The 135,691-nt window shown below is 47.5% G+C and overlaps 2 protein-coding genes across 5 annotated transcripts; one reads left to right on the top strand and one right to left on the bottom strand.

Annotated features, from left to right (window-relative positions):
* The first annotated feature begins 23,953 nt into the window (after window positions 1–23,953).
* On the top strand, window positions 23,954–69,753 carry MMS22L (MMS22 like, DNA repair protein). The gene is given in 28 exon segments (XM_064170115.1): window positions 23,954–24,125; window positions 25,243–25,430; window positions 26,807–26,932; window positions 27,897–27,949; window positions 28,581–28,668; window positions 28,748–28,925; window positions 29,213–29,306; window positions 30,697–30,827; window positions 32,839–32,952; window positions 33,646–33,825; window positions 36,287–36,349; window positions 39,365–39,484; window positions 39,842–40,065; window positions 42,069–42,590; window positions 44,025–44,033; window positions 54,265–54,291; window positions 57,048–57,190; window positions 58,646–58,796; window positions 59,804–59,946; window positions 60,615–60,757; window positions 60,921–61,080; window positions 63,054–63,223; window positions 65,327–65,535; window positions 66,235–66,401; window positions 66,847–66,943; window positions 67,960–68,127; window positions 68,660–68,751; window positions 69,734–69,753. Coding segments are annotated over 27 exon segments (3,771 nt in total). The 5' UTR covers window positions 23,954–24,125; window positions 25,243–25,251.
* A 5,049-nt stretch (window positions 69,754–74,802) lies between these two features.
* KLHL32 (kelch like family member 32) lies at window positions 74,803–121,591 on the bottom strand. Of its 4 annotated transcripts, XM_064170041.1 has the most exons (10): window positions 121,416–121,591; window positions 121,036–121,216; window positions 114,623–114,730; window positions 109,151–109,249; window positions 96,566–96,781; window positions 86,269–86,995; window positions 81,426–81,484; window positions 78,343–78,535; window positions 77,511–77,605; window positions 74,803–75,645 (listed from the first exon to the last, which is right to left on the bottom strand). In XM_064170041.1, the coding sequence occupies exons 1-10, from the start codon at window positions 121,448–121,450 to the stop codon at window positions 75,484–75,486; spliced, it is 1,875 nt and encodes a 624-aa protein (XP_064026111.1). In that variant the 5' UTR covers window positions 121,451–121,591; the 3' UTR covers window positions 74,803–75,483. The 4 variants fall into 4 exon arrangements, with proteins under 4 accessions (XP_064026111.1, XP_064026113.1, XP_064026112.1 ...); XM_064170043.1 differs by lacking the exon at window positions 96,566–96,781; XM_064170042.1 differs by lacking the exon at window positions 114,623–114,730.
* Between the last annotated feature and the right edge of the window lie 14,100 nt (window positions 121,592–135,691).

Below are 135,691 nucleotides of genomic sequence, written 5' to 3'. Positions count from 1 at the left end.
TGTGCTTGTCCCCAGCCATCACCACTTTTTGGTGGGAAGCAGAGACCTCTCCTGCCTTTGCTACAGATTAAATGTAAGACTTTGCTTTCTTTCCAGAGAAACAAAAGAAGTCTGCCTGTCCCAGAGCTTACTCTGCAGCAAACGTGGGGCTAGAGGCATGCTGTAGAACTTGGGAGGGAAACAACTGCCTGGACACACTTGTCCACAGAGAGAGGTGATGCAAATTCACAGCATCTGTTCAGCCAGCTCGGCAAGAGGCATTCCCATATTCCCTTGGCTTTTGTGTACTCCAGTTTCTAAAGGTGCAGTCACTCTGAAGGGATTTATCACAAGGTAAGATTAATAATACACTCAGAAATGCCAGGTTCTGCCTAAACTGCTTACAGGTTGCAAAATATCCCAAAAACCTGAATGAAGAAAATAAAGATGCGTGCACTACAAATGACCATTAGAGCACTAAAAAGGTTTCTGAAATGAAATTATAAAATGAGGAGAGTGAAAGAGTGAAAGAAAAAGGGAAAGAAAAGAAGAAAAAAGGCATAAATAAGAGAAAGAATATGAAAGTAACCTTGCTTACAGTCCAAATGTCACTCAGCGAGCTTGTTTTCATTCCTAGAAAGCACCTGCATTAAACCCCTTTTTATTAGAGTGGGGTTTGCTGCCCAACTTGCCTTTACCTTCTAAATACATATGGAGAGACAGGCACACAAACAGCTCTTGGGTCCTGATCAGAATAATCCAGTTCAAATCCTCATTTCATTTTTTGTAATCCAAGACCTGTTTGGAGTTTCTATACAAATTTTAGAGTACCAAGGCCTCAAACTTCACTGCAGCTATTCCCAAGGTGTATTATCAGGAGCAAACCCTTCACGTAATACTTGTTGGTGTTCTGCTGGTGAGAAATAAACATTCTGCAGAGCTGAGACACTTGTAAATGAGGTTGGGACACACCTGCACTCGTGCACCTGGCCAAGCAGCCGCTCACACTCACAGTGGCTGAGCAGCACACACTCACCTACACCTTACCCCTCGTGTACATCCACATGCTTTGATCCGTCCTCACAACCGGCCCAGCAGTTCAGCAGGGCCCTTCCAGCACTTACTGCAGCAGCCACAGAACTGCTGAACTTGAATTCCACTGCTCCCCAGCTCTCCTGCTTTCACTCAGAGGTTCAAATTCACCATTATGCGAAATACTAATCCAAATAAATAATAAATTAGCCAAGCCAAACACAGAAAAAAACTGGCATGTTCCTTTTGTCTGACTCGTGCAAAACCACGGAGACTTGGTGCTCACGTTAAAATGCTATCAGAGAGAGCTGCCAGCATAACTGTATTTAACGCCTGGTGCCCTCTCTAATGCCCACCGAGAGCAGTGCTGCCTCCGGAAAGGCAGAGCTCAGCACCAGGGGAAGCTTCCCTATGCAAAACGCTCTGGTGACGTTAGAACTGCTGAGACCTCCCTACAACACACTGGGGTACCTTCACAGTACCCAGGGAGTGCTTTAATCACAGAAACGTGCAGTCAGGATCTCAGTAACAGCCAAACCCCAAGAGCAAGCTTTGAGGGCGCTGCTCGGCTGCAGCGTCTCTGTCGATAAGCCGGCCGGGAGAGGACGTGCCATGAAACAGTCCATGCCCGGAGCTCACGGTCTGGGTGTTACACACTGAATGCCCCTCGGGAGGTCCGGCTTGAGGAGGGGCATTGCCGGGTGGCACCCGGTGGCCCGCCTTGATCAGCCACAGCGCTCCTGCTGTGCTGCCGAGCGCGCTGGTGAGCAGGACACGCCAGGAGCAGCAGGAGCAGGGCAAGCCCCGCACTGAGCTCGCTGCGCCCGAGCGAAGCTCTCCCTGTGAACCGCAGCTCTGCGCTGCCGTGAAGCTGCCGAAGCAAGGATGTCACAGTCCCGGTTACCACTGCCAGAGGAGCAGCTCCCGCGGTGACAGTGGCATATTTCTCAGACAGCATTTCAGTCCCACACAAACCTGTGCTCTTCATTAAGACCCCATTCGGCCTCAACCCGTAAAGCGCTTCGGCACACACCCAGATCCCGTTTATTCCGCACATCATTATGGGCTTTTTCCTGCAAGAGGACTGAGCCTATGCACGTGTTTGAAATGCTTTGTCACACGGGAACCTCGACTGGGAGCACGGCTCTGGTGCAACGCTGCTAAAGCTGCCAGCCACCCGGGCATTTCAGTGACAGCTTCTGTCGGGTTTCACAGGTTCCTTTTTCTAAACGACGCCTCGGTATCCTCCTGTCTGGTCACACAGCACATGCTGTAAGCTTATTACAAGCCAACGAGCAGTTTGAAAAAATATTAAGCTTAATCATATTTGAATCTTTAACACCTTGCCCATGCTCCTCATGGCTTAAAGACCCTAAGCTCCAAATACCAGAGAAACGTGCTTTTTACCCCCATAGTTAAAATGAGAATGCTAGGAAAGGTACCTGCAGCTCATGCAACAGGTTGTAAGCCAGAGAGCCACAGAGGGGAGAAGCCAGGAGAAAACCCCTTCCTGTGCCTTTCAGATTTCTCTTTCCATCTTTTGCTTCTTCTTACTCACAACCATTGCAATACAAAAGCCTTTTTCCTGGATCACTGCCGCAGAGCAAAGCACACAGTGTGGTTGTCTCTCTCACACTGCCCAAGTGCTTTCCAGTAGCCTAGCTATAAATATTGCCCAGGCTACCTGTCACCTATTGCCCTTGTACAAAACACCTCCCTGCTGCCTGGCACTTGAGGAAACCCTTCCCAACAGCCCTCATGGCATCAGGAGCTCTGGAAACCACTACTGCTAGCTCAGGAGGGTTTTCTGGCATTTGTAATTAACAACCTGATTGTAATATTTTTGGGGGGGTGGAGGTGGGGGTGTAAATATTTATACATTAAGGGTGACATATTGGGAAGGTCATGTGCAGGACAAGAGGAAATGACCTCAGGTTGCACCAGGGGAGGTTTAGGTTGGACATTAGAAAAAACTTCTTCCTTGAAAGTGTTCTCAAAGTCTGGAACAGGCTGCTCAAGAAGAAAGTTGGATCTCCATCCCTGGAGGTGTCTCAAAGAGGCAGAGATGTGGTGCTGAGTGACATGGCTTAATACCAGAGTTGGCAGAGTTAGAGCATGGCTAGACCGGATGACCTGAAAGGGCTTTTCCACCTGATATGATTCTATGATACTTCTATAAGGAAACCAGACTCAGCTTTCCCTGGGACCCTGCAGTGATTTTTGTGGCTAGGGTGGCCCACAGTGGCTGTGAAGGGCTCCTCTCCACCAGCTCGTTACAGCTTCTCTCTCAGGGTAATTGCTTGCAGCTAGAGCACAGAACTGAGCATTTAGAAATGTATTTTCCATTTCTCCCTGGGCCACAGGCTTCCTGTGTGAATCTTGAACAAATAGTTTTACTTACTCTCCCTCTGCTTTTCACATCTGAAAAGTAGAGATAAAAGCAACAGGAGCACTTCCAGGCTCAATTCATTAAAATTGGCAAAGAACTTTTGGGTCAACGAATGGAGGCTGCTACAGATTACCATATTAAAAGTGTTAATAACTGATTTGTGATCTACTTTAACTGATGCAAAATGTTTCTAAAGGTTCTAAAGAAAGTTTAAGTCAGTGGTGTAGGTGCCCAGTTTTACAGGCTAGCGGCTGCATTAAAGCTTTCCCGTCAAGCCCGAGTGCTGATACGCACCAGGAGCAAACCTTCTTCCAGGGGGAAGTTATCCTCAGTGCAGGATAAACACCTCGTGTTTCTACACACATGCGTGGTGCACACAGAGGAATCCTGTGCACTGAGACACCAGTGCAAAGAGAGAGAAAGAGCTTTCCCGAGCTGTGCCATAAGGTCAGAGCTCCTCAGTGTGCAGCAGTGCTCTGAGAGAACATGTCTGTAATTAGCGGCTGTAGGGTTTTGTAGAGGATCTCTTGTTTAATGCGAGTCTTCATAGCAGTGCTCTCTGGCTGCAGGAAAAGAAAACGTCTGGCGGGGGGGGAAGGCACATTTGTATGTTTAAAAATAATAAAATCTGCTTTATTCCAATGGCATTTTTCCTCAGGATTTCTCCCTTTAAAAATAAAAATTCCATTTTCCTGCCTGAATTCAAAATGATTGACTGGAGCACAATATTAAGTAATAAATAAAGCAGTCCTGGCGCCTGAAAGACTCCTGAATAAAGAGAAAATTATTTTTGGATTTTCCTTCTGATCAGATATGAAATATTCTGAAACGCCACCTCTATAATTTGATCAAAAGCTTGATATCCCCAAATGAAAATAGGATTCAGCACTTTCATTTTTCTGTTTCTAAAGGAACCTCTGGGTAAACTGATTTCGCAAAGATGAAGGTCTGGAGCAGCGCGGTGGGGCACGCAGCACGGCCAGCCCTGCGCTGCCAGCTCCGCGCTGCCCTGTGCTGGCGCCGCCCGCTCCGCGCAGCGCGGCCCTGGAGCTGCCCTGCTCTCTGCTGGATGCTGCTCGGCATCGCCGCCCGGGCGCCGGCAGCCGCAGCCGCCTGTGCACCGCGCCGAGATGCTCAAGGGGAACCCAGGCGGGATCGAGGCGTGAGCAGCTCCTTTCGTTGGGGTCGTTTACCCTGAGAATGCACCTAAAAGTATTTTTTTCCCCCTTCTACGGTTGAAAACCAACCCTCTTATTTAGTAGTAATATGAAAGTAACCAGAAGAAACCAAACCAAAACTTATGGGTTTGGACACTAAGAGGGCTATGCTGTTCGACAGCATCTGGAGGCAAAGCAATCTCAGATGATTCAGAAACACCACCGTGGCTGTGCTGCAGCTTTAGGCCTGTCGTCCCTCCCATTTTCTGCTCCTCTTTTAGTAGCGAAGTTTCACTATTTCATTCAGAGTTTCCCTGGACCTGAGGGTCCAGTGGCATCCTCTGAAAAATTCCAGTGCTTCCAATGGAAATGGCAGGCTGCCATTTGAATGTGGCCATCCTAATGACACACTGCTCCACGCACCCGCTCATCTCAGCTCCTCCCTAAAACATTGTACCAAATACCAGTTTAAAATAGAGTCTCATGATCTAACCACATATGGCCTCAAACGACGCAGCAGAAAGATGAGAACCCCCAATTTACACAGAGAAGCAGCCCCTGGGTGTCTTAATGAGCCATTATTCATATCTGCCTGGAATATCATTCTGCAGATGCCAGTTCATAGGTTCTCAATCCTGGCTGTTCAAACAGGACAGCAGCAAATAACAAAACCATCCTGAGTGGCACCCCAGAGCCTCACCTTCGAGGTGCAAACAGTGGTAGGGATCCAGCTAACTTTTCCATCTACATTCCCCCTCTTTTATGTGCCTGCTAAGAACAGTACAATAACAGTTTAAAAACTGCTTTTGAAATAGATGGGACAATAGAGTTCTGCACATTAGAGGTGGTCATGTTCATTTGCATGCTTACAATGTTTGCAGCAATTATTATTCAAATAGTCTCTTACCCCAGCACTTCCATGCACATTATCAGAGGGACCATACAGATGTATACAAATAGCCATTGTATCAGCACAGCCTTTGCAGATACACATCTGCCTTTCCTAAGCCCCTGCATCCTTCTTGGGAGTCCAAGAATGAACCCAAAGCAGCCAGTGACTGGATGCCCTGATTGGTAGTGTAGCATCACCCTGTGTAATTCATGCAGCATAAAACATCTCCAGAACAACAGATCACAATCAGCCTACCTAGAACGCCCCCAGTCACAAAGCATGCTTGCAGGAAAGAAAAATCCAGGCTGATCCCTCTGCAGAGAGCCATAAGAGCTTGGAAGGGACTGGCCCCACTGCAGCACTGCTAACAGTGGGTTGCAACCACTGCTCTGACACCTGTCCCTTTACGCCCACTTCACTGCTGTTCAGATCAAACTCTCTGGGCAGTGCTGAAGCAGAGAGCTGCAGAACTTACTCATTTTCTCAAGCTGATAGTTTTGACAAATTTGACCTGACCTGAGCCACTCCTGCAGATTGATTTTCTTTGACTATCAATCAGTTTTCTGGGGAAAAGAAGACAAAACACAGAAAAGGCTTCTACAGACAGCACAATGGAAACACGTCTGAGAGGCATTTCTTAGACACCAGTGGCTTATGCTAACTGCTACTAGAACTGGAAAACAAAATGCTGGGAGACCAAATGGGAAACAATATAAAAAGCAGTAATCACTTGAAGCCTTTGCTATTCATATGTAACATTAGGAAACTTCAACTACCAGTATAAAATTAGCCATATGTGACATCAGGATGATATTTAGAAGAAGACTTGATTGACAAGCTGCAGAAAGATCCCTCTTCAGTTAGTAAAATTGCCATGTTCTGCAGGCAGATGGCAACCCTGTAAATGGGTATCTTCACACAGCACTTACATATTTAATAATTCTCATGTCCACAAAAATACCAATTGACTGAGTCTTGCTCTCCAAGACTTTACCAATCCATCCTAGAAGGCAGAGCTGGTGAACTCACCCAGACACACCTGCAGGCCCCAGTGAGGCTGAAATCAATCCACTGTTTGCATACCTGGAGTCACTGAAACCCATGAACCTGGTAGGTCTGAATGATTTGAAGTACAATGAGCTAGAGCTAGAAAGCAGAATTGGGAATGAGAATGAGCCTGGAAAGGTCCAACACTAGGCGAGGATATGTGAGTGACTTAGGAGGAAAACAGAGAAGGGGAGAACTAGAAGAGATCAAGTGCTGAGGAACAGCTGACTGCAGAGAAGCAAAGACAGGAAGGAGCCACCTGCATCCTCTGAGAACCACGAGATCCTCTGAGGCAAGGATACTGGCTCTGGAGGAGGAAAGGAGAACCTTCAGACTAGCTTTTTGTCCACAGCTTGGAATCAAATCCTGACTTCCACATTTTGCTGTTCCTCTGAAACTGGATAACACAAAGGACCCGAGTGCCTGGATTCCTCCTGCTGAGCCCCAGGGACAGCTACAGCCAAGCACTTCAGAGAGCCTGGGTAGGCTCCTTCCAACAGCAGCATTCTCTGTGGTAGATGGAAGGATCACAGCCCCATTGATGGCCTCATGAGGACATCAGCAAGTGGTCAGAGGATGGTATTTCTGCTCTACTCACCCTGCTAAGGGCAGCCCAAGGAGGAGGTAATCATGCACACAAGCTAATACCTTCACAACATTCTGCTAAACCTAACATTACAAAGTCCCAGGCTGAGGCTGTTGGTGTGAATTCTAAACAGAGGGTGAAAGGCAGTTCTTGAGGCTAGGGAGAAGGGCAGTTAAAGGCCTGAAAGTAGCTGAGATTCACAAGTTATGATAATAGACTGGCGTGTGGTTGATTGTATGCAGCACACCCTCAGAACCTGCCTTTGTTCAATCTCCACAGTAAATAGGAAATATCTTCAAGTGGGCTCTTGAGGGCTGGTAACTGCTGACATCCATGAGGAATGTTGTGTGAGGAGAAGGATACCACACAGGTCAGTGCTTTAACCTGCCCTGAGGTGCTGGCTCTTCAGCAGTGAGTGCTGAAGAAAATGCTTCGGTTTCAGCAGTAAAGATTAAACTTTACTTATGCACACTGCAAAGCAATTTCATACCAGAACACAGGACTTTACCTCTCCTATCAAGAAAGAAGATTCATAATTTCATTACATTCTGCTGGGAGAGGGGAAAGGGCAGTCTCAAGTATTTCCTCTTGGTGTGACAAATTCAGTAGTATCCTGAAACTGAGGTTTCACAACATAAATGAAAGCCTGAAAGTATCCTAAGCTACACAGATGCAAGGACAGAAGGGGCTTGGGCTTAGTGCAGAGCAGAAGTGTCTGGTGCTTCATAAAATCAACAATAGCTACCTTAAAAGCAGAGCAAGAAAAGCAATACTGAGGGTAGGGGGTTTAATGACAAGAATTGACTTTCTGCTTCTGTCATCTTCCACTGGGACACAATGCTGTGCTCTAGCCTCAGTGAGATGCTCCTTGCGTTCAAGGGGGGCTCGGGAGCACCACTCCACATGGCCAGCAGCTCCTGCAGGCTCTGTGCCAGGCGCTGGCCAGGACCAGTTCTGCTCTGGTTTATGGAACCTGACAGGGTCACAGCTGAAGCTGATCTCTGTCGCAGGCTGTCCATGTTGTCTACGCAGATGGTCTGTCACAGGCACCAGCCCAGGGTTTTGCCTTTTTTGTTTCCTTTCCATTTATTCTGCTGAAGCTTTACAAGCCCAGAGACACAAGCCCAGCTCTGGATTTATGGTTCGGTTTCTCCCAGCCCAGGATAAGCACCAAACCATCAGGGGGTACTCAGCAGCACCTCCAGTGCTGTCTGGGGCCCGCACGATTTGTCTATGCTTCTGCTTGCGGCTTTTCCCTGAGGAATGACTGAAGTGAAGAGGACATAGCACACACAGCACTTTATGGCAGCTTTTGTGAGCCATATTGTTTTGGTTTTAAAATGCACTGGGACTGGCCTCTGCTTTTTAAGGGGTTACCTCAGAGCAGCATTTCAGCACTTTCCAGCATCATCTGAGCACCACTGACTGTGCTTGAGCCTGAGCAGGCAGTGACCAGCACAGCTGGCAGGGTACCACATCTTGCGAGGTCATCACCGAGCACCAAGGAACTTCAGAAACAGCAAATCCTGCAGAGAGGGTTTGAAATTGAACACAGGGACACATATGGCCAAGTCCATTTTGTTCCTTCACTTGATACCACTTTTGCTGGCAAAGAAGACCCCGGACAGTTACACCACTCCTCAGCTGGATCAGCCTCATGATGTTTTGCAAATGACATGGACAAAAACATGAGAATAATACAGAGGAGATACTAAAAATAGTAACCCACAGCTGCCTATGAGCTTGAACTGGCCAAGCTGATTGCTAAAAGATTGATCCACTGTAAAACTTCTGGAACTGGAAGGGAGGAATCTAATCAGTACCTCACTGTGAATGAAGTGGCACTACTCTGGCCATGTGTCCTAGAAGCATAGTTATGCACCCTTTGTAAAAGCTGTTACCATCTTCTGCCAGGCTAAATGAACTATTGGAGGGGGAAAAACAGAAGCTTGCAGGCACTCAAGACTTCCCTCCAGTCTGCAGCCAGCCAGCAATCATACCAACTAAAGAAAACTTGGGAGCATTTGCTCTGATTTTAACCCAGTCAAACTTGCCAATTCAATTAGCTAAATGATAAGACAGCTCATAAATGTGGGCTGGGAAAACACTAGAAAAGGAAAGACAATGTCTTTGTTTGCTCCTACGGGACAGGGAAGGAGCAAGAGAGGCACGAGCAATTTACTGTGCAGCATGGAAAGGTTATCCTGGGGGGGGGGCAAAAAATTAAGTGCTATAAAAGCAATGTCTCTGTTGAGTCCATGTTTTTTAGTGCCTGCTACAGTTATGAATTTTAGTTCCAGAATTATCTTTTGAAGATGTTTTGTATGTTCCACTTGAGCAGCAGGGCTGAGAGGTCAGAGCTGAAGAGGCTGCTCTGGATTAAAGCAGGCGTAGCAGAGCTACACAAGCTGCAGCTCAAGCCCGGTAAGGTCCTGCAGCCATCCTAGGTTCTCTCTAATTGCCAAGTGTTCACTCCCAGAAACAAAATTAATGCAGAGTGCCTGTTTAGGCTGCTTTTAACTGCTAGAACAGTGTGAAATAACCTTAAATCAGTCTTAATTCTTTAACTGTGATGGTGACAGGAAAGCTTTACAGCTAGTATTAAGCAGAAAATGGAAAGAAAACCCAGCAAACAGTACAGAGGAGACCTTTCCTCAGCATAACTTCAGTGAACTCCTGAGCTCATTCTAAAGGACTTCCAGAATCCATCTTCACTTTTAGCATCTGTCCAAGTTATTGGAGAAAAGTGATCTTTTTACAGGCTTTGCTGTCTCACTAGTAAGGAAATCCCAAATGGGTGCTGCTTCTTTTCAAAAGAGGAAAGCCACATGCCTGTTATTGTACTTCAGCACAGACCATTGCCTGAGAAGGGATCTTTGTGGTCACAAAGGATAACAAACTCTGGACCTTGCCTAAGAGACAAGAGCTGGAGATGACTCAGCATCACACTAGCTCAGCAGAGATCTCCACAGACAGCTAAAGATGGAGCTGGCGAGAACACCAGAGGCTGCCCTCAGGTGAAGAACCGTTGCTATGGCTGGAGGGCTTAGGGATGGAAGGTCTAACAGAAGGGACAAGTAAGTGAGGATCCTCTGATTTCAGAGATGTGGATAATTCCTTTAGGGAGAAAGGAAGATGGACTGCTCATCTGGGCAAAGGAAAAGTTTCACAGCACACATGGTGGGTATGTACAAATTATCTTGACAAGAACAGGAAGGCTGACTCTAGGAAGCAGAACCCCTGAGAATGACACTGGTTGCAGTGGCTACCTGTCAAGGAGCTTAGACCTGGCACAGCACTAGCTTTGAAGACGCTGTAATACTATGAGGAGAGTCTGTCAGAGTGCAAATACCTGGTTTGGCCCTGTCCATGCTGTTTATCGACTGCTGTCTATAAACATGGATACATGTGACAGTCACCATGAGAAAGCTCACAGTAATGCTGCTGTTAAAGAACCAGCTCTGAGCGAAGGCTGAAGGACAGAACACTTGGTCAAGGAACATGAGATTCTGATTTTTTTTTAAATAACCATGGGGAAAACTGGAAAAACTTGCTTCACAACTGCCTTGCTGACCAAGGTGCTCTGAAGAGAAGTGAGGTCCCCTAGGTCGAAGTGATTCTTTGCCCTAGATGAGAGAAAGAAGGAAGGTGATGTGCTTAGCTTCACATGGAATGCTCCAACATCCCACTGCTGCCTGTGTGCTGAAACTGTTCTCCTGGAGAGCAGGAAACAGAAATGTGCCCTTCCTGAGGCAAAGGCAGAAAGCTAGCTCAGATCTGTCACACCTCGGCCGAAGGCTTCGGCTGTTGAACTGCACAGGGCGGGGATGGCAACACCACTGCTGCTCCCAGCACCAGCCAGACCTCTCCCTTCTTCCTCATGTCTTCCACTTTTTCCCGTTTGGCTGAGCCAGTTCCAAACTGTGATTTGCTTTGAGTAAGCCAACAGGAGAAACCCAATACAGCATTTGAGCAAATGACAAACACAGTCTCAGCTCTCTGCTGTTTGAGAAGAGAATTTCTCCAGGAACAAGGAATAGCACAGCTCTGGCTCAGCATCACCAGAGGTGACAACAGAGCTGCACACAACAACCACCTAAGTGCTTACAACATACACTGCCAGACTGAGAACTCCCTGTGGTTCTAGGCCATCTGGAGAGCTCCAGATCTTCTTCATCTCAGTCAAACGAGAGTGTGAACATGGCTGTGTAGAGTGGTATCTCCAGAGCAGGGACACTGATCAGTACCAGCTACTTCAGCATTCAGAGAATGCAGCCCATTTCTGCTTCCACGAGTCAAAAATCACCTTGGTAAGTAGCTAAGGATTCACAATATAACCATAACACCTGAGCTGAAGTGGCAGAACCAAGGAATGTCTCCTCTTCAGGATAATGGCATGGAGCCTGCAGTCTGTAAATACACACAGAGGAAGATTCCAGTTGAGTCTCAGACAGGAGTGTAAGAAGACCCAGGTGCTAGAAAGTGAAGACAGACAAACTTATAAATAGCAGCCTAATTAACACTGAGGAGGACCTCATTGGAAGTTGGGGCAGATACTCCCACCCTGGAAGAACACTTGTTAAAAAGCAGAGCAGAGGGGGTTTCATCTTCAGAAAGACATGACCAAGCTCAGATGGGAAGGAACCCAGGCAGCCATCAAGTCTCTGTTGTGCAGCGTGCCAGGCTGGATGATCACAGTGCTCCCTTCTGGCTTCTTAATCCACAAAACTGTGTACATTTCCATTTCAATGAAACTGCTCTTTCAATGAGCAGTTTGTAAAGGAGCAGTTTTGCAGTGAGCTCCAGCTATGCCTTCAAGGCATAGCACTGTTTTGGAGGAGGCTTGTGAAAAACTTCTGGATAGCACAATAAGATGCAACTGAATGGGGAGAGCATTCAGGCCTTCCAGAGCTGGGACCCAGCACAGCGACACTCCAATCTGCTTTAACACAGGCATTTGAACATTAACTCTTTGCAGCATCACCCTGAACCGCTCCCTGCACTCAGCTCCATCAGCATTTCATGGATTCGACCCTAGCTTGGCATAGCCTAACTTTAGTTTACTTATGTTGCCCCTCTTCAATCACAACAGAAAAGGGAGTGAGGTGTAAAAGATGTGAGCACTGCCACACATTTGGATCAGGATTTCTAACTTTGTCTCCTCAAACAGAATTTTATTTTTGCAGACCAAACTACCTGAAGGCCTGAACCAGCACAAGATGAAGGGGTAGCACTGGGAACGTCACATGGAGTATTTCTCATTGCAGCAAGGCAAATGGCCAGGAGACCCTAGCGAGCAACCCTGCAGAGCCCCTCTGGCTGTGGCAGCCTAAGCAGTGCTACACCAGCACACCATAGGGCTAGAAAGAGAATAAAATTCTAAAAATCCACCTCACTACAGGGGTTTGAAGTTCTGAAAAGACTGATTTTGACACATACCCATCAATTCAGACTAACCTGTGTTCAGCGTTACTTACTTGTATTTATTTCATTGGTTTACAGTAGTTTTCATTTCATTAATATCTTCCTGTGACTTTTATTATCTCATTTCAGATGTGTAAGGAGCCAGTCAAAAAAAAACCCAACAACAACAAAAAAACCCGAACAAACAACAAAACAAACATGAAGTTAATTTTCCTGCAGGTAACACAATTAAATAGACAGACCTTCAGGTTCAGTGACACAGCATCAGCTTTCATGCAGTTTCCCACTAAAGACAGGGTACAGAGACTCCAAACACAGGCGTATCTCCCAGGTACAGAGGACAACCAGAGCAGTACCCTACCTTCTGAAAAGATCTCATTATTCTGTGATTTAATCTCTGCCTACAATGTGTGTGTGCGCTTTAATCGCATTTGACCTTGAGAACAGCCTGTGTCTGGTACATGCTTCCAGCAGGGAGTCCTTCCACCAGTGAATTTGAAAACCAGATCTGGCTCTCTACTTCCTGTGATGCCAACAAGGTCTGATGCAATTATTTGTCTGTTTTCAGCACAGCGTTTGTGAATAACTTCTCATACCAGCCACCCCTTGTTATCCTTTTGTTAATATTTCCGTCACCACATCTGCAGAGGTCACTGTGATAGAAAGGGCAAATCATCTCTGCAGTGGGGAACAAAGAGCCTGACAATAATGCTATTTCTTTCTCCTTGTTTCATCCACAATGCTACCTCTCATGGGCTGACCTCAGATGTGTAACTGTACCTGATGAGAGCATAAGAATAGCACCAACCACATGTTTCTCTATAATTGCTGTTTGTCAGTCATTCCTTCAGCATTAACAACATTCCAGACAACTCAAGGTCAGCTGTATCTTACATTAGAGGACAAAGCCTTTCTCATCAAGATGAATGGGCAAGCTAACAAAATCCATTGCCAACTTCCAGATGAGTGACTGATTCCAATTCAGTTTTGTGCCCAGGACTGAGGGAAGCAAAGCCACCAAGTGCAGCCTGGCAGAATAAATTTGCCATCAAGCACCTGAAGCTGTCACTGGTAGCACTTTGACCTTTCACGGGTGCACACCCCACACACACACCAACCCCCCGTGTCTGCACAGCACAGCACTTCCACAGAGCCAAGATGTATCCTGAGGTGACCTGCCCCACAAACTTGACCTCCACATCGTTCCAGAGGATGCTTATATGAAGACAATTCTCTGAGTCTCTGCAGTGAATTCAGAATTATAGAATTCTATGAAGTAGAATTTGATAGCAATTTCCCACCTTCAAGCTTCCTAAATTCACCATGGAAACCAATAAGCTAAAAAGAGATTAAATGAGGTAGTGTTACAAATCTTGCTAAGCACACGAGGACTGAAGAACTTAGGTAGGTATTGTCCTAGTAGAGGTTTCAAGTTTAATACTGAATTACCCATCCTCTCTCTTGAGTAATAAGGGTTGAGGTTAATGGACTCCAATCTACTGATGGAAGACTTTTAAAGAAAGACTTAGCAAGGTCTAATGCCATGAAGCAGTTGGCAAGAACAGCAACCGACCTTATGCACCGATGGTTTCATCTCTTTTGGCACCAAAACTGTTTTCTTCAGAGCCACACTATGAGCTCTGTCTCACTGCCAAAGCACTCCTTGGTGTTAAGAAAAGCAACTCTGGCAGCAGTAGATTCTAGAGCCCTGAAAGTGGCAGATTCAACATCACCCTCGGCTCCCAGGCTCCTTCATGTACATTAAACCACAGCCACCTGCTGAGGGAGCACCCAGTTGTCAAGGCATTATTACAACTGAACCACACTGCACTTCTACCACACCAAAGGTGTTTGTCCCAGCTCCATACTCTGCCACTGACTGTGAGGTGACAGCACCCCTTGTCACTGCTCTTTAGAAGCCCAGCATACCACCACCGGAGACACACTCAGCCCATTCCATCCTTTAAATGGGAGGAACAGAAAAGATCTGCAGCTCCAGGGGTGTGATGGAGCTTTGTGATGCAGGAGCATGCATTGCACTGGCACAGAGATGCAGGGGGGTTTAAGGTTCCCTCTAGGCTCCCTCCTAATCTGTCAGACACAGGAGGGATGGAATTCTGTCCGTGTCCACTCACTCACTATGGCAGCATTTATCACTGTGCACTTCAAACTACCAGAGTAGATTTGCCTCTCCAAATGCTCTGCACCTACAGACTCCTCCTGCAGCTGGGCTGAGAGGTCATCCCAGAGCTCTGTAACTCATCACTAGTAACAGCTTGGTGCTCTTGTGTCTTGTGTGTCAGCTGGCCACCAATAGCTGGTGCCTCACAGTTTAGAGAAAGTGAGGGTTCACAGAAAACAATACAAAATGTTTGGCTCCCACAGACATCCTCCTTTTATCACACTGAACCATTAGATGATCCTAAAGATAATTTTAGGATGCGGGGAGTGCTACAGAAATAACAGGAATTTAACCCAAATGTGTGGTGACATCACAGGTGTCAGGTGTTCATCAGAGAGTGTGAAAGGAACCAAACCAAAATCCTTTGTGTAGAGCCAATCTGACAAAGTTTGCTCTGAACACTGAGTATCCTAAAGAAGTCATGCCTGATGTATGAGCCAATTAGACAAAAGGAGCCACTCAGATCCCTTTAGAATAAACACATTTTACTCAAAGTGCCCTTGAAAGCAGCTATGCACATCCTGAGTGCTCCTTCCTATGCACTTTTCAATCCTTGCCAATGAAATTAGTCTTTATTGATTTCCTAGGCTGATGAACCAAAATGTCAAAACAGAAGAAATAAATTCAGATAGTAGTGAGCTCATTTCTGTACTGCCTGTTCTTCACCTGCAGGACAATTCTATCCGTAAGGTAGTTTCTTATCCTTTTTGTTCTCTTCTAGCTGTCCCAGCCTGTCCAACACTGCACTTCAAGCACACCAGGATCTCACTTGTTTTGGGGGTCAGCTGCTGATGTTTGTGAGCTCAGTGCAAAGACAGGTCACACAAAGTCTTCAGCATTCACAGATCACCCTGGAACTATCCTCTAGATTTTGGCTTTCTTCAGCACATGCACATCTCACACCTCAGCAGGCAACAGCAGTGATCTGGATGGCAGCCACCTTCCCCAAAGCCAGACAGAGAATGAGCAGTGATTTCTAGCTGTATGTAGGGTACAGGAATATAAACAGTGAAAGTTTTCAGTAGAAGAAATCCTGACACCGATTAAAATAATGAGATTAAGAAAATGGATGGCACAGAGAGAATGTGGAATTCTAAGGATTTCTGCAGCAATAAACCTGATGCTTTTACCAAGCACCAACAGGTCTGCTTAGCAATCATTTCTAGATCTTTTGGTCATCAATTATTAAGCATTGAGGGAAAGAAACTGATCATTTGAAGCCAGGAAAGGGAATCATTCATTGTCAAACAACTGCTTGAGAAAAGAACAAAAGAGTGACTGCTAAAATCCACAAACCAGCAGACAGGAAGAGCAGAGGCACAGGCATGCAGTGTGCAGTGCAGCTCTCTGGGGTGACAGCAGAGAAGCAGCAGCAGTGGCTCTCCATCAAAAGCTGTTACTCCTAGAAGCCTGACCTGATTCCTCAGGATACCGATCAGATTTCTATGAGTAAGAAATAATGAGCATATTTAAATAAATTTAAATGAAAGAAGCAGCAGATCTGTACTAGGGCACCCAGCTCAGCAGAATTCCTCATAGACGGAGAGAACAAAAAGCTCCTGAGACCAAAGACCATTGTTCCTTTCACATGGCTTCCTGCAGGAGTGCTGCTGGCTTGCTCTTGATCACCTCCAGTAACCAATTCCATCTAAGTCCAGCACACGGGAAAAGGTCTCACAGATTCAGCATTCCTACAAACTCTGTGAGAGGAGGCAGCTGGACAGTGTCTGACAGCTCAAAGTGAACACAACTTCTGCTTCACAGTGCAGATTCTGGTTTCAGCCCAGGCCTCTCTCTGCTAACGAAAGGTGAGTTTGCCCTGCAGCCTGAGTGCTGCTCAATTAAAATATCAGCCCACAAATACAAACCCACAGGGAATATGGATGCATTCAGCCTCACACAGCTGTTTCTTAAACCTGACCCCTCTAATTCCAAGCATACAAACAGACCAGCATGTTGTTCCTTCCCCTCCCAGCATCTCCCCAGCATGCAGCCAGCCCCTCTTTCCTCCCCATGCCACATGAATCTGGCATCTCTGCTTGCACAGGAGCTCAGCAGCAGACAGCCCAGTACCTGCCAGCCCCTGTTCCCCAGTCGTCCCTCTCAGACTGCTGAGCAGCCTGGCAGTCAGAGCTGGCTACCAGCAGAGATAAGTGCCAGGTGCGGATGTGTGCAGCACTCAGTGCTGCCCAGCTGCACTGGGCATGCTCTGACACCTCCAGAGATGAAGCCAGAGTTTTAGGGAAGCCCTATTTCATCTCTGGGCTTTAGCAGCCGATAAGGAGAAGAATGGGTGCAGTGGTCGCAGCGGGTAAGAGCAGGCAGGAAGCTCTGCAAGTGAAGATGATGGTAACACCCGTGTGCCGAGGTGCGGGCAGCTGTCAGAGCAGTGATTTCCTGTGTTGTTACCCTGACCCCCTTTGCAGCAAGGTCTCCCCCACCACAACCTTAGCATGTCTCTTTCCCACAGCAATTTTTTGCTTCATTGGCATTCAGCCCCTTCCTCAATTGCCTGCTGCCCCACTCTGTCAGCTTCCGGGGATCCAGACACAGTCCTATTGCAAAGAGCTCGTTGGGAGTTGAAGTCTGCCTGTGCTACTAGGAATCCCAGGCGGCAGTGAAATGATCAGATGCACACAGTTTACTCCTGCTGTTGTGACCGGTCGTTGGCATCAAGCTAGAGCCTGAAAGCCCTCTCTTTGCCTCTGCTCTACAAATCCAGAAAGATCCCAGGGTCTGCACCAGAGCCCTTGCAACCTGAACGTCAGAAGACAAGGAACGGGCCACAGAAGAGTCCAAAGCAGCGGTGTGAGAGGAGGAGATTTCCAGGCCACCAGCAGTCTAACTGCTGTCAACTCCTGCTGGGACATGACAGCAGAGTTTTAAGGAGGGAGGCTTGAGGAACAGTAAAAACCTCCTGAGCTCCAAACAAAGCATGAGGGGAAGTTCACAAAGAATGGCTGAACAATTGGTAAGTGAGCAATGAAAGCTGGAGGTTGTTGAGGACGTGAAGGAGCTCCTAGGACAAGAGCTACTCCAGAAGGCACCTGCAGAGGAGGAGACAGAAGAAAAGCCAGGTGGAAGCAGTGAGATGCTTTTCTGAGGTACTGAGCATCCTTTCCACCGATTTATCTGGCCTGCTATGGATGCAGATGAGAACTGCAGAGTTTTGTGCGTTTACATTTTACAGGAGATGATGTGAACTCAAACAGTGCTTTGTGCTATTTCCAGCCTGGCTTTGCAAAAAGGAAGCCATGTTTATAGGATGAATATTCATCACTGCTCTGCTTCCTATACTGTAGACAGGGGGTTACATATAGGTTGGAATTCTTCATCTGGAGTCGATTGTATGGAATTTTACTGACTGGAATGAATACAATCCACTTGTGAAACACCTCCTGGAAAGCATTAGTGAATGCAAATGCATCTGTGATTTTGAACAGATACTCTGATGGCTGCCATGCCGTTGGCAGAGGGCTTTCAGTGGAAGAGATACATTTGGAATTCAGAATATTATCAATAACTCTCAGCATGTCTTTCTTTTGGTTAACCTTATTCTTCCTTGATCGAATTTAATCAGCGACTCAAAAGGGAGACACCTTGGCACATGCACCCATTTTTCCTTCTCCAGTGCTGTACTGCCTCTGTTTTCATGGGAACTGTGCATATGCGAAAGGGCTGCATTATTAGCCTCAGTCAAGAGAAGACATTTGGAAAGACCTCACTCATCATACCACTTCAGAACCTCCTACTCATGACGGCACTTGAGCCTGGAGCAATACAACTCCTGGCAATGTATTTCAGATGGACTTTTCTTTTAATTGGAGATGTCACTAAAAATGGTGCTGAGTTAAAAGTCTTTTCTTGGCCTCTTGATAAAGAACAAGTACAGAAGTATAAATTGGATCACTCAAAAAACTTTGCAGTAGCTCAGTACCATGGCAAGTTCCAAGCCAGTAGGAGGACAGGAAGAAGGTCATGTTCTAAATATGAGAATTAGCTGCCTGTGCAGTCACAAAGGGTCCTTCAGGCCTTCTCAGGCAGCCACTCTGTCTCCATGAGCAGATGATTAAGCCCTGGAAGCACAGCAAGCCATCCTTAACTCTTCAGACTCGTGGTTCTTCGTTTTGGCTTTGAAAAGCGCGCTCCTCACAGGCAGTGACAGCTCTAGGACAGAATGAGTCTTCCTCTGACCTAGGAGTGGTATCCGCCGCCCCCCCCCCCGCCCCTCCCAGGAGAGTTAGGACAGGCCAACTTCCTCATCTTCTCGTAGTCTAAACCATTCTGTTCATCTCTGCTGCACAGTTCACTTCCTAGCTGCCACCAACAGCCTTCGCACTCGTATTACAAAGTTGTCTTTGCACCCCTGGCTGTTGTGCAAACTGCCACTGCCCAGACCGGCTGGGGCCATGTGGGAAAGTTCCAATGTTAACCTGCCTGCCTACAGCCTACAATTTTGACTTTCCAGTAGTGCTTCTACAGCTTGAAACCATCCTCTGAGCACCAGACACTGCAGATATCCTTTCCAGCATGTGGGCTGACAGCTGCACAGCACTGGTCAGCCAGTCACAGGTAGTTACCATGCCCTGGAAGCCTCCTGCTAGGAGCACAAACCTCTGACAAAGTTACAAACCCGTTCAAACACAGGTTGCAGCTTTTCATGTCTGAGTAGGCTGCATCCTGGATTAACAGACATCATTGCACCCACAATGTCACTTGTTAAGGTTTGTCTGAGCAAAGTGATGGAAGTGGCAAAGTTCCTTCCATTAAGTGAAAACATACAGGTTATACGGCAGCTTTAATGTCATACTCAAGTCTGGAGTAGTGCATTTCAAGAAAGGAGAAATGAGGAGAGGCCAGAGGAGAGCAAGAATTAACTATATGAAGCACAAAGTTAAAATAAAAACCTTTTTTTTCCTATTAAAAAAATGACAACAAATGGGGATCAATGAAGAGCAGACCACAGTGAAACATAAGGATCTGAAATATGTGAAAGTCTGATGCAAAGAGGGACATAAACTCCCTGTGCTATTGTAATAGATTCTAGTCCTTTACTTTCAGCAAGTGAAGTTGCAGGTTAGACAGTAGGGAAAGCTTTCTCCTGGAAGAAATGCTGGCCTGGATAGCCGGGGTGAGGCACCAGGGCACACCTTTAGGAAGCCAGTCAAGCCCTCATTAGGACAGGGATTGCACTGTGCTGGGCTCTGCAGGAGAGGGAAGGGGTGGCTGTGACACCTTCCTGGAGACCTTTTCAGCTCTGTAACTCTGTTGAAGTCACGAAATGGACTACCCATAAAATACAGTGCCTTGTTGGTGAAGAGCAATGACCTGGTGACTTGTCCAGGGCCCTAAGCCTGCAAACCCCCAGCAACATCTGCTAATGACAGCAAATTCTTGACTACTCATTTGAGATCTTTAATGTTTTTTTTATTGAGCATAAAAGTTTTATTGGTAAATCATCTTTAATAATTAAAATCACAACCCTGTAGAAAGTGCACAAGAACTTCAGAGTAGTCTTTAGAGTTAATACAAAATGAATGAATAGCCCTCTCCAGTCAGATATTTTGTCTCCTGAGAGAATGCAGGACACATGTACAGCTGCCAGTCTGGAACTATGGAAAAAGCACCACTTTCCACCTTGATTCATTCTCCTAGCAGCAGCATCAGCCTACAGAAGTAGAGAAGTTACATAACTGGTCTGCATTTAAATCACCTGAGGTAGCATCAGGTAAATGATCCAAGGGAAAGAGAATAAACCTACTTTCTGAGTCACCTTTTGGACGGTGAGAACTGAGCTGTCAGGAAAGTAAGATGTTCAGTAAAACATGGGCAGAGTAAAGAGCAGGACAGCTGGAGCAGGTACAGCTGGAGCAGGTACAGCAGCAACATCAGGTGTTCCAGAGTTCCTGCACACACCCAGCAGCTCCCACTCAGATCCCTGCACTCTGGCACAGGCACCTGCACTGGGAGATCAAACCCTCCACCACGCATCTCCCCTTCCCTACAGGTGGTGGCTCTCTCATGGCGTCGCATGATTGCCCTGTCACAGCCTCTACAAAGTGGCAAACACAGCTCCCCCTCCACCCTCCGACCAGTAAAGTTGTCACCAAGAGGGTTCCCAAGTGCAGTGCCCCCCAGTTTGCCCTCTTGGGCCAGTGGCAGCTACTCACCGTGGCAGCCAGTTTGGAAGTTTCCTTCCTCCTCCTGCTCCTGAACGGACAGCTGCAGGTCTGAACTTCCCTGCCACCACCTCAACAGGATCCTAACTGTACACTTTTATCTGTGAATATCTGTGCCCTGTCTTGTGGAAAACTAATTACTGAGTCACTGAGAGGCTTCATAATGTCCTGCATTTAAGTCCTGAACATCATACATAATGCATAGGAAGCGGTCTCTGCACTCTGATTACAGAACACTGTCATTAAGAGAGCAAATTAAAGATCTGAATAATTCACTGGCTGAGCTTATTGTCAGTGCTGCATTGTGAAATTAGAATTTCTAATAAGTACTGCAATTTTTTTAACCCAATTAACACAGAGAACATCTTGAGTCTGATTAGTACAATAAAAATTATTACCTTATTCTTTTGCCTCACAACAGCCAAATTAAATACTGTACTTAATTATGCAGCATTCATTGCTTCTGTGCTAGAAATAATAATAATAAAAAATATCCCTATAGCTTGAAGAAGACTTCCAGGGTTGTCAAGTGCAGCCAAAAAACAGAGCCTGTGAATCCCCAGCATGATTTCTTATCACAAAGTTACTGGGGTATTTTTTTTTTAAAGACTTTGCAAATCAGCTTTATTAGCAGCAGTGGAAGGTGATGTCACTGCTAAAGGCTGCTCTGGAAACAAAAACATTAAAAACCCCACACCAGCCACAAAAGGACCCTTCCCAACGAGCTCTGAGTATCTATTGTGAATTAACTTTCTCTGGGCTGATGTGAAGAGAGAAAGAAACCAAAACATTACCACTCACCGCCCTGAAAGCAAACACACAAAGATACAAACACAGAAACACATCCACGGATACAGAGGGCTGCTCCAGAGAAGATGCTTAGGAAATAGACTAAGAAAAAGCAGGAGCTGGATCAGCTCTCTTACCTCAGCTCCCTCTTGGCATGGGATAGATAACCTCCTTTCATCCCAGAAAGGAGCAAAGTCCAGTTCACCATCCAGCACACCGATTCTCCCCCCGGAGGCGCCTGCTGCCACGTTAAATAAAGATCACTGAGGAGGCAGCTTTTGTCTCCAAATATTTTAATACTGCCTTTTAGTGTCAAGGACCCCAGGAGCTTCAGCACATCTGGCAGCAGACACCACTGACTGCAGCTGCTGCAATGGGATTTTTCCTCATCCCTATTTCATTTCCAGTTCCTTTTCTTTGCCCATCCTGGGGAAGTTTAATCACCAAGCATGAGTGGGGGGAAAAAAGAGAAAAAGGGGTAAAAAATTAAAAAAGGCAAGGTGGCATTGCCGTCAGGAGCTGTCTTGGTTTTGTCCTGGAGACAGGGACTGCAGCCACCACCTTGCATCTTTGTCTCGTTATTTCAGCATGTGCGTGCGAGAGGAGAGGAGAAAAAAAAAAGAGGCTGAAAATTATTCAGGCATAATGCAATAGACATAAGAGAGACAAAAAGAGAGGAAGAGAAAGAGGGAGAGAGGGAGGGAGAGAGGAAACAGGCTGGGAGAGGGAGAGGAGGCTGTCAGTGCAGATAAATCTGCATATGGAAATCAGGGTTATCCCGGGTACAGTTTTATTTAACCGTGATGTACTGGGGTTTTTAATTCGACGGGAATTTAGGGAAGCAAATGAGGGATCCGTACAGACACGGGAGCAAATGAAGCATTTGTAATCACAGGAGAGTCTTCATGGCAAGCTGTGGCAGCAACAGCAAAACTTTTAATAGCAACTTTCTTGTTGAAAATGAAAGTTTTGTGCGCTGCTGCTAATTTACATCCCAAATCCAGGCAGAACTGTGAAAGCATTCGTTCTGAAAACAAAACAAACCAAGGCAAGCCAGAACAACGCAGTAATTTTTCACATGTCCCAGAAACTGCTAGGTACAGGGCGTGCATTTTACGCTGTCTTATGGCAGCACAGGGTTAGGACCTGGCCCCTCTTCTCTGGTGCCTGTCACGCTCAGCGAGGATGTTCCGGCGCGGGCAGAGAGCAGCGCGCAGCCTGGGCTCCCGAGCACCGCACACCAGCTCCGCGCTGCATGGGAACGGGTCATGCCCGGAGACGGGAGCAGCCCCTGGCAGGCACGGGCAGCTTCGGTCGTGGCCTGTGGGGCACCAGCAAACATCGGGACCTCCCGCCCCATACCATGGGGGGAGCATGGGGATGAGTGAACTTGGGAGGCAAGGAGGAGGAAGATGTGGCTCAGGTACGGGCCAGTGAGAAGGAACAAAAAGAAGGCGGCAGGCAGCTGGGGAGGACAAGCGAGCAGCACTGCGGCCGGGGTAGTTACTAACGGTGACATGGTGGTGGCGTTAGGGCGGGAGCTGACGGGGCCCACGCGTGGTAGCTGGTCACGCCGGGGAGCCCGGGGCAGCAGTGAGAGCAGAGGGCACTGAAGGGGGCACCGGGGCGGGATGCGAGTGCTGGGGGAGGGGGAGGTTGGCGGCACACGGCTGGCCGTGAAGCCGCCCGAAAATCCACGCAGGGGACCTTAAGCAGTACGTTCGGCACAGGCAAACCAGCAACTGCCGCCACAGCGGCGGTAAGAGGGGGCCGGGGAAGGTAGAGGGAGGGAGAGAGAGGGCAGCTTTGAGCCCTTCTGGGCAGCTTTAATTGTCTGTGAGGGAGTGATAATGATCTGTGATAGATAGGATTGTCCTGCCCTGGCAGGGGGGGTGGACTGGATGATCTCCTTGGGTCCCTTCCAGCCCCTGACATCCTGTGATCCTGTGAAAGCGGAGCAGCCCGCGTCCGGCAGCAGGGAGGCAGCTTACAGGGCAGGGAGCGCGGCTGGGCCTGCGCTCAGTAGGAGCCCTACAGGAGCTCCTCCGAGCGCCGGCTTCATGCACCGGCAGAATGGGGCCAGAAGCCGCCCCACAGCGGCCACGCAACTGAGCCGGCCCTGCCCAGCCCGACCCCCGGCCGCAGACCGTGCCCCCAGCGGTGGCAGTGGGCGTGCGCTGCCCGGGGCGGGGACACGGAGCTGGCCGGGGAGGAGGGACGGGCGGCGGCGGCCAATGGGCTCCGCGGCGCCTGCGCGGTGCGGGGCTGGCGGCGGGCGCGGGACGCGCGGAAGGGGAGCGTCCCCCGCGGGAATCACCGCTGCTGCTGCCCGCGCCCGGGCCCTCAGGCCGCGGTGTGAGGGGCCTGATCAGTTGCCCGGAGAGAGCGGCTTCGGGAGGGACGAAGCGGCGCTGGCACCCGCGGGCTGCGTCTTCCCTGGGATCTCTGTGGTGCTGGGTCAGGGGTGCGGTAGGCAAGCGCAAAACCCACTCGAGTTGTGTGCTTTTCGCCGGTGTTCCCCACGGCGTGGCGCGGTTTGGTGTCCGAAACGGAAGGGGGTTGCCGTGGGAAGTTCTGTCCCGGGGCATCTCTAAGTGCTGTCTGCGCCGTGCCAGCAGCGCTGTGAGCTGCGCTGGCCTGTGCCATCGGAGCCATGCTGTGGCCGGGGAGCTGCGCTGCTGCTGCACAGCCTGCAGCCGCGGGAGGAAGCGGGGAGAGGAGGGCAGAAACTTCCCTTTTCACTAGGAGCGGGTTCTTCTGTCAAACCTTCCTTGCTACTGTCCTCTAGCCATGGTGTCAACTGCTTGTGCAAGAGCACTTTTTGGCCAGTCAAAAACTGCCAACAGTGAAGGTGAAGCGTAATTCAGAGTTGATTGCTATTGTTGCAGACCTTTGTGGCACCAGTTCCCTAGGTCTGTGCTTTCAGTGTGCTGTATAAAATAGTGGTTCACTGATGCTGAACATACAGTGCACTGCTTTGGGGCATCATCTTACTCTCCTTTGCTTTTGTTTTTCTTTTTTTCAGGCTCCTGGGAAGTCAGACATTTGTACTAGAAGCTTTTAACTTGAGCTGTGCTGAGTTCAGCCACACAGTCATTTTCTGAGCTGTAAAACCTGACAGCTCGGGGTTCCAGAGTTATCACGGGGGGTGTATTTGCTGCTTCTTAGTGTAGGATTCTGATCTGAAACGTTGCCTTAAAAGTCACAGGCAGCTGGAGGCCTGGCACGCATGGTGTGTTTTCATAGCACAGCTCCTCTGGGCTCTGAATGAGGTGTTGCAGAAAGCAGCTCCCCTGTATAATGTATTTCAGCCTCTCATTTTACCCTAGCCTAGTCTACCCTTCTGACTAGTCAGTTTTGTTCAGCAGCAGCTTTTCACTGCTGTGCCTCTCTGAGCAGGTTGTGAAGGAAGAAGATGAACTGTATGGCAGGGCATGAGACCGCGGTTGTCTTTCTTAGTGGCGCCTCAGGTTGTGTGGTCAGAGCTATGTCCTCTTGAGCTGGGAAGTTATGGAGAGCTGTAGCCATGGGATTTATCTGAAGGGACACTAAAGGGTTTAATTCATGTGTCTGTCTCCTGGGTCAGGTGGCAACAATGGATGATGGTTTCGTGGCTTCCTCGACACCCTCATTTCTCACTGACAGCTTGGAGATGGCAATGGAAGTGGAGAATGAGAACTCAAAGACACCTTGTTTCTCCTGTGCTTTTGACAGCCAAAGTGGAGGGAGAAGCTTTTCTGCAGAGTCTTATTTAGCAAGTGGGTCTCTTAAGAGGTATGTTTTTTCTTCAGTTACAGTTACCGTTCTAAGATGCTCTTCCCATGGACCTTTGGTTCCTCTAAATCCTGGCAGTTTCCTAATCCATTTTTCCTTCATCCATCATGATCCTGAGATGCGCTTAGTGGCCCACCAAAGTGGGAAGGGTTATTGCGTTTATGCACTGCTTTGAACATGCTCTAGCTCCAGTTCCTAGCTTTGTGAGCTCTAGGATGCTGCAAGAGGTTTGCAGTGTTAGAACATTCCAGAACTGGGGAAATGCTGCAATAATTAGCTTTAATGCCTTTGTTCTACAGCATTTGTGTAGCTTGCAACATTCTGACCACCTGTACAGGTGACTGGTTTGCATCAGGGAGTTATGAGTTTGTTTTTAGCGGAGTCAGAGCAAAGAGCAATCACAGCCTAGTGTCAGTTTAAGGCACAACAATGAAGTCACATTCTGTGACTCTCGTCAGATCACCTGCCTGAAATTCTCTATAGAAAAGCCATTAAGTGTATATAGAGGAGCTGATGTGTGCTCTACCGTTAGTTATTTGTCACCTAATGCACACTGAGACAGATTCCAAAGGCACCTTTTGGAACTGCAGCGTGTTCTCTAAGGTAGCAAACTCTTCTGCTGAAGGTTCTCTCTCAGTGTGGTGGGTTAGGAACTTTCCCTCCCCACTATTGGAAGTTACCAGACCAGCTCAGATGGCCTGGCAGTAAGCTGGAGCTATATTTACAGCAAGGCAAAATTTACAAGCATATGGACACAAGATATTTACAATTATATACAAATCAGAAATAATACAGAAATCCAAACTCCCTCACAGACAAAGCTGCCCAGAAGGGCACAAAGCTACCCCCTCTCGTTCTCCCTCTACTTTCCCAGGCAGGCAAACAAAACAAGCAGCACAGCTTACATTGTTTTCTGTTAGCCAAGATCAGTAGAAAGGAGATTAGAACAGAGTGAGGAAGCAAACAGATCCAGGGTCACAGACCAGAGTGGCACAAATTGTTGACACTGGGTTTTTATCCCACTCAGCAAACCAACGAATGATTATTTCCTTTTTACAACCAATGATCTAATTTCTTTCATTAAAGTATTCCAGTTAGCCTCAAACCAGCACACTCGGCCCCTCCGTGAGCATGAGGATGCTTCAGGGTGGTAGCTGGTAAATTTTTATTTGTCTTAAAAATATACTTTATGCTCTTGAGGGTAGTGTTGTCATGGTTTATGTACTCTATATTATATTGCTGTAAAAGGTATAACTGGAGAGCACTGCTCCTTCTCAGCTGTGAGCAGCTCTCAGTGGTGCATAACCAGCTATAGCTGCGGAGTTCTCTAGGTTCACTCCTGGGGAGATATGAACATTGTTGGCTCTGTTTCACAGGGTTTTGCTGAGACTGGATCCTTCTCCAAATGACTATGAAGAAGATGTAGTGGAAATGTTTGGCTTCCAGTGGGTGACTGAAATGGCTTTGGTTGAATCCTGTGGATTTCTCTTTGGAATGCTTAGGTATGCCAGTGTCAGTGTATTTTATAGCATCTGAAAACACTGTGGACTGTGCAGTGCAGCCAAAAAGGTGCTGCTGTGTTGCACACTCCAGCAGGTGATGGTGAAGACGCAGACCAAATTACAGGAAGAAGTAAGTTGTCACAGATTTTTAATGCTCTGCAAGGTCATGCTAAGTTTTTAAGCAGTGTGGTTCACATCTTAGCCGTCACCAGAGGAGAACTGGAAGTGTAGTTATTACAGCAGAGTGGGGGATGAATTCAGAAGGCTGCAGCTGCAGAATATATGAGTAAACTCTAAGATTTCCTTGGATGAGATTGTGCTATGCATAGAATTAAAGTTGTCTTTTGAAGATTTTGAAGTCTTTTTTTGTGCATAAAGTGGAGGTTAAAAATCAAATGCTGTAAGTGCTGGATGCAGCATTTTCCTCAATTGTTTGGATTAGGATAGCTTGAGCAATCTCTTCAGATACAGTTGCTCAGTGTTTGACTAATTCAGTGTAGATGTTTAATCTGGTCAGTGCCAATACACAGATCACCAATAATCCTCTTTGCTGCTGATAATCCTCAGGATGTACAGCACATCCAGAGAGGATGGGAGAGCAGCTTTTGTGTGATTCCACAAATATCTCTGATATATTCCATCACTGCTTTGATTGAAGCGAATTCTTCCATCCCTTTAGGGTATGACCGCTGGAGACTACTTGAAGACCACTTGAAAACAACAATTCTTGTAGAATGTTGCTGAGCAGTTACCTATCTTAGGGCTTTTTGTCATTTTTAATTGCAGTGGCAGTTAGCAGCTTCTTGGAAAAGGCTGCCTCTGCCATCCAGAACTGAACTGAGTTATAACTTTTCTGGAGACAGTTTATCCTTTTACTGTAATTGTTGCTGTTTACCTTTCTAAGATGTAGTTACACAACTGTTAGCTATGTGAATACCATAAACCTTTGTGTTTCTTTCATTAGGCAGCAGATACACAGACTGGAAGACCTGGTACGAATGAGTTCATCTGATTTTGGTAAGTTGGCAGCTTTGAATATTTCATTGGGAGGGTATCTGAGTGCTTTTGTTAGAGCAGTGAGCGCTCACAGATCACTCCTGCTTTGAGTGCTGAGCAAGGACTGATGGAGTGTTCTGCACAGTAGCTTATAATCAGCACAGACCTGCAGGAGGCTGCAAATGTAGGCAACCGAAGGATGACAGCCAGTGTGGAAATACTGAGCCATTTTGGAACCAGACTTGCCTGTCATAGTGGTGGGTGGTGGTTGTTCTTTGCTTCTCTCTGTTGTTCTTTGCCATTTAAGGACGCCAAGGAACTGTTCTGTACCTCTTTTTCTCTTGAACTTCAGCATTTGCTTAGTTCTCTTGTCAAACAAGCCAGTGAAATAACAAGTGTCAGGCTTTCTACTTTACAGCAGACCAGTGGTAGAGGTGTCTGTTCAGCACGAGCAGGCAGTGTGATGTGAGGTATCCTAGATAAGCACCCTGGTGCCACTCTCTAAGACCCCAGTTTAAGCAGGGCATTTGGAGGGGCTGTTTGCCACCAGCTGCCCTCAGAAAAGAGCCTGATGAGCTTGCTGTGGAGGATGCAGATGCTCTGAGTCACAGTGGGGAAGAGCTGCTGCAGCTGCTGGTCTCTCTCACTGCAGGTCAAGCTGCCAGCTTGCACGCTGAAGCAGAGACCATCAGGAGGCAGTGCACCGAGTTCCTGCAGTATGTGAAGGTTTTCATCTTCAGGTGAGGGCTGAGCATCTCCTGTACTAAGCTTCTGTGGCTGCCTCTGACCCCTGCTCTCATTGTATGTCTGTGTGCCCAGGTATCTGGAACCCTCTAGAGTGGAAAATGAAGGAATGCTTCATCCATATGAAGAACTGGAAGCACAGCTACCATCGGCATTGGTGGAAGAGCTTCATGCTTTGACCATGCACATGGGTCACCTCTGTGAGCTCCCTAATAATGTCCTGGCAGCATTTACTATCCAACATCAGGCAAAGGTTGCTGTCTCATATGATTTTCATTTTTTTGGTGTAACAGTATATATTAAATTTGGGCTAAATAAGAGTTAATCTTTCTCCAGGCTAAAATGCTCTACAAGGCACAGTTAATGGCCATGAAGGTTTTCTGTTTGCTTTCTTTCCCCTTGTCTGTTAGACTGTGTTTTGTCCAAGCTATCCGCAATGGTCACTGCAGGCCAAGCGTCTGCCCATCTTCAGCAGCAGAGCATCCAGAACTTGCTAAAGCAATGCTGGGAATAAATCCCTGCATGTGTTTCTAATCACAGGTCTTTCCCCCATCATGGCATTTGCTGCACCTCCATCTGGATATCAACTGGCTGGTGCTGGAAATTCTTTGTGTACTCGGTGAAAAGATGATGAGTAAGTATGCAGGATTTTTCTTGACCTTACTCTTGTACCTGTGACTTGCCCAGACTTCTCATCTTAATCGGTCCAGAAACACTTCCTGCTTCTGGTGTTTGATGGGATGAACTCACATCTGGGGAGGGAAGGCTCCTTGTGACCCATGTAGCTCAAGTGACAGCGCTGGGCATTTGTTCTGCCAAAACTAACTGAGACAGAAGATTTGTTCTCAACTGGTGCTTACAGTTCCCTAGATATTTAGTAACAGCACAGATATTAATGACCTTCATCTTTGGGCTGGGACGTCAAAGTCCATCCTCAGAGATCACTCCTGCATAGAGGTGAGCACCAAGTCGATGAGAACAGTGTAGGACAAATGTCCAAGAAGAGGGCAGAACAAAACAACCTTGGAAGAGAGAACTTATGTTGTTACTCACTTTTGGCACTGAGGAAATTCTGGGCAGAGGAAGGGGCCTCAGACAAAGTGGCATGTGGAAATGCAGCAAGGAAAGAGCAAAGTAACACCTTGAGTTTTTCTGTTTGGAGGAAGGCGAGGAGAGCTGCTGGAGGCAGTTCACTGTCTGGAGTTCTGTGTGTATTTCCAGATGAACTCTGAGTAATGGAGCAGCAGTCTGTCTGAAGAGCAGGCCCAAGCTTTGGGGCAGCAGGATGAACCAGGCAGCGCAGCTGTGTCTCTAGCAGGTTGTCTGCTCCTCTCTTCTGTGCCCTGGAGAATTTCTCAGGGTCTCAGCTCATTCTCTGAAGTGTGCTGAGGCAAAACTTGATACTGCTGAGACTAGGGACAGGATGGTTCAGCACTGCACCCTGTGTTTCCCAGAACAGAATTTAGGCTTGTTCTACATCTCTTCTGTTCCACTTTTACCAGGACAGTTGTACTGTTGAAAAGCTCATGGGATAAGATCTTACAGACACTTAACTTTGCCATTTTGTCTCTACTCAAGTCTACAAATGCTCAAGTTGGAGTTTGATCAGGCCAGCTTTTTACATCAACACATCCAAAGGGAAGTGTTAGACCTCTCCAGAACTGTTTGTCATCAACTTGCATATCTGCAAAACATGTCAGGATTTCAGAACGTGCACACAGGCATGTGCTGAAGTGGGACCTGCGGATAAATAACTCTTTATTCCACCACAAAGATTCTGCCAGTGCAAGGCTGCGAAGTGCCAAACTGTTTTACTGTCAGCCAGAATAACACCAGACTTCAGTGTGACTGTGGACTGGATTGGACTTAGAATGGATGAACTTCCCCACATGAGTTTGTAAACTAAAATACAGACAGCTCAGCAAACCAGTTCTGAAATATACAGAACAGAAGCTAAAGCCGTGTCTTGTGTTCTCACAGGCAAGCCTGGGACTGACTGGGTCTCCTTTTCTTCTGTGTTTCAGGACAAGTTGTGTATGCCAACCACTTCATAAATCTGACTGGAGAGAACCTAACCAGCACCAGTTTATTTGAATCACACTGTGCAAATCTCGTAGCAGACTTAATAAACTTGTCCATCAACAAGTACACGAAGGTAACTCTCCAGGACATGGGTAGTCAGCTGTTGGGAGCTGTACCAGTGGGATGCTGCACCAATGTACAGATGACTTCTTGCTGTTACGTTTTAAATGTGCTGTATGGATTCCTGTCTCCATGTTTTAAAGAGTGTTATTTGTTAGGAGCTCAAATTGTGTTATTTATTCATGACCATCTGGCAGCTGAGTGAGGGAGCACTGTTGAAATGCGCTGTGTGCAGAGCAGGAGTGAGTGCCACATTGCTTGAGCTCAGTCCCTCAGGTTCCGTGCCAAACGTGGCACAGTCTGAGAGGTTTAGAGCTGTGGATGCAAAAAGCAGCTTTTCAAACTCAGCAGGAACAAAAAGAGAGTCACTGCAACTGTGGCATTAAGCTGGCTGGACACCAACAGAACAGCACCTTTCAGGTTATGGTTGCATTGCTCCCTCTTTTTGGGAGAGATGTGCATGGCTGTGCTAACATGGGGTCACTGAAGGGGATCCCTGCAGAGAGCTCTGATACCTCTGGTACGTTATCAAAGTGCTGCAACCTCTTCCCCTGCCAAAGGGTAAATAGGTGAGAATGGAAGATTTGAATGTCTCTTGACCATCCTGCTGTGTGTTAGGCTTTGACATGTCAGATGTTCAAAGGACAGATTTGTGCCCCTTGCACTGAGCCATGTTGCAAAGACAGAAGTTGTTCTGCCAAGGCTTTCTACTCAGCTAGGCTTGGACTGCACAGCTGCAGCTTGTTCTCTTTGAGATTCCTTTCTGAAGTGGAGCTTGCACTTGAGTTGGATCATGTCTCTTCAGCTGTTGGTGATGTGATTTTTTTTAATTTACACCATTAGGTTTCCAAATTCAGGAATTTTAGGTATCAGATCAGGAAGGGCATGGATTCATCTCATCAGATCGTAGGTGTTGCCTGGTTTGGTGTTACCTCTGGTGTTTTATTGTCAGAGAAGGATAGCAACTGTTCTTTTTCCTGCAGTGAAAGAGATGAATCAATCTCTCTAGGTGCCCAGTACCCTGTGTTTGCTCTAGAGAAGTGTATGTTGATCACTGAGATTTGGAGTGTCCTCATTTGAAGACAAACCCAGTATGAGCTGCTTTGTCTTCCCTCTTTCTTTCTACATTTCTGCCATTGCGTCCTTGCTGAAGATAAAATCTACTGAATTACGCTGTTTAAGTAAAGGTTTTCTGACTGTTTTACCACCTCTGAATGCAGGTCAGTGGATTCCTGGGTCCTAAAACAGCACCAGTACAGTTTTGTCTGTGCTGTGGTTGTTTCAAATATGCCACTGGTGGGGCTTCAAAACATGAAAGCCTGCAGAGGACTTTTATGTGTTTAGCACTTCCTCTCACTGCCTTGCTTATTTTGTTCCACAGTTCAGGGAATGTAGAACTGAAAGATGAATCATGAGAAGACTGCTTTGCATTTGAAATGCATCAGTCTGAATGAGTTCAGTTAAGTATGGAGCAGTAATCAAATGATGTGCGTGGCTGGAGCTATGCCATTTGTGGCATGTTAGAGGAATGCCTGGCAGGAAGCTGAGCAAAGCAGACTCTGTGGTGTTGTGGGAACATTAACATTCTCCTGCCAACAGCAGTCTGTTCTGCTAGCACTATGCTTAGTCGTTAAGGATTTTGTAGTAAAAAATAACAGCAATATTAGCTGTTAAATCATCTGAGATCTTTTTCTTGTCCTTGCAAGAACATCAAGAATACCTAATCAATCATTTTCTCCTTCCCTTCCCACCAGAGAAGGAATCTGTGTTTGTTGCAATTCCTTTACACTTAGGCCTCAGAATTCCATTATCATTTGATCAAAAAATGTTTGCATGTGGCTCAGAGGAAACTAAGAAATAGCACAACCTGTAACTTAGGTAAGATCAGGAAACCATTTCCATTATGTGGCAGACACTTTGGGTGCTGAGGCAATAACACATTTTGCAGTGTGCAGCTGCAGCCATGCTGTTTAACTACAAAAGCCCCAAGCTTCTGAATAATTACATTGCATGTTCTCTTTCAGGTGAGACCTTCCGAGGCTCTTACTGGTCACCACTATCCCTGTACCTGCGTTAAAGAGTTATGGGTTTTACTTATTCAGCTGCTGGATCACAGAAGCAGAGGGTCTGCCCCTGAGGTACTGCATGAGGGCTGCTACATGTGCCATGGTCACCAAGCGTTCCAGAGTGCCATAAGTGCAGCAGGGCACACAGCTGATGGTGTCATTTGGCTTCATACCTGCTGTAGGAGGAGTGCAGGCCAGCTGTGGTGCTTTAGGCTGCTATTATGGGTGTGCAGCAAGTCCTGAATCTAGGTTGGCAGTGTCCTGTTTGGTTGTGACCTAGGGGTCTTTGTACTGAGAGCTATTCAGTCCTTAGTGACAGCAGTTGTGAGGCTGGGAAACACAGGTGAAACTTGAGTGCCATGTGTTTGCACTTTGAAGCATAAGTTAGAGTCAGGGCTTAGCTAAGGGGGGGGTGAAGTACAGGTGCAAAGAAATCCCAGAAAGCTTCTGCCTGATCAGGGAAGAGAGGCACAGACTGCAAAAGCTCACTTGGTGGTATGGAGGGGGCTGAGCCAAAAGGCTGGAACAGACTTGGAACAAGCCAGAGAGTCTGCGCATCAGTTTGCTGCCCTTCAGACTGATTCCCTACCATCTCCTGCTCTATTCCTCTTGGGTAGGTCAGCCTGGCACTGAAGCCTGAACACTCTTCGGTTGTCATCTTGTCCTCTGTAAAAAAAAAAATCTAGAGAGCAACATTAGAGAGGGAAGTGGTGCCACAGGCTTTGTTCTTCAGCACAGCTAAAGTTAGTTCTGCTTCTCCTGCAGGGCTTCTGGTGCTTGGTGAACAAAACTCTGGAGAATGTCTTTGAAAGGCAGCATGGCTCTCAGAGGGTGCCTGCTTGTGAAGCACTTCAGTGTAAGGACCCACTGAGCTTCAGCTGGTGGATTGTGACTCACCTGGCATCGCTCTACCAGTTTGACCGCAGTGGAAATCCCGATGGCAAGGTGGGTTTGCTTCTCTCCAGGTGCCTCCAAGTTGCTGTCATGTATTTACATCTGCTGGCAGATCACTTTGAGTTGTTATACAGGAACTGTCACACTTTCAATCCTAAGTAAAATGGGACTGTCTAATAAAAGTAGCAGTTACTGTAATAGGGTTTGACCTTGCAAAGTCTCTGGTCTGTCAAAAACAATGGCTGGAGGAGAGCAATTAGGCTAGCTCAGAGCTTAAATGCTGAGTTGAAAAACTTATAGTCATTTCTAGTGGCTGGAGAGCGTGGTGAGTATAGGATGCTGATGCTTCTGCAGATCCTTTGGGATCCTCTGGCAGGCTGCTCAGTGCCATTTCTGACAGGACTGTGGCAGAAGCAACTTGCACACATACAGTGTGAGTCTGCAGACCACAGCAGAGGGCTGCACCGGAGGCTGGCTAGGGCAGGACTGCAGCCCGTGGTGTATTCAGAGGGACGCTGGGAAGAGAGAATTGCTCCACTCCCTGCTTATTACAGGAGCTTGGAGAGTAAAGGTTCCTCCTAGGCTGGACACAGGAACCAGTGTGCAGCAGCCTTTGTCCTGGCATTGGTATGCTTTGTGCCCCATTTGAACTGCAGTGATGCTGTTTCTTTTGATCACTGACATTTTTCCCTGCCTCTCCTGATCCTTGCTGTGCATGTAGCCTCCTGAGAGATTATTTTTTGCTCCAGGCACTGTATTATTTAAATAAGCCAAACAGATGTAGAGTGGAATGTCTGCTGCTCTTATTTTAAAGGAGGAATCTGAGATGCAGTGACAGGAATTGACTTGCCCAAGATTGAATAAGACTTTTTCCTTAGAGCTCACCTGAAAGTAAAGAATTTCCAAGTCTTGAGTTGTGAATTATGGGACCATCCTGTGCACACTCCTCTTTATTTCTATGGTCTTCATGTTCAGACTGCCAGCTGTGCCTCGCCTTTCTCAGGGTGCTTACAAAAGCTCTAGCAGTAACAGGAGCCTTCTCACCCACCCCAGGGACATGCTCTCCTGGATGATTGAGGGTAACCATTCCTTTAGGTTCTCCCCACCTCCAAATCACAGCCTCTAACATGTTTTGAGCACTGCAAGAGAGAGCAGCCCATGGTACAAATGCGTGGAGTGAGTGGAAGTGCACTAGAGTGTTTAGTGGTTAACTATCTATGACACATGCTTACTTTTAATTAGTGGTGCTCAGAGGTGGGAGGGTGATGTGTCATCCTGATGCTTATTCATGTGCTCAGAAGCAAGAACTGCCTCCAAGCCCATGTCAGCTGTGGAGGATTTTCAGTTTTTTTATGTGGTGTGCATGGCCTTGAGGTTACTATGGAAGCTTTTAAAATTCTAACTAGGTTTCAGACTTGCTTCTTTTTACTTTTCCCTTAGCTGCTGTAAGACAACTTGGTGTGCAGTGACTCATGTATGCTGAACTTAGGTTTCGAACGCATGAAAACATTATTTACTACAAGAGCTTTTTGGCTAGGTTTCTTAGAGCCCCTGTGCTGAGGGATGTACAAGACCTGTCTCTTTCCATAAGCCCCCACCCCAGGTCCCACTTCACTCTTCTGAGTAGCAGGAGGTGTACATTTAAAAAACAAATGGGACCTGGTGGGAAGATTTGCTACCTCCTGAATATTGCAGGGGCCAACTTCAGCATCCTTTGGGATAGAGAAATACAGGCAGAGTTACCTGGGCCTAAGAGTCTGGCCTTTGAGTGGAATCATCTGAAACAACTCCATGGCAAGATAAGCAAATGTGGGCTTCCAGCTGAGAGGCCTTATGAGGTTTCTTCTTGCGAACCCAGAGGGTCTCAGCTCAAATTTGTGGGTTTAGCATCTTCCTTTTTAATATCCTTTGCCCTGCAACTTTTTACTTCCCTAACATAGTCCATCTGATTCAAACAGGTAATCATCTGTCTTCCCAAGATACAGAATATGATCTATGTGCCCATACTGCACCTACCCCATATTTCTTCTTCTGGCTTTACAGGCCATTCATATCTGGCCAACTCCTTACCACCTTGGCCAGAACATTCCTCAGTGCTTGGCTTGAGAAAAACGACATAGCAGTATTTTTTTTTTCATTGAAAAGGTGAGGCTGTTCCTTTTCCTCCTTACTCTTTGCATCCTCCTTTTTACAGACTGTTAAAGAAGAGGCAAGGCACACTGCTTCTGCTGCTGCTTGACTTAAAGTGCAGGTGTGGATGGCAGCTCAGTCACTCAGACCAGTTAAATTGTGTGCTCTCTGTTTTCAGATATTTTGTTTAAAGGCCTAATTTTCGGGACAGCTGTCAGATGTGTTCATAAACCAAAACAAGCTGTTGCAGTGCTGACTACAATGTGCTGTCATGAAACGAACTACTTCTGCAGATCCCTTGCCTGCTTATTTTCCTGTTATTCCACACTGATTGCTGTGGGGAATACAGTTGCTGTTTCATGCTGATATTGTTACCTTTCAGAAACAGAAGGAGTCCAATTGGAAATTTGTGGAAGAACTCCTTAAAAAATCCACTGATGCTCAGGTGAGTGTGTAAAGTGAGAAATGATACAAGGAGGGTGTCAGGGATGCTTTCAGGGAAGGGCAGTGCCTGGAGCACAGTCCAGCTAAGGAGGGTATTCTTGGAATTGCTGTGGTTTTGTCCCAGGTGAATGAACATCTGCCACAGCCAAGCTAGGACAGGGCACAGCAGCCTCCTTATTAGCCATTACGCTCGCTTTAAAGGGGGTGTGCTTGATGCTACATTGTCAGATAAAGAGAAGAGGCAATTACCCTGGAAGGGTAGCTGTGTGGCTACTCAGACGAGATATTCAGAACGAGAACTGGATGCTTAGAAAATGTAAACCAGATCCTGACTGTGAGGATATCAGGTTGAGGAGACAGGATGAGTGAGATAGTCAGCGGCATTGAAAATGCAGCCCTAGCCTCGGCACAGCGGGAAGGTGACTTGCCTTGCTGAGCAATTTGTCTTACAGGCTTGAATCAAACTCTTACCGATAAGGTTCTAGTTTCTGAGTACTCATTTCATACCTTATCATTTCTCTTTCTGCAGAACAGTTAATGCAGTGCTTTATGGCCCAGAGGTCAGAATTGACCTCCTTTTAAAAAGCCCTTAAATATGCTGTTCACCACAGCTTTAAACAGACAGGCACATGTGTTCTGGAGGCTCTGTGAAAGTGGCAAATGCTGGGTCAACAGCACCCCTAAAGATCACTTCTTCAGCTTGTCTGTGCTTAAGAGGAGAATAAACATGTTTGGGTTTTCATTTGATCTCGGAGAACGTGAGAAACCTGCACATTTCTGTTGTGGAAAGAGGAATCTGGTTTTGTTCCCTTGTCACTGCCATGCTCCTGCAGCAGCTGAGGTTGAAGCTGCAGAACAGAACTTGTGCTAAGGGTCTGCAGGAACAGACTTTCTCATTGCAACAATACAGAGGGTACTAGCAGGCTCTAACATTTGTTTATGTGCTGTGACAGATAAGAAGTTCACCTTTTGCAAAGGTTTCACAGTGTGTCACTGACTGCACTGCCTGCACCTATGCACTAACCCAGCAGTGCTGATGCCACTTCCCGGGTGGTTGCCACTGAGAGACTGGAGAGATTCAGATAGGAGGCACTAAAATTGCCAGGGACTCACGAGGCACCTTTCTGTGTTGCATCTTTGGCAACCTGGGAAGCAGGAAGAGGACACTTTGTAGTTAAGTTTTTCTTCCATGTATTCCTCTTTTCTCGTAAAAGATTCTTATTTTGAGTAAAGATTAGTTTGGAGGATACATAAAACACAGCTTTCAGAGTCTTCAGTTAAGTTTTGGACTGTAGACAATTTAGTGAGTCAGGTGGGCAAGCTCTGTAGTTCTGTGTGCTCAAAAGCACCTGGAGAAGATGCAGGTCATACTTTTGTAACAAACTGATCTCTTTCCTACCACTAATTGTTATTTTTTTCCTTATGTGAGCTTCAGTGGTTTTGTTGTGAAAAGGTTGTTGAGTAGGCACTGCTGTAGATACAGATTCTGAGGGTAAGAGAGCGTTGTGAAAATAGAGAGAAGAATGCCACCTTTGGTGATGGATCAGCAGAGCAGGAGTTCACTTGAACATCCATAGGACAGCAAAGCATTGGCACTCAGAAGTGCCTGACCAGTGTTAAAGCTGCAGCATTTTGGTAGTTGGTGTAAAACTGAGTTTAGTGATCCCCCAGAAGAGAGCCTGAGCTACCTTCATCCAGGATATGACTCATTCAGGGGATGATAAAGACTTCCTGAGGAACTTGTCCAGTGGAAGGTGGCAGAGGGGTGCTGCAGTGCTTCATTTTAAGGTTATAGTCAGCCTGCTTCTGAGCAAGGAAAATAGGTGAAGATGCTGTTCAGGTTAAGGGACCAAGGGAGATGGGAAGCAAAACCCCTGAGTTTGCGAATTGTGGATGAAGAGAGGAGTAATAATGGTTACATGAGCGAGTGCAGAGTTCTGCTTCCCTGGATAGGTCCTTCCAGCCTCAAAGAGCTGGCAGGCTGGGGAGCTTCTGGGTAGAAGCTGCTCTGCTTTTGTCATTTTTGATGGGTAGAGTTGAAGACAGTTGCTCATGTGAAATATCTCCCATCTGTATCACAAAAAAGGCCATTTATGGGGAAACGTGAGGTATTCCCTGCTTCTCTTGCAATTTGGATTTCTTTGGCTGGGCTAATGACAAAAGCAGAGCAGGTTTACAATTCTATTTGTACTCTAAAATGAACACTGTTGTACCAGGAATATTAACATAGCTGCATTTATATACTCTGCAACATCAAACTGACTGAATTTGTGGATTGTCAGTATAAAATGAATGTGTGTTTACAAACTTTTGTTGTAAGTGAGAATCAAAAGCTCTTTTGTTTGAGAGAGCTAACAGCAGCCTGCTTCAGTAGCCTTCACTCATTTCAGAAAGCAAATGCTGCCTCTTGTTCCCTTTCTGCCTCAAGTTTGTTACACCTGCACTGTTTCTTGTTTATTTCTGCTCTAAAAGATGCAAAGTACTTGCAGTGGTTCTAGGAAACCAGTTTTGTGACTGCAGAAGGAGGCCTCATGGTAAAACGTGTGTTTGGGTAGTGCTGTCATTGGGACAGCATCTGGTGGCCTCCCTTCTGTCATGATTTAAAAGCTGGCTGCCAACAGCAAAGGAGCAGTGAGAGAACCTCTTCATCCCTGGGGCACTCGAAGGCTGGAGAACTCCCATGAATGAAACTGCAGATAAAGCCCTCAGTACTGTATCTTTTTTGGAGACTGTTCCAAAGCTGTGTTGGACAGATACAAAATGGTTGGGACTGAAGCTGCTCACCAGGGTATGTTTGTTGTTGAATTGGTTTCACTGAAGCAGTCACTGCTGAGTTGGGTCTAATGTGGTCTAGTTTTGCAGACACTGGAGGTTGAAGGAGATGAGCCCCACTCTTGGTATCCCATAATTGCAGCCTGAATGCTTCCCTGTGTTTACACAGGCTCCCAGTACTGGGTTTGTGTGTAGCCCAGAGGCTGCTCCCCTCCTACACTGAACTCCTTACCTCCTTTTCAAGGCTGTTGTGTTAGAAGAACACTTGAGAATGCATCTGCAGTGCTGTCTGACTTTGTGCAGCTCCTGGGACCTGAACCTATCTGTTGCCACCATACTCTGGGATTACTACAGCAAGAACCTGGTAAGTAGATGGCTACAGAGACATGGAATTTCATGTCCTCAGCTTTTAGCAGCTAATTTTGACTCTCTTCTGTTGTAAAACTGCCCAGTCAATGGCAGAGGCCTACATGTGCTGTGTTTAAGAAGTCATGTTTAAGTGCATGTTATGCTCTGTTACATCCTGTCACAGGTGACTGAATTCTGCTGTGTTTTTGCTCTTATTTTTCATCAAGACTGCTGCTTTGAAGGCCTTGTAAAAACCCTTTACACATACTGGATGTTGTGAGTTGTGGTAGGCATGTGAAGACTGCACCTTGCTGCCTCTGTAGCATTAGCACTTACTGGTCCTTACCTTCCCCCTCTTCACTTGCCGTTCCAGAACAGTTGCTTCACTGTTCCCTGGCTGGGCCTGAAGGATCTGGTGACTGTCAGCAAAACCTCGCTGTCGATGCTGGAGCTAGTGAAGAGCTGCTGCTGTGAGCAGCAGATCTCTGCCCTCTACAAGTCCAGCAACAGCTACTTCATTTTCCTCAGCATTGTGGCCCAGATGATGAGAGCAGCAGAGCACAGTGGTGTCCATCCTTGGAAGCAACTCAAAGGACGGTATGGCCACCACCTGGCTCCTCTGCTGCTGTGAGGTGTCTAATCAGCCAGGCTGCCTGACCCCTTCAGCCTCAGGCCACGGCACAGTGGGGATGCAGAGCTGATAGGGAAGGGCTGAGGGGTACAGGGTGAGCCATCACACACAGGAAGCAGTTGGTCTCTCAAGTTTCTCCTGCCAGCTGAGGCTGTGACAGGCTCCAGGAGCTGACATCCATAGCCTGTGCCTGTGTGCATCATCCCCCAGGCCAGGCATTGGGTGCACGGGCAGCCTGTGCAGTGCAGCGGCACAGCCCAGCTGCCAGGCTGGCAATGGAATTAAAGCACAGAAATTGTCTGAGCTGCCTGTGAGCCCTGTGCTGGCCAGGAGCACAGCCTGGCTCTTGCTAGGCCTGCAGTTGCACTGAGCTCCAGGTTTTCTCATGGCTTCCAAAATCTCTCCCATCACACTTTTCCTGGGATTCTAATTTTTCATTCAAATTTGGAGCACAGTGCTTAAGAGGTATGGCCAGGCATGATACAATCCCCACCAGATATGTGTGCTCTAAATCCAAACCTGGAGTGGTGGTGTACTTACTGAATCCTTAAGGCTTTTATTGTAACAGTGGGATTGTACCCCTCATCAAAAGTGCTCTTTTCTCATTGGATATAAGACTTGGAATGAGTTCAAGTTTGGGGCTTTGGTTTTATTTTTTAAAATATTGAAGTGTCAGGAACTAATTCAAACATTTATCAAATAGCAATACAAACTTTTTGTGTGCTAGTAATTAATACTTGTTATTGAAAATGCCCACGTGTGTGCAGACTGCCCAAAGTTCTGTGGTAGGTTTCTGCTAAGACAGGAGGCATGTCTTGGCTGTGGGAAGGGGAAAGCGTACCCAGTGCCCCTGTACCCGGCCGAAGCTGTTACAGTCAGTAAACGCTGGGGTTAAAACTTACTACTGCAACACAGAAACAGATCTGTTGCTGGGTGGTGAATCCGTGTCCTGCTGCTGTAATGTTAATTGGCTTGCTCTGTTGTTACTGCAGAGAAGTGATACTTGGATTTTTCTGCTGCTGTAGCTTGTCACTTTCCCTAGTTGAAGAAGGGGAACAGTAGTACACAGCACACTGTTGGTCTGCTCACCCAGTATTCCCTGTTTCTCCCTTGAATGAATCAATTACACAAGTAGCAAAACGTATCAGCCTGCAGCTATGATTTTGGGATGAACTCTGTTTTTCAGCAGCTAACCAAGCATTAATTGGCACATAAAGAATGTAAATGCCTGTCAGTAGTGATTTACTACTAAATGATGTTAATTGAATTTGCTCTGAGCTTTGGTGGCTAGATTTGATAACCTCAGCACCATTTCCAACTCTCCTTCCAGGTGACAGAACAGGCAAACAGCATTTCTGGGTGTTAGCTAGTGCATGTGGAGCCTGCTCTCAGTTTAATGTGAAGAAAATAGCCCAGATTTGAAACATACGACCTGAAATGTTAAGGCAGCCATTTCTGCTTCATTCCTCGGTTGTAGGAATGATGATACTGAAATCAAAGTCCAGGTCTGAGCAAAGGGCACAGAAAAGACCTGTGTAAAACTCTCTGATTCTTGTTTTGTTTTGTTGTTTTTTTTTTTCTTTTGAGAAGGGGAAATTTTCTCTGTGCCACATGGAAAAAAGGCAGTTCCTAGGAAGGAAGTTTGGGTACAGGAGTTGTTCACTGCTGCAAAAAGATGCCACTTGGCAGCTTCCTTTCCAGCAGCCCTCATGGGCTAGATGTGATCTGCAGGCATGGCATGGAGGTCACCCATCACAGAACAGAGTCTGCTCAGCTTCGTGCTGAAAGCTGCACAAAGGAGAAGGGTTAGGTTGTACTCAGAGCTGCAGGCTGCTAATATGTGCCTGGAATAGTGTGTTAGAGAGGGCACTGAGAAGGTAAAGCAGCAGAACAGAGTCTGTCAGGCAGATAGGACATCACAGCCCCTAAGAAGCTTCACTGTTGCTCTCGGTTTTGTTTTTTGATACAGAATTTACTCCAAGTTCCATCGCAGAAGAATGCAGGAGCTGACGGAAGTGGGGCTGCAGAACTTCTTTAACCTGTTCCTTGTGCTGTCAGTAGTTGCAGAGACAGAAGATGTGGTGAGCCGCGTGCTGGATCTTCTGGACTTCCTGCCCCCAGCCCCCATCACTGTGTCTCGGAGAGCTCTCATATGGAGAGGGCTTTTTGCTTTCATTCTGATTTACGTTGAGAAGAACATGGACATCAGTGTCCTGGCTGAGAAACTCGCCTGTGCTTTCCAGGAGAAGGCAAAGGAGTTTCTAGTCACCAAAAATGACCACGTGCAGAAACAGAATCTCTGGGCTCTACTTTCAACCTACATTGACGGTGTCCAAGAAGTGTTTGAGACCAGCTGCCACTTGAACCTGTCTGAGGAGAAGCTGCTGAACGATGGCTTTACCATGCTGCTGCCTGCCTGTGGAGGAGCTGAGCTGAGCATGGTGCTGAACTTCCTTCAAGTTGTGTTGGCCAGGCTCCGGTAAGTTCTGCAGTGATGCCGTGGGTGCAGGCTGGCACCCTTGTGTTAAACTGCAGTTTGTAGTCATTTCCTGCTTAAAGAAAAGGCAAAGCTCTGGAGGACTGGGAATGATGTGGTAAACTTCAAAAATCACTAGTGCCTCACTGCCTTCAGTCTTAGAAATGATTCCTTGCTATTCCAGGACATCAAATTTGGCCTTCCCGATGTTCTGTTATGATTTAGTGGCTCTCTGGCCACTCTTTCAGGCAGTGGCACCTTTCCTCTGGCAAGTTTCAGAACTGTTTACTACACTAAGTTTTGGGGTTTGTTGCTCTGTTTTTCGGTGTGGGTTTCGTTTTATTCAGTGAATCTATTCTATCTTCCAGACTCTTCCTTCTGTTTTTTTTTTCCCTTTGCCAAGGTTGCCATCAAATGCCACAGTTGTGGATATTTAAATACTTGTCGGGGGTTCAATAGTAAAGAAAATCAGATTTTACCACTTCAAGCAGCCTTGCTTTGATGTACTAGTTCAGTTTTCAACATCCACAGTGCCCTTCAATAAGCATATTTTTGTCTACTGATGCCTTTCAGAAGTAGTCCTCCAGTTTGAAGCCCAAACTGCTTTTTTTTATATAAGATATTAAGAAGCAGCTATTGATCTGCCATCACTTCAAATGTGCAAGATTGAAATAGGAGGAGAGAGCTGCAGACGGATGCATAATAGGAATGGTGAGGCCCATATGCAAGAGCTCTCTTTAACTAGCTTCTTTGTTATTGTCTAGTAGTTTGACTGCAGCTGTCAATAGCTTATACATCCAAAGACAACTGTTTTTCAGGCAGTCTTTTGAAAAAAGATGAAGCATGAAACTAAGTTTAGTTGATTTATTATTTATTATTTCAGTTCAACTGAGTGTATTTACTGGAATAAATTGGAGACTTCAAAACTGCTTTGACATTTTCTCTATTAGCTAATACACAGCATTCATTGTGTTGTTTTTAAAGATGAAATAAGGAGGAATTTGAAGCCAGTCATGAAGTTGCCTGATTCCTAACTTGGCATTATTTTGAAGCCTTGGAGAAGTGGGCTCCTGGGGGTGTAACACAGGCCAAGGTGTCGAGATTCACTGCAGAGTGTTCAGGGTGCTGCAGACAAGGCGTAGAGCAGTGCTCAGAGCTCTGTACACAGCAGCTCTGCTGGGTTACCTAAGTTACAAACACACTCACTGGTGTGAGAGAGCTTACTAGAGCCTGGGTTTTGACAGTTCTTCCTTTCAGCTTCTGTACTTGCCAGTTCAGTCACTATTACCCAAGGACACAGCAGCTCTCCTCCTTGGCACCTGTAAACCGCTTTGCTCTTCAGGTAGTGTGGGCCAGGAGGTATTACTGTCTCCCTCCTTGGCAGACTCCCTGACAGGAGCGCTCTGCTGTGCAGAGTAGAACAGCAGTAAAGCCACTTTTTTCCTTCAGGAGGTTGGGGTGATTTTGTGCCAAGCAGAGGTTTGACTGCTGTCATCAGCTTAACCAGACTAATCGGGCCTGATCTGTCTGCAGCCTTCCTCGGACAAGGATGCAGTGGTTTCATACCTCTCTCTCTCCTGTTTTAAATCCAGGCATACTGAAGGTAGCCCTTTCAGAAATGTGATTTTTCTGTACATTGCACTCCCATAATTTCCTAACTGTAAGACAGGGAATTTACAAGTGGGAAGGAAGTGGAAGCCCCAATGAAAGAGAAGCAGCTCCATCCTGCCTGCTAGGAAATAACAATTCGTCTGCCGCTCTCTGCTCACCCCAGCTGATGGCCTACAGGAGCATTCTTCAGTGCTGATTAGGCACTGGTAGAAAAACACTGACTGGGTACCTTAACCATGTGCCTCAGTTTCAGTGCTTGCTTTGTCAAACAGCTCCAGCAGCCACCTTTAAGGTACCTTGCTGAATCACTGAATCCCATTCCAGGTTTCCAGGTGCTCTTGTTTGAGGACACTGTAAAAATGACACTCTTCCCTTTACACAGTGAGGTGTAGCCAAAAGCTGCTCTTTAATTACAGCTCTTCATGCTGCTGTGGTTAAGGGGCTGTCAGCATTTCCATTACAAACCTTTCTTTTCAAGTGTTTGTAACAGAGCAGTGAAAACTCGCTCTGGGCTAAAGCCTGGTATGCAGGGGTTTGAAAATGTTCCATGCTCTTCTTTTTTCTTAAAAGGCACCTGAAGTGAGAGCACACATCTTCACCATTTTCACACAACAGTGCTTTAACCTTTTCCAGGCTTTTCTGGCATTGTCTGCTAGAGAAGTACCAGTAATTTTTGGTCACTTTATGTACCTATACTTACACCATTTTGAGTAATCATTTTTAACATGTATCAGGCTGATTATTTTGGTGTCTATATATTTAAATAGAACTTTGGCTTGGCAGAAGAACTCATTTTTACTAGATTTTGATATGCAACGAGTCAGTAACTGGAAACAAGATGCTATTTGCTGGCATTTCCAAGTATTTGATCTCCATAGTGAGACTCAGTATGAAGTGTAAGATTATATTTAGTTGTCATCTTAAAAACCTATGAAAAACAAACAGGAAGCAAGCAAGAAACTCCCAAAGAATGGCAATGCAAAGTGCTTCCTCCCAGTGTTTGCTGGGAGCGTTCAGCTTCCAGCTCACACAGACAAATGTTTAGGTTTTGGGTCTGGTTTTAAGCAGTGCTTGGAGTCCTGGTTTTGGTTTTTCCTTTACTGGAAGGTGAACGCAGAATGCTTGCCCGTGTGTGCTGTCAGCTGTTGCAGTCTCTAGTGCCACCACTATGCGAGTGCCCTGTGACACAGACAGAAAACAGAAACCCTGGGTTAATGGAACCCATGGGTTGAATGGACTTGGCAGAGCTCCCTGTGAGAATGCACATGGGCTCAGTGAGCTGCTGAGCGCCCAGCAGCAGCAAGCTCTGCCATTGCTGCTTGCTGGTGTGTGCAGCCTTGAGCTTGTGCAGGAGAGCACAACAGGACTGGAGGCTCCAGCTTACCTTTGCTATGGAAATGGGAGCCACTTGTCATTTTGGTTGCGTTGGACTTGCCATCAAAATAGCCCGTGGGAAGCCTGAGGCCAGCAGAAGCCTCTCTCCCCTCTCTGTCACCACAAATAGAAAGGTCTCCCCTTCTCTTCTTCCTTTCCTGGGGCTTTAGTGATAGTCTTTGTAAAATGTGTTCTCTGATGATGAACTTCTGAAAATGTAAAATGTGTTCTCTGATGATGAACTTCTGAAAACTGTATCCAGAAGAGTGTGGGTCTCATCTTCTGTCCTCAGCTTCACAACACAGATCTTGTGCTTGGAGAAGCAAACACCAGGAGAATGGGCAGGCTGTGGAACAGGCTTCCAGAAGGGGTGGGGGCTGCCTCAAGCCTGTGAAGAGGCAGTTGGACAATGCCCTGAATAAGATGCTTTAACTTGTTCAGCCCTGAAGTGGGCAGGCAGCTGGACTAGACAGTCACTGAGGTCCCCTACAGCTGAAAAATTCTCTTCCGTTCTAGAACCACGTTAAGAACAAACGAGAGAGCAAAAGCTGTCAAAGGACCTTCTGGTTGTTGATGCCCAAAGCCAGTCTTGGGAGCCACTCACTCAAGGCCAGAGAGCCTCAGGCGCAGAAGATAACAGCTCTGTCCCCCAGAAGCTGAAGCAGTTTTCAGTTCTATCCCTAGTGTCTGCCCAAAATGAATCCACTTGGGCTCTCTGCTGCCTGTCTGCCAGCAGTCAGGATGCTCTGTTGTGAAAGACTGAATCCAGCAAGCAAAGAGAGTAAAGCCATGTCCAGGGGCACTGAGGAGCTGCTGCTTGGGGCCAAGCGGTTGTTGGGAGGAGTGTGTGCACCCCAAAGGACACGGAGCACAGATGTGTTTTCTGGTGGAAGTGTCTCACTTTGCAAACTCTCCCCAGATTAGCTCTCCTCTCGGTTTTCCTCCTCTGATTCTCCACCCAAGGTGTGAGGACAGCTCTCCGTGGGGCTGTGGTGGCTGCGGGTGTTAGACAAAGGAATGCTTTCACCAGTGAGGCCATTGTGTGCAAGTATCCTTCTAATCTCTTAATTTTGATTGTTTCTTCCTTACCTTACAAGATCTACATTTCTTCTCTCTTTAGGATATCTCTTGTCAGATTTAAGGCTTATTTAAAATGAACAGAAAGCTGAAGCAATTTTCTTTATTCCATTTCAGTCTCCTAAGGCCTATTTCCCCCTGGTGAGCTCATAGCAACAGGGGGGTTTAAGGGAATTCAGCTTTCTGCAAATTAATGTCTCACATCATGAAAATTCAGGACTTTTTTTCCCCTATATCTTGCAAAAGTAATACAGTGAGTGCCAGTATTATTTCTTGCCAGCGGGTGGAAGATGAATGATTTTGTCACAGTTTTACTGCTTGATGAGCAGTGTCCTGAGGGTCAGGCTTAAGTCTGTGTCACTATGCTGCTCATTACTCTTGAGCTAAATAAGGGCTGATTGGATCTAAATTGCCTAGCACAGGGGCTGCAGATGAGCTCAGTGAGCAGGGGCTGACCTGCTATTCAGGCTGGGAGTAACCCCGGTGTGCAAATGCTGCATTAGAGCACCGTGGGAGAATGAGAGGCTGCCGACCGCTGCCAGCCAAAGAAATCGAAATGTAAAAACTCTTTGATGCTGCAGCCTTAGCATTTGAAATGTAGGAAGTGACAGGTTGATGGTGCTTATCAGCTTTGGCTGGATTAGAGAACAGTGTCATCGTGCTTGTGTAATGACAGAAGAGGGAAGCTTGCTCCCAACTCTGCTGCCGAGCTGCTGCTGCCAGAGCCAATGCTGCCTCCTGCTGCTGGGCTATGGAGCCTGGAGAGCTGGCTGGGGTGATGGGCACCAGCACACCACAGTGCCCCCTCTGCGTGTTCCTTCCCGCATGCTTCTGCCCTCTTCTTTCGGGAGTGGACTGCAGCCCTGGCTGACAAAACAGGAGCCAGCCACTGCCACCCTCGGGATGGGTAGGCAAGCCACGCGTGTCAGTCTTCACACAAAAGAGTTCCCTGTGTCCGCTCCTCCAGAGCCAGCCCGTGTGAAAGGAGGTGACCTCGGGAGAGGAGACTTCACTTGTGTCTGGGTTTTAGAGCAAGCTGAGGAGACACACATCTGAAGGGACTCGGGCTAACAGAGCACATGGAGATCTTGTCTTAGTGGAGTGCTGGCCACAGCACACATTTCTGTGGTTTGTGCACTTCTGAAAGATCCAGTTCAGTGGAACAAGCTTTTGAGATTTGTTCCTCCTGCCTCCACCACTGGTGCTTTGGAAACACATTGCTGATACACAGATGCTCTTCATCTGCCCCTCCTTGGTGCAGGTACTGTCACTGACAGCTGGAACCTGATGCTGTTGCTTCTCTTACTGCTCACTCATGGGCCTGCCTCATCAGCAGGAGCAATTTGGTGTTCTCCTGAAGCCAGCGACTAAATGGAGAGAAGGGCTCAATCCAAACACATTCTGTGTGTGCTGGGTATCAGCTGTTTGATTCTTCTTCCCCTGGGATAGTCTTGCTCATGATGAAATTTCTTCTGGGACATGAAACAACTTCCAGTTTACTTGTTTCTGAACAGCGCAGCAACAGAGGAAGAGAAAAGAAAAGAGCAACTTTACAGGAGCATTTTACACCACGTGTAAAGTGATGTGAGTCTCAGGGAAAGAGATTTCCATAAAGAGCATCATTATTGTGAGGCTTCAGAGGTTCTTTTGTGGTCTGTGGGTTATTGGTGGTTTATGGTATCCACTTCAGATCACTGGCTAGGGAAGAAACCCCAATGGTTTGTGACTGGCAATTCCAAGGGATTCTCCTGTGTCTTAAAAGGGAGTGGGGGCTGAGTACAGTATTTATGAATAAACTGATACTGGAGTCCCAGAAGGGCGTGATGGGAGCAGGACATGTATACAAGTGTGATGGAAGTGATTTTAAGCTGGCAAGGCTGAGGAGAGACATGCTGGAAGTTACCCAGTGTGCAGAAGGACCCTGCGGAGACGACAGCAGTTGTGTGAGGGGGAAGAAGGAATTGCCTTTGTTTGGGGTGGTTCATAGTAGGCTGCAGACGTCAGCACTGGCAGGCTGCAGGAGAGAGTTGTGGAGTCGGGTTTGATTCTTTGGAGACAATGCTTGAGACAAATGTTTGCCAGAGGGAAGTCTTTGTAAGCTTGCCAGGCTGCCGAGATGAGTTCCCTAAATGCCTCTGGAGATGCTGCCCAGCTCTCCGCTGAGGTTTCTGTGCTGGGTGTGGTGGTGACTGATCAGTCAGCCCGGCAGCATTCTGGGCTTTCTCTTGCAGAGCAGCACCTCGGTGAAACCAGAACGAAACAGTACCTGCAACTAGCAGCTGCCATCCATTTAGCTTTGGATCTCTGTCACTTGGTTTGCTTTGGAGAGGCCACATTTTTTCATTTCCCCTTTCTGTTAGGAGGAGGATGCTGAAGCTGTTCAGGGCTGCTGTGCTCTGCTAGCTCTTGGCATTTCTGGGGTGGGGGTGTGCACAGTTACAGGGGCTCTGCTGCGGTGGGAGCTGTGTTTTCAGTCATGATGTCTTCGGGTCTTGGAATCTGCCTAGGAAACTCCTTGGAAAATGTCTTTTTAGATGTTTTCCAAAGAAAGCTAATTGATAGGGGGCATGTAGGTGTGTTGTCACGTTTTGTTGGGCTTGGAGCCAGCCCAAGTGTCATTAACTGCCAGTGCTCCCAACGTTCTTTCCAGGGGTGCTAAAGCAGCGACAGTGAAGACTGAGCCCCATGTGAAACCAGCCTGGAACAGCAGCTGACTTGCCTCTTCCTGAAGGCAGGAGGGAAAGAGCAGGTTTAGAACATGAACTCCTGACCTCCTGGGGTCCTGGCCTGGCTGTTGTTACTGGGAGGAGCAGTTAGAGAAACATCAAAGCAGTTTGTGGCTTGTTTAGTTCTCTGGTGCTCTAAGTGCTCAGTCTTTTCTCTTTTGCACGACCAGAAGGTCCTGTTTGTCTCTAAATGGGGTTAATTAAGGCCCCAGGGCAGTGCCGAGCCCCTGCCCATGGCTGGAAGGTACGGACATGGTCAGAGCTGCAGGAAGTGGAGAGGCAACCCAGGGCATGTGCAGCTGTGCCAGCTCTTCCTGCAACACACGAGTGAGAATTTTTGACAGCTGTTTCTGTTCATTTATTCATTCCTGGCTGGTATCAAAGAGTGCCATGAAGCCTCTGGTTCAGGGTGTGCTCGCAGGGCCTTGCTGGTTCTGTGCATGGTGCGGGAGCCAGGGCTGCCACCACACACAGGGCTCGGGTGAGGAGGGGGCAGCAAGTGCAGGAGTGCCTGCTAGGACCAAGGGATTGGCTTTTGCTGCTACTACAGCCTTGTCTGCCTTGCAAAAAGTAAACGATGCGAGCAAAAGCAACTGTCTTGGGTTGGCATCCTTTGTGTTTGTGGACAGGGGTCCGCTGGTTAGCCATTCGGCAGTACTGCAGTAAGGGCTCCAGACACTTCCCTGGAGTGTTGCAAAGCTGCTGGAGATTTGCACCCTGGGAATTCCTCTGGAATACCTCTAATAACAAAGGATCTTCTGCAGTGGCTCTTGATGTGGCAGGCAGTACTGCGTTTACTCGTTCAGTGTGTTACAATTCTGTCGAGTTGTGTGTTAGGTGCAAAGATGACATCAGGAGGTAAAGCACCATGATCATCTCTTAAAGACTAATTAACTGCAGCACAGCCATGATTATCCAGATGCCACAGAGACTGAATACATTCAGGCAATCAAGGGACTTTACAGTGTAATTATTAGACATTGGAGAGACGTGACCCTGTTTAGGGTAACAGGGAGCTGTGGTTAATTGATGTTAGGATAATCAAACTTCTGCTGTTCTATTATTCCAGTACCTCAGACTTTGCAAGAAAGTGTGTGCATGTGCTGAGAGAGGAGAAACCCCAAACACAGGGAAGTACAAGCTGAAAAGTGAAGCTTGATGTTCTGCTTGCATTAGTTTGCTGTACTGAATTACTCCTCCAGTTAGAAGCGCTGAGACATCACTGATGGTGTCTGTAAATCACCCCCTTCGTAGAGCACTGAGCAGTCAGTACCTCCTGATTCTCAACAGTTTGTAGAGCTGTTTCCCTAAGACATCCAAAATTCCTATTTTTTCCAAGTCAAACTCAAAAGTTGAAGGACTTTCCAGACAAGACATTCTTGCTGTTTTCTTTCTGGAAAGCAGATCTTTCCTACGTGAATACCGAGGGTTGTGACAGAAAACACAGCTGATGGAGTGCCTCCCCCCCCAGCTTTATTGTCTTCTCCAAGTTTAGAACGTGAGGACACAAAGCAGAGTTTCCTTTCCTTAGAGTTCGTCCTGAAAGGGTTTGCACTGCACTCCTGTGCTGGTGAACCTCTGGAGCTCCTAACAGCCTGACTCTGGAAGCTGCGAGCATCCAGCGTGGCAGTGCTGCTGCCTCTTACTCAAAGTTCTGCTCCTGCTTTCTGCTTTTCTCTCCCGCCCATCCTTCTCCCCACCCTTCAGTCATTTTTGCAAACTCCTCAGCAACCCCATCTCCATGTAAATTAATACTGTAAATTGTGCTCCAGTGAGAGTGGAGGGAGCAGTAGGAGTGGGTGTGGGGAGAGAAGAATTAAAATCATTCCAATAAATGATTTAATTTATGCCGCGGCAGTTAAGCATGCTCCTGGTTAACAGAAATACCCTTCAGCTACAGAGGATTTGGGAGGGTTGGAGGGCACTCATTTGCACATAAATAGCCATTAACTGATAAATTCCCAGAGGTCTCCTGTTGCATGCTAGTGGTTCTGACCTACTTAACTGGCTTAAATTTGTTTTACAGAATTATTATAATTCCATCCTTGGTACTTAAACTTTGTGATTAATGCATGCCTCACAATACAATTAAAGTATAATTACACAGTTTTACAGTTTGCTATCATGGTGTTATTATTATTACAAAGAGCTGGATTTTGCAAATATTAGAAGAATTAGGGTTCTGATACCCATCACTTTGCTGTTATTAAGTGATTATGGTAAATGGGACCCCTTTATGTCTGAAGAATGAAGTGGAGAGAGGGGAATCATTAAGTAACTCATCAGATGGTTTCTAAGTGATTGAGGAAGAGATGTGTGGTGGGGTTGTTGCACATCTGTAGAGGATAGGTGCAAATACCTTTTGTTCATCCCTGCCAGCTGCCTGTGACATGCTGTGGCACAGCTGTGCTTTGGTGCTTAGTTTCATACTAAACATCTCTGTAATGTGTTAAAAATCATTTGCATCTGATTTTGTTACACTTAACTGGAGCTTTTTACTACAGGGACAGGTTTGGTTTGTGCTCCTACTGTAGCAAGGAGACACCTCCTCATGTCAATATTAAAGAGACAGCAGCCTAATAGGGCCAGAAGATGTGTGCAGTGTAGGGCAGGAGGTGCCTGTCTCTCTGCTGTGGGTACCCAGAGCAGCTCTCTGAGGGATCCTCCCCTTTCAGCCTGTGTGCATGGCTGTGCTGTAAAGTCACCCTGGCTGCAAAGGCGGCAGTCAGACACTGCTATGTCCACCGTAGTTGTAAGGGGGACCTGGCCTCTCCTGTTTCTCTGGCCTAACCTAGTTCTCTGGACACTGCACTCTCCAAGGCGATCTGGGAATCACTCGTACGTGTCTGTGTTTTGTTCTCTCTTTGCCAGTGCAGCTGCACCAGAAGACTTAGGTTTTAAACAGTCAATACTATCGGCAAAACTGGGAAGTACTTTTTAATTGTCATTGCCTTTTCCTATTCCAGTCGCAGTTACAGGTCTAACTTTGCTTCACCTGTGAAGCAGGGCTCAGTGCTGGGAAATGGCGTGGCTCACGCATCTGTTACACTCTCTGTTCTTCTAAAGCTCTTAAGGTTACACTAATACTTTTTAGCTGTAATTACACATGAAAGCTCCAAATGCTGGACAAAAAATTGTACCCTGCACCATCAACTCTTATTTGATCCAGTGTTGTGGATTCCTTTTTGCTCAGTGTTCAAGACCTGTTGCTCTCCACAGTTGTGCTATCTGTTTCCCTAACAGTGAAAATAGCTCTTGCTAATTCTGGAGAAGACAGTAAAAGGGGAATGGAAATCTTTTCTTTTTGAATGACTGCTTTCACATCAGTGGCTCTAGGCTGCATTTATGCTGCTGCACTGATCTACTCTCTGCTTTCCCTGCTGCCATTGGCTGTCACTGAGCTCAGAAAACGTTGCTCATTATGACTGATGTGTGCAGGCATGCGAGCTGGTAGCCAGTAATTATTCCTGGGAGAATTTGCTGTGCCAGGGCCTCCCACTCGAGTACTGGTGAACTGGTTTTATTGCTGGTCTGTGCAAGCCTGACCAAAATCATCCTGGTGTGGCACAGCCAAAACACAAAGGCTGCTTGCCAGAAAGGAACAGTCAGCGGCAAGAGCTGGGCTGCAGAGCTGGCCTGTAGCAGCTCCCCCACACCGTGGAGCAAACAGCTGTGCTGTGCTAATCAGGCTGATGAATGCAGACCCCCATCGATTGAGCAGGCTCTGGGTAGATTATGAGCAGGCTGGCTTCAAGGAGAGGCATTTCTGAGCTGTTTGCCGCATCTAGCAAGTGCTGCTGCTGTAGCACAGCTGCCTCCTCAGTGGTTTGCTTTGATCCTGTGGAATGAAAGGACAGGAGGATCAGCTCAGGTCTAAATGAGATTACAGCTGGTTCGGCAGCTTATCTGGTCTAATGCCAACTCGTGTGGCTTTGCACGTCCTAAGGGGTTTACAACAGAAACTGTTTATTGAGTATCATGGGTTTACTCAACACAAGCAGGCTAATCCCCCCAGCCTCAGCGTGCTGTAGGATTGTGCCTCAGCCAAACCCCGAGCCGGTGCAGCCAGGGCCTCCAGAGCCCTTTGTCTCGCTTCGTATTGATTTTATACCTGTGTTAAAGACAGTAAAAAATAAAACCAATAGCCAGCCCTACTGTGAGCAAAAGGTTAATCTGACCTCCACAGCTTACAAAAGCATCCTTTAACCCTGGAAGGGATGGGAACCTTCCTCTGGCTCTGCGCTCCAGGGATTCTCTACTTAGAAGTTTAGAGGAGCAAGACAGGAAAAACACTGAAACATTTTACTCTGTGTCTTTTGAGGCCTCTGCATTCTTTCAGCAGCTGCACGGAAAACTTAAGCAGTTCTTTCTGGCATTAGTATCAGTGTCCTCTCTCCATGGCAGGGCACATGCTGAGTGCAGGCAGAGCAGGAGGAGCTGGTGGCTGTCTCAAGGCTTCTGCTGATCTTTCACAGTAGTGGTTTTTCTGCAAAAACATCAGAAAAATGCCATCACTTTTCTCAAAATCCCAACCCAGCCAACCAAAAACCTGAAACAAGTAAAGCCAAACAAAACTCACAACAGAAAACCGAACCAAAACACAACTCCAAGTGTAAGTGGGTGACTCGAAGGCACACTGAGCTGGCTCGTACTCGTCTTGAGTACTGCCTTCAGTTTTGGGCTCCCCAGTTTAAGAGGGACAGGATCTGCTGGAGAGGGTCCAATGGAGGGCTATGAGGATGATGAGGGGACTGGAGCACTGCCTGGTGAGGAGAGGCTGAGGGACCTGGGGCTGCTTAGTCTGGAGAAGAGAAGACTGAGAGGGGAATTAATAAATGTCTATAACTATCTGAGGGCAGGGGACAGGCTCTGCTCACTGCTCCCTGAGATAGGACAAGGAGCAATGGATGGAAGCTGCAGCACAGGAGGTTCTAGCTCAACACAAGGGGCAGCTCCTTGACTCTAAGGGTCCCAGAGCCCTGGCACAGGCTGCCCAGAGAGGCTGTGGAGTCTCCTCTGGAGCCTGTCCAGGCTTGTCTGGATTGTAACGGCGACTCGTTGCTTGGCACATAGAAGAATGTGTGGTCCTGAGTGTGGATGTGAAGGTGGCAGCCTCTGCAGCCCCTGCAGCCTGCTGCTTTTTGGCCTGGGCTAGTCCTGGTCAGATTTCTGAGCCCCAGCAGACAGACTGTGGGTTAAACACTCAGCTCAAGGCTTTTGTGCAGGCACCTAGGGAACTTGTGGTGAAAGGAAAGCAATCTGGCTGAGAGAGCAGCTGGGGAGGTCTGAGATCTGCTTGTGCCCCACTCTTTTCAGTTACTCAGGTTGCACTGATCACTGTCGCTTGTGAGTGAGGATGCTTTGATTTCACTTTGCTGGAGTTCTTCTGGAAGGACCTGCTGCTGTTAGTTGAAATTCTAAGCATCAGAGCCATTTATCACATTAGAAACACTCCTATATCTCTACCTAGTCTCCCTAGATTTAGCCAAGGGTGTTTCTGCAGGTGGTAGTTTGTGATTCTGTGTTTGTTTTGGCATCAAAAGATTGTTCAGGTCCTGTGGAAAGACTTCAGAACTTAGCCTTGGCTGTGCTGGGTACCCCTGTTCTGTGGATGCTTTGTCTGGCCTGGGAACTCCGAGTCCATGGAGGAACCAGTGTCTGTGTTTCTAGACTGGCTGCCCCTGAGGCTGGTACCCTATGTCCCTGGCAGTGCTGGTAGGAGGTCACCTCTCCTTTGGGGAGTTCTGAACCCATGTAGGTAAAGATAAATGCTGCTGTGTGAAGTCTGGATGCCAATCTGCAGCCGGTGCAGGTTATGGACTGGTAGCAGCTTCTGTAGTTTATGTGTTTGACTTCTCCAGCTTGACTCAAGGCTTCACTCCACTGCAGTGAGGCAGGCTTGCCAAGGCCTGGCTTAGGAGTGCAAAAGCAGTGATTACAGTCACAATCCCTGCATGCAGATAAAAGGCTGTAATTCCTGCCAGTAGATTGCAAACAGCAATCCCATATGCTACTGCTGTAGCTGTAGCCACAGCTCAGTCCTCACTCAGGAAGCACAAAGCCAGGCTTTACCTGATCTGATGGCAAAATAGAAGAAAACACCTTGAAATCCATCACTTTACAGTGCTAACATGGTGTAGTTTGCACTGTAATGATGTGAGTGGCAGGTACAGAGCTACTCACACCATGGCTAACCTTATGTGAATGGTTTGAGAAGTGGAGATGTCTGCTCATGTACTTGTCCACTGTTGGAAATGTGGGAGCCTGTATGTGGAGCAAAGCTGCATTTACCTGTGGTTTGTGTGATTCCCAGGTGTGCTAGGAGAGGCTGCTTCATCAGTGCAGCACACTGAGGAGTCTCATCAGTTCTGGCACTTACCTGTTGAAGGTACTGTGTGGGTGACTGAATAAACATAACTGCTGCCCTTGCGCTGACACAGATGTATTGCCTCACTTGAGCAGGCTGCACAGCCTGCTGCTTTGCATAGCAGCCAAAGGAGATGCCAGGCACCCTTCTTTGGAGAGGATACTTTGAGGACTTTTTGCAGCTTCACTGCCTAGTCTGGATGTAAGCAGAGCAGAGTTTGGTCCCTGAAGCTCTGTTGTCTGTGCTAGGAGGCATCACACTTTCTTAACAAAAGAAACCACAGAAGCCTCTGGGCTTTACTGTGCAACTTTTTTTTTTTTTTCCTGTAAAAGGCAAATAAATTTTGAACCTTGACCTCCTTGGCCCTGCTTTTACTTGTTCCTAGTTTGTCCTCTAGCCTTCACTATTCCTACACCCTTCTCTTTGTCCTTTTTTTTCCCCTAAGGCACCACTCCCAAAGCACGGCCTGACTTCCCTTGCTAATCTCACTCCCACTTCAGTTCCTGTAGACATGGAGAAGATGCCTTGTAAACAGCCACACTAGCATGCTGGATGCAATCCTCAGTGTCCAAGCATGGAATGGTTCCCAGCACCCTCACAGAGTAAACTGTCCTGTTCTCCAGATGTCACGGCAGGGAAACTGAGTTGCTGGTGTGAGGATGGCAGTTAAGGATAAAAGTATTACAGGCTGCAAATGTTGGTGCAAAGGCAAGCCTGGCTGGCTCTGCTGTTTGCCAGTATCTTGACTCTGACTTTACAATGCTGTTTATAGAATTTAATAAAGCAAATGTAATGATGCTGCACCATCTGAACTGGGTTGACCAGAAGGTAAACAGAACAGGAGTGAGAGTGTGTTCTTACAGCCCGAGCAGCAAGAAGAGTGCTAGAGGAATCAAAGGGATCTGAGTGTACAACTGAATTGCTGTGAGCAGCGCAGCTCCTGTCCTGGCTATGCTCAGAGAGCCATGGGCACTGCTGGCAGACCCCATCTAAACCAGTCTGCTTCCAGATGAACTCAGACCTGGTGAGGTTTTGCAGACGAGAGTCCCAGAGGAAGGTTTGCAATTGGCCTGAACCATTAGCCATGACTTTCTGCAACCCTGCGGCACAGATGTGGAGCAGCACCTGCCTGTGGGTGCTGAGCAGACCTTCCTGTGATGCTGGCACTGCTGCATGCAGATGCTCATTTTAGAGCTGCCTACCTCTCATTTCATCTGCTGCATTAAAAGGCATACATTAATGGCTGACATTAGCAATTAGCACGAACTCTGTGTGCTCAGTATCCCTGTGTTTGTGTCTCCCCAGGAGCGTGCACAGCCGTGCCAGCAGTGCCCCAGCAGCAGCTAGAGAGCACCACCTTGCTGTGGCTGCAGCTCTCTGGAGGAACTTCTTCCCCTACCTGAAGAGTCAGAGGATGGCCCAGCTGCCACCTTCCTCGCAGCTCGCCGATACAGCTGCAGGTTAGCACCAGGCTGCTGCTGCCTCTGCTTCCCTGGCATAACTCGAACCTGAGCAGAAAGGTGGATTCAGTGCTAAAGATGTGGACAAGAAGTGAACCACCTGATGGAATGCAGACAAGCTGAGAACTCCAGAGAGGTTTGAAGCTGCACAAGCCTGGCTCACACGAGTCACAGACTGTGATCAGCACTGCAAACGTGACATAACATGAGAATAATTTCTTCACTGTCTCTACAATTTACATCTTGTAGAGATGTTACTATGGTTTGCTGTTGGACTGTTCATCATAGCAGCAGCTCCAGCTCAGCTTCTTTAGATACTGTTTGACATTTGGAGGCAATCTTTAAAAGGCTGACTACATGACTATGTTTTTTGTGCTGATCCCTTGTGCTCATGGTCACAAAACTATTTAATCATTTGAATTATTTGTCCTTCCTTTGTACTGGAGGAGTTTAATCCTGAAGGACCATGTTCCATATGTATGTGACCTCCATGTGCAACAAGTCAGCATCTCAGTGGGCAGACACATCTCAGTCTGAGCTTAGCCATCACTCACCAGCATTATGTGCTGTAGCTACAGTGAAAGCTTGGAGCCATTGAACTAAGACATTAAAAATAAAGTGTTTTTTTTTCCTCATCGTGATAGGAATTAGATAAGGTTCCAAGCTCAGAAGCACAGGGTCAGTAACAGGAGTTAAACCAGCCGTGGTTTGAGGCTGCTCAGCAGTAGTCAGCAGGCAGCACTAACGAAGGAGGCAGCGTGCTGCAGCAGTCGGCTCACACTGCCAGCACGTGTGGGAGCAGCAGTGCATATCAAAGGGGGAGGTTGTCCATGACAGAGCTTTCACTCCCTCCCTGCAGTGGCAGATCTCTCCATTTTAGGTTAACAGGGAAGTAGCACAGGAAGGGCAGGTGCAGCTGTGTCGTACTGCACAGAGCTGTGAGTCAGCACTGCAGAGGAAGGCAGCCACAGCTCTCCTGCTGCCCCTGCCAGGCTCTGCCCTGGCACAGCCAATTTCTGCCTCCTCTGTGCCACAGCTAGTGCTGGAGAGGTAATGGTACTGCACAAGTTGCTTACTCACCTAAGGCAGCATGGGGACCCTGTGACCTGCTGTATTCCAGGGCTGACAAGGAAAGGCAACTCCTTCATAGCTTAAAGTGTCTGTCCCTGCACCCTGTCTGCCAGCCTCTGTCTGGGTTCTGGAAGCAGCCTTTGCTGGCCAATGCAAGGGCAGCTTCTCAGTGCAGATGGTTCAGAAACCATCCTTGTAACCAATACTGCATTTCTATTTAACCTGCACTGCATCTGGGAACCAGTGGACCCCTTTGTTTCACTGCCCTCCAGAGTCAGGTCGTATGGGCTGATTTGGTGACTCGTTCCCTGTAACTTAACAACTGCTTAGCAGCTGTATGGAGAAACCACTGACAAGGTGCTTTGTCTTCTCTCTTTAAAACAGGTTTTACTCTCTTAGCTTTGGACATGCCCAGCAAAGCCCTGTCGGATCTGCAGCCACAGCCTGTCCTGTCAATGATGCAGCTGTTTGGATGGGATGATATGGTGTGGTCTCAGCTGGTGTCAAGATATCTGAGTCACCTCATCCAAAACAGGTGAAAACTTGCCACTGCTGCTGCATCAGTACCCCCATTCCTTCCTTAGACCTATGCCAAGTGTTGCTCCAGACAGGGATGTGTCATTGAGGTGGTCCAAGTTCTTTGCATCTGCTAGAGTTCTGGTTTGTGAAATCCACTGAGGCATCCCACAGAAGTTATTTGCTTGCATTTGGCCTTGTTTGTTTTGTCAGCAGGGTTGTGCAGACAAGGCACAGTTGTCACTGGTTTTAACTAAACAAAATGAGGAAAATAAATTAATGTTGTTTAGTGGGAGACAGAATCCAGTCTAGTTTCCTTCTGGACCTGTGCTACCTTTTTGTTCCAAGCATGACGAAAAATTCATCAGAAAATCAGCAGATTTATATATATATATCTCAAGCAAAGAGTACAAACATTGCCCATAGAAGTCTAAGCACCAAGGACTGAGCAGGGATGAAATCTCATACAGAGGGGGAACTGTGTTCATATTGCCCTAGCCTGAAGCACCCACGGAGATGAGCTGGTAGGGTTTGGAAGCAGGGTGCAGAGCAGCCTTGTGGTGCTTGGTGAGGGGTTTCTGCAGAATGAATGGTGTGAGGCTGATTGGATTGGGAAGAGAGGCAGCTGCTGGCACACTGGGAGTGCTGGAAAGCAGGGCACAGAAGGTGCAGGGAGTGCTGATGGTGAGCAGCAGGACACAGGGTTACAGGGAGAGCTGGTGGTGCTGTTGGCTCGGGAAGGACACCTGGCCGAGAGAGCAGCAGCCAGTTCGGTTGGCAGGCTGTCCCTCCTGGCGAGGAGTTGAGGAATGAGGCATCTCGCACTGTGTGTCCTTTTCCCCAGGTTCTGTAGCCCTGTGTGCCTGCTTTTGTGCTGCCAAGTGGCGCTGCCAAGTGGCACTGCCAGTGCACCGAAGGAATGCCTGCTGATTTCCAGCTGCGTCTGCAGCCAGAGGAGACACTGCCGCATTTCTGCATGCTTCTGTTAGATCTGCTGACTTTTCTTTTTCTCTCCTGCCCACGCAGTGCCCTGTGTGAAGCCTTCTCCAGCATGGGCTATCCCTCCTTCGAGGCCCTGACAGTGCGCTCCTGGTTCCGCTGTGTTTTGCAGATGTTCCTGGATCAGCCCAGCAGGGTGCTGGCCAGGGCAGCTGCTGAGCCATCAGTTGGTGAGTGCCACATTGCCTAGCATTCGCAGCTGCAATTCCATGCTGCAGAACTGACAATTATTTCCAGCTAATTGCATTCCTGTTTCTGTTCCTTTACTCTCACCTGACTATGAGATGTGTTTCTTTATGCTGCTTTGCTGTTTGTTGAGAGTTTGCCTGCTCTGCATACAGCAAATTCACCACAAAGAAAGACAAAAGAGCTTCCTTGGAAGCACGCGGCACAGACTTGCTCCTAAGGAGACAAGCTGGTTTTCTCCCCAAGGAGAAACTGCCCTGGAGAAAATGAAAACCTTAAGTAAATAGTCAGAAATCACGCTGTGAATGCCCCAAAAGAAGGAAAGAAAAGATGGCAGTTGCAAGGAATTCCTTCTCTACACTCTGCATTTTGCTTTCTTACAGTAGTGCTTCCTAAGTTCTTCTATATAACACCTTGAGTCTCATTATTTTTGGAACACATTCTCTAGCAATTTTTTTCAGATACATTTTGTAGACTTTGACAAAGCCATTAGTAAAATGAAAGCTTTGGCTGCACCCAGGGCTTGGTTGTCCCTAACGCTCTGCACCCTCCTATAGCTGCACTGGAAGCACAACAGCGGAGGCAGATCATTTTTGCCTAGAGATCTTGCTGCTAAAGTTAAACTCTGGTGTGCTGTGTTCTCTGGTGACAGGGAAGGCCTACCTGGAGCAGCTGACTGAGATGACAAGGCTGGTTTTCAAGCTCTCAGAAGTGGAAAGCATTCTTTCAAAGGCTCAGGCTGCAGAGCCAGCTGTCAAGCAAGACCCCAAAAGTGCTCTTGTCCACTTCATTAAGGTACTGCACATCTCTCTGTTCACACTGTGCCACACGACAGTGTGAGGGAAAAGTAGGGATGTACCTGGTCTCGTTTGGTGTCCAAAGAGGAACTACTTGCAGAAACCTGGTAAGAGACTGAGTGAGCTTATTTGGATTCATTTCAATGTTTGTCTTTCCTTAGGCCGTTGGCAGAAATTACAGTGGCCTCCAGACACTCCCTGAGAAATCCGCCATGGTAGCCAAGTCTCTGGAGTATTTGGGTGATGTGCTAAAGTATGTAAAACCTTATCTGAAGGCAAAAGGACCTCCAGAAGGTTTGCAGCTCACATACTGGATTATTGGTAACTATTCTGCAGCCTCTTTCTTTCAGGAAATACTTCTGAGGAATCAGTAAAATGTGACTTTCAATATTCCTCTCCCTCCCCCCACTGTGCATTTCAATGATTTCAAAAGCAAAGTCCCCAAGGTCTTACAGTGAGGTTATTTAATTTCCTTCCACACATTTGGGTTTTTATCCTGATGCTTAACTGCCTTGTGTTTGTTGCTGGCTGGCTTTAATTACCTTTGCAAATCAGAGTTCTCAAAAGCAAGATGTTTTCCTGTCTTTCACCTCAGAACCCCACCTTTTGTTGCTAAGCAAACCCCAAAATGATGGCAAGGCAGTGGAGCAAGGTTATGAGGTGCTACATGATGGCCACTGGAGCTATGGCAGTACACAAGTCACTTTTAGAACTGCTCCTGCACTTGCCCTCTGTGCTCAGGTTCTGGTCTGTGTCCATGCCCATGTGTGACGACTCCTAGGATGGAGAGTGAGTGTCTTGGTCACTTTAAAGAGACAGAGCAAGTCTGATGTGTCTGAAAGACAGAGGTGGTGATCAGGAGAGCAGCAAGAAGCAGTGCAGAAGCTGCACCAAATGTCATGGAATCTGAGTTGTGTAAAATACTTCTGCATTGCCAGATCTGCAGCTTTAGATCTGCAAGACATCGGGTGAAATGGGTTTAGATGCTCAGATGCTGGGTTGGAGCCTTATAAAGTGGTTTGCAGTAAGAAATTATTCATGTTCAGTCATGCTGTTGTGTGCAAGGAAATGTCCTTTTCAGTTAGCCTTGGTACGCTGTGAGGATGAGCAACTGTGAGGATGAGCAACTGTGAGGATGCTGTCTGTGGTGAGGTTGTGTCCAGCTGTCCCTGCATCCCAGCAGGATGGCTGAGCTTGCTCCTCTCAGAACAGGAAGCCTGGACAATGCTCTGACAGCATCCCTCTCCTCTGTGGGTGATCTTGGTGTTTTCTTTCACTGCACAAGATTAATGTTGTTTGCCCTGGTTTTTAGAGGTGGTAATGGATGCCTTCTGCAGGTTAACAGTATCTTACAGCAACCTACTTTTAAAAGATCTTTCATTATTTTCAGTCTTAAAACCTATTTTCTTGGGATATTGCTATATTTTCAACCCAGCACATTTTCTTCTAATTAAATACACACTTTGGGCATTTAATCTGTGCTTAACCTGTGTTTTAAGTGCTAGCACTGAGGAGTAGGGAGCTGCCTAGAAGAGTGACACCTCACCTGCAGTGAAGATGATTCTCAAAGGCAGGCTATTCACACATCAGCACCTTACTGCCTCTTTTTTGCAGCTCAAAAGCAAGATCTTAAAACTGACTCAGAGCTGCACAAGTGAGGTGTAAATGTGCTGAAAACAAGAAGGGTGTTCTCCAAGGCTCTTGTTTTGTGAGAGCCCACAAAGATCTGGAGAGACTATACTGCTTTAATGGAGCTGGCTGCCCCTTGCTCTTCTTAGCCTGCCGTCACATGCATTAAATTCCATCCGAAAGATGATGAAGGTTTTGTTAGTGTGGCCACAGATGTGAGAGGAAGGCAGAGGAAGGCAGAGGCAGCCTCTCTGAGCTGTGCTGAGTGCAGGCAGTAAGACAGACGCTGACTGCAGCAGTATTTGGCTGGGCCTGAGGGAGGCTGCCCAGCTCCCCTTGTCTACAGATCTGTAACTAATGTACTGAGCTCATTTAGAGCTTCCGTGGTGCTGGGCTGTGAATGGACCAGTCTTCACTGGACTTTTCCAGCTTCAGAGACATTTCAGTTGCTGTTGCTGCTTCTGGACTATGTGATCTGTGTAATCTGGTATAGGTGATCCTGCTCTCGCGGGGGTTGGACTGGATGGTCCTTCAAGGTCCCTTCCAGCTCCTAACATTCTGTGATTATCCAGTTTGACATAATTGCCACTTTGGTGGCTTTCTTTGATTCTAATCTGTTTCCCCTGACTGAAGAGCTTTGGGAGTTCTTGGTTCTTTCTCAACAGGATGCCTGGTGAAGTTCTGGGCACCCATTCTGGCGACGTCCAAAGCACAGCAGCTCCTGTTCCGCATCGTGGACTGCTTGCTGCTGCCACACTCAGTGCTGCAGCAGGACAAGGAGCTGCCCGTGGCCCTGCTGGCTGCTATCCAGGAAAGCCTTCCCCTCTATCTGCAGGTAATATCTGCACACTGGGATCAGCAACAAACCTATCTTCAGGAGCAGTCATGCTGCAGAGGATTTTTTTTGGGAAAACGGGTCATTCTTTAACTCTCTGCTTGCACTTACAAAATTCCAGCAATTTAAGTGCTTCCAAATGCTGCCTTCATCCCACAATACTTCCCTGCCCTCTGGTTAGGGAAGTGGGGAAATGGTGATTTAGAATTGTCTCAAAGTGAAAATATTTCACTATTAGTTTTAAAAAAGTAAAATCTCCTCTGAGCACCTAGAAGGCTGAATGAGTTCTGGACACTGTCTGCAAGCAATGCTGGGTCAACCGTGACCTGCAGGGAGCAGGTGTGATAAACAGCATGTTGGAAGGTGAGATGCCCTGCCTGCTTTAGCAGCGTTAATCCTGCCCAGGCACAGGAGCTGGCTGATTTCTGAACAGAGGAGAGTGGTGCAAGGGCTTAGCTCTGAGCCTGGCACATGCATTTCCCGTGTCTTTGATGGGCCTGTGCAGGCTCAGCACTTGTCAGAGATTAGACATTAGAAGCTCCCCTCAAGCCACGTCTGTGGTCCAGTATTTGAGCAAGCTTATTAATGGGTTTTGCGAGGTATGGGATGTGTTTAATAGGGATTGCAGAGCATTAATTGGTGAGCAGCAGATTGATTCCAGCAGCAGGACTGACACTGTAAGTCCTCATCAGGCAGCTTGGCATTTCTGCAGGCAGCAGTTCCAGGAATCCATGCTGCTGGGCACCTGGCTCCACAGGTGAGTTATGGAGCCAAGGATAAATCAGAAGGGCAGCTTCAGTCAGAGAGGGTTCTGCAGTGAACATGCACAGGAATCAGTTGGCTCCCTGCTCAGATGAGGAGCTGCTCCCCCTGACATCTTTGTTGGGTGTTCCGATGGCTTGTTAACTTCAGAAGATGGCTGCAGAACCAGTTCAGAAGGAGGTAGCAGCTTTATCAACCCTTTAAGGCCCACCTGCTCTGTAGGAATTGCCCAGGGGGCTGCTGTGATGGATTGCCCATCTCTGGTTCAGCCCTAACCAGACCTGTCTGTGTTCTAGGGTGTGACCTGCAGCAGGTCTCAGGCCGGCCCTGATGCACCTGATGTGTTGAAATCCTGTGTTTCTTCTTTGTGTTCACTTTGGAACCAAAAGTGCGAACTCTTTATGTCAAAGAAGTACCTCGAAGACCTTTATCTAAGTCTCAACTTGCTTTTTTTATCTTCTGAAAGCACAAAGACAGGAAAATGTTTGTGAGGAGGGGCTGGTAGCAAGAAGCAGCAATGCTCTGTCAGTAGCTGGGGAGCAGAAGCAGCTTGTCTTGAACTTTTCATTCCTGTGCTGGGGGCATTAGCTCACCTCAGCAGCCACCAGTATTCAGGCAGATGTAGTCTGGATTGCAGTGCTAGTGGAAGTTTGAAGTGCTGTTGAAGTTGCTGTCTGGGGAACTCTGCTTGAACTTCTTTTCTGCCATTGTTCCTGGTGGACAAAACCCTTGTGAAACCAAGTCCTCAAGAGGCCTGTCTGTGCTAGCGCCAGTGACCCCTGTGACAGGAGACCACTGGACTTTTCTTTCTTGGTGATTTGTTCTTCTTGCTTTCAGTCATCAAAGAAAGAGGAAGGAAGCTCAAAACTTCTTACAGCAGCTTGGGCCAAGAAGAATAATTCTCTTTTTGCACAGTACTGTGGCCCCACTGCTGTGGGGAGCATTCAGACAGGCACTTTGTGGACCAGTATTTTCATCCCAGACTTCTCTGGGGCAGTGCAACTTACACTGAATAAACCACAGCAGCTGTAGCCTTAAACTGGTTCTTAAAAACTCTAAAGCCCATATACATGATGCCCAGTTTACACAAATTTGTTCACATTATTAGCAACATTTTTCTTCCAAGATATTAATTAGCCTATAACAGATTTTTCTCCTTAGCCAGCCTTGCCTTGGCTCTCTTCACTTGCAGCCCATCCTGCAGCAGGTGATGTCTGTTGGTGCTGCAGGTCTGTGGGCAGCAGGTCACAGCCCACAGGCAGTGTCTAGCCTGGTGTCAGAGATTTAGTCACAAATTGTTACAAATTGATTTGGTTTCTGGTTTGTTGTTTTCTTCTGCAGGGCCTGTCCTTTATATGCAGCCAGTGCCAGGCACAGGGTGCCTATCTGAACCAGCTGCTGAGCAACATCATCCAGCAGTACTTTGGCCGCTTTCTGTCTTCTCCACTGGCACCGGGCATGGGGCTGCATCCGGTGCTGAGTGCACTGTGCAGCTCTCTCACGGCCCCACAGCTGCTGCGCCTGCGCAGGACCACTCTGCAGGTCATAAAGTAAGGAGCAGTGAGGCACCAGCACTGCCTCAGGTTTTCAGGCAGTCAGGAAAAGGGAATGCTGCTGCTCTTAGTAACCCCTGGCTTGGCGGTGGGAAGAGCCTGCGAGTTCTGGGCAGGGAGCAGTGGAGCAGAAGACTGGGGACTAGAGAGTGGATGAAGGTCCTGTTGCAGATGAACAGGTCATCTTTTGTCTTTGTGACTGTTTTCATGTTGGATATGCCTGTGTCAGTTGTGCCAGAGCCACAGCAGGCATGACCCCCCCCACCACTGACCGAAATACAGCAGCAGAGTGAGAGCAGAGCTGCCAGCAGAGCTGGCACTGAGGTGACAAAAGCACTCACAACTAAAGTAACGGAGCAACAGTTGTTTGCATCTTGAGCTGGGGTCTCAGAATCTTGATTCCTCAACTCAGTTATTTTATGAAGCTGCCTTGCATTTTAACATTTATAGTCACTCTTGGCTGTTTCTCTGCTGCTGAGAGCTGCTATTTCTCACCTCCCTCAACAGAGGCATCTTCTGACAGACTGGGTCCTGTTCTTAGACAAATAGAAGCTATTAGCTGAGCCTAGATAAAGATGGAAATCCATGTAATGGGCCTCCTGCTGAGATATCACAGAGTTATTTTAAGGTGTGTGGTGCTCACACTGAATGGAAAAGAGCAGATCTCAGCTGTTCTGCTTTGCTTTACCTTCCCAGTGACCACTACCTGCAGTTCAGAGGCACTGCTCCACCACCACGCTTGGCCTCGGTCCTGGCATTCTTGCTGGAAGTGCTGCAGAGGACACAGAGCCCTGAGCTGTGTGATGTGGAGCTGGCCCTGCCAGCCGTGCTGAGGAGCCTGGTGCTGGTTAATGAGCCACAGGGTGAGCTGCTTGTCTGCTTTAGTACCTCTGCACACCTGTGAGGGTTGCACTGCTGAGCATCCTGCACCTGTACAACTCTTGGGTGAGGTGACTGAGACACTTTGTTCGGGCTTTCCTTCTTCATTAACTGGTCTGGGATTGCTGCCTCCATGAGGCAGAGAAGTCCTGCCTCATTTTACCCCCTTGCTGAATTAAAGAGACCATAGTGTGCTTAGAGCTCTGTGTGTTTGAAAGCGGGTAAGGATGGGAAAGCTGCCTGCAGCAATCTGCACTCACTATGGGCTCCACAGCCAGTGTAACTCACTGCTCTGACAGCCACTTCCCTGATATCACAACAAGAGAACACAAGCTTCTTCTCATTTAGAAGTTGTAGTCTCCATGAAAGACATTCTCCAGATGGTCAGTTCAAGAGCTCTGTGTGAATCTTGGGATTTCTCTTTTACAGTTAAAAAAATATCTACAGACATTGTACAGTGCATGGTGGAATGCTGCCAAGCAGGGTCAGGAGGAGAATGTGCCACCCAGCTGACTTCTGTATTTAGGTAAGCAGGAAGCCTGCCAGCTGGCAGGGAAGCTGCTGCAAGCCAAGTGACAGCAGACATGGGTTTGAAAATAAGCAATTACTCCAATGTGCTGCAGTGCCACTTGGTTATGGGGCCGGGGTAGTACTGCTTTTGGCACTGGGTGGGCATGCAGCTTGGCTGAAAGGCCAGGGCAGGGACAAAGAGCCCAGTTCGTGCTGGACTGGGTACTGGTTTGACAGGTGTATAATGGAGATGTGGGCAAAGCTCCTACTGAGGGGGATGGTTGGTGTGAGGTGCAGAGAGGTGTGTGCCCAGCTGGAAGTGTCTGGAGATCAGATCCTCAGACAACAGCCTTAGCTTTTGTTTTCCCCACTGGTCTGAATGAGTGACAAATCATTAGCACCGTTAGAGTGTCAGTCCCATGCCCTGCAGAGTCCCTCCTGTTTCTCAGAAGGATGCAGTGGAAGAGCTGTAGCACCTGAGACCTAAGCACTGGTGCTGTCCTGTACCATGCTTAGATGGAAGCTCCAGAGAGGCTCAGAATGGCTCTTTGTGGGCATGCCAGGCCCTCTGTACATGGTACAGCCCTTTCCTTGGACGTTTCATCCCTGAGGTGTTACGTTGATTCAGATTTGTGATCTTTAACGGCCTCAAACCCTCAAGAAAAGAGATGGGTGCCTTGACTAAGGTCCAGTGGACCTGTATAGGAAATGCCAACTTCTTCTGCAGGCCTGACTCCAGGTCAAGCTTTGCTGGGCTCTTTAAAAATGTTTAAGAGCTCAAACAGCAGGCTCAGGTTGTGCAGTCAGCTGCACGGCTGTGTGCTCTGGAAGCACTGGTGAGACAGCAGCAACAGCTGGCACTCAGCTCAGTGCAAAGGTGTGGGGCAGCAGTGGCCTGGCTGCCTTCAGAAGCGGCAGCCATGCAGAGCACCTCGGCCTGCCCTGCAGCCAGGCTGCTCTGACGAGACCCCTCGGCTATTGGCAGCTCTCTGCAGCTGGTCCTGACCTTGCCCCGTGCCTGTGTCCCCCCAGGCAGCTCATCCAGGAGCACACGGCCCTGTTTGCCTCGCGGGTGTTCGGCGTGCTGGAGGCAGTGGCAGCTCTGGACCAGCCGCTGGTGGCCACCTTGATCCCCACGGCCACACAGGCGCTGAAGGATGCAGAGCACAAGCAGGGGCTGGGCAGGAACAGTGCACACAGGTTTGCTTTGCTTTCATCTTGGGGGCTGGGGCTTAGGCTTTGGGGAGGAAGTAGTTGCCAGACAGCAGCACCTCAAGCAAAAGCAAGCAGGGTTCCAGTGTGCTCAGCCAGAGCTGCCCAGCTGGCCCAGGCCATGCAGAGGGCAGGCATAGGCTGCTTGCTGGGTGTTTAGTGACAAATGGACTGCACTCACTGTTGTGATGCCTTTGCCATTAACCAACCAACTAACATTTGCTGCTGTCGAAGGGAGCTCAGCCAGGGTCCAGCAGAAGGACTGGTATGTGCACTATTTGCTTTTGATCTGTTGATGGTGTTTCCCATAGCCAGTTGTCATGTGTTTCACATTGCTACAAGGTAAAATTCACTCCTTCGCCTGCAGAGTAAGAAAAAACTGCAGGTTGGTGAAACTTACTGAAATACATGGATGGGGAGGAGAGGGGAGAAGTGCTGTGTGCAGAGTGATTTGGGAACAAGAGGCTTTAACTGCTGTTGGACTGCACAGTAACATTGCAGTCGTTTGGTTTCTCCACAGAGAGGCTTACAAGAGGCTCTTATCTCGCCTGGCAGAGGCTGGTCAAAATGAGATACAGAAGCTGGAAGCTGAGACAGGCTAGCAGCATGCCGGTGATGGCTGCTGCCCTCTGGCACATCCTGCTCTGTCCATACCAGAGCCACACTGCGACACACCAGCCAAGTGCCTTTCCTCTGCAGTGGCAATACGTGATCAGTTCTGGGGGGGGGTTCCCCTCAAGGTATGGATTGATTTCAGTGCTTTCTGTGTTGCTTTGAACATTGTGGTGCATCTGAAGAGGAACTCTCCACATTCTACTGAATGGCAGTTGAAAGGTACGGCAGCTTCATTACCCACTGGAATGTCTGTGAGCAGGGTCTGCATTGCAGCACATGAGGCAAGAGTGTAGAGAACCAGAATAATTTCCTGTGGAGTGAGAGCTGAGCCGCTCAGCGCTGGACTCTGGGACCTTGGTCAGTCTTAATTTAACTGGTTTAGGAGGCAGACCTGTGATCCTTGTGACCTTCAGGAGTGAGCTGGTTGAACTCAGTGCCTTCAGCTGGAGCTGTGGCAGTGGGCAGAGCTGTTGTTTAACAGGGGGCTTGAGTACTGTGTTGCACAGAATGTCTGTGGCTGCCTTAGCCTTCCCCTCGAATCCAACATATTAAAGCCTTTCAGGTGCCTCTGGAAAAGCTCTTCTGTTTGTATTGTGAGTAAGAAAAGGTAGGTTCAGATTTCCTGTTCAATTCCTCTTCAAAACTGTGTTCTTAAAGTTAACTTATAACTCCCAGTAATCCCATTGTTATTCCTCATGACACTGTTAGATGTTAACTCAGGCTGGGTGGGTTAGCTAGCTAGTTAACCCAGGCTAGCGGGGGTAAATGGTGTGAGAGAGAAGATGGAGAGAGAGTGCTAAAGAAATGCCAAGGTGGGGGCATTGATCCCCTCCAAGCACAGACTCTGCAGTTGTTCCTGGCTGTTTGCACTCGAGGCTGGGCCTTTCAGCTGTTTTGCTATGTTAGAGATTGCATTTTGGGTCCTTCCATGACAGGTCTTCCTCTGTGACTCTTTTTAGATGTTGTTTTTTTGCTAAAGCTCTGAAGAACCTGTCATGAATGGCTTTGCTCTTCACGCTCTTCACCTCCCTCCATAACCTGTGCTTCTGCAGCTGCTTGCTGGACTTCAGGAGTGGTAAATTTGCCTCTGATGGCAGCACTGGTGAGCAGGCTGCTTGCTTGTAGTTGCTCCAACTTCAGCTGTCTGGCATGAGTGGTGAGGGAAGATTTCTTCTGTGTCCAGAAGCTCTGCAGCAGTCCCTACAGTCGTGTTCAGAGCAGCTGCTCCTTTATTACAGTAAATATTACCAAGTCAAACTAGATAATCTGGCAGCCCTGGTGCCACAGATCTTACAGGATCCAGAAGCCTCTTTAGGCTACTTACAGGTGCAGAACCTGAAGGTTCCTCTCATCGTAACTTGTTGAGCTTGCATTGTAGCTTCCTGTAAGCTTCTGTGCCTGGGAGAAGTTTTATTCATCACAGGAGAATTGTGTGCTTGAAGAGCTTTTTTTGACACGTGAAAATATAATCCTCTGCAAGAGAGATGAGCGGGAGTGGCTTTGAGTGCTACCACAGCAGAGACTGCAGAATCGCTCCTGAAAGTGAAACCTCTGCCTGCTGAGGGCCAGAGCAGCTCTAACAAAGCATTCAATGATGTGTTTAGTGGGTGTTACATTTGATACCTTTAATACAGTCTGCTGTGGCTGGAAGCTTCTGAAAAAGCAGCAGGGCTTCACCTCAGCTCCTGGTGCATGGGAAACTCATTTACAGCTTGGAATTTGTCATTCTTCTCTGTCAGAAAGTTAATGCAAACAGAAGTAAAGCATTTTGCATCGTGTTCACCGATGTCCTTTGGTTTAATTATCTGGTGTGGATAGTTGCAGGTGTGACTGACAGTTCTGATAACACTGATGAGCTGGAGGCTTGTGGAGAGCTAGTCCAGCCTGACTTACCAAGTGGACAGCAAAACTAGGGCCCCAAATCAGTAAGGAGGAAAGAAGAAAGAAAGTGTATGAGTACAGTACAGAAACAGACTGAAACTCACCATGAAGGAGAAACTCAGTACTGTTAGCTGCTGCCTGCAGAAATACTGCCCAGACCACTGCATGTTACTGAAGTGAAATCTTTCTGTGTGCTTTGTTTTACATGTGAGCAGTTTGGTTTAGAACAGCCCTGGTGTGGAGCTGCGTTACACAGGGAGATGATGAAGCTAAAGGGCAGGAGGTGCTGCCACAGACAGGAGCAGCTCAGCTGTACACAGATGCAGAGTCTGCCTCTTCACTGTGCTTAACAAACCATGGCCCCATGCTTTGTGCAGCAGATAGAAGTGGGAGCTGAACAGAAAATATTTCATTGTTGAATCTTCCCTATTCCAGAACTCAGGACTCAAGTTACCTCTGACCTGTTGTCATGCCTGTGCTATGGAACAGATGTCCAGCACAGATGAACAGTGGCAGGAGAGGGAAGCCTGGCTTCTCTTGCCTTCAGGAGCCCTGGAATGATAAGCGGAGAAAAAGACATCTCCTCCTGCTCAGAATTCACATGCGACTTGCTCCAGTCCCACAAAGCTCTCCCTCCGCTTTGCAAGAATTTCCCTTTTGTTATTGTTATTAAGAGCAGGAATGTGGTAATTCAGATTACTCCTGGCTTTCATTTTCAGTGACAAAAACTCGAAGGGGCAGGCACTTGTTTCAATAAAAGAGCTTCTGACATAGAAAAAAAGATGCCTTTTATGCTAGGACAGAGCAGCAGAGTGTGGGAAGGGTAAGGTGCTGCAGAGCTGTTGTAATCGCACAGAGGAGCTGCTAACAGCAGACACTATGTACAGTCATTAATAGAACTTTGATAACTGTCCACTTAAATGCAAGACATTTCCCTCAGGAGCCAGAGAAACCCTTTCACTGTGCTCTGGATTTCCTTCTTGCAGCAGGGTTTGACAATTCTGCACCTGTGGGTATTTTCAGTTTATTCATAGTTCACAATTTGTAGCTATTACTTAAAGCTCAGATTCAGTGCAATCAGCCCATCTGTTAGCAATGGTTAGAAAACGATGCTGGAGATTAAAAGATGCAGTGTTATGTCCCAGCATAATGAAGTTTGTTTTTATGATGAGTGACTGGGACATGGCTTTTGCTTTCCCCAGCAGCTTTCCACTGGCACACCTGCAGAGGTAATGTGAGCTGTGACAGTGCACAGAACAAACCAAGAGGATTTAAAGCCTCAGCTGTTGTACTCACAGGTGTGGTGTTTCCTCTGTCTTTGCCAGCTGTGGGAGTGCCCAGCAGAGCACTTCCACATCACAACCTAATCCACTGCAGTTTTCAGTCCAAAAACCCTCCTGGCTGTGCTCCTCCCTGTGGAACATCACCCAGACAGACATGTTAAAAATGCCAGTTTGCTGAAGTCGTTCATTTTAGAGAGGGGCAAGCTGTAAGGGCACCAGTGAGGAAATCAGCACAACACCCATGGGCATGAATTGAGGGTACTGCTTGAAAGCACTTGCTGTGTTAGAAGCTCTGCAGGATGGCCTTGGGTCCCTGCAGGAAGAGTGAAGCTCCCAGGTTTCAGAGCTGGCATTGCCCAGCACAGCCACACAGGACCCTGCTTTTCCTGCATGCCTGCTTCTCTTTAAATTGTGTCTTTGTGGGGAAGCCTGCTTTGCAGATCCAAAATGTTGTAAATCCTTTCTGTGGCTGTGTGTGCTAAATTCGCTGCCAGTCTTCCTCCCCTGCAAACTCCTTCCTGCAAAGAAAGTGCTTCAGCCTTACCCTCTGAATTAATTCTCCATTCTGATGCTCACTACGTAGATGCTGCCTCTTCCAGTGCCTGCCTTGTGCCATTCCATGTTCTGCCTCTGCTATGTCTGCTCCTCTGAATATTCAATAACCACCACTCTGCAGCTGAGGTACTCAATGTCTGTACAGGTCATGGGGAGGGTAACTGGAGAAGGCAAAGCTTCAGAGGAAGAGTCACAGAAGTCGGAGCAGGCCTGGGAGCCAACTGCTTTCCCTGAGAGCTGCCAAGTGCAAAGGCAGAAGCACTGGGATTAAACACACCAGCACACAGGGGCTGCACTGCTGCAAACAGCATTTCTCTGGTCAGCACTTGGGTGTGAAGTGCTTGGTGGAGAGCAAAGGGGCAGAAGAGGCTGCTGGTGCAGCAGCTCCTCGGAATTCTGCCTTTTTTGGAGCAAAATCACAGAGAAGTTGCCGGCTGCTAGCAGTTATTTGTAGTCAGAACTGATAGCACACCTTAGGACTCAAAGGAGCTCTGCAAAGAAAGTGCTATTCCTTATGGGAATGGCCAAAGAAAGGAGACCACAAGACAGTTCTGACACATTTAGTCTGTAAATCCAAGGGATTCAGGGCACAGAACTGCACTGGTTTCCAAACTGACAGGAATTGCTGACATGACCCTCACTGGTAAGGGCATCTCTGTCCCTGCAGCACTAGGGAGATCTCTGGCAATAACTAATTGGGGTTTGCTCACCTGGCCAGGACCATGTGGCCAAGCCACCCCAGGTCCTGCAACAAAAGCAGAAAGACTCAGATAGGAAAGTGTGGCACAAAAACTTGGGGGCTAAGAGGTCACCATGAAAGACTTTTCTGTGCAAACCAGAGCAGAATCCTGATGTGAACAGGAGCATGTGTGTGGGGCACCCTTAGCTGAGTGATGCACTGACACAGCTGTTTGAGCTGCTGCTTCCCAGTGGTACCAACCAGAACCTCTGAAGGGTAGCACAAACACCATCAAAGGCTCCCCGCACATTCCTGCCTTTCAGCCCTGCAGCCACAGTACACTTGCTGTTCTGTACAAGGAACCTGCCTCACCCACCCTTGCAGGCCAGGCCTCTGGCATAGCTCACTTCTGCCATTCCACAGCCAGATCACCTAATCCTTTCCAGAAGGAGCAGTTTGGGAGTCATCTCAGCTACAGCTGGAGTAAGCCATGAGGACCAGAAAAAAAAGCCTCCACACTACACTGAGCCATACAAAGTGCCCCTGGCACCCTGTTCCAGACACACCCTGGGCTTACCCAGGCTGAGAGCCCTGCAGAAGTGTGCTTGCTCCACCCACACAACATGGCCCACTCACCTGCTGACTGCTTGGGTGAGGCTCAGAGCCCCCAGCATCTCTGCACACACCTCCGGTCACCTCAGCCACCTTGCTCTGGAAAATGAGACCTGAATCCATGGTGTCCCTGCAGGCCACAGGTTGGCAGAACTGGAGCACTCGCAGGGGTCAGGCTCTGCAGCCAGCCAGGGCTGCAGGCAGATGGTTAGTGTGTAGCTGGCCCTTGCATGCCAACCTCCAGAAAAGCAATGCAACTACAGCAAGAAATAAATCCTGAAGTACAGCCTACAGACTCCATACAGTTAAAGCAAAGGACTGTCTGAATGCAGGTTGGCAGTGGGTACAGAGGAAAGCTGCTTTTAGCACCCAGGCTGGGTGCCAGCTGCAGCTCTGTGGCACACAGCGAGCCTGAGAGCTCAACAAACACCCAGAGCCCCGCTGGCCTGAGAACCACTGGCAGGGGAAGGTGGTGTTGTGTGAGAGCAGTGCCCAGCTGGAGCCTGGAACAGGCAGAGCCCATCTCCCCACGCTGCTGCCCGCCAGGCGCTGGAAGCTAGAGGATACCTGCTCAGACAGCCGGGCCTGGTCCTGTCCCACAGCTGCAGTGGCACTGTCAGGGTGTCACAGGTCCGCTCAGCAGGGTGGCAGGGAGCAGGTCGGGAGGCAAGGCAGAGGAAGTGCATAGCACCCATAAACCATAAAGACTGAGGTGCATTTATGAACACTGGGGTTGCTGGTAGGTGCAGAGACGCAGCAGAGAGGTGAGGCAGGGGCTGCAGCAGCTGAGCAAGGCCACAGAGACACTGAAGGAGCCGAGAGCAAAGGAACAAATACTGACAAGCCACACCTGGTTAGCCTCCAGAGAGCAGCGGGTTTTTGGACAAAGTGAGGCTGTTCATTGAGAGACATGAGCGGGGCCACCCCTGCCAAGTGGGGATCAAAAGTATTGGGTAAATGGCAACTTCAGCTACAGAGCAGAGAGGCTGCCCTGCACCATCAACTGACTGCAGCTGGCAGGAGAACCAATCGCTCATGTGACAGAAGGTAACATTTATTTGATAGTGGTCCTTGGTAAATGACATCCCAAATAATGACCTTTAGATGATCAAACACATTCAGCCCAGGTTTGGCTTTAGCCATGAGGCTTCGGTGTCTTCATCCTTCTCTCTCTTCCTCAGATACTACAGGGCTTGCTTGGTTTTGTTTTCATCTGCTTTGGAGTATTTGGAGAGTATGAAGCATTAACTGAGAAACTGTAAACAATGGAGTCTAGCAGTGGAAGTTGTTATTCTTTTTGCCACAGGTATGGGCTAAGTTACATAATTAGCACAGTACTGAATCATTTCTGTCAGTTCAGAAAGTGCCTTGGTGAAACCCAGTGTGCAGACTCCAGAGAGCAGCAGTCCAGCAGAAGCTGAGCACATTCACAATGCCTTGGGAAGCTGCATGAGGACATGGAGTAGAGACGGGCAGCAGGGAGTCCCCAGCAGAAATGCCACACGCTCTCACTGTCTACAGCTGAGGACAGAGGAGAGAAACTGCAGGCAGCTTTTGCAGCTTCTTTCCTGTCAGTTGTGATCCGACGTTAAGACAGCTGTGTGAAGGTAAAGCAGCAGCCTATGTGGGCTGATTCTTCGCACTGACCCAGAGAAACCCTTCTGGACACAGTCTGAGTTTTGACCCCACTGGTGATGCTCTGGGGGCATGCTCCCTGCCTCACCGCGCGCCGATCCTGTGGTGAGGCACTTGCAAGGTCTGCAGGTTGGGGCAGGTGGAGTGAGGGGCTGGCAGGAAGCAGGCAGCAATGCCATTGGAGGCGAAGGGGAGCGTGGGTCCATAGAACACTTCTTCCTTCCCCTCCTTGCTAACGTCCAGCACCTGCAGTCAAAGCATACCAAATGTTTCAGAAGGCACAGCAGCAAGTTGGAATACAGCTGCTGGCACACACCACACATACTACTGATCTTCAGAGACAGCATCACTTTTTAGATCTGGTGATCTACTGCTGTCTTCATCACCAACATCCTGGGCCTGCCCAGGCCCTCGGCAGCAGACACTGTGACAGGGGGTCCTGCCTCCTGGCAAGAGAAGGTGCAGCAGTTCAGGCAGGGGATGCAGCACAGAAGTGCTGCTGTGAGCAAAAGTGTGAACCAAAGGGCTCTCAAGGACTGCAGCAGGCTCCCCGGGGAGGTGGCTGAATGGGGACCTCCATCCCTGGAGGTGTTTCAAAGAGGCAGAGATGTGCTGCTGAGGGACATAGGTTAGCACCAGACTTGTCAGAGGTAGAGAATGGTTGGACTGGATGATGTGACAGGTGCCAGCCTAGTAGTACCGAGCAAGCAAAGGAGCTCTGTGGAAGCTGGAAAGGCCAAAGCAATGAATGACTTAAAGAAAATGAAGACAGATGCCAAAATGAAGATAGATGCTCAGATTTGCTGAATTTGGAGCTAAAAGGCCTTGTTTTGCTGATTACAGCCAGGCACACTGCCAGCAGCTGGGAAAGGACAACACCCTCAGCTCTGCCAAGGTACTCATTATTACACTTCTTGTCCCTTTAATGCAGGGACAGTCTCAGGCAGGCTGCCAGCTCAGCATCTGCTGGCCAGTGTTGTGGACAAACATCCATTTAAGAAAACAAGACCCCCAGCTCATTTCCACTCATCATTTAGCAGTATTTGAACCCAGGTGCAACACTGCAGAGTACCTGCTGGTTGTAAACCAGCATATTAGTGGTGTACAGCCACTGCCTGGCATTGCTGCTGCTGCACCTGAGGACTGCATGGCAGCCAGTGCCACCCAGAATGGTCTGAAAGACTTTTTCCCATGACAGTTGTTAGGTGTGGCATCCCACAGCTTAGTCAGACCCCTTCATACTGTGACCAGAACGTGGGTCTAACTCCTTATCTGGCATAATGAGCTCTTTACTAACTCATGCCAGCACATGTTCATTGAAAGACCAGTAGCTCCATGCTCCCTTCTTATGTCAAGGCTAAATTCCAGTCTTCTGCAGGTGAAATCCTAAAATCCACAAAGTTGGAAGCTTATGAAAATGCTGCTTATCAGGAGAAGCACAGAAAGTAAGGTGTAAATGGGAGCTGCTGTCTGTGCCTGCCCAGCTGGTCACAGAACAGTGGCTGTGCTACAGACTTGCCTCCCTCAGTCGCGTGGGAAGATAAGAACTCTGTAGAGTTCTGTAGAGGGATACCTGAAAGCCCACAGGTCTGCAGGCAAGCTGCTGTAGACAAGATGAGAGAGCACAAGTGTCAGCTGCACAAACTATTGCCTGCAGCAGGAATCAAACACCCTCCATGCAAGCTTTGGAGCGACAGGCTGACTGAACTTAGAGAACTTGTGAACCCTGGATGCTCTTCAGAATGACAACTTAGAGAGGAAAACCAGGCATAAGATGGGCTGAAAAACTGTCAGTCCATGTCACATCATCCACTTCTGCAACTCTGGAACCTGATTGTTACAAACCCATTAATTCACCCAAAGCCTGCCAATGGAAAGGGCTCAGCCCTGTTTCACCAGAGTACCTCAGCAGAACTGCATCTGTTGGCTGCTCTGGGAGTATTTTTAACACCCACAGCACTTCCCCTTGGGGTCTGTGCAGGTTCAGTGGCTGCATAGGAAAAAACCCTTCATCTCTCTCCTTTGCATGCATTTCCTTTTGGAGCAGCCTCTCTGCAAGATGTACACATTCCAAGTTGTTAGGAAGAACTTCAAGAACCCTCATCACTCACCTGGATGAAGGCCAGAGGCTCATTGGTCCAAATGGAATAGCCCCCAACTAAATATATCCTGCTGTTGTGGACCGCAACGCCAGACTCATTCTGCCCTGGAGCAGAGAAGGGAACAGAAACTTATTTTGGGGTTCAATGAACCCCTCTAACACCAAGTGCTGGGGTTCTGTCACATGATGCAAACGCACCTGGCACCAACTTGACTGTTTCAGAACTGATAACCTGCAGGAGCACAAAGAAGCACGAGGGCTGCTCTTTGCTCTGAGCAGAAGTCCCATGTGGTGTGGGCCAGAGATGACCCCAGGTGAGCAATAAGCCAAAACTGCGAGGGGCCCATCTGCTGTCTGCTCAACAGCACAGGCTCTTGTACACCTTCGTCTCAGAGGTGACAGGCAAGCTCCCCACCTGCCTCTCAGCTGCTATCAGACATGCACATCCAGAAGGACACATGAGCCAGGAAAGCTGAATGCCCCTCATGTTCTGCCCATAGTTGCTCTGTTCCTCCAGGTACAATCAAGGTGAAAATTGCACAAGCTGCTCTGCAAGATCATCCCCATAGTAACAGCCTCCTGCACAGGTTCAGAACTTTTGAAGGGCAAACACAGCCTTAAAAAAAATCTGCAGGACACAGTGCAATAGGCACATCTACCACTAAGTGCAGAGATGCAAAGACAGACTTAGGTGGCTTTATAAGGTGCAGTTTTTGGAAACAGCCCAGCAGTACATGAGCAAATGCTCACCCCACAGCATGGTGCAGGGTGCAGCTCCAGAGCCAGGATACCTGCAGCATCAGTGCTTCTGCAGCAGTGTCCCCATGGCATGCAGGACTCACCTGTTAGCATGTTGAAGCTGCAGCGTGTCCACTGGTCAGTGTCTATGCTGTAGGCATCGATGTGCCGGACCAGGACCCGGTCATTGTTGTAGTCGAGGTCGTTCCCACCCATCACGTAGAGCTTCCTCTGGACAGCAGCCATGGAGTGGTAAACTCTCCTCTGCAACATCGGGCTGCGGCTTAGCCACTTGTTCTGGAGAGGGAGAAGACTTGTCTCAGCACTGCTCAAGGGCACAGGGAGGCCGGCAGCATTACTGGTGTTCTGCCCTCGGCCAGAAGTCACAGCTGTGCATGCTGGTGGTGTTCAGCTGCCAAGTGTGCACCTGGGGTATAACAACGCCTAGCCCAGGCACATGGTTTGCAGCCCTCACATTTAAATTCATTCATGTAATAGCATTACTTGCTCTGTGTGTTTTCTGTTCAGCTCATCAGGTCTCAAAGCTTTTTCTTCTTTACAATCCAGTAGAAAATCCTCCTTAAGCAGGACTTGGATAGATTGGATCCATGGCCAATGTCAATGGCATGAGCTTCAATAAGGCCAAATGCCAGGTCCTGCACTTGGGCCACAACAACCCCATGTAATGATGCAGGCTTGAGGCAGTGTGGCTAGGGAGCTGCCTGGCAGAAAGGGACCTGGGGATTGTAACAGACAAACAACAGGAGCAAGCAATGTGCCCAGGTGGCAAAGAAAGCCAAAGGTATCCTGGCTTGTTTTAGAAACGCTGTGTCCAGAAGGAGCAGGGAGGGGATTGTCCCCTTGGACTCTGCTCTGGTGAGGCCACCCCTCAAGTACTGTTCAGATTTGGGCATCACAATACAAGAGAGATGTGGAGGTGCTGGAGCCAGTGCAGAGAAGGGCAAGGAAGCTGTGAAGGGTCTGGAGAATAAATCTCATGTGAAGTGACTGAGGGAGCTGGGGATGGTTAGTGTGAAACAGAGGAGGCTGAGGGCACACCTTACTGCTATCTACAGCTCCCTGAAGGGGCATTGTGGAGAGGCTGCTGCTGGGATCTGCTCACAGGCAACTGGAGGCAGAAGGGGGAATGGCCTCAAGCAGAGGTTGGGGAGGTTTAGACTGGACATTAGGGAAAAGTTTATTTCAGATAAAGAGTGGTCAGGAACTGCAGTGAGCTGCCCGGGGAGGTGGTGGAATTGCCTACACTGGAAGTGTTTAAAAGCCGTTTGGATGTGATGCTGGAGGATACGGTTTAAGGGTAAACTTGGTGGAGTAAGGTAACAGTTGGACCTGACAGCAGAGGGTCTTCTCCAACTGGAATGTTTCTGAGTCTGTGACCAGATGTCTCCCTTGTGCACAGTGCTAAAGCTGTGGGTATCAAGTGGCTGTTAGGAGAGAGATGTTTCTACATTTCTTTATTTGGAAGCTTATTCCAGCTTATCCTTGGGGATAAGCCCCAGGGAAAAACAATCTCCTAAAGGACCTTCTCGCCGAGCAGCATCTGCTCTGCTGCTAGCCCCGGCCCGCGGGCGCACGAATGCCCTTTTGCACGTCCCCCTCCCCGGAGAGCGCTGCTCAAGAATGCTCCCGCTGCAGGAAGGGAGAGGACCCCGAAGGGGAGGGCTCAAGGCACAGCGTTCAGCTCGACGAGAGCTGCTCCTGCCACGGCCGCCAGCTCAGGCAGCCTGGCACCGGAGCAGCCTCGCCTGTGGCAGCGGAGAGCCTGCACCGCCTGTCAGCCCAGCCCGGGCCGGCACTCGGGCACCGGCGCTGCCCTCAGCAGTCCGCCGTCCAGCCCCGAGCGCCCCAGCCCGCTGCAGGCCGCGCTGCCAGGCAGGCCGGGGCAGCTCTGAGCTCAGGGGGTGCATGCTGATGCGCAGGGGCAGCGGGTCCCGCTGGCTGGCGGCCGTGTGCTCGCTGGCAGAGGGCAGCCATCACGGGCCGACCACAGAGGAGCCAGGGAGATTCCGAGCGAGCGCCGAGCAGATGCGCTCCTCTCCGGCATCCCCTGAGAAGACGCCGGCAGAATCGCTGCGAGCAGCCTGTGTACGAACAGCAGCACAGCTCCCCTGGGAGCCCAGCACAGCTCCGCCGCAGCTCTCTGCGCGCCAGGCTGCGGCGCTGCCCATCCGCACATCCGCACGCCCGCGGCAGCCCTGCCCTGCGGCGCAGGGGCGCAGCCTCTGCATCAGCAAGTGAAGACGCAGAGCAAAAGGCACACAAGAGTCAGCCTCCAAGCACCCCCTCACGGGCAAAGTGCGGCTGATGGCTGTAATTACTGCTTGGATTTCGGGCAGGATCGGCGCCCGCATCAGCCAGGCACAAAGCGCAGCTCGGAAAGCAAGCGGCGGGTGTGTCACTGCGGCTCCCCGCACCAGGACGCGCACGGGCGCTGCTTTAACCACACACCGTGAGCTGCACAGGAGCACCTCCGGCACCATCTGATTCCAAGTACAGCAATCAAAGTCCCTGTCCCACAATCAGAGCAGCCATATGCTGCCACGTGGCTGTAAATCAGGCCATCCAACTCTGATTGCAGGCGTAAGGACTTTTAATTCCCAATACAAGCAAGAGGGCATAACCATGCCCTAACCTTCTGAGATGGTTACTAAGCCATGCTAACCTAATCAAAACACATACATAATGCATGAAATAATCCCTAAAAGATATTTTAGGTGCTTGGGTAATGAAATGATAGGCACCCTTGCAGTCAGCAGCAGAAGGCACAGGCAGGTAGCATGGTTCTGAAAGTATGCAGAAAGCAAAAGGCTCCCATGTGCAATGCAAAGCAGAAATGCTGGTGACGAGCAGCAGCTTTGTGACACTGACTCTGAGCATACGTTGCCCAGGGCTGCTGGCTTATGAACAAATGAGCAAGCAAAATAAATACTGATAGGTAGAGAGGATCTGAGGCACATTTCTGTGTTTAATCTAAAATGTTGTTAATGCCTATGAGCTTAAAAAACATAATAAAGAGACAAGATGGCCCTTCCTCTGTTTAAATCCACACATGGGTGCAACCAATTCAAATGGTCAGCACTGTCAGCCTCACAAAATCTTTCTGTGCATTTGCACAGACCTGTTTGAAGCAAAACATAAAAAAGCCACATCCAGTACAGATCCTCACCTGCTTGGGATCATAAACCATGAGCCTGTTTTGATACTGTGCTGTATTTGTGACTCCTCCTGCAAAACAGTTCGTACAGGTTACATTTGTTCATATAAGCAAAACCAGGACCAAGTTCAGGCACAGCAAAATAACCAATTCTAGGGTTCATTGGCTAACATAATTACCTTACATACCTGCATCTCCATTCCCAGTGCACTTAATCTGGTTGCAAGGTATTAAGCAGCACATTTGTGAGACACAGAAACACAGAACAGCAACCACCCCCACACACGCTTCCTTTGCAGCGCCAGCTGGGTGGGCTAAAAGAGAAATGGGAGTGGATGTCTCTGTGCATGCCTATGTGCTCAGCCATCAGCAGGACATGAAGATAAAGCCCGTCTCTGTCCATGGAGTGTGCAATGTGACAGGGTCTGGAGGAGAAGTGTGCTGGCAGCAGAAAGAAGGAAGAGTCTGCAGAGGAGCTAAGCAGGAGCATGGTGTGGGACACTCCTGCCAGCTGGAAAGCAGAGTGCAAGCCTGGCTGGCTATGCTCACTGGATAGGAAACCTCTACTACAGAGAACATCTGGCTTAGCTGCAGGCTTCAGCTGGGAGCTCCTCCAGAGTGAGTCCTCTCCTGGGTTCCCTACACATGGAACAGCTCAGAGACGCTGAAGTGGTCTTTCCAAGCTATTTCCATCATGCCATGGCACACTGCCCATCACAGCACCTAGAAGTACCCCCTCAAGGACAGGCACCAGAATGCCATCACTGCCCCGTGGCTAACACCATGGTCTGTTACTCATCTCCTTGCTCTTGTGTAGCCCTCACAGTGATAGTGGCCTTCAGCTGCATGCACAAAATCTAATGTCTATTCTGTAATTTGATTTCCTTTTACATTGTTGTTTTCACTCCTAGCACAATGCCTAAGAGTGAGATGTCAGATTAGGAAAATGAAACTCATACTTGTTTGGGTGATTACCTCCAGAACAGCAACCTACAGCAGATGCATCAGAAACACAGTGCTGGGCCATGTATTTCCATGCAGAAAGGCCACCTTGGTCTGGGGTAGAGATGTGGAGGAAGAAGAGACAGAAGAGGGTTGCTTCCTCATAAAACAACAAAATCATCAAGTAGGCAGAATGATTTGTCTCTTCACAAAGAGCCCCTCATATCAAGTACACAGCTTCCATCCTTTCCCTTGCAACATTGCTCATCTGTGGTGTGCTATCATTACATTCCCTTCACATTCCCCTCTTCACTTTTAGATTATCTGCCAAAATGAGATGCTAAGGATTTGCATACAGATTTGACTACACAAAAATAGATCTGGAATTAATAACAGTCTCTATATGTTTTAATTTCTTCTAGACTGGAGTACCCTTGCCTCCAGCAGTATTCTTGGCTTTGAAAGTCATCAAGCTGATTTGTCTGCTCTTAGGTTATGATGCCACATGCTGCTACACTGTCCCCTGCAATCAAAGTGCTCGCAGAGATAGATTCCATGCCTTCCCTTAACAAGTGTATTTTATAGATTGGCAGTTTTGATCTCCCCTCCCCAGGGGGATAATCTGCATCTTAACAGGTTCTATAGATACATCTGTCATTAAATATGCCATCTTATATCTGCATCAATTTTCAAACACAAGTTCCCCATAACTTTGAAGTGCTATAGCAAAAGTTAAAAAAAAAATTCTGCCAAAATTCAAATTTAACAAGTCTGCAATGTCCTCTTGAACTGTTTTTGGGTGGTTTTTTAATACTCTAGGCAGCTGGGAAAGGGCAAAAGAAGAGCAATGAGCAATGCGTCTTTTAGAAAGCAGGAAATGCAAAGTTTAAATGGTTCTGTGAATGCCACAGACTTCCTCAGAAAAAAACAGGAAACAATTCTGAGCTAATTGCTTCGACTTCTCTGCAGTGGTTTCTGTGAGGAAGGGAGAGAAGAGGCAGGGAGGCACTGACCCTTGGAGAGAAGTATTTAAACAGTACAAAGCATGTTTTAAATTTGATGTCAGGCAATAGCAGCTGATGTGGTGGTAGCACATCAGTAAAAGCCAGAGACAACCACATCTGCCTGGGGGACAGATAAGGCACAGGTGGGTTGTGAGCAGTGGGCTGACTGCTCTGCCCTGGCACGGGCAGCTTGTTTTGGGGACTGCAGCCTGTGGGAGGTGAGCAACACCTTCAGGGCCAGCCCCTGTCTCCTCTGCTCTTGCAGGCAAGAGAACACACTGTAGGAAGTGCAGCCTGGCTTTCAAGCTCCCTCAGCAGTGTCCCTGTACACAAGAAGGGCACAAGCACTGCTTGGTTTGAGTTTTCAGGGGAGTTGTGGGGGTCTCCACATCAGAAGAAGAAAGAAACCCTGCTCCACACACGAACTTCCCCCCAAGCCCCAAGCTGAGTTTCCACCGGCATGCCCAGATGTGGGTTTAGCTGACAGGCTGAAGGTCAGGTAGCCCAGACCTCTGCACACAACAGCCAACACTGCTAGTCTTGTGAGCTCTTGAGGTGGAGAAGCCTCCTCATCCTCAGCTGCAGGTGCAGCAATGGCCCAGAGCTGAACTGCCTGGCAGAGGCTCCCTGCTCCTCTCTCTCCCCAGGGACAGAGAGGACGGCAGTGTGGAGGGGAAAGCAGGGGTCCAGACCTGCATTTACACCACTGAGGATGCAGGAGACAGGCACAGTTCAGGTCCTCCATCGTGGAGAATACTTCCCTGCTCTTGTAGGGAATGACTGTTGGCAGTGATGAACTCCAAAGGGTTGGGTGCATTTTATTTCTCCTCCACTCAAATACTTCACTTTTCGAGCATGTGGCATGCAGTTTGTTTGTGAAATGGGTTATGGTGTCAGATGTTAACTGGGGCTGTAAGATTCATCTCTCTGTAAAATTTCAAAACCATCTGCCTAACACTGTACTGTCAAGACACAAAACTTATTCTAATGAATTTCCCCCTTCTTTTTAAAATCATAAAATTAAATGTAGGCTGTGAAGGAAAAAAAGAGACAAAAAATGAATGACACAAGTATAGACACATGTTCCACAATACAGGATGCTCAGAAAACTTGAGATCTGAACCCACCTGTGCTGACCAGAGGGTCTGATTACTGCCCGGGTGCAGACAGCTCACCTCTAAGCCTTCTGGGAGGTTTAAAACCCCAAAGGGGTGGTAGGAGTTTAGGAATCCCCTTGTCAGCTGAAACACCAGCCACCCCTCTCCTGCCACCAGTGCGTGCTTAGGCTCGGGCAGCATCTTTTCTTGCCATGACTTGGTGCTCTGTGACTTTTGATTCCTTCTCCTATTTGTCCCAAAAGGCAGCAAAGTAAAGCTGAAAATTAATCCCCAAAATAACAAAAATCCTTTGAGTCTGGTCAGCTTTTGATGAGCACTGAGGGCTTGGCTGCAGTGGAAGGGAGTAGTCTGTGTGCAGGCCTCCCTTTGCTGGCTCTCCAAACACAAGGGCTGCAAACTGACATGAAGATTTCATTGACTCTCTCACTAGAAGGATGGGCACATTGTCATGGTTATCTTGCCAGCTGAGAGTGGCAGACTGACTCTGAGAGCTCTTGCTGGTGACCCGTACTACCCAGAAAAAGTAGCAGGGACACATCCCTAACTCAGACTGATTTTTATATTGCTTAATTTTAGGCCACATCAAAACAGGCTCCCCCCATGCATTCCTGATGCCTCTCATGCTAACGCCTTGCCTTTGATGATGAACAGTTAGGCTTTCAGCAGTGGCTGCTCTTAGTTCTGGAACAATAAAGCATCTTTCTGCGCTGTTGCCCTGCCCCTGAACAGACACAGGCAGCCAACTACAGCCTAGCCCTGAGCAATTAATTAATAATAGAAAGCCATACTGATTGCATCTCCATTTACTTCTCTTTCAGTAACTCTCTTCAGCACACAGAAACTAACCCTAACCCTAACCCAGCACACAACTCAGACCCGGGCCCTCCTGAACGTGCTCCATAGTGACCTGTCAAGAATCCAGCAACTCAAAACTGCTAAGCCTTCAATCAAAATCCACACAAAACACAACCTCTCTGGCTTATTCTGCTGCCAGAACATTGCCCCTTGCTATGACTTCACAGCAGAAGCTATGCTGGCAGCATTTTCAAACTCTAATGGGAAATAGTGAATATTGATAAAATTGTTGGTTTGCCCAGATTTAGAGTCCATCCAAGAGCCTCCCGCTTGCCTCTTGCCCTTCCTCTGACCATCACGCTGCTCCAGGCAGCAATGCAGTGTCTAAGCACTCAGGCAGGCAGCTCTTTATGTAACCGAGCACCTTAACTAATCCTCAGCATTATCTGCCCTTTCCTAGCCTATCTGCAAAGATTAAAAATAATCCTAACTAGTCCTGCATTTGACTTCAAAATCTCAATCAAATTCTTACTTGGGTTTGGGGTTATTTAACAAAAAGGAAAAATGAAATTAAAGGGGAAAAAATGCAATCCTTTTTTTTTTTTGTGTACTGGAGCAAGGGGCCAGACTTGTCTGCTTCTCGTGTTTGTTACAGGGTTTTATACAACTGCATCTCACGTGAGTTCCTGGAATGCCCAGGCTTCAGCAATACTGAAAATGTAAACCACGAGAGAAATCGAGAAGTAAAAACTCAAGACACATCAGCAGCCATGTTTGTGACTGGCATTGCTGGCATTGTCACAATGTGTCACAGGCACCCAGCGCTGCACTGATGGAAGGGGGCAGCCAGTGAGCATCTCTGGACACACCTGGCTGGTCCCCCAGAGCAGAAGTCCCTCTCTGTACCACACCTGGCTCTCCAAGCCAAAGAGGTTTATAGCTTTCACTTGAGGCAGTGTTTTGTTGGCACCTCAAAGTGTGTGGAAGGTTTTCTACCTGATACCCAGAGAAGCCCATCCACCACGTATCCTGCGTGGCACGAGAGCGAGCGGTCGAAGGGCTGCACAAAGGTCCACTTGTTCTTCCTGGGGCAGTAGCGCTCCACAGTAGGCAGCACCTGGCGCAGCTCATTCCTGCCCCCCGCCGCGTAGAGGAAGTCTCCCAGGGCACCCAGCACAAAGTGCTCGCGGCAGTTCTTCATGGGCGCGATGTCAGCCCAGCAGTTGCACCGGGGGTCATAGCGGCAGGCGGTCCGCACCGCGCAGCTGCGTCCACTGCACTGCTCTGCCTCGCCACCCGCCACAAAGAGGAAGTCCCCCATGACAGCCACGCAGTGGTGGCTTCTGCCCACAGGCATGGGTGCCAGCTCGCTCCAGTTGGCGATGCCCGTGATGTGGACGCTGTCTTGGTCCGCCGGGTTGAAGTAGCGCAGCTCCCTCACCTTGCAGACCTCCCGCTTCTTCCCGCCGACTATGTACAGGGTGTCCGACTGGAAGCGTGGCCTTGTCCTCCGGCTCTGCCAAACTGGCTGTGCATAGGTGCTCTGGTGGTATGCCAAGGCCTCCTTGACGAGCGCCGTCGCAGCCTCACTGGCTTGGACAAGAGGGTGAGGAAGAGCCACGGTGTGCAGTGTGTCCACATCCATAAGGCCGAAGCGGACGTATTGGAGCAGTTCGTCCATGTACTGGTAGTGGCAGTTGTGCTCCAGCCATTGCACAGCCAGCTAGGAGTGGGAGGAAGGAAGGGAAGAAGAAGACAGCAGTTATTTGTGTAGGTTCTGCCAAACCCGGGCCCTTGGCAAACAGCTGGTGCCCCAGGAGCAGCTGAGTGCCCTGCTGGTGATACCTGCCAGGATAGAAAGCACTTACAAAAGCAGGTGAGGCAGTGTCAAAGGAGCCTGCTCAAGCTTTGCCTCCTTAAAGGGAGGAACTCTGCTTAAATATAACTGCTAGGAGCTTAGCTCCCAGTGCAGATATTTGTATGCACACTCACAGGCCACAAGACCAGCTCCTGAACTGTGACACAAGGCTGTGAAACAGGTCCTGTGGTTTTAGGGGCACACCAGTGAGCCTTAGACTTCCACAATTGCTCTGCAGCGGAAAACCATTTGTTAAGGTTACAGTGCCCACGCTATGGAGGCATGGACTAAGCACCACTGATCTGTGTGACAGAGCAGCTGCTCCAGCCACTGGCTGCTCTGGCAACTGCTGGAAGGCTGGAGAAGTTCAGAAGACTCAGTGACGTTCCCAAACACCTCTGCTTGTAGCAGGAGCAGCTACCAGTGGATGTGATGCAGTTCTCCTTTCCTCCAGTGCAAAGGGAGCAAATGTTAGGCAGAAACACAAACTTCCACACTTGTGGCAATCCGTAGACACCTATTTGTCAATGACTCAGTTTTTGTTGAATCCAGACTCAGAAGCCCAGTGCTTCCACAGAACCTCTGAACTGCCACCAACAGCAGTGCCCGCATCAAGCCCCTCTGGCAGCAGTCATCAGCAACTCCAACTAGCACCAGCAAAAGAAGCTCAAAGCCATTTGCAAACTTGCGACCCTGCAGGGAAGATGTGCAGGCTTCTCCGCAGAGATGCCAGCAGCACTTGGCAGTGCATTTAAAAAGCAAGGGGGAAAAAATAAAGAGACTAACCACAATGTTGAAGTTTAAAATATTTGTCTGGCTGCTAAATAATTTACAGAAGCAGGGCACGCCTCCTGCTCTGGGCACCATGCAGGCACCTTCTGTTTAAACTGCCAGAAGCTTCTTTATTAATTTTAATGCACAAGTGTGAGAAAAGGAAGCTGCAGCCCAGTGCCTATGTCAACTTTAATAAATAATATATTTTGCCATATTCATCTTCTAAACTAAGTAAATGACAAAAGCAGACCCTCAGAAGGACAGGATTTTCAAAACAGATTAATTGTCTTATTTTGAAGCCTTAACCCAGAGGACTTTTCCTTTACAAGGTTACTTGACTTAGGCAGTGGAGCACACTCTCAAACCAGCAGAAAGCAGGTGGAAAAATAATGTGTGGCACAGTTGGAGCACACATCTAAGCACACCTGCATCCTGGGCTGTGAGTTCACTGCATCTCCAACTGCTTCTGCTTCCAGCATGGGGCTTCGACAGCCCCGCTGCCAGAGCCCAGAGCACACCCTGCCCTTCCTGTTGTGGCTGGTGCAGGCACATGCAAGCTGCATTGGCACAGCAGCAGGGCAGCTGAGGCTCAGTTAGGAGCTTACCTCCCGGTGAACAGAACCCTGCAACGAGTAGCTGCCTGAGTTTTTGGTCTGACAGCTCTCCCAGAAGCAAGAGGGCCTGGCATCCCTGCACCATCCTCCTCAAGCCACTCTGCTGGGAGTGCTGCCAGAGCTTCACCTGACATCACAAGTTTCCCAACCAGAAAAACCAAGCCATTTTATGTGTGCAAAACCCTTGACCCTCATTAGACCCAGGATCACTTGAAAAGTGCCTCAGGTCATGGTGTCAGGGAATGTTTATGTCCAGAGTGCTCCGAGACAGAAAATGCTGCTCTGAGCCCAGCCCTGAGTGGCACAGGCCATGGGATCTCCACCCTGATCTACTCTGCATCTGGGCCATTCATGCTGCAGACCTTGGACTGCAAAGCAGTTGTGCTGCTTTGTGCCATCTAAGGTCATAGACATGAACTCCAAAAGTGACAGCAGTGGGAACGGGGCCGGGGGAGGCTTCTGTGTTTTCACTCTAAACTCACACATGGTTTAATTTGCCTATCTCAGCCAGCCCCAAATTCACTCTCTCTCTGCCGTCGTCAGGACCACCCTGGCTCTTCCAATGTCAAGATGAGGAGCAGAAGCTAGGGGTAAACTAGAGCATTTCCTAAAGCTCTGGAACAAAGTCCACTAAGGCTGTGGTAGAACTGACACATTTTTCAAATGAAGAGGGATTTCCAAAGGGAACTGAATTTGGGTCTCTAGAGGGTCTTCATTCCCCTCTCTTTCTCCAGAAGTTACAGAGGACAAACCTCAGAAGGTTTAGAATTTTAAGTATTGGTAAGGTTAACCACACTGGGCTGTATCATCCACTGAAGAATAAAAACATATGGGTAAAGAACTGCTGCTGGGAGAAACCCCAAAGACACAATTTTTGAAGCCCTCAGCCAACAGGTGACTTTCCAGAAGTCAGTAAGCAGCTGTGCACTCAGCCTCCAGACTCCCTTTGCAACTGCACCAGTCAGTCACTTATGGGCAGCATGAGTGGCTCAAGCCTGGATGCAGGAGAGCTTTAAACACAGAAATATTCTTCTTCTATTTATTTTGAATTAATATTGTGCATAAAAATAAGACTGTAATGAGCTGCATGGAGAACAATCAAAATTAGGGAGAGATTTGCTTTTTTTTTGCACCCTGAGCCAAACAACCACAAAATTATGCATAGGATTCTCTCCATCCAAACACAGTAAATATTAATAATCTCTGAATCAGCAATGAATGCCTTTTGCCCCTGAACCCTGAAGAGAGACCTTCCAGCTTAGGAAGCTGCAGCACAGTGACTGTGACCATACTGACACGGCAGGGAGCTGCAGCCCTGGAAATGCAGCTGTGCTCCCCCAGGTCTGTCACAGAGCTCCCTGCGTGTCGGCATCACCAACCTGCCTGCGCCGCTGCCAGAGCAGCGGGCATGCTTCCACTGGCACAGCCTGGTGAAACAACCACAGTGAAAACATTTCCTCTGTTCAGGGCAAGCTGATAAAAAGGGATTTTTAAATTATTTCCCCCTTTTTTTTTAATGTGAAAAATGAAAGCAAACCGTTCCTCTAGATGTATTGTGCCTTTGGGCTCCATTTGAGGGAAGGGAAGAAAGACAGAGAAAGCTGCTGTGAAGGTCACAGAGTGAAAGAAGTTCCTCAGGGCACAGAATAAATTAAATCCCAAGGAAAAAATAAAATGTGATTTCCAGAGTGTGAGGCACAAACTCAAAATGACAATGATTGACAGCCAAACTATATCCGTGCAATATCCAAGACTGCACGTTCTCATTTACCTCGGTGTAGCCAGCAAGCGCCCATTAAACATCCGTCTGATGCCCAAATTAACCTTCTTGGCAAACTGAAAGAGGCACAAACTATCATAATCAACCTTTCATTATCACAGCAGCCTCTAGTTAAAGGGTCAGAATAATTGTGCCATCAGAGCCCTGATTGTTTTCAATCAACAGACGACTGGAGTGACAGCTCGGTGATGGAGTAGTTTGATGAAACCGCACCAGGCCTAATCAGAGCAGATGAAAGGAAGGCATGATTGGTGCAAATGAACAGTCTGCCTCTCCCTTTCATTTACAAGCTGAAATTACTCTTAAATTTACAGGGGTTTTTCTCCCTTATGAGTACCTCTGAAAGAATGTTTGACTTATTACGAGTTCTGACAGTGCAGAGTTACAAAACACAGGTAGGGTTTTCAGCCCAGGCTTTAAGTGGGTATTCAGCATAATTTTAACAAATCCACTCTTGAAAAGCACAAAATGACTAAAGACTTCCCATGACCTAACCTTTCAGTGCTGTTTGATTAGCAGAACCATTTGTCACGGCTCACATTCTTCCTGATAAGAGGAGATTTAAAAAAGCAGGAAGGATCTCTTGCAAATGTTTTCTCTTAGCCAGTGCACTTGTGTTGCTGCTCTCCCGTTCCCCCTCACAAACACAGAAACATTGGAGGGCACCACATTAGTAACCCTTTTCCTCTTAGATGAATAATGGGATCCACGCAAGGCACTGTTTGGTGATGAGAGCAGAGACCAAACATCATGCCACTGAGGGCATCAACATTTAGTCTCCTGGTGGGTTGGGCTGTTCACTCTCACGTTCTAAGGGGTGGGTAACTGATCAGCCCCACTAGGTTTTTCTTACCTTGGAATCATAGAATCAACCTGGCACAGACATGGAGTGCCTCACAAATTAACAGAATTCTAACAGATGTGCAAACAGACAACTGAAACCCAAAGAACAACCAAACACAACAAGGACCAAGCACAGGTAGCTACACTGCTCCACAATGACTGTGGAGGGATGGGCTTAATAAAAAAGGCTGTGAGAGAGGCAGGGTAAGTTTCATTTTCTACCTAAGAAAAGAAAAGAAAAAACAAACAAAAGCCTTTTTTCTGACAGTTCAGAGCAGAATGTACACTTTTCAAACTGGTGTTCACTTCCTCTGCACACTTTATCCAATGCATCTGTTTTGCTGTTTCTTTTACTCACTGGAAATGGGACTTGACAGGTGCCTACTGAGGAGACACTGACTGACCCCAATAAAAGTATTTAATCTTTTCAGTCTCACAAGAAAACACCTATGATCAAAACTCAGCTTTACAGATGGGCAGCTGAACCACAGCAGTATATAACATTATACATGGAAATGAATCATATATTAACGCAGAGTTGCTATATGGAAGAACGAAGCTTTTCATCTCTTCAAGCTCAAACTGAAGGTAGGGACAGAAGGTAAACTCTCAGCTGTTGTAAATTATCACAGCTCATGCAAGTTTGCCATTTTACACCATCTGGGGAATCCGAACTTCAAAATCATATAGCACTTGCCTCCCAAGTGTCTCAAAGCAATTTATAAGCAAAGTCAAACTTCCTAGAGCAGTGTACATAGAATCATAGAATGTCAGGGGCTGGAAGGGACCTCAAAAGATCATCTGGTCGAACCCCCCTGCCAGAGCAGAATCACATCACTCAGAGCAGATCACACTGGAACGCATCCAGACAGTTCTTGAATATCTCCAGAGAGGGAGATTCCACAACCATCTTAACTACTCCCCCAACACAGGAGCTAAGAGAGAAAAATGAAGTGATACGGCATAAGACAGTGGTGTCACAGCTGGTACGTAACACAAATCTTCTGTCCCCTCAAGCCATCCACAAATGAGTCTCCTTACTCCAGTACCAAAATACTATGGAGATTTTTGTGCCCCATACCACAGAACAAAGCTTGGTGAGATGCAGGTAGCTGAAACTGAGAACGAACAGAGATCCCCAGAAAACATCTAACAAAAGCAACTAAGATAGTTTTGCAGCTGAGAAGCACATCTCCATATAGGCAATAAAACACTGCATTTCTTCTTAACCATCTTGGAGCAGCGAAGACCAAACTATGCCATAGTAGGTTTCAAAGGAGCTGTGTTCTTGTGCTGTCGAGTCCTCAGACCATGGAGTAGTTTCTTTTGCAGAGAAGCTCCAACTGGCTGTAAAGGCAGATCTACAAATGTGCTTCTTGCACCTAAGTCATCCTTCTGCTAGGACTGAAAGACCAAGCGAGGCCCAGTGGCACCCCCAGCATTCAAACACCATGGGGTGCCACCATATGTTTAAAACCAGTGAGCTAATGTGTGCTCACGCCTGCTGCAACAGAGCTCCCAGCCCTCCTGCTCTGCTAGCCATGCTGCTTAACTGTGCACCCCAATGGCCACGCCACCTGGGAGTGCAAACCGATACACGAGCTAGGGCTGACCACAGATGAAAGGCTCCATCTCGTAGTGACCCTTTAATAACCTACCCAAGCAGCAGCAGGATCTCAAGATTTTTTTGCCAAATGTGATCCAAGAGTTCATCTAAGATCAGGTGCAGTGTTTGCCACAGTGTCATTTGGCCACTGCACTGCAGTAATCCAGCAGCTGTTTCTATCTGTATGAGCCCTGAGACATGAGCACTGAAGCCTCATAGTGCTGCAGTTTTTAATGATGAGCAGGATGAGAACTGCAGCTAACATCAATTTTTTTGCTTCAATCTTTGGCTTGCTTTCTACTGGCTAAGGGTCCAACGAGAAGCCCTCCAGTGCTGAAAAGATGTTCTGTCTTACAGGGTTGGTTACCTTTTTAGTTATCAAGGGAAGGAGTTCATCTGCCTCCTGAAAGTGCAGCCCATGAGCCTTTCCAGTGATGGACAGTCATGCAGATTTGCTCTTCACCTCCTGATACACTCGGCACATCCTCACCACAGCTGTGAAAAAAGCATGCTGCACACGCAGCCAAGAGGAAAAATACCAAAGAATTTGCCTTTTTCCTTCCAAATTCAGGGTTGTTCCTTGCTTTTCTTCTTCATTTTATTTATTTAATCCTTTCACCCCTGTCACTGCTGGAAGTTTACTCAGGTTTTAATGTAGCTGACAAATAATAAGTCTCATCTGTGTGGAACAGTATTTCATAATCTCCTGTGCTAAGTGAAAAAGACAATATGAGAACAAATCCTGTGTAAAGCAATAATGGCTGTCACTGGCTTAGCCTAGCTAAAGACATGCTCTTAACCATGGAGTAAATCGCTCCCATCGCAGCCCGTGGAGATTTCCTGGTGGGCTCTTCCTGTTTATTTGTTTTAAAGAAACACATCATTCTAGTCCTTGTCTGTTGCCTCCACCTACGCCAAGCCAAAACGTTTGGTAAGATTTTAAGAGGCAGAGGAAGGGGTTAACTACTTGCTCTGTCCACTGCACCTAGCTTTGGAAGTTTCTGAAAGAATCAGCAAGAATCACTGCAGGTCATGAATCTCCCTCCGAGCTGTTTAACTTCTCAGCCTTCATTTTCATCCCCACATTCCCTGAAATCGGGCAGTTGTGAATTGCTGTCATTACAAAAACTCCCAGACTTGCCACAGAGGAGCTGCAGCCACTTCAGTGTGAATCACATTTGAGCACCACGCTGCACCCACCTTCGGATGCATTCAAGTAACTGCCTTAATCTTGATGTGTTGGGACTGCACTGCCCAGTGGGCTTTGGGACTTCAAGCTAGTGACAATTCCTGTGCTCTGGCTCTCTCCAGAGGTCCCAGGAGGGCAGCCTTGCTAGTTAAGGTGCCTCCGGGACACAGGGAACTCCTGCTGCCCGGCAGGCATGCAGGGGAGGCCACACAGCCACAGGTAAGAGAGAACTCAGACAGCAGCATCCCCACATCAGCTTTGCTATTATCTGCCCCACTTTGTGCCAATTTCCACCAGCTTCCCCAGCACTTCTTGCTTTGCTGTTCTTCCTTAAGACATGGGATGGGGATTTGTCAAAGTCAATGAGCACTTTATTACAGTGAGAGTGCTCAGTAATGAACAATTCAGCAATTTAATGAGATTCTGTAGATCTGTCTCCAACCTGTCCATCAAGTTTCACTTCTATAAAGCACCCTGACACTAATCCTCTGGCATACCCAATCTTTACCCTGGGCTGAATATTAGATTCTTCCATGGTATATTGCATTACCACTATAACCTTAGCAAAAATGATGAACTTAACTACACTTGAGGCAATATAGCTGGTCTGATTTGATTTTCTTCTATTGAGTTGACTATGAGGGAATTACTTATTTACTAAGAGAAAGCAAAAAGCAGTTTCTTACTGCTTTCTGAGTGCCTAAATTGGTAAACATTTATGTGTGTCTTTTAATTCATTCTGGGGACCTGGACTATTTCTAAATACATATTTATTGCTGGCTGTACTGGATGAATTAAAAGGACACAGAGGTTTTGCCTGCAGCAGGAGGCAAGTTTAAACAGCTCCCCAGCACAGCACTAGTAACCTTTGCAGAGGCAATTACGAGAGCGCTCACACGGGCACTGTGGGGTCTTGCTGGCTGCCAAAGCAGCACATTAACTACAAGTATCTCTCCCCAGCATGACCTTGCAACAGAAACAGAAAGCTTGTCACTCTTGTCTCAGGAAGTGTTCATGACTGGAGCAACATCATCCAGAAAATGATTCCCGAGCTCTTCCTGCAGGACAGGACAAAGACACAAGATCTGACAATCCCCACTGCCCATACTTGGTTACAGCATCGGCAGAGGGTCTGCTGCCCATTATGAGCTGACACTAAGTTATAGCTAAAGGTGTATGCTTTCTGCAGCAGCTTCTCCAGCAAAGGGCTACCAAAGCATGCAGCTAGGGGTGTTCACTGACCCTGCAGAGAAACTGGGGTCAAACCCAGCTGGCCAACCAGCCAGGCCCTTTAGGGAAGCTTACACACCAAAACCTTTTCTGATGAAGGGAACAGGGAGAGAACTCCAGAGCACTGCACCTAGAAAACCCAAACCAAGGCCACCATCATGGGCAGGGTGCTGCATGTTCTGCTGTACCTGGTCCTCCAGGGACCAGGACAGGAAAGAGTCTAATTTGCTCTCTGTACTTGCAGGTAACCTCACCTTTGTGAAATGTCCAAACTCTAATGACTCCAAGTTTGACAGCAAACATGCCAGTTCCCAGGCTGAAGGGTTCAGTTCCACCAGCACAATTCCTCTGTGGCTTGAGGAGCTTAAGAAAACATTTCTGTACTTGAAGCTTCAAGTATTTTGTTCCTGTGTGACACGATTCATCCACAGAACATGAAGTGCCCCACAGATGAAGACACATTTTACACTTGGAAAAAATGATGGTACAGAAACAAAATTATTGCCTAGAACAATGCGGAAGAGAAACATATAAATAACAGGGACTGAAATACAAATCACTTTCCCAACTCAGTTTCCTCTGATGGACCAATAGAACCCCTTGCTAAAAGGAAAGCTAAGGTTTCTTTGAAACCTCCTGCAGTACTTTCCTGGACAAAGCACAACAGCAGGGAAGAGAGGAGTGTTTGGACAGCCAGCAGCACAGAGATTTCCTCCCACTATGCTGGGAGCTGCAATTTCCACACGATGGGAATGTTTCCAAGGACAGGTCTGGGGTTACTTTTCTGTTTCTTTATACAGGCTATATGATTTTTTTTCATATTAGATTTCCCAAACAGACTTTAAAGGTAACACCATAATGCTTTTATCCTGCCAATACTCTGTGCTAGCAACCTGACCCCTTTCCACATCCAGCTTTTGTCAGGGAAATGATTGCCATCTTCAGCTTCTTGCTGAAAGCCTTCCACTGAAGCCTCCACTCATCCTAGAGCAGAGCAGCCTGTGTGGTGATTCTCTGATTTGCTTCAAGCAAAGTCATCTGTGGTGGCCTAAACAACTCAAATCACAATTGCAGTTACACAGCTGGGTTTGGCTGAAGCGGTTTGCCAGCAGCCCCAGCAGAGGCAAAGTTCACCGAGTTGCAGCCACCTCTTCAGCAAAGCTGGACCTGCAGGAAACCCTCTGGCTGTGTCTAAGTAACACAAGGGAAGCAGTAAGAGAAGCTTTCTTTGAAGGCAAACAAATTGCATTAATGCAACACAGTATCTTTTCAATGTCACTTTAACATCTTCCACCACTGCCATGCAGTCTGTGCTGAACTGCAGCTTCTCCTTGGCGACTGCTCCAGGGTTTGCTCTGGCTCACAGTGTCCCACATTCTGCTGCACATCAGCTCCTTACCTGCCAGATCTGCTCCTCACTGAGGGAAGTGAGTCTGTCACTCTTGAAAACCTCTCGGAGGAGACAATATGGGAGTGCCAGAACTTCCTCAGGATGACTCTTCAGGAGCTCAGAGAGATGTTTCACTAAGAAGTCAACCACTGCGTTCTCCAACAAAGTGAGGTTGAAGAGGTCCGCGAGCTTATACAGGTCCAAGTAATTAAAACTATTCAATTCCTAAATGGGTGAAGCAAACAAACTATGTCTCAGAAAAAAAAAGGGGGGGTGAGGGAAAACAAACCAAAAAAATTCACAAAAAGAATCTCAAGAACCCCACCCAGCCACCCACCACCAACCCCAAACTAGAAAAGAAGCACCTCGCAGGTCTCGGACAACAAGGACGTTACTCTTTTGAAGCTGTGGCAAGCTGAAATGAATTAACACAGCCTCATTCAGACTGTGTGTGTAAATGTTACCAGTGCATATGCAAACACACACGACAGTGGTAATTTATAGCATAGCTGCTGAGGTTAAATATGCAGAAAGTACCTGTAAGAAACATGGCTTAGTGCAGAACACAATACAGCAGCGTGACTTACGCTGCACAGCAAGAGCTCGCAGGAGTTAAGAAGTGGATTGCAAACAAATAAATATATTTGCTAACTAGAATGGCTTGTTACAGAGCAAAGGTTTGCTCTTTATTTACTGGCTTCACTGAGCCAGAGCACTGCTGCAGCACAACTTTGAGTTCCACGAGAGAAGACAAAGTGGGAGATTCTGAGTTACACTTTAGTGCACAGAAGTTTATCTTGGATGAACAAACCCTTTTCCCCCAACCACTGACACCAAACTGCAGTGGATGTGGCCTCCTGCTGTCTACAGTAGCAGAAAACCTGCAGAGACAAAAGCTGCAGTGACGCAGGGTAGGAAGTTTTCCCATCCTGACAACAGCCAACCTGTACTTATGGGCAGTGTCTTCAGTTGGCATTCCTTTGGCATTAGTGCCTGGACAGCCAGCTGCTGCCGCTCTACACCAGACAGCTCTTCCCATTTCCCCCACTGCTCCTCATCAGCTGCTGCTGCCTGTCCAGCTCCAAGTGTGACACTGGCATGGAGTCCTGCCAGCCTGGCTTTGCTGGTGAGCTCACGGAGGGACTGAGCAGGAGGAGAGGCAGACTATCTGCAGTGGGCTTGGCTGTGGCTGCTCTGCGTGGTGGAATGGCAGCACCAAAAGGAACTGACAGAAATCCTATAAATGTCAAACCAGCTCTCAGCTGGCAGAGCAGAGCTCAGGGAGCTGGGGAAGTGCGAACGGGGGGGCTTGGAATGCTTTATGGACTCCAGTGTGAAGGTGTGAACCGGGTGGCTGTCCCCATGGCTGTGGAGCTGCTGATGCATATGCAAGGGAGGCTGAAGGAAAGATTTTTTCCCTCCTGCTTAGAGGACTCAATGCTGGAGGAAACTGAATCGAGTTCCTGGGGAGGCTGCTGCTTGATCCATAATCTCCCAGTCTGAACAGCACACCTTCCCTGGCAGAGCTGTACCTTACAGATAAATCCTATTCATTATCTACTTAAACTGCTGCAGAGGAGCTTCACATCATTTTCTTGGAGGAACAAAGAAAAGTTGGTGCTTGTTCTGACAAGGTAAAGAACAGCCATCATCCCCAAAAGCTACAGACATCCCAGTGTCAGTTCCTCTTCACATGAGCACACAGGAGGTAAGGATAAATCCTCTCAGGTTGCAGAAGGAAAGATAAAGGGATGAATTTTACATGAGAAGTATCTGGTCTGTGCACTTGCTCAGTGATTTAATGCCTGCAGATCACAGATGGTGCCTCACACCATCTTTTCAGACAGCCTGTGCACAAGTGGCCAAGAAGGCCACCAGAAGCCGGCCCTGGACCAGAAACTGTGAGGCCAGCAGGACCAGGGAAGGTGCTGTACTCAACACTCGTGAGTTTTGGGCCCCCACTCCAAGGACATGGAGGAGCTGGAGCAGGTCCAGAAACAGGCAGTGCAGCTGGTGAAGGCTCTGGAGAAACAGGACTGGGGAGGAGCAGCTGAGGGCCCTGAGGGTGTTCAGTGTGGAGAAGAGGAGGCTGAGGGAGACCTCATTGCTCTCTACAGCTCCCTGAGAGGAGGATGGAGCCAGGTGGGCTTTGATCTCCTCTCTCAAGCAATAGGGCCAGAGGAAATGGCCTCAGGTTGCACCAGGGAAGATTTAGATTGGATATTAGAAGAAAATTCTTCCCTGAAAGGGTTCTCAGTGGTACAGGCTGCCCCAGGAGGTGGCTGAATCCTGATCCCTGGAGGTGTTTCAAAGAGGCAGAGCTGTGGTGGTGAGGGCCATGGCTCAGCACCAGCCTTGGCAGAGGTACAGAATGGTTGGGCTGGATGATCTCAGACTTTACCTACTGAAACAATTCTTGATTCTGTTTCTCTGATGGCCATGGTGGCAGTGCCACACAGGACTACAACCACAGCAAGCAACAACCATGCTGTACTCCCTGCTTTGCAAGTCTGTCTTTTCAAAGAGCTCCTGGATCAAAGCCAAACAGTGAAAGATGTCTCATCAAACCCCACAGGACAGATGGGTTTTGGTGGACTTCAGAGGAGGACATGACTAGAGATAACCCAGTAAAGCAGTATGGTCATGAATAGGAGCCATGGCAGCCTCAGACTTGATTATATGGCACTGAAAGAGCAGGTGCAAGATTGGAGGCTGTGTGCAGCCTTCTCCCAGGGCTGTGTCACAGGATGTGCTTTACAAACAGGCAGCATAAAGCAGACCTGTGGAAATTACTGAAACTTGTGGCTTTTATTTGGCATATACAAAACAATGTATCTTTTTTGAACTGAGGGATGAAATAAAAACATGTTCTAAAATCTGGCCACAAACTCAAAGCAATTTAGTAATTTGGCCAAATTATTTATCAGTGTCTCCCACACAAGGCAGTGGGTCTGGCACAAAGCGTTTGCTCGCTCTGTGCGCCGCTGCTTCCCCTCTCTCTGAAGGCACAGATCCATCGTTCTGTGCCACTGGCCTTCTGATTCAGCAGCAGCAACCTTTAGATGCCAAACCAATTTAACAATGAGCTGACACTTAAAACCCTCATAAAAGAGAATCAGTCCTCTGAACAAATACAATCTGAAAGATGACAATATTAAATATTCAAAATAAATGATGTGACAGTGTCCATGCTTTAGTGCAGAGGTGTGTTTTAATATAGAGATATGATAAATTGTCAAACAAGAAGAATAGATATAAATATTGTATTTAAATTACTTCCAAATCCATCTCTGTTCGTTTGTGCTTTGAAGAATAATTGCCTCGCACAAGCCACAGCAAAGGATGTAAGTAACAGATTGATAAATTAGAGTTAATCATAAGCAAGTACACAGCAGACTACAATATACCTCCACTCCTCTGCTCCCTGTTATAAATAGCAGGAAAAGCACAAGGAGAAGTCGGGGGAAAGAATGCATTTCTTTATGACCTTATTTGAAAGATAAACTCCTGGGGGAAATACAATTTATTCAGATTATCAAGACCCTGCTGTGCAAATCTACAGTCTGGGAGCACACTACAGAGATCAAACAATATTTACTTTATTCTGTTGGGTATAAAAGCTTTTAATGAATGCATAATTAAGACAGAAAAAGTATATACAGCTTTCGAATGCCACTGCCAAGCCAAGCCATTAATATCCAAAGCACTGTACCCAGTTGTAACTCCACCTGCTTCCCACTTGGATTACAGCAGGGCTGTAAATCAGAGCACCAAGGGCCTGGCCTTGCTGCTCTGGCAGAAGAGTTGCACACTGATTACCACTTCCCCTTGTCCTAAACAGGTTCAGTATCAATAAAACAAACCAAAAAAAAAGGGTGTGAGGTCTTGGGCAGGGATGTGCCTATCCAAAATCCTTAGGCACCTTAGGCACAGGTCGTGGCCCTTTGTCTTCCAGGTTCCCTGCTATGTGGAACACCAAGCAGCAGCTGCACCTTCCAGAGGACAGTCTCAATATCCGTGATAGCAACGACAGACTCTGTGTACTGGAGAACCACAAAGTGCAAAGCCCTAGTGACAAAAGCTGACAGCAAAAGACATCAGCACAAGTTTAGAGAAAAGAAAGACAGTTCTGTTGGTTCCAGCACTTCCTTTCTGTGTCAGAGGTTCTGCAAAACCTCCCCCACTGCCTTGGGAGCTATCAGCTCATAACTCCTAACAACACAGCAACAGCACAAGCCTTCAGAAACTGCACTCCAGACCTTATTTGAAGTTTGCCTCCACTAAACCCCAAACTCGTGCAGCTGCACCAGCAAAGGCACCTAGCTGAAGCCAAATCAATTACATCATTTCTTCTGACAGATCACTCTTTTCTCAACACTTTCTGTAATTCTTGCTTTTGTTTCCCTTTTTAAGCACAAGACATTATTCTGCGGACTTGCTGCTATTTCAAAGTAGCTGTAGGGCTAAGCACATGAGCAATAATCTCAAACCATTCCTGCCGTGAGAATCAATTTCCCTCTCACATCATGTTTCCCTGTATCTGATTAGTCTTCAGGTTCAATCCTGCTGGCCAGGGCTAGCGAGCACGCAGCCAAGATCACAGGCTCACAGGATGTCAGACATTGGAAGGGACCCAAAGAGATCATTGAGTCTAACCCCCCTGCCAGAGCAGGACAATCCTATCTAACACAGATCACAGAGGAACACATCCAGGCAGGCCTTGAAAGGCTCCAGAGAAGGAGAGTCCACAACCTCCCTGGGCAGCCTGTGCCAGTGCTCTGAGACCCTTAGAGTCAAGAAGTTGCCCCTTGTTCCAGTTGAGCTGGAACCTCCTGTGCTGCAGTTTCCATCCATTGCTCCTTGTCCTATCCCAGGGAGCAGTGAGCAGAGCCTGTCCCCCCCATCCTAGCCCCCAGCACTCAGAGATTTATAACCATTTATTAAATCCCCTCTCAGTCTTCTCTTCTCCAGACTAAGCGGCCCCAGGCCCTCAGCCTCTCCTCACCAGGCAGTGCTCCCGTGCCCTCATCATCCTCGTAGCCCTCCATTGGACCCTCTCTAGCTGATCCCTGTCCCTCTTCAACTGGGGAGCCCAAAACTGAGGTCTCACCAGGGCAGAGTAGAGGGGCAGGAGAACCTCCTTTGATCTGCTGGACACACTCTGCTTAATTCCCTCTAGGGTCCCGTTGGCCCTCTTGGCCACAGGGCACATTGCTGTGCCATGGATGCTCTCCCCCAGCACTCCCAGGTCCCTCTCCCCAGGACTGCTCTCCAGCAGTCACCTCCCAGCCTGTACTTGTGCAATTTATTACTCCTCCTCAGGTGCAGGACTCTGCACTTGTCCTTGTTGCACCTCATTTGGTTCCTCTGTGCCCAGCTCTGTCTGTCCAGGTCTCACTGGATGGCCTCACAGCCTGCAGTTGTCTCAGCCAAGCCCTCCAGCTTGGTGTCATCAGCAAACTTGCAGAGCAGACTCCGTCTGTCTGTCTGTGCCCTCATCAATGGCATTGATGAAGATGCTGAACAGGACTGGACCCAGCACTGATCTCTGGGGGAGTCCGCTGGTCACAGCTCTCCAGCTGGACCTGGCACCACTGATCACCACTGTTTGAACTCTGCCTTGTAATCAGTTTCTGATCCACCTCACTGCCTGCTCTTCCATCCCACACCTCCTGAGCTTGCTCACCAGGATGTCATGGGAGATGGTGTCAGAGGCCTTGATATGGTCAAGGCAGACTACATCCACTGCTCTCTCTGCATCTAACTCATTCAGTTATGGCATCATAAAATGCTATCAGGTTAGTCAAGCATGACTGCCCCTTTGTAAATCCATGCTGGCTAGTCCTGATAACCACCTTCTCTCCCAAGTGCCTCAAGATGCCCTGCAGCAGGAGCTGCTCCATCATTTTTCCAGGGATGGAGGCGAGGCTGACTGGACTGTAATTTCCTGGAACCTATTTTGTGCCCTTTTTGAAGCCTGGAGTGACATTGGCTCTACCCCATGTGAGGCTCTCATGCACTGAGACTCGTGTGGTCTGCAGGAAAAGAAACATGCCCTATGCATGTTATGTGTACCATAACAGAACAGTGGGGCTGCAGCGAGGGGCTCGTGGGAACACAGCAGTGACTGCAGGCAAGCTTTCAGTCACTGAGTTCCCCTGCTGGCAGAGGGCTGCTCTGGGAATTTGTCTGAATGTGCTGGGTTTTGGAAAGCTTCTGGCCTCACCACCTGCCAGGCATCACTGGCGAGGTAACTGCAGCAATGCTATCAGCTACCACAGGTGCACATAGGTGAAATGGAACAGGGTGACCACCATACCCTGTGCCTGGCCTCTCTGCCAGCAGCAGAAACCCAAAGAGAGGATTTTATCAGCCACAGTTTTTGTCAGTTACAGGAGCCTGTCTTCCCTCAAACACGTCCTGAGGAATGAGACGGTCCTGCACTCTTCAATCAGAGCACTGGCACAGAGTCTTTACACGTTTTATTACTTTATTGTTTTTGCTAACTCCTTAGAGTTCCTACAGTGCTTGGGGAAAGTTGAAAACTTCCTGGCTAATCCACCAACCACCAGCAATCTTTTAAGGCAAGTATTCACCTTTGTTTCTTCGACTGTTGCTAATATTTTCAAAGGATCCTTTGCAGTGGCTGATCCCTCCCTGGAGGTGTTTAGGACCAGGTTGGATGAGGATGAGCTTTGAGGTCCCTTCCAACCTAAACCATTCTATGATTCTATGATTAAAACATGGGGGGTGGCAGTTGTGTGTACAGGTAAAGAAGCAAAGAGCTGCATGCTTTGAGGGTACACAATTTCACATTGCTCTGAAGAGCAGGAGACCTGTTTCAGCCACAGGGAGGTACGAGAGTACTTAGCAGCCAAAGGAACCTAATTACAAGTATGTGAATGATGAAAAACATGTATGCTGCATTTGAAAGCTGTCATTTGTTCCGATAGCTCAGTGCTCCTGTAAAACCTGACTTCAGCTCAAAAATCACCAAGAAATCTTTCACTACGGCACTAAACCAAAGCAAATTCTCATTTGACAAAGGAAGGAATTCACATTCCTCCAGAGAACCAATCTCTGAACATGTTCCGGTGCCACCTGATCTGGGTGGCCCTGCTTTGGCAAGGGGCTTGGACTGGCTGATCTCCAGAGGTCCCTTCCAACCCCCACCTTGGTGGGCTTGTGTGATAGGATATCGCGCCCAATACCTATCATCCTAGCTTTCTCCACGTCCAAAACGTCCCTTTTCAAGGCAGTGAGAACTCCAAACCCAAGGTGTTTTGGGTGCTGAACATACCCATGAGAAAGAGGTGTGCTCAGATGCTATGGAAACTCAGAACCTTTTACATAACTAATTAGAGCAGGTGTAGCTTATTGTAAACAAGGAGGAAACACTGACATGGGATTTAGGAAATAATCCTCTTCTGAACAGCTTTGGAACCTCTCACACCAACGGTCAAGGTGCTTATGAAGCCAGTGCAGCAATATAGTACCGCTTTTCCAATGCAGAGCACATAACAGGTCCCATAAAACTTCTTGTGGAGATGATTCCACCTGCTGCTGAGCTCCCTCTGAACCCCAAACACAAGTCCTGCTTGGAGGCATTCAAGATGCAATGGCACCAATGCAACAAGACACAATCTGCACTAGAACCACAAATTCTCAAAGACTCTCTAGAACATGGGCAGTTTAGCAGCAACTTCCTCCAAATTCATGGACAGATGTCCAGAAGAGATTACACAGGAAAGCCAGTGAATAAAACTGCCAGCAGTTTTCAGTTTGGAGTAAGACACTTGCAGGACGTCAGGGACGGTTAACAACGCTGTTGATAGCACTGATCTTGAGGTCTGTGTCTTTAATGTCTACAACTAGCGAGATGAATGAGGGCAGTTTGTACCTTCCCAGCTCTGACTACTACTGGCTGAAGATTCAGCAGGACAGCAGGTAGCTGCTGATTTTGGTTCTGGGTTCGTGGCCTAGCCAACACTCTGGAGAGAAACGGAGTTTTTGTTTTAAGCAGCATTAGTCCTGAAGCCAGGCACCAGTTCCCTGGCAAGCCCTTCCCCGACGCGGTCGTGCAAACAAAGCTAACAAACGCTGGGAAGTGACTTCTCAGTTCCTGGTGCTGAGGTTGACTGGAAAACTTCAACAGGCTTACACAGAACCTGCTTCCTTCTTTGTGCTCCCCTACAAAATGAAATGCTTCAGCAGCAAATGCTTCTCTATCAGCCACTAAAATACTATTTAACAGTGACTCAAGCGAGGTGACAGTTTGGGGTACTCTCATTTCTGTCATTACTTGTGTACACTATGGCCCTGCAAGTCCTGCTTCCTCACTGCACCACGCTGCAAAATGAAGATCGACTTTACAAGGTCTTTTCAGTATCTGTTACAGATGGAGCAGGCTGAGTCATTCACTGTTCTCCTCAGTTTCAGGTGCCAAGATGCCTCTCAAATTCAGTCAAATAGTGATTTTTCAATTAGTTCTCTTAGAAAAGATTCTGCTCCTGCTTAACATTTCAAATGATCCCTGTGAAAATAACAACAATAACAACATGTTTAAAAATACAGAGGAGGCACACACAGACTTAATTCAGAGTGAAGAAGCAAAAGGTCAGTTCTGCTTCGGCTGAGCCAGTAGAGAGGAAAGAGAAGATGGACAATTAACTCTCTGCCACCGGGATACTTCTGAGACAAAACCAGGCTGTAACTCACTTCAGGCCCAGCGTTCCCTCCAGCTTCACAGGTTACAAGCGAATTGTAGTCACTGTTTTGCACTTAGCATGCTGGCTTTTCCCATGTTGGTAAATACTTTACAGCCAGGGCGTTTCCACATTCCAGAAACACCTTTGCTGCACACCTCAGACTGCCTGAGACCAAAGCGCATTCAAATGAAACGTCCCTGCGCTTCTGCATGAAAGGCAAAAGCAGAGCTCTGCCTGACGCCTGTGCTCCGGTTCCCTCTCGCCAGAGCTGCCAGGCTCCTCTTTCAGGTCACGTCTTTCACATAAAAGTGCTAAACTAATGCTGCTTAATGACAAATTAATGTCCATGAATAAAAAATACACCTCTAATAGCATGGAGTAATTTGCCATTACAATATCATCATTGGACATGCCCCTGGTTTAATACGATGTATTTAATTCATAACTTAATGAGTGATATATAAAAAGAGAGAGATGAACCCTGCAATTACATTTATGTGAGTCTGTCACCTTATTTGTAAAACCTTAGAGTCATTTACATTCAAATTAGAACAAATGAGTGATTTCACAAAGTGCAATGACAGATGACCACTGCCGCACGACAGAGCTGTATTTCCTGCAGAAACACCAACACTTTCCTATTATTTGTTTAAAATTACAATGCACATTGCCCAGTGTTGTGTGAATAATGACTATTTTACTGATTAGGTCAGAAAACGAACACGTAGGGGAAGGAAATCATTCCCCTGCCGGTGCCCGCGGCCGGCGTGACGGGCTCACAGCGCCACCTGCTGCCCATGCCCGGGCAGGGAGGCTCCGGAGCAGCCTCTGGGCTGCCTCTCCGGCAGTCAGGCCGAGCTGCCGGCTGGGACCGCACCAGAGCTCGGTGCGGCTCCCATCCTGACAGATGGGACTCTGACACCCCAACCGCCTCCTTCCCAAGGACAGGCAAAGGCTGCACACACGTGGGCAGGGGCCCCGAGGGGACACAGAGCAGTGGTATTGACCACATGGTACTAAAACCGAAGGAGAATTTGGCACACGGAGCTCTTGGGGACTCAGCAGCCTGTTTGCAGCTCTGCACAAGTGTCAGAGGAATTGCAGGAGCAGTAACCTGTCGGAGCAGAGGGCGGAGGGCCCAATGGCTACACAGACAGCATAAGAAGGCAGGCTGGGCACAGCAGAGCAGCACAGCTTCTCCCTTCCTATCGCAGACACACACCAAAGCAGCTCTCCCATCCTGACAGAAACTGCAGAGCAGGAAGACAAAACAGCAGCTGCCTCTTCGCAGCCTGTGAGCTCTCCTGTGCCTGCTACAGAGGACCAGCAGCCAGCTGTACAGATCACAGCACATCCACCATCACGTCACAGCTGAACAGCAGCAAGGGGACTAGAGCAAGAATGGGACTCAAAGCTGCTGGGTGTGACATTTCACTCAAAGACGTCAAGATCTGCATCCCTGTGACCTCTCTGCGACAGAGATGAAGCATTCCAACAGTTATTTCTGAGCTTTGCACAAGAACCTTTCTAATGATTGTCAACAGCTGACACAACATGTTCCTTCAGAAAGCCACCTAGCACAGCAACTGCTGGCTACAGAGCACTGGAAATCTGCACAATGAGGACATGCTTCTGTCTGCTTTGCGTTCTTGGCATGAGAACGTCGCTCTGTCCGTCATGGAATAAAGTTGGCATACTCGAGTTTGATGGTGGTGGCTTTGTAAAACAGCACTCCAGCCCTAGGGGAGTGTGCACACCTGCGCCTAGATTACAAACAGTTTAAAAAAGGCAAGTCCTGGCTGCTGGATGACCTTTAGATTATTTTCCCTGCAGTTTAATTTGCTCTATATGAAAAACCCAGGAACTAAAATCCCAACTGTGCTGGGTTTTCCAGCAATACAAAGGTGATGCTCTCAATCTCTACTGTAAGAATTAATTCATCTCTGAAGAAGTGTATGTTGGTTAAAGTCAGGATTGTGTTGTGGGCAGCATTCCAAATGGAGAAGCTGGGTTTAAGAAAACAGCTTTCAAGCTCTGGCCCCACCATGGATGTAAACCACGCACACTGCTTTTAATTGCACAGGCAGATCCATTTGTAGCTTACTCCTCTTAAAAACCAGTTATGTGTTCCAATCCCTGAACATATTCAAACAGCTGAAAGGATGCAGATGGTTAGGTGTTCATGCACCATGGCAGAATGCTGGTTTGCCAGCCTAAACTGACCGTTACAGTAGAAGGTTAAAAGAAAAAGCCTCTCCCCAAGACAATTTGCCTGCTTCAGTTATTAACCAAGAATTATTACAGGAGGTCTTTTTTTATCATTTGTGAATAGATTAATCTAATTTTACCAGGCCTGATGCTGCTCACTGCCTGTTTTTGTATATAAGAATCCAAAACAGACAGCACAGAGGCAGCTCCAAGAAAATTCCAACTGTGGCTGTACAGCACTGCATTTTTCCAGGCTCACTTTGAACACTCACCTCAAATGCTCTTTTCAGGTCACATCAGGCCTTTGCAGAGACACTCTGACCAACACAAGCAGCCGGTGGCAGACACACCCCTAGCAGAGTCCTAGCCACTACAGCGAAGATTCTCAAGGGTAACCAGGTACGGTTATCTTTTAGCAGGGAACTCAAAGCAGCTAAAAGTCATGAGAAAACTAGCATCAAACGTTTAACTTCTCTTGATATAAAAGCACTTGTGATCCCAAAGACATTTTTTAATAGTCAGGGAAACTTTAATGCAATCAGGATCACTGCTCAGGTCTCCTAAACTTGCTGCTTCTGGCTGCTGTGAGGATAGAAATGATTTCCAGCATAGTCAGCTAACACCGCATCTAAAACAAGGCCATACTGAACATGTGGCACTGTCCAACCAATAATCCTAACACAAATGCTGTGCCAGGCTGCCCACTCTTCACAAAACGTGCCTGATCTGGCAGCATGTGCCTAATCCTGCCATGTCCTGCCTCTCAGAAACAAGTGGGCTGCTGTGAACAGCTCTGCATCTTCCAAAGCCTTCTCTCACACCCGTCATCGTATTAGCTCCTGAGTCCTGCTCAGGGTATCTAGAGCTCCATGGAAATCAGACTGCACTTCAGGTAACACAGAAAAATCACTTACCTGTAGGATTTAAAATCTGGACAGTCTTACAACCCAGGTCCCTGAATGCCAGCAATTTGAAAACTGATTGCTAAAGCTATAACCACACAGTGCTGCACTGATGTTGATCAGAAGGAGGAAATGCCATAAACTCCATGTTCTCAGTAGCATTCCCTCCTTATTAATATGCTTTCATTGCTGAAACAATTTGCAGCTTGTGGCTCTCTCTGGTACCAAAATACACAAGCAGCTTGGAAAGAGACAGAGTTTCTAACATCTGCAGTCAGTTACATAACTTAGACATACTTAGGAAACAAACACTTCTATGTGCTCAATAAATCTTTTAAAGCATTTATTCTCTTGCATAGGGAAGAAGTCATCATGTACTCTTCAGGAAAAAACCCAACATTAGAAGCTTTAAAGTGCAAGACAGGTCATCACAACACAGTACCTGGCACCATGTCTATAATTCATGCAAGAAGTCCCTTCTCAAGTCTCCATCGTATTTGACACTTTCAACTAACTTTTCCTTGCTCTCTCCAATGTCAATAGCAAGACAGTTATGGTCCACTCAGACACTAAAGGCTGAAACTTTTAAAAGGCAAACAAGATATTCAGCCAACCCATTCCCCCTGTATTTCAAAGTCTACCTGTTGGCTGTAGATTTCTCCTGAAATCCAGCTAGGTCACAGCAGGTGTTGTGCTGGTCCACTCCTACTGAAATCAGGCTTGACACCAGAGTTTACTGAACAGAAATGGCTGATAAGCAGGCAGAGGAGCCTCACCTGAATCAGATAGTGAGAACATAAGCTAAGAAGCTCCAGCAGCTGCAAATGACTCCCAGCTGCCAGGACATCCTGTATCACCCCTGGTTCCAAAAGGATCTATAAAGAAGAAGATGGAAAGTTAGTAATGCAGATTCAGAGTCCCTGCAGAAAGTGCGTTGTTATTTCAGACATTTCAGTTAAGGTCAGGAACAATGAAGTACAATTATGCAGACAGAGAAGCCTTTGGCAGCACAGGGACAGAGTTTTTTTAAGTCCACTTGAATTGTCCAAGGGATTTCCAAGTGAGAGTTTCCTGTGAGAGTTCATAAGACACATTATCCTCTAAATCCTTTGAAACTAATTGCATGTTGCTTATTTCAAAAGGAGGGTTCTCCAACGAGTGGAGCTGCCTTTTGTTATCTCTGGGCCTGGCTGCTTCCACGGGTGGTGGACTGGGCTACCAGAGCCAACTCTCCAGGGCTGCCTTTATTCATGCTTGTGAAAACCACAGGGGCTAGGAACACCCTTCCCATCCTGCACAGCACTGCTGCAGGACTGTCCTAATCGCGTCCTCCGTTCCACACAGCAAAGCTGCAAAGGCGCAGAGCAAGCATTGCTGCTGGAGAAGTGCCAGGAGGGCTCAGAAACCAGGACTGATTATCCTGTCACTTGCTCACGCAAAACTCCTCATTTCAATTATAATCACGCACAGGCAGCAGCCAGGATAATTGGGCCTCAGCCCCTGCTCTGCTGTCTTGGGGTCAGCTTGTTAGAACATCCCTTTCAGGACATAAAAAGGTCTTTGGGAAACAGACACTGGTCAGCTTCTTATCAGCAACCACATTTCAATCTACCCAAATGAATATTGCTGAACACAAATGGTGGAGCAGCCAGCAAAAGCTCAGAAATGCAGGATAAATGTTAGTTTTTCGAAGACTCAGTTTATTCAGTCTCAGCCTCGCTGCATTTCCCCTGGCAGCTTTGGTTTCACACCACATGAGGTCAGTCTCTCACTGCTCCACAGGGAAGTAAAGCTTTTTTGTGGTTTTTTTTCTGCTGCCCACACAATTTAGTTTTATCTCACAGCATCATTTATGTGTCTCAAATGCAGTGGAAGAAGGAGGATGGCAAACAAAAGGAAAGACCCATATGGACCCCTTGCAGTTAAACTGGGTTTGAGTGAAATGAAAATGACATTCCTTGCATTTCTTCAAGGAAAACCACACATCATCTGCAGCAGAATGGATTCGTGAGGAAAAGGGGAGTGGGGATTCATTCTTGTTTGTATCCAGATGTCATTGCTGTTGAGTTCTGTCAGTGTGTGATAGGCTTAAAGCCAATCCCCACATGCACTCACAGCTGGTTTTAAGTGAACATATATGTAGTTTGCATACTGGATCGAGTTCTTTATGGAGCCAGGACAGCACGTGAGGATCTTAAAGCAAATGAGAATCAGGCCCAGCACTATCTGAGGGCTTGGCTACTGCCAATGAGGCTGCTGTGCATGACAAGAGCTGCTTCAGATGGAAAGCTGGAGAGGATTTCAGTTACAGAAATATCTCCGGGAGGTGTACTGTTAGAAAACGAGCAGCACTGCTGAGTATATTCAAGTGAGAACTCCAGATCAGGCTGGCAAAATGATCTGGGTTAGACCTTGCAGTGTTTGGATTCAGACTCCAGTTACAGTGAGGAAGTTGTCTTCTGCTGTCATATTACTCACTAAGTGTCAGCCACTAGCTTAGCATTGCTGAAGAGACCCAGAACCCTAAGCAGATTACTACCTTGTAGGCACAAAGCATATTTCACTGTGATAATGTTGCTGTATTTTAAAGCTACAGCAATCCATTCATGGGATGTGCCAGCAGCACCATCTTGCAGCCTTCCTACACCATGCAAGACTTCTTCTGCGGAGGTAACATATTCACCTTTCTGTTTCCCAAACTGAGAACCTCCTCCTACTCTTCCAGGGCATTCCACCCCACTACAGCCAACACACCAGAATTGTATGGCCATAGCCAAGAGGGAATCAATGGACAAAAGAGAGGGAGAAGGAAACTCCTTTAACTATCCTTCTAAATGAGGAAACTTACAGCCTGAGAGAGAAGACAAAGTCTAGATTAACTATCACCTCTGTGGCGTCTCAAGAGGTTTTTATCTGGAAAGAAAACTTTGATTGTTTGATTTATTCCCTGCATATTGCAGGCTATTAAAAGTGTCTGGGTGAAATATAGAGACACTAAACTCTTTATGCTTAGACAAAGATGGAGAGATTGAGGACAATTCTGCCACCTTCATTCCATCTACTCATTTATATGCCTGTATTTCCTTCTAATTGCCACACAGCTGTTTGTGAGGCCATGAAATAAGTGAAGTGGTGGCACCATTCACATGAAAAATAAACCAGCATTATCATAAACAGTAAGGAAACAAGTAATGCCATGGCAGAAAAATCTAGAAAGGAAAACACAGGAAATGTAGCACAGAGAGCTACAAGAATGAAAGCATCGCAAGATTTCTGCCAGTCTGATACAAAAGAAAATTCCTTTTAGGTTCCACTTACAGTGATCAGCATTTCAAATGAGACAGCATGTACTGAAGGTACCAGTTGTTTTTCCCCTCTGGAGACCATGCTGTGTGCTTCAGAGCAATCAACCCCCCTAACTTTTCTTTTAGAGCCATTTAGGCTGCATTTGACTCTCAGCCAGTCACCACTCCTGCCTGCCTCCCTGCTCGCTCCCGAGCACCGTGCACATGATGCTGCTTCAAAACCCTTTCCCTGTGAGCAGGAAAGGAACCTTCCAGTCTCCTGCAGGCAACAACCCCAGGCCCTGACACACCAAGTCTGGATTTTGTACCAAGTCCTATCAAGTGTCTCATTAGCCAGCACCAGAAGGAATCCTGACTGGCACTTCTCTGATACATCTAACAAAATTGTCCACAAAACACAAGGAAACTCTGTGCTGCCTGCTGTGAACTGCAGAAACTGGCACATCTCAAGCTGGAAAGGCACTTCCAAGGATCATTGGACAACTTAATTTCTATTATCACAGAAACAAAACAGGGCTTAGGCAGGAGGACCTGGTGCCAAGCCTTTGCCAGCTGCCAGCTTGCTGTGTCATCTTTGTAAAGGTATTTTCTCCCCAAATAATTTCCTGACTGTGATGCAATGAAGGATGAGCAGGGACTGCTTGCCTTTGTAATGTGTTTTGAAGTCCTCAAATAAAACTCTATCTAAATGCCAAATACTTCTGTCACTATAGACCAAAGACATGTGATAGAACCAAGTTACGAAGGAGCTCCAAGCCAGGAAGCTTCTCACAGCACACACAGGACTCCACCCATGGATTTGTATGTCTGTTGAATTAAGATCTTAACCATCTGCTGTGAGTCCCAGTGCTGCTGCATGATTCCCCTTCTCAGACCTGCAAAGCAATGCCCAGCAGCTGATGCAAGTGAGGGCATCACTTGGATTTTACACATGTAAAAATATGTAGGTGATGTCCTTTGCTGGACCTAAACTTCAGGAGGAGCACAATAGCCTCACCTAAAACAAGAAGCCCCAGAATTCCATTTCAAGCCACTCACTCAGCCCTACATGCACTTGCAGCTCATAAGAGCCTGCTTTTAGCACTGAACCTTTTCAGATGCCCAAAAGTTTTCTCTTGATCAAACAGAGCTTTTCTTGTAATGATGACAGTACCACCCAGCCACACTAGCCCATTTAGGGGCTATCCTATTCCTCCAGATAAGATTCTCTCTTTGGTAGCAGAAGAACCTAAAAGCATAAAAACCAGCCAAACACAGCAGTAATGGATTCATTCAATTGCAATGATGGTATTAGTTAACCTTAATCTTTTCTTCTGTTGAACAATCGATTTTCTCTTAAACACAAAATACTTCCAGCAACAGTTACATTAAGGCACTGCCTGCCCAAGGAGTCAGGGAGATGAAGTTTGTGTTTGATGCTCAAAGTGAAAGAGGCAAGGATGGCAAAGATTCATCTCAGATGGCACTGCCACGCCAAAGACATGTTGCTGCCTTTGAAAAGCTGCCGGCGTCCAGCGCTGCCAGCATGCAGTGCCCAGCACTGCCGCCAGGCGTCCTCAAGATCTTGTGGACAGAAGCCCCTCTGGGTTCACTGCAATGGGATGCAAGTTGGGCAAAACAGAGTGAAGAGAGGAAAGCTGACAAGAAATACTTCTCTCGTTAGATATGAATACCTTAGGACTGTCCCTAAATGATTGTCAGTTCCACGTAGATATCTAAAGGAACAGCAAATGTTTGGGCTAACATTTTGAACAAACGTGATAAAAAAACACAACCAGAAGCTGCCCACACCAGCTCGCAGTCTGTGGCTTTCCCTTTGATTATGCCCTGATGCCTACATTTTCAAAGAGACCTAAGGCTGTAACTGTCACGAGTGACTTTTGGGTCACTGAGCAATGTCTCGTGTGGTTGTTTTTTAAACTCAGGAAGTCTGCAGGTCCAGGCTAAAGCCAGCTCTCCTCACAGCGCTCTGGTGCAAGCAGGCACCAAGCCAGGTGTTTATTAAGAGGCTCTGAGGATTACTCTCCCTCACTCCTTGAAACCCTCACCTAGGTTCTGCCAGCCAGAGCCAGCACAAGCCATGCTCAGAACAGACAAATCCAGTGCCAGGAGAGAGTTTCAAGGGCCAAAGGAAAATTTGACACTGCTCATCCTCAGATCTGCATACCACTGGGTTATGCTTCTCTGAGAAAACTCCTGCACTTGCTGTACCTGACAGATCTGCCTCACAACCATCTCTGTACCTGAGCAACCACACGCACATGCACCACATCTAACTCATGAGGCACAACCCATCTGTTCAAAGCAGGTTATACCTGAAAGATGACAGACTCAAGAGTCTGCAAGATCAAGGGCAGAGGACACACTATTTACCAGGGAAATGAGAACACTGTGCTGGGAGCAATGCGTGGAGGATTGTTGGCTTGCAGAAAAGCCAAATCCATCCTTTCCAGGTTCTCAACGTACTTTGCACAGCTTTACTGGACTGAATTTCACTGAAAGGTAGGGGAGTGAACCTGTGTTCACAGCAGATTATACAGGTCAGAGAGGTATCAGCTACAACCCATCTTCTCTAAAGATCCTTCCATTCTATTCTCTCTCCAGTGACCAGCCAGCAGTTTCACATGGCCAAGATGACACAAGTGCTCATTCAGCATGCAGAATCAACTCCTTCTGAGCTCCCAAGAACAGCCAGGCCACCATAAAAAGGGATGCAAGTCCTACATGGTTCACTACCATTAACAAGGCACATAAACAGTGCTTTTATCAGACAACTCCTCTAAAGAAGCCAATGAAGAACAACAACAAAAAAAACACACCACAGCAATGTATGAGAAGATCTGTTACTTCAGAACTTCACTGCCATCTACTAGACAGTGCCCAAGAGAAACAACTGCTTTTAGCTTTCATCCAGGTCACTTAATTGGAAAGGCTGTACAGTACCTGTCCAGTATAGGCGAAGTCCAGAGCTTGCTTTAAACCAAGGCTTGTGACACCATGCAAATTCACTTCATCAGCTTCACTTTCAACCATGCAGAGACTGAACATTGCCTATGGAAAGAAATTTCATTCACCATGAAAAATAATGGCCAGTGAAATCCAGGAAGAAGAGGATTGATTTTTCCATTATCACTAACTTTGTTTTCCCTTAGATAAGAATAGCAGCAGACTTGAGTTATGACAAGATCTAGAGCAAGTTTTCAATGCTACTACTACAGCGACCAACCTCCAGATGAGTCCTTCTGTCAATGAGGAAATGCAAAACCTCATTCCAGAAAAACTGAAACAATTCTATGATCCATATAAGCACTTCTCAACTAAGTAATTTGGGTGAAACCAACAGGAACAGTCATACCACAATGTCTTAGTAACAGAGAGAAAAGAACTGAACTCGGGAATAGCAAATCTACACAAGCACCACTAGAAACAATACTTGTGTAGAGCATCATTAGAAATGGGGAGGAAGAGCGAGCCACGTGCAATTACTTGAGTGTGGGCAGCACAGCACTCAAGTTCCTGAATCTGGAAGCATGAATGTGCAGGCACGTAAAATTACAGCCTCCTCTGGTCTGCCACTGCCTCACTTTCTCTACTCTATCTGATCTTGCCCTATCAGTCTCATCTTCTATTCTTGGTCCCTCTCCCACACTTTTTAACAAGTACACAACACACAGTCTTTAGACATCAAACTGTGATCTGAGCAGTGCTACCATCTGTCACTGCTAAAGACAATCCAAACTTCGCCCCAGCAGGCTTCATGCCAGACCTAGTGCCTGGAAGGAGATGTCCCCCACAATTCTCTTTCTTACGAGCTGATGTCTCCCTCAAGACCTCTGTGAGTGGGCAGTACAAATTGCAAGCGTGTCAACTAAAGATCCCTTCTGTAATGAACACGCTAGTGAGAGGACTTCTGTGTCCTTCTGATGCCTTTAGATTTCCAGGTCTTGTTCCACTGTCAGATTGCTTATTGAGCCCACACCCTGGGAACTAAGGTGCCTGTTTAAACCAGGCTGCTTCTGATGATTCCTCCAGAGAAGGAAACACAATTCACCTGCTGTTCTGTGACAACTGCTCCAATATTCCTGTTGCAACGTTCTGCCACAGATGCACATTCCTGGAACTCCAGTTGAGCTCTAGGATGTTTAAGACTTAGCAGCAGACAGCAAGCACAATGATACAGTTCTGGGATACTTTAGAACCTCCTCCACTGAACCTTGCATTCACATGATTGATGTTCATGGGGTTTCAGCAAGGTCAAGCTTGTTCTGCACAACACCATGCACATCTCTGGGTCCATCTCCCCTAGCCCACCCTGGCCCCTCTCATCCTGGAGCAACTCCAACTTTGGCAGATGCTGCTCTAGAGCCTGTCTCTACCTTCAGATGCTCCTGTGGGTCAAGGAGTGAAGAGGCACCCTTGTAGCTCCTTTCACTGCTCACACTCGAAGGGATGGACACCAGGATGTCCAAACAAGCCAACAGCCAGCTAAGCTCAATGCACATGAGCCTTCTCATCCCCAAGTCAGCACTGAGCTTTCTCTTAAAAACCCATTCCTACTTTTCCCAGTAATGAGCAACTATGCTGTAATTATCAACTCTATTATTGTAATTATCAACCATGGTGTAAGCACTCTGGGCAAACATGGCATAAAATCCTTACCAGTCTAACCACGAATCAAATCCCAGTAATGCCACCCTGCCCAGCCCCTTATCACTGGGGCTGATCTCTGGAGGAAATCAATTCAAATGCACCAACCAACCTGCTTGGGAGTCACATCAGTTATTTAACTTTTTCCCATCCAGTTCATAAATATGTCTGAAGAAAGCAGGCCCTTTCACTAACTGCTGTGTGCAGCTCAGGCTCACCTCCCACAGTATATGCTTCTTCATCTATACTCATCTGTTCCACAACTTTCTCTTTACAGGGAATTGATCATACTGCTCACCCCCTCAGCCAGAAAAATCTATGAAGGCAATAAACACTGCAGAGGTGTTGGAGCAGCTTCCTGCACTGCTCAGGATGTCATACCCCATGTAAATTGAAGCCCATGAGAAATCCTACTAGTGTGGAACGGGTCAGTCGTGCATTCCTTCAGATTTGTGACCCTCCATACCAGCTGCACAAGATGTGATCCAGAGGCTCATTAGGTGATTCTCCTGAAAAAGCTGCGTATGTCCAGAGAACATCAACCACTCCAAACCGAGCCTGCAGCAATGAAATCTGCCTAAATTTGGGGTTTAAGCATTTGTCCTGGAGCTAAAATGAGTCCTGTAAAATGAAAAGGTCATGAAAGGCATCCATGAATGATAATTCATGGATTAAGGAAATTAGAAGAAAGGAAAGAAAAACTAACAGACAGACTGAGCCAGACAATGTGAAGGCTGTGAGCAAAGCAAACTCCACTGGTGTTTTCTTTCACGCATCAGCCCCTGGAGCTTACACAGCAGTGACAGACGCGATGCACTTGCTGCCTTGCACTGCCAGTACAAGAAGATGTCACTTCCCTGCATCTTTAGAATTAAGCAATTAAAATGGAAGAGCTACCCTGCTGTTTAGAGGAGCTAAGGGTGTGATCTTTTTTCCTGTTTGCATGCTGCACATTTTTTGTGAGTAGCTTGGCAAGATCAAAGCCACTTTCTTGGTTGTGAGGAGACCCAGGATCTTCACTCCCAGTCAGAATTACAAACAATAAAAGCATTTGTTGCTAACAAGTGACATTTCTGGCTGAACCCTCACCGAACCTCAGGCATGTTTTGATAGTTAGAATTTTATAGTCAGTGTAGTGTGTCTTCCCCAAATTTCTGCTTAGCTTCACAAACGTAATTTAAGACAGTAGGAAAAAGGACAGCTGGTAGCATACTGCTCCTAATGGATTGCTGCATCACCACTAGAGTCAAAAGCAGGCTAAGCTGTGCTGTAGGAAAACATCATTCCACAATTTTCATGTGCAAGCCCACATCAGAATACAATTAATTGACAGTGAACTACTACAGCTACAGTAGCCTTATTAGTTTTGATATTTCAAAATGAGTGAGTCACCACAGGTGGTCCTGTATGCCAACACTGCTGTTTTCCTTATGGCAGAAAAGCAAGAAAGTTGCCTTGTAAGGACAGTGGTGTGCTAAGCACTGCCCGAGCATGCAGCAAGGCACCACCCACGCTCACAACAGGCACTCTGAGGCAGCCTGGCCTGTCAGAGTACAGAGGAAGTACCATAACTAAAGCCATATTTGTTTCCAGCATCTCCAGTCAAGCACAGAACAGTATGAGTCATACTTGCAAATTTTGGCTTAAATTGGGGTAATGCTTCCCAGGGAAGGCATCAGCCCATTGTTCACAGCCTTTGATGATTTTAGCAAGTGATATCGAAAGCAAGCCCAAAATAAAACTGGAATAAATGTCAGTCAGCTCCTGAGCTAGCACTTGAGCTACCACAACATGTTTCGTTCAGGGAGGCAAAGCTTCTTGCAATTTCTTTCTGCAGGAAGAACCACAATCAAAATGTTCACACCTCTAAGAGGCTGATTTTTCCAAAGCAGCTTCCTAGAGGGCCGGCCATCGGGACAAGTTCTCCACCTCAGTGCACATGGGCTATGGTCAGTTTTACAGCAAGGCTTCATCTAACAGAACGGGAATAACAACCACAGATGTGATAATTAGCATCTTAAAAAGCCACTAGGCACTGGCAGCCAAATGCTCTAACCAACAGTAACTACGACTTCCGTCTGTTCTGCAGCATAACTGTCAAACCACCCTTGTTCTGTCAGCAGCCTAACACTGACACTGGACACGGCCTATTTTATGAAGATCTGGACTGGATACCTGTCATATCTGCCCCATTTATGAGGGCAGGAACCAGATACCCTTCACATCTTTTAAACCAACCCTATCTTCCACCATGACTGTAAATTCTGCTTTCCAGTAAGACTACAGCACAGTTTTGCTCAAGAAGTACCCTGAAGTGCCACAGCAATGTTTACTGCTGTACACATCGCTGCACAAACTGCTTACAGGCATTAGCGTACAGAAAAGCCAAAGAATAAAACCAGTTCACTGACCATTTTATTTTGGGGTTCTGCATCCTTCTCCTGATAATGCCTACAAAAGCAATTAAACATACCCAAAGGGATAACTCACAACCAGACACTGCGTGTCCACCATCCAGCGGTGGCAGAAGTGCACTTGATTCCTCTACACACGATAAGTATTGCAACAGAAAGATACTTACTCTGGCAGCAGAAGGTGCTGAAAAGTCTGAAACAAGCAAGCACTCAGCAATGCTGCATGAACAGGAAACAGCTCTGCTGACAAGGAGGAAGGCAGCACAGAAACACCCTGAGAAGGAACTGCGCAAGAATCAGCTGGGACAGTTTAAGTTCAAAGTCTGTGTGCAGAATAAGAAGCTGCCTAGCTCCTTTCGGGGAAGAAAGAAATGAGACATGCTCACTGTGGAAAAAAATGAGATCCTGACTGGCATCATAAAACTGATTCCAGTTAGTTGATACAATTTTGTTCATCCAGATTACATAGAAAACCTGCATCTTTTTGAGGAAGATCAAAGTCCTGTGACTATAAACCCACTCAAAGGAAAAATACAGCAGAAGGAACTATTCTGTCTGGAAAACCAGTGCATTTCACACAAGAAAATCTTGGGGTTACATAATCACCTGCCAACACTGTAAATGCCTCCTAATGAAGTCATGCAGTAACATTTCATCTTGCTCCCAGAGGGGGAAAAAGAGAAAGAATCTTCTAATGGAAACGACTGAGCACACACTCACGGGCCCAGCTGCCTGCCTCACTACAGCAGACCCACACAAAGCGCAGCCCAGCATGCCACATGGAGAAACTGGTCTGAAAAGCTGCTTGTGGTTTAAAGTGGAGTTTATCAAAATATCTCTGCTTCCTGCTTGTTAGCATGAGTCTTCAAGGATGTGGAGACAACTACTGTATTCCTCAGCTCCTTTGGAAAGAAGAGGTCCTTCAGGAGATCCTGAACACAAACCAAACCAAACCCTCTAATTTTCAAGTGTCTAATCTTGCAGTTAGACTGCATTAAAAATCCAGTTACTCTGTCCAATTTCCTAAGGGATTTTGTTCTTAAAGAAAACACCAGCACATGTTGGTGTACAGGTGTAGCAACCTCCCAAATCAGGTGTGATGTTTAGGATTTAATGCCAACATTTGGGCACAGCTGGAGCTGCAAGACTACCTACACCCGCGGGAAGAAGGAAAGGCAGCAGCTCAGAAGGCTGTCCCTTTGGATTTTGCTGAAGCTCAGGTTTCCAGCATGTCTTGGAGAAGCAAATGAAGATTTAACTCTGGACTATAACCTCAAAAAAAAAAAAACCAAACCTTGGTAAGACAGCCTCAGTTTGACCTTCTCCACTCTTCCACATATAATGGCTCAGATTCCCTCAGCCTGTAAGGTGACACAAACCCTCCTAAAGCCTGAACAAACTTCCCTTTGCACGAAGAGAAAGAAAGCAGTGTCAGTTTGGAAAAAACAAGAATGCTGCCCACCTGACTTGTTCTAATCAAGCAAACACAGCAATGTCAGAAGCAGCCCCATCTAAATCAAAGCACAGGACAGAAAGAAGAGGTCTTCACAGAAAGCAAACATCCAGTCTCTTTACAGGCTGTTGATCAACAGTGGCAAGAAAGAATATAACCAAAGCCATGCTGACTGCTGCTGCCAGACCCTGTGCAGAACATCATGTTTCTGGAGCAGTCTGGGACTTCACAGACTTCTGGCTTCACAGACCTCCAGACATAGCTGAAGATAGCCTGGTGCATTAGTCACATGAGTCATAGAAATCAGAAGCTGCAGTAGCTAAGTTCTTTGTGTCACACTGTGCTGTCATTTCAGTTCTAGGCAAGGCAGCTCCAACATCTGATGCTCCCAGAAGCCCCTGACTGCAGTCCTGTGCTTACAGCTCACAAAAACTACTGAGAAGTTTGTTTTCTATGGCAAAGACTTCAGGGCTAGAGAATCTGCAAGGTTTATCCAACAATTCCTCCCAAGAAAATCCAGGGAAAACTGTGGGCAGAAACAACCCTACACACTATTAACAGCTACATTTGAAGAATGTGGGTCTAGTCTTTAGGAGCAGTGGAGAGAGATCTGAGACTTCTAGATGGCCATTTGTGTCATTCGACAAAAATCTTCCACCCTCTTTCATCACCCTCTGGAAATAGCCATTTCTGCTCACTGAATGTGCAATAATCCTGAATCTTCTGTAGGCTCCCATGTGCAGCTTGTTCAGTATGGTATCTACAGCTGTACCTCTGCTCTCTACCGGGGTCCTTTTGAATCGTTATAATAATAAAAGAAAAAGTAAAACCTTTGGGCTTACTCGGAAGTAGTCACTGCAGGCTGCCAGGACTGCCTTGTGAGCCTGGAACTTCTGCTCCTCAGCAACCAGGGTGATGTCACACAGAATGCCATCGCTCCTCTGCTGGTTCAGGGCTGCCAGGACAGCATCGTTGTGGGAGCTGGACTGACACAGCCTCTGTCCTGTCAGCATTTCCTGGACGCTGAGAGGAGAAAGGGGAAAGATCTTAAGATCTTGCCCAACAAATGAAGGAAACATGCAGATCGTCAGAAACACACAACAGCTTTTTCTAAGACAAGAGAACAGTTATCACAAGCCCTGCCAGGCAAAAACCTTTCTGTGGTACAGACATGGGAAGAAAAACTCAGAAGGACAAAGTGTTATGAAACCAGATTGCATACCTGACTTTGAAACCCTTAGCTGCTCTGATTTTCATGGGCTGCACTGGAAGCCAGTTGGACTCACAGGATTAACCCAGAGTAATTTTAGGGTGAAGGCAGAAGAGCAAAGGTGAATGGCCCGGGTTAATGAGCAGCAGAAAACTTGTAAGGAGTTCAGACTGATGCCTTAGTGGAAAGGAGCAAAAGGAGCATGGATGGATGGATGGATGGATGGATGGATGGATGGATGGAACTAGTCCTGCTAGAAGAATAAAAAGCACAGTCTTAGGTAGCCTGCTTAAGTGTCACACTGCATCACTGAATGTTTTCAGACCATTTCAGGTCATCCACACCTACAAAGTGCTGGAGGATTTTTATTTGTGTGATCTGTGTTGTGAGGAGCAGGATGTTTACAACTCCCTTTGCTACATCAAGAGGAGGAGACAATGAAACAGAAACAAATGAAGTCTGCAAATCCTCTGGCACGAAACAACTGCTTCTTTGGAATCTGAGAGACTACTCCAATTTATGCTGATCTAAGTCTCTAGAGAAGGCTTCCACAGTCACAGCTTCCAAGTGTAAATAGAGGTATAAAGAAGAGCACATCACAAGAGATTGTGGGACCCACACCAATCTCAGGCATGCTTCTCTTTGCTAGAGCTAAGTGACAGCAAGATAGCAATATTTTACAGGCTATAACGTGGGTATGCATTAAATAACATCAATTACTAATGAAAAAAATATCAATTTCACTTTTCTACTCTCTGTTGACTGATGCTTTGGCAAACATCATCCTAAACGTGAATGCCTTCAGACACATGCTCCCAAGTACTGTACCTCAGGCACCTCTCAGATGGCATCTTTCAGTTTTCTCTTCCAAGTATGAAAGCTCACAGTCCTGGAGAGAAAGCAGCGTGCATTGCAGCTGGAAAGAAAGAGAACACTGACATTCAGAGCATGCACAGCCCCAGCCCTGAAGATCGATACTTTCAGGATGTGCAATTCAAAAGCAACATTCTTCAACTCTGCTGCAGAAGGGCACACATATAGCTAAGGCATTTTATTTACTACATTGAGTATGGCTTGCAAGTGGCCTCTCCTCTAGTCTTTTCTAGCAATTCTCACCCCACCGTCTGAGGTTCCTGCATCCTCTGCCCTGGAGGCACATCTCCTGCAGAGCAGAACTTGATGAGTTAGTGGTGCAAGCCTAAAGGCTAAGCATGCACAGGGGTTACCTGATCAGGGTATGCTGCACACATCCCCATCACCTCCACAGCCTACTAGTGGCTGGAACAGGTTTCCAAAGCCAAACTTTGCACTTTTCAGTAACGAAAGGAGAGACTCAACAGTCAGCTCAAAGTGGCAGACATAAACATTGTAACAAAGTCCACAAGTGGCCCGACTCTCTTGCTACAGCCACCTATACAGAATACCCAGAACCACTGCACCACTACACCAGCCATGCTTTTTTCACACGTGACTGAAACCAAGGAATACTTTATTTGCTTGAAAACACATAAAAATAGTAAGCAAAGCAGAAGGGATTGGTGGAAGGTGGACAGCCTTGCATAACTCGGGTGATCACTACACCCTCCTGAGGGTTATGAGCTGCTGGCGTTCCCAGGGAATGAGCATTTCAACTTTAGTAAAGCATGGAGTTCGTGCAAAGTCTCTCTGGGACCTACAAGAGTCCTTCAACTTCCTCCACAAAAGAGCATGCCTGAAGTTTAAAAGAAGATGGATGAGTCCAGCAGCCAACCTGCACCTTCCAGGAATGACCTCAGAACGCCCTGCGGCGCCAGGACCCTGGCCAGACTGCGGCAAGTCTCCGTCCCCATTACAGCAGCACCACATCCTCGCTGCCTGGTCAGGGGGTTCTTCCAGCACCCAGAATAAATCACAGTAAACCAGCCTGAACATGCCAGTTTGGCCAGCTGGCACCTCTCCAAACAACAGGTTGCTGGCCTCCGTGTTTCTATTTGGTCAGCTCCTTCCAGTATGCCCCAACTGAAAGGCAGTCAGCACTGACCTGCCTACCAGCATTGCACCAGCAGCAAAGTTTTCACAGGCATCAAGGATCCAAAGGAAACCTTGAGCACTTTTTCACTGCTGTGTGGACAATATCACAAACGTGCAGGAACAGCCAAACTTCTACAAACTCCTAACACAAAAACCATCCTAGGCATCCATTTTCCTCTAGCAATTAGGTTTTGTCTTTCATGAACATCTGGAAATGGGAGGGGATGCAGGGAGTGTGTTTAGAAGAGATGTGGGCCAGTTACTAATCAGTTTGTGAAAGAACATCAAAGATTTCCAGCATGCCACCAGAGCTGCTTTGCCAGCACACACACTGCTGACTTCAACCATGCTTTGTACAACACTTCCATTTCCAGCCAGATCAGGAAAAACAATCTGACATTTAAATCAAACACTGAAGGACAGAATCTAGGGTGTGCAAAGTCTGAATTTAGAACTTGCACCACTGTATCTTCTAAACTGCATCAAACTTCTGTATCCCTTTAGGGCTCTCAGCAGATCTGAACTGTATTCTTTCTACTCCCAGCTTTCACTAACCCACCCAGAAGTTCATTCAGAAGCACTGTACACATCGTGGTTACAGCTCAACAAAGTACTAAGCCTATCTCCTTCTGGAGAATGTAGCTGGTTTCCCTAGCTACAATCCCTCACCCACTACCCCACAAGGGATGGCTTCTCCCAGCCCTCCACCCTGCCCTACGCTGCCGTCTGCAGATCAGAAAACTGCTGTGGAGAACAAGCAGCATTTCCATCAGATGCCCCCCACTTCAGTTCTTCCATTTACTCCTGTGACACGTTCACAGAGCCACTGCCACCTCTGCAACCTTAACCAGCCAAGCTGGAAAACAGCAGAGACAGGCCTGGTCTGGCATGGGAAAAGCCCCAAGGAGGAATGCAGAGGGCGTCTGTGCACCTCCTGGCCAAAAGTGCAGAAGAGCTTCACTACACCCAGCTGGGCTGTACAAAGTAGCTGGACAGGAGATGCAAAATCTCTGCATTACACAGAGGGCTCCTCATTTAAATCCTGGATGGTTTGCTGAGGTTTTTTGGTAGTGGGAAGGAATTTGCATCAGACAACTCATTTAACTAGATCCTATGCAGCTAATTGCCTTCACTGTGCACTCCAAGATCACAGGATCACAGGATGTTAGGGGTTGGAAGGGACCTCTGGGAGGACTTCTGGACTCTATCACAACAATTTAAGGCTTTCTTTTACTCCAGTTACTTTTTTCATTAGTTTAGACTCCCAGCCTCTAACCCACACAGAAGCTACCTATGCTGCCTCTTTACCTGGCCCACAGCAAATGACAGGATTCAAATAGATCAGTGCCAGCACATCTCTAGAAGAATCAGTGGGTTGGAATCACCACTAAAAGCAGCTGACCTGAATCTAAACCTGGCACAGACTGATTTAGGAAGGAAAACGGCAACTCCACCACTAAAGTCTTGTGGCAATCAAAGGTAAGCCATGGCCAGAAAATAAACACATTTTAAGGTAAAGAAAAGCCAACATAAAGCAGTCATAGTGGTTTACCTCTCTATCATCAAATTGATTTCTTGGAATCAAACTGCAGCTGCAGCTTTCCTTTCAAAATGAGCTGAGAGTCTCTGCTTCTCCTCCACCCCCAGACACCAACACACTGAGTGTAGGGAACAAGTGTAGCCCTGCAGCCAGATGGCCTGAGTCACTGTGACCAAAGTGCTGCCTTCAGCTTTGGCCAGGTTCGGTCGTCTACCTGGCAACACCACGGTCAGCTCTGCAGTTGTTCTCTAGTAAATAACGGGGAAGTAGTTTGGGAAGATCTCTGCCTGGAGCACTAGGGCTCTTAGCTCTGACAGTGCTGCCGTCGGTAAGCAGGCAGGAGCTGTGGCATCACCAGGAGCCCTGCAACGTGCTCACATGCAACCCTCAGCTACAGTTTTAAACCAAATGCAGGCTTTTAGCTCTGTATTTGTACTGACTCTGAGGTAACCAAAAAAGGCGCCTCCCACGCTTTTCCAGGAGAGAAAGAGCACCAACTGCAAACTGAGAGCTGCTCTGCTCATCCATGTGTCACCTAGCCACCCCTTTGTACAGTAATGTCAGACTGAAAAATGCCAGGAACTCAAAGTCCTGAGAGCAGCTTCACTGCAGTGGGTAACAGTCTCTTTAAGGACCATCAGAGCATCTCTCTTCTACGAAAAGTTCTGTTAGGGGAAAGGTCTCAGCTAACTGATTGCAATGCTCCAGTGGGTAGGAGACGTTCTTGGAAGATTCAAAAGACTTCAGCAGTGTGAGGTGCAGCAGCTGGAGAAGAATTTCATCCTTCTGGAAGCCTGGAGTTGCTTAAACCTATCGCCTCTGCTTTCCTGAGATCTGGAGGCTGAAAGCAGGAGAATGTGAAACGTGACTGCAATCTGCCGCAGGTTTGCAAACAACGGCTTCCAGGACTTGGAATCACTTGTTCCTCTCCTGCACAAACTCCCCTGCGTCTGTAAGCCTCCAGTAGCAGCTCATCTTTTATTTGTTTGCAGCTTCTCACAGAACCAGTTTGTTATGATTGCTCTCTCCTACACAAAAGCTGGTAAGGATTTCCAAACGCCCTTCTGTTTATTTACGGCAAGCTGCAGTAAAAACATTTGCTTACTTCAAAGCAACACAAGAGCCTGGTACATAAAAAAGTCATTTCACATCTTTTACCCTCTAGTATATGAAAGAAAATTAAGCACTTAGAGCCAATGTGTCTTTCCCTAGCCTGCACATACTTACTAGGACGCAAAGCAACTGGCTGCTCTGCTTTGAGGATAGAGTGCAACAGCAATGACCTGGCTTGAGAGTGCAGAGATGTCTGTGGAGAGGCTTTTTAATTCTGGGGAGGCTTCATTTTATTTTGGAGTTTGGTTTTTGTTTTGTTTTGTTTTTTTCTTAAAGCTTTAAGAGCCGAGCTGGTGATGCAGCCCACAGCCTGCTTCCACGAGGAGTGGTGCAAGCAAAACATAAGAGCAAGAAGCTGCAGTAGGGAGGGCAAAGGGGGGGAGAGTACCTCAGGCCAGTACTGCTGCAGAACATCTCGTATCAATCCCTGAGATGGAAACAGATGGAAAATCATCTTAACAGGGAAGAGAGACTTTTGGTTTAGTTTACTAATAAGGAGAAAATAAATTAAAAGAGGAGAAAAAGGGGGAATAAAAAGGAAGTTCAGATAAAGAATACCAAAGCCACAGAACAGAGGCTGTTACCCCCACTGCATGGTCCACACTTCAGCTTTGAGCTCCTGAGGTCTCTGTTTTGATCTCCACAGTTCACTGAAGTCAAAGTCCTAGTTAAGTTCTGAAAATGTCACCTCAATTCCTTTTCTGTTCTATGCAGCTAAATAAACTAAAGGACAGGGACTGAATGGGGGCTTTCAGAAGTGGAACACAGAAAAGAGAAAACCACAGAAGATGTACCTTTTGGGAAAAAAAGGAAAACCTTTTGATGGTCTATTATAAAATAATTCTAACACCTGTGTTAGATCAGGGGAAAATATTGTTCAAAATCACACTCCTCTTTCACATGTAGCTGTTGGGGAAAAACATTCATAGTGATTCCAGTCAACTTCACATTCCACATATTCTGGTGACATTTCTTCAGCCACAGGTTTATCTGTTCTGTCCTGATAAGCTAGGTCCCAGTTTAGCAGAAGCCCTTTTACTTTATTTACCCTGAAGTGAAATGTGATGGAAAACGTTGCAGACATAATAAGGCCACAAGCCTGCTGGTGTCCACTTCAAACTCTGTTATTACTCTAAGCAATGCTGTTTCACTTAAGCCATTGTTTTAAAAGACAAAACAAAATCCAAACCCCCAGATCAATCGCCACCAAAAACATCCACAAACCAAAGCAAAAGCATGCAGGGCAGAAATGAAGCCTTCTCTACGCTGCAGAAGCAGACCCTGATCCCTCTGCAGCACAGCAGCTTCAGAACAAAAGCCCCTCTTACCCAGACTCGTGGTGCTGACAATTCTTTTCAAGCGTATTCTCACTGCAGCGTTGAATGAAAGGCTCTGCTGGGAGCACAAGGGGTTAAAAAATGGAGGCTGTTAAAGGCTAAAAATCCACACACAGATTTTAAAGACATCTCCTAAGTAATCACAGCATTCAGGGAACACACCACAGTAAACTGGGCTGGAATGCCACATCTTTGTTACTGCAAAACCCACCATGGCTGCATGAAAAATAAAGACAGATGGTTGCAGACAAGACTCATCAGAACCACCATAACCCTTAAACCCCGATGAATCAAAATATTTACAATAGTTATGCCCCTAAAGCTCCTGCAATTAAACTTCTTTCCAACTGCTGCAGCATATTGGTCCAGAAATTTTAGCAGAAAACATTCTCGATTTCCATAATGGTTGAGAGCAGCCACAAAGCAGAACAGCCCCAGACTCCCAAGGATTAGATGTGCCACAGCCTCCCGCTGCCTCTCCTCACAGCTGTTTTCATATTTTGCTGCTTTCTTATCAGAAAGAAATCTCCAACTGCTGACGTCAGTAACCTTAACCTAGCAGGAGCTACTCAGCATCCACTGCTGGACTGTCAGAATGTGGTTTGACTTCTGCTCCTCGAGCCACCAGAGAGCATCCTCTGAAGAGGCAGCAATGGGTGCAGCTGCATGAAGACCCATCAGTGCTACCCCAGATACCACAAAAGAGCTGCCACTGATCTGGATGTCCACTGACAGCATGGAACACAAGAAGGATTCCACCTTAGCCACCTCAAGGGTGCAAAAACTTCCTCTCAAGAAAGGAAGCCAAACACTGCTGGTCCACAAAGTCTGGTAAAGGACTAGAGTGCCAAATCCTAGCTACATCTGAGATTTTCCATAGCTAATGGCACAAGCGAAACGCCAACCTGATAAGATCTTGACAGAACATTTCTGCAGCCCTGCCTCTGGAGATGTCACTAAGCAGCCAACAGTGCAAAGCTCCTCCAGGCATGCTGGAATCACAGAGGCTGTGGCCCAGCACACAGACTAGCACCTGCCCAGAAAATGCTGCAGTGCCTTTCTGCTCTGCATTCTTCCTTTTCTGCAAAGGTCAGGCAGATCCAGAAACAGGGTGCCTGGTCCAGATGGGAACACTCACAAGCAGGAGTTTCAAGGCTCTCCTGGTATCTCACTTTGAACTGCCAAACTTGAACACTATTGCTTCATTTTCTCCTCTTGAAGCTATCTCCCAGAATTGTCTCTGGTCCTCAGAATTTCTTCACAGACTCTGCAGGAATGTCCCTCAAAAATTTCCTCATGAGTAAGTTTCATCTCAGATTGAAGGTTCTGTTTAAAGACCAAACCTCAATAACGTGAGACAACATTTTAAAGAGATGTACACATTTCCAGTAACCAGAATTGGATAGCAAGAGGTCAGAAAGCCCTCTGAATTTCAGTTTGTAAAGGCCTGTAAGCTGAAAGCATCCCATCTCCAAGCACAGGATCTTGAAAATGGGTGAGCATACACTGGCAGAACATCAGACCTCATTTATCTCATCCATGGTCAAAATGCCATCCAAGAACACAAAGAAACAGAGGTTCAGAAACTGCTGTGTCCAAGATCCTCTTTCTTTCACTACTAAATGTAACCACCAGGTAACTCAGGGACCGGGGGCAATACACCACCACAAACAGGTTTTGTAGAGTGTAAATTTAAAAATTCAAAGCAGGTCTCTAGAACTGGAATACTTTTTTAAGAACCCTCCTGTAACTTTCAGCCTCTTGGCACTGTTCCTCTCTTTCCAAAGAACTGAGATACACAGATTCAAGAGATTTCCTCCACCTCCTCCTGCAGTCAGGTCCAGAATACTCAAAGTCCTCAAAGCACAGAACATACCAGCAAGTGCCACACGAAATCCTAGATAGATGACAAATATGAAGGATAATTTCTTTAAGCTGCAATTAATTAAAATGAGACAACTATGTAGTTACTGTAGCTGAGCATTATTAGAGTGGAGGATATTTATGTGTGGCTAGTTGCTCCTGGTAACACTGTCAACTGTTCTCACCCGGGAGTTCAAATTAATTTCATTTTTCACTTAATCCAATTCCCATTTCCAGTCCAATTTATAATCATCACTTCCCCACACTTGTGTGGCATTAAATTACTGTAATTCTTGGCCATTAAGTCAATCATATTCCAGTCAGCAGAGTGCTGGAAAACACCACAGCAGTGCCATGAATTTAATATTCAAAAGATTCCTTTATTCCACCTTGGAGAGGCTGATCAACAGTGCCAGAAGCCACACCATATCCACTGTCAGTTTCTCAGCCAAAGCAATGCAATCTGCTCCAGAAACTGAGATAATAACAAGCATTATTCTTTTTAATGAACACTCTATTTTCTCTGCTCAAATCATGCTCTCTTTCCTTTGCAAGCACCCACTGGAGAAAAGGCCAGCATTAGCCTGAACTTCCATCTGCTACCAGTAGTTTATCTTACTGTAAATTTATTGGTCCCCTGAATACAAAGAGAATGATCAGAGAGGAAACCAAACCAAATCCACCTTCCTGATGCTACTGGCATTTGTGTGTTTAAATTGGAATCGCAAGTCAAGCTCACTTTGCATTTCGACACACACAGACTGCCGAACAGGGGCTGCCATCTCAGAGCCAGCTCTTCCTGTCTTTCCTGCAGAGAAGGGAGATTCAAACAATATTACAGATCAGCTGGAAGATCCCAGGCCACAGTGTCTGTTCTGGGCCAGTCTGAAGCTCAGTCACTTCCAGGTTTTCTTTCCAAAACCATCTCGATAAAATTCCTATCTGCAGTCATCTTTGCTGCTAGAGCAAAAATAATGCTCAGCCTCAGCTGCCCGGTCCATGCAGCAGGCTGATCAGTGGGGTGTTAAACAAACCGCGCGTCAACTTCCACCTTCAGTTCTCTCCGCACTCGCTCTGCTTGGCTTCCAGCGCCAGATGTACCTTAAATCCCGCCAGGCATTTCCCAAGAAAGCCTGCGCCCCCCTTGCTATGTTGGGAGCAGTGTTTTCCCCACAGCGGCCAGCTCACCAGCCGCCCAAATGCCCATCCCCTCGTGTGCCTATGCAGGACGGAGCAGGCACTTTTGCTGCTGGCATGCACAACAAACCACAGCAGTATCTGTTCTAAACACGGTGAGCAGCCACAGAAGATGCGATGTCTAAGAGGCGATAACTGGTATGGCGGCATTAGTGTCAGTGTCACACTAAAGCAGGAGCTCATCACTGCCTATCAGCCTCTCAGAGAACACACACCTATCCTAGTATTCCACCCAGAATGCCTGCAGAGTGCTTCACAGGTACTGTCAAATTAATCTGAAAGGCAGACAAAAGATGAAAGGAGTTTTCCCGGCATACTTTCACGGTTAAGTAAAAAATTCTCTCTAATCACTTGTAAACTGGAACAAAACAAAGAACTGGGGCTGAGGAGCTGTATGCACATTGGTATATCTTTAAGCATCTCTGGTAGCTCCTTGGTTTGCTCAACACGAAACTGATTTCTGTAGGATCTAGTTAAACTCGGTTATCAAATGAAAACTCTACACAATTGTAGAACACCCCTCAGAGTCCCTGCCAACTGCTTCAGGCAGGCAGATCCCAGAATCGCAGACCCTGGCAAGGCTACAGCCGTTCTTTACCCTGCCCACTGCAGTCAGCAGGGCTGTGCCTCGGGGGCTATCGATCCCTTCAGCACTAAAAGACCAAAACCAACCTGACTTGGAAACATTTCTAAGATACCCTCCTGCCCCTGCAAACTGTGCAATATTACAACAACCTTTTTAAAAACGTGTCCTCACCACCAGCGGTCACAGCGGCAAACGCTGCTTCCCTGCGACGGTGAGCGGTGGCGTGCGGTGGTTCCACCCACCAGCTGCCAGACAGACGCGGACAAGCGCTGCGGGCTGCTGTCCTGCGAGCTTCACAGCAACTTGCACCTGCAGCTCACAGAGATTCCAGATGCCTGGGCAGAACTGCTCCAGATTTGTAGGAATTTGAGTGCCGAGAACCGAGCATCTCCGCACCCCGAGCCAGGCATCAGCCTCCTAAGGACTATCTGAATTCCTGGGACTGCAGATCCAAGCCTGCGGCCAGGGGGGTGCACCGCTCCTTCCCGGCTGCCAGCCCCCGCACGGTTAAGCGCTGGAGATGCAAGGTTCGGCTCTGTCACCCCAACGACCGGCTTTTCGCCCGCCGCACGGCGAGAACAGCTCGGAGCGTGGCTGGGAGCATGGGAGGAGCCGCTCTCAGCCCCTTTCGAAGCGGCAGAGCCATCCTATAGGGCACCGATGAGTACCTCCAACATGTCCCCACACAACCCCGGGAACTGGACTCGCCGCGTCCCCGACTTACCCCCGGGGCTACGCTCCATCCCTCCCCCTGCCGTCGCCTCTTCCGCCGGAGTTGCATCGAGCTGAGGCCCAGCGAACCGCCGGGGCTGCGCCGGTCGGTACCCGGGGACATCCCAGCGGCGGAGCCACCGCTTCAGCCGTTCCCATGGCAGCCAGGACGCTCACCCCGCGGCAGCCCTGCGGGCAGCGGAGGCGGCCGCCCCCACCCCTAGCCGCTCTCGCTCCACCGGTCCCGCTTCGGTAATGCGAAGCAGGACCGAGGCCCGGCTGCTCGCTCACCTCGCGGTACGTGCCGGGGTCGCCTTCTGTTCCGCTCCGACGGCAGCGACGGACGAGCCCCGGCCAAGGCGCCCTCGCGTCGCACACTCGCCGCCCCGGCTGCGCAGCTCCGCGGCCCGAGCAGGAGGAGCTTCCCCGCCCCGCCCAGCGCGGAGCTGCTGCCCTGCCCGGCGGGGCCGCACCTGCCGTAGGAGGGGCGCTCGGGGCCGCGCTCGGAGCGCTGCCGGGAGGCAGAGGGAGAGGGCTCGGCCCAGCGGCCCTGAGCTGGCGAGCGGAGTTCTCGAGGCCATCGCCGCGGGGCGGCGGCACAGGGCTGCAGGACAAGAATGGGGCTGGGAAGGGAGAGCTGCAGAAGGGGGCCCCTACTGTGGGTCATTGCCCAGCTACAGATTGCGATGTGCCTGCGAGAGTGACGAGGGACGCGAGTGTTGCTCGCGGGGCAGCTGCAGCCATGCCTGTGTGCTCTGGTGACAAACCCCGGCTGGCACTCACTTGGAAAAGTATGAAGCAGCAGCAGATATTGACATTTTATGCCTGTTTGATAGGTGCTCTCCTAGCTACCCGTTGTTTAGCAGCTGATGGATTTGCATTAGTTGTCTTTTGCCTGTTAAATAATTGCTGTCCACTGAACTTTCACATATGACTGAAAGTAATGCAAAACATGACTGCCATTCACTAGAAGAGCTCAGTTGTTGAGACTGACTAAAGAGCACATCTATGGATTAAAAGGAGCATTAAAGATCTTGACACCCAACGGTGGATTTTTCCCTGGAATTATACCCTCAGTTTCAGAACGAAACATAAGCAAATGTTCTGCTGAGCCTGGTAAGATGGAGGGCCACACAGACGGTATCTTCTAGGGCGATCTCTCTCACTCTGAAAAACGTTACAGGAAGAAATTTTTTCCTCAGCTGAAAAATGCTGTGAGGATTTAAGAAGCAGAAATTACCAAGTCTGTATATATAAAGAACACAAATGAATCAGTGTCCTCACTGCAGAGCCAGCTGGACCTGTTGGCACAGGAGATACAGAAGAACTTGCTGGTACACTGTCAAAAAATGGAAGTTTGAAGCCCACCATCACTGCTGCATAGGAAAATGTTTGGAAAGCACAGACCTAGTCAGCAGCAAAACTTTTGCTTCAAAACAAATGTATTGCATCTCTGGATAATTTCAGTCAAGGTCAAGGATATAAAAGGTGAAAATAAGATACTGGTGGAATCTATTCTCTGTTCTCAGCAACCTTTTAGCAGTTTCACAAAGGTCCAGGATACTGGCAAATAGAATTCCAGTCTGCTCAGACAGTCATCTTTCTGGCTGGCAGTAGTCCTTTGGCACTGAGAAACAGCTTCAGCGTTTGCAATAGAAAGCAGAAGGTCTAGAACTGAGGTCAGTATTTTGGATATTTTGTTCTCCATTTAGCTACAGTGGATGCGGTTTGGAATTAGCACATTGTACAAAGATCCTATAGTTGATTTTATTATATACACACGAGGAATACAAAGGGTCTGTGGTGGTCAGGGATCCTTGACATGCTGCTGGCACCAAGCCAAACCGAGGATTCTGAAAGCACAGCAGGTCATTCACAAGAGCTACAAACAGCTACACTGACCTTAACGAGAGTGTGTCATGGTGCTGCCAGCCACGGTCAAGGTCTTCACATCCGTGCTCATTTATGAATGAGAATGTCTGCCTAAAGAAGAGCCTTGTGACTGATTTCCAGTTTGTGGTCACCACAAGCCACCGACGTCAGAACTTACTCAAAGAATGGAGATGTCCTCTGGCTGTTGAAGCTGGGAGTTAGACAGCAGTTCCGTGTAGCACGGAAGGGCAATGGATTTCCGTATCGTGCTGCTTCCCAAGAACAACAGGTTTTACATGTCTGACTGCTACAGCCACAGAAAAATCATCCTTAAATGGAGACTTGTTGGGCTCTTTTACTCTCTCTACATATACATGTATATATTGCTTCAAATATACTCCCTTAGATATTTTTTGTGCCTGACTTTAGAGATTGACATCAGTGTAATTTCTTTAGCACTGCAACATATGGCAGTCTTCCTGCTGCCAAAACATGGCCATGTTTCAGCCTCAGGCTATGGCTGGGCTGAGCATAAGACTGAGACTGTTTGCAAACACAACATTTTATGTTACTCCTCCTGACACCACAAAGAGTGAATTCAAAGCTCCTGTCACTGGAACGTCTCTGAACACTATGGTACCTAGAAGTTCCAGTCATGCAAGGAAGTGGTTGCTACTTCTAGTGAATTGTCTTCCAGTCTCTTCCCAATGTGCAAAGCTGAGTGCAGACCTGCTGTACTGCTGCATGTTACCTTAATAGCCTGGAAATTGCCAAGATAAGCACACCCAAATCGTATTTACATTTGAAAGCACACCAAGTGCCACTATTTTGATTAAAACAGTAAGCACTTTAAATACTACACTAAGCTCTGGACAGTTTGCTCAAGTGAGCATTTTCCAAGCTCCATGGTGGAGCCAAAAGCATCTAAGCCACACAGAACAAAGGTCAAACATTTTAAAAAGGAAGATAAAATGATATCTGCAATCCCATTCTAACATTATAGCTGGAGAGAGATGAAAGCCCACAGGTGCCTCGGTGTGACAGTTTGGGAGTTACCTGTCCCACACACACTTAAGGAAAATCACTCAGACTAGATTCAGACAGCTGAAGTTAAAGAATGAAGCTATATTTACAGCTTAGCACAATATACAGACATATATATGCAGACACATATACAGATATATACAAGGTAAAAGTCGTACAGAAACACAATACCCCTCCCAGAAACAGTAAGAGTCCCTAGGAGGGGTCCCGACCCCATCTCCTCCTCCCCTCCCTCTTTCCCTCCCTTCAGAAATAACCAGATCAGCCCACGTATATCTCATGTGATAAATCTGGAGATCTGAGGTGAGATGTCAAAAAAAAAGACAAGGAGGTTAGAGGAAAAGGGGTTAGATTGGATTAAGAGTTAAGGTATCTGGGGAGGAATAACAAACTCCACCAGTACAGGCTGGGAGGTGATCTGCTGGAGAGCAGTCCTGTGGAGAGGGACCTGGGGGTCCTGGTGGATAACAAGTTCCCCATGGCACAGCAATGTGCCCTTGTGGCCAAGAAGGCCAATGGGATCCTGGGGTGTATTAGGAGGAGTGTGTCGAGCAGATCAAGGGAGGTTCTCCTCCCCCTCTATTCTGCCCTGCTGAGACCTCATCTTGAATACTGTGTTCAGTTTTGGGCTCCCTAGTTTAAGAGGGACAGGGATCTGCTGGAGAGGGTCCAGCAGAGGGCTGCGGGGATGATTAGAGGACAGGAGGGCATGGCTGATGAGGAGAGGCTGAGGGACCTGGGGCTTTTTAGTCTGAAGAAAAGAAGACTTAGAGGGGATTTGATAAATGTTTATAATTATCTGAAGGCTGCCAGAAGGGGGCAGGACAAGGAGCAACGGGTATAACTTGCAGCAAAAGAGGTTCCGCCTCAACACAAGGGGGAACTTCTTTCCTGTAAGGGTCACAGAGCACTGGAACAGGCTTCCCAGGGAGGTCGTGGAGTCTCCTTCTCTGGAGCCTTTCAAGGCCTGTCTGGATGTGTTCCTCTGCGATCTGTGTTAGATAGGATTGTCCTG

This window comes from Pogoniulus pusillus, chromosome 33 (assembly GCF_015220805.1).
Source record: "Pogoniulus pusillus isolate bPogPus1 chromosome 33, bPogPus1.pri, whole genome shotgun sequence".
Taxonomy (NCBI): domain Eukaryota; kingdom Metazoa; phylum Chordata; class Aves; order Piciformes; family Lybiidae; genus Pogoniulus; species Pogoniulus pusillus.
The sequence above is the reverse complement of the archived record's forward strand: the minus strand, read 5'-3'. Positions and strand labels throughout refer to the sequence as shown.

Bases quoted from the DNA above. Each gene is read 5' to 3' on its own strand.
- KLHL32 (XM_064170041.1), bottom strand. From the start codon at position 121,450: ATGAAAATCAGAGCAGCTAAGGGTTTCAAAGTCAG. The intron at 96,782-109,150 runs GTGAGGCTCCTC...TCACCCATTTAG, and splicing joins GTTCTCACTATCTGATTCAG to GAATTGAATAGTTTTAATTA. The intron at 86,996-96,565 runs GTAAGGAGCTGA...TCCCACTCCTAG, and splicing joins GTGAGGAGCAGATCTGGCAG to CTGGCTGTGCAATGGCTGGA.